The 144179-nt window shown below is 40.1% G+C and overlaps 1 long non-coding RNA gene across 1 annotated transcript; it reads right to left on the bottom strand.

Moving 5' to 3' along the window:
* Nucleotides 1–13284: 13284 nt before the first annotated feature.
* LOC116422013 lies at nt 13285–81817 on the bottom strand. The gene is made up of 5 exons (XR_004232617.1): nt 80521–81817; nt 79496–79608; nt 49661–49779; nt 15005–15136; nt 13285–13716 (listed from the first exon to the last, which is right to left on the bottom strand). It is a non-coding gene; the product is annotated as an uncharacterized LOC116422013 (long non-coding RNA).
* Nucleotides 81818–144179: the final 62362 nt, after the last annotated feature.

The following is a 144179-nucleotide window of genomic DNA, read 5'->3' on the forward strand; positions in this document are numbered from 1 at the left end:
TGTCCTCCAGAATGTTCGGATCAGTTCACAATCCCACCAACAGTGCATTAGTGTACCAGTTTTCCCATATTCCCTCCAATATTTATCATTTTATCTTTTTTTAGCCAATCTGGCAGGTGTGGAGTGGTAACAGAGCATTTTTGCATATGACTTTAGATAAAAGCTAAGATTTCTCAGTGAAATCAGGATGCCTCAGCTCAGTATGGACCAGGTGTTAGGAAGGTATGTTTGTTGACATTTGTTTCTACTTCCCCCAGGAGTGGGGGAACCATTGTTAATGTCATTGACAATTTACCTTGCACAAAGTTGCCCATATGGGACTTTTAAAGCATGGGTATGATGCTGTCCCTTCCCTGTATTATTAGCATTGCCTCTTGGATAAAAGATATACTGCTCTATTTAGCAAAACACTTCACAGGCTAAATCCATCTTCCTCTCTGGGCTTATTTCGCATTTTCTTTTGTGCCAAACTGGTCACTATAATATTCTCATTACCTGATGATCCATTTCCTTCAAGACTCTGTATAGGCTATTCCTTGCACATGAAATGTGCATCTTTACCTCCATATTATCAAATTCTGAGTTTTTTTTTTTAAAGATCATTTTATATGGGATTCCCACAGCATTCCTTCAGCTTCTGATTCTTCCACCCACCCAGTTATCTTGGATTTATGTCTGTTGCTTTCTGTCACTTCTGTAGACATGTGTCCCTGAAATAGAATGCAGACTCGAGAGCAGTGATTATCTTTTGCATTTATATCCTAATCTTTTTGAAAGATTATGAAAAAAGAAGGATGAACAACTTTGAGCATTAGACATCAGAGGATGCTCACAAGTCATTTTTTTTCCCCCATTAGGATCCCCTGCACCAAAAGTCTGTGGTTGAGCCTATTCTGTCCTATTCATCTGTGTCTTGCTTCCTGGTATTGTTAAGAACTCCTTGACCCCTTCAAGCAACTCAGCCCGAGGTTAGTATAGAATCTTTTAGTCCTTCCATTATTCTCAGAACAAAATGGCTAAATGTAGGGACATAAAAGTAACCTGCCCTTATCACAGGAGTGGGCCCAGTCTCTTCTCAATTCATCTTGTTTTCTCGTTCCATAAAAAAGAACAAGAAACCCGCGTTCATTTACTCACAGCAGCTTTAATCAGTGATGTTTCTACAACAAAACCAGTCCCACGTTCCTGTCTAGCTTTGAGCATAATCTTTGTCACTCAAGTCACTAAATTTCATCTTGGAATGCTCAGCAGGTGGGGAGGGGGCCTCAAGTAATGAAGGCTTTATTGCTCTAGCAGGTCCTGCCAAGCTGGAAAGACTAGCTCCTTGAAGGGACTCCGACTGATGTCCAAGTTAAGCCAAGTGAACTCATTACTGGAAGGTTGGCTACCATGGACATGAGAAAACACTGAACCGTCTTCTTAGAGATTCGTGTCAGTGGAGGGAGCAACAGCACTATGCGATCATCTAGCTATAAATTAAGATGTTCCAAAGAAATCCACAGCAGTGAGCTTGTATTAGTCTTCATGGAGTTTGTGTGATACAGGAAAGGAGAGAAGCAGAGAAAGGTGCTCAAGATTGAGAGGTAAAGAAAGGGTAGAAAGAGTAAAGCAAGATGACCATCGAGATGAGCTTCAGTATCCTTCCTTGAAAACCTACCTTACATGAGAAGGTTGGGGACATAGATACAAGACAGTCCCTACCTTAGTGCATGTGCTCATTATCTCTTCCTAGGAATATTTTCACATCCTTCTCATTGCCCTCCCCGACTTCAATCAATCAATAAGCATTTATTATGCACCTACTATGTGCCAGAAACTGTGCTAAGTATGGGAATAAAAAAAAAATGGCTAAAGATAATCCCTATCCTCAAAGATGTTAAAGATTGGTGCAGACAACACGCAAATAAATACACACAAAGCAAGCTGCCATAGGATAAACAGGAAATAATTGAGAGGGAAGCACTGGAACTGAGAGGTTGAGATTTGAAGTCAATAACATATTGGATAAGAAGGTGAGAGATAGTGGGAAATCCAGGATAATTCATAGACTTTATTTACCTGAGAATCTGGGAAGATGTAATCATAGAGAAGAAGGCACAAGGGGCAGCTAGATGGTGTAATGAATAGAGCACCAGTCTTGAAATCAGGAGGACTCAAGTTCAAATTTGACCTCAGACATTTAATACTTCCTAACTTGTGACCCTGGGCAAGTCACTAAATCCAAATTGCCTCAGGGAAAAAAAAAAAGAAAGCAAGCAGGGGAAAAGGATCAAAGAGAGAACGATGAGTTCTATTTTAAACATGAGTTTAAGATGTCTATTGGATATCCAGTTGGGAGATTTCTGAAAGGCAGCTGGGGATGCAAGACCACAGGTGAGCAAAGATTGGGGAAGGGAAGGTAGATTTAAGAATCACTGGCCTAGACATGATAATTCAAGCCTTGGGGGATTATGATATCACCAAGTCATTTAAGTGTTTTTCCTTCTCATCTCTACACCACAGAATTACCCAAGTGTTTCTGCTTAAGTGATATGAGACTTTCTTAGTCAATCAACTCCAGGGATTCCCAATGACTTTCAGAGTAAACTGAATACTTCTGTTTTAACTTTTGAATCCCTTCACAGCCTTAATTTCTTTTAAGCCTCAGTGTTTATAACTCTTTCCCACAAACTGTAATATGATCAAATTAACTTTAAGGTCCTTGCCCCAGGAGCTCCTTCCCCAGCTTCCTTCCCTTTCCAGTTTCTTGGAAGGTTTTCCCTCCTCACCCTGTCAAAAAAGATCACCTTTCATTCAACTTCAGCTCAAACACTACTTTCTACACAAAGTCACTCCTTTTCTCTGCCAAATGACATGTACTCTCTATATATAGGGTTGGGGGGCAGATATATGCATAATACATATACATAAACATGCATAAATATATGCCCATGCATACCTACTGGGTCTCCTGTTTGATGAAAATACAGCCCCCATGATGCTTGGGTTTGCCTAGCTCTTCTTGCAGCCCAGGCACCATGTCTGGCACATCATAGCTGCTGAATACATTCTCATTGATCAAATAAAATGGGCATTTTTGATATCACCACCACAGAGTAAGTGCTTTTTAAAATGGCAGGTGCCATTTTCAGATGACGCCCTCATGAGAAATGTATCTGTGCAGCTATTGGTTCAGTCATACATTTTTTGAAAGACAGAATTATGTGTCTATGGGATACAACCTCCTTACAACTACCCAGTCAGAACCAGGAGGGCAAATTACTCATTCTTGGAATATGGATAAATACATATAAATAGATGCATGCAGGCACATGACTTTTTCCAGATGATTGCTTCCTACAAAAGAATGCAAAATTACAATTTTCTATTTTAAAAAAATGTGAGAAAGTTCAAGCTAGAGAGTATTATGTCAGATATCCAGAATTTGCATTTGGACAATTTTAAAAATAAGTTGAAATCCTCATGCCATTAAAATGCAATTTTACCATGAATATATTGTGTATAAAAACAAAACAAAATCCTGAAAAATAAAGATTTGTGTGTTTATGTAGTATGCAAGCTTTTTTAGAATAATAGTTATGTCTCCAGTGCCAGATTCAGGGTTGGCACACAGCAGGACATTAATAGTCACTGAATTAAGTTGCACAAAAGAGACTTTTAAAGACTGAATATAACAATGAATTCTTGGTATTTGTGCCTTTTAAACTTTCTAGATAAAGTAAATCTTGATAGTTAATAAAACAAAAGGTCAGCTTAGCCTATCAAGGAGGAGGAGATTTAATCAACAGGGAATAAAAAGTTCATACTTTAAAAGCTTAAAAAAAAAAAACTATCACTTATAGACAGTCTCTATTTCACAAAGCAATTTCTTTTCCCTTCAAGGCTCTGACATGCATAGAATTTTTCAACTTCATATAAAAAAAGGTGAGGATTAGATTCTTGAAAAAATACTGTCAAGTTGGAAAGCACATCTTTAGCACTTTTTAGAGAAAAAATTCAGTATTAAAAGAAATGTATTAACGTGTAATCCATGAAATAAACCAGTCTTGTGCCTGCTGATCACATATCTAGCATACCCAACAAACTATTGAATCTGATTTTGTGATTGTTATATCTCAAATTCATTTGATATTCTATAAAAATGACATCTGCCTCCTGAACAGGATACACCCTCAAGTCTATATGCCCTAATTCCCAGCTCTGTCAGTGCCTGGCAAGGTGGGGTGAGGTTATGGGAGCTGTATAATTCTTGACTCTCTTGAAATCACCAGCTCAGATTTTAATTTTTTTCCATATTGCCTATTTTTTTTCAGTATTCCTTCCTGTTGTGGAATCAATTCTATATGATAAATATTTTAAATAAGAGCAAACATGAGGGAAACCATTTGATACATCACAAAAAATTGAAAAAGCTAAGGATAATTTTCCAATTGATAAATGGTCAAAGATTAAAATTATTTCTAGTCACATGAAAAAAAAAAGCTCTAAATCACTAGAGAAATGCAAATCAATACATATGAACTACCTCACACCTCTAATTGGCTAAGATGACAGAAAAAAATATTGGGAGGGGATGGACATGGGAAAACTGGGTTTACTACTATATTGCTGCTGGAGTTGTGAACAAATCGAACCATTCTAAAGAACAATTTTGAACTATGCCCAAAGAGCTATCAAACTGTACCCTTGGATCCACCAGTCTTGCTACTGGGCCTGTATCCCAAAGTGCATAAAAAAGGGGAAAGGGACTCATATGCAAAAATGTTTGTGGCAGCCTTTTTGTAGTGGCAAGGAACTGGAAACTGATTGGATGCCCATCAATTGGAGAATGGCTGAATAAATTATGGTATATGAATGTTATGGAATATTATTGTTCTGTAAGAAATGACCAGCAGGATGATTTCAGAGAGGCCTGGGGAGACCTACATGAACTGATGCTGAATGAAATGAGCAGAACCAGGAGCAGAAGCAGCAACAAGAATTTTATTAATGATCAATTCTGATTTTTTTTGACAGAGCCCATGCCTGGGTAATTTTTTTTACAACATTATCCCTTGCACTCACTTTTGTTCCGACTTTTCCCCTCCCTCCCTTCACCCCCTCCCCTAGATGGCAAGCAGTCCTATACAAGTTAATTGTCACAGTGTATCTTAGATACAATATACATGTGCAGAACCGAACAGTTCTCTTGTTGCACAGGAAGAATTGGTGAATGTGGCTCTTTTCAACGATGAGGTGATTCAGGACAATTTCAACAGACTTGTGATGGAGAGAGCCATCTGCATCCAAAGGAAGCCTATGAGCACTGAATGTGGATAACTGTTTTCACCATTTTTCTTCTCATTTACCTGTTTTTGTAGAGAGCCAGAACTCTGGACAAGTATACTTGAAACAAGGTGTTAACTCAGTGGAATTGAGATGATTCTCTAGTTCACATATGTACTTAGTCCTTAGTATGGTGATGTAATGGTTCTCTAAGTTCACACATAATCAGTATGCTATAATGATGTAATTACAACAAGGTATATTGAGGTTAAGGAGGACTAGAAAATAGACATTCTATCTTTGACCAGACTCGTGGTGGCTGTCCCGAGGACCTCCATAAAGTTAGCCCAAACATTACACTTTTTGATAATTTTTCTTTTGCAGCATGATAAATGTGGAAATATGCATAGAAGAATTGCATGTGTTTAAGATATTTGCTGTCCAGGAAAGGGGAGTAGGGGGAAGGGAGACACACAAAGTTTGGCAGGAGTGAATGTTGAAATCATTCTGTTTTGAAAATAAAATTATAAACTGACTTAGATGCAAAAAAATAAAATGGATACAGATCTATAGACCTTGAACCTTCACAAATGAATAGGATAGTGTCTTGTTCTACCTTTCTGTTGTAATTTCTGACACTTGATTGCTTTCTCTTTCCATTTATTGTATCAGTTCATATTGATTCTTTACCCTGCTTATTTTCTGAATCAATGCATGTACTTTTTTCCAGGCATATGTGTATTCATCAAATTTGTGATACATTATAACATTTCTAAATTATATTCATATGCCAGAATCATTTTTGTTACATTCTAATCAAAAGCTTTTTTTTTTTTTTCATTCTTGGCTATCTATAAATATTTTCATTTGTTTTGCCACTAGCCCCCTTTTAATTATTTCCTTGAGATAGAAGTTTAGCAGCTGAATATTTAGGTTAAAGTGTGTGGACATTTTAATCAATTTGAGCAACTCTACACAGCTTCACCAACAAGGCATCAGTATATATTTCTCTTCTGATAACTCTTCCAACATTGACTTTCATTTTTCATCCTTTGTAATTTCCTGAGAATAAGGTGAAGTCTTAAAATTATGATAATCTTTCTCTTGTGATTAATATCTTGTAACAACAAAAAAAATAGTTTGTAGTTCTTTTCTGAACTTCTTGTATATATCCTTTGTCTTCTTATTGGGGAACATATATATATTATATATATGTTTTTCCATTAGCTATTATATATTAAGCCCTTAAATTTTCTTTTGATGGTTAAGCATTTAGCTGGCACATAGTGATCAATAAATGTTTTATGACTGATAATATTTACATAGCACTTAAGATGTTCTATAATTGTATCATTTAATTTAAGCCTCACACCCTATGAGGTAGAAGTTATCATCCCCATTTTACAGATATGGAAGCTAAGCAAACAAAGTCTAAGGAGCTTGCCCAGAGGCAGGAAATTATGAACTTATGACTTTGGTCATTTAACAGGAACGAATATGATTGAGAGGAGATAGGTCAGCAATTAAATTCCTAATTACCATTGAGAATATGGATGCAAAAAACCAGTGACAGACAGGTGTGTATGGGGGAAGGAAATGGAATAAAGGTGGGAGGTAATTTAGGGGAGATGAAGAGATCCCCTGACTTGGGGGTGGGAGCACTTGAATAGCGGTGACCCTTAGGAGTCAAGGATGGGAGTTTAAGATCTCATTTTATGGGGTTTGGAGGAAAAATACTTGTGACATTTGGGGGTTCATTAACCTATCCAAATTTCAAAATTATCAGCAAAACTATTAGCATGTCCACATCATTTCAAAAGCATCAGCCCCATTTGTATTTGGCATTCTGGTCTGTCTTTGGAAATCTGAAAATTGCCTGAGATGTAAACCTCTCATGGGACCAAAAATCTATGGTTGTTGAGCAGGCCTAAAGACTTGGCTGACTCAGCACACACCACCAGATTGTGCCAGTATTAATAGGTGATTCAATTTGAAAATCACTTTCCTTTCATCTTTTGAAATCATTTGTCTGTGGCTTCTGGCTCCCCCCAACCCCGGAAATCTTATTTCCTGCAATTGTCCCTTTTTACTGACTATAACTTTTATTGGTTTTGCTGTTTTGAAAGTGATGTTTGAAAGTGATGTTAGTGGTAAGGGGACCCAGCATCAGATACAATTTTAACCCACACAGCTAAGAGTATGAGGCTAAATTTCAACTTGGGTGTCCCTGAATATTTCTGTTCTTTATCCATTGATCTCCATATGAGTGGATGGATAAATGGATAAATGGAGCTTTCTTCTGTTCTCAGAATTTTGCTTATCTTCTAGAGACAACTAAGACAGCATTGAGCAATCACTTGCAGTCAACATGAAAAATTTAAAAAAAATATTTCTAAAACCATTTAATTAGTTACGTGTTTACAAAATAATTTCCAGTCAATATAGAAAGTGTTGAAATCTTACAAATAAAAAAATGGATCATGTAAAATTGGTCTAATTTAGTAACACAGTTTTTAAGAGAAGTTAAACAAAAGCAACCTTGGAAACATTTCATAAATCCTCATTTTTCCCCTGAAAAAGGAAAGGAAAGAAGTTGGGTTTTAACTGCCATAACATAAAATATGTCTCAGTAGTATGGGAATAGATCATGGGGTTGTATGATTAATCCATGATAACTCTCTGGTCTCTAGCTGTTGAACATGTCCTATATTCAATTGGCAGGAAGGCCTTATACTCTTGACAATAATGGCTTCTGTTTCCAGTAGCACCTTTTTTTGTGAAACATCCAAAAATTATTTCATTTGAATCTCACAACAACCCTTTGAGGTAGAGGCTCCTGGGTCATTAACCCCATTTTACAGATAAGGACAGCAAAGCTTAGAACAATTCGTCATTTTTCAAGGCCCCACAAATTCCATTTCTGAGTGTCCTTGCCATTGTACCCTGTGTTTTGACTATGGCTATCACTCATTGGCCAATGGATCCAAATGATCCATTTTACTCTTTGCTTTGATGCTCAGAGCAGAGCAGTGCAGCTAAGCCTGCTGGAGCTCTTCCCTAGGAGTGGATGGAAATCACTAAAGGGGGACCTCAACACATCTCTCTGTGTACGGTGGGTCCATTCAGACGGGGATTTCAGCTCAGTCCAGCCTTGTCTGGCACAAGGGAGTACAGTTCCAATCGTATCATCTAGTGATACTTTGGAACCCATTTTTAATTATTAGCCTTTTATACCTCAATGAAGGACAGTTGGAGAATTACAGAACTCTCTAATATACAATATTAATATTAAATATAGACATTGCCCCGATACTCTCCTCTCACACCCACTGCCAACAGATGGGCAACTTCTCAGTTGGAAGGCCCTGGGTGGCCTTTTGCCACAACGCCAAGGCTGTGCACACCCTGATCTCACTGGTTTGCTTTTTCATCCACAAAATATGCCAGAGGTGTCTCTTTCTACCATACTTTCCCCTAACACACCTGAATTTCCCCATTAGGACATTTTAGGGAAGGGGAAAGGCTAAGAAGCAATTCTTGAGAAAAAATATGAAATGTAATCTTGAGATACCAAAAACCCCAGCAGTTTTGATCAGTCCTGAAGTGCTCTTCTGACTAGAATCTCAAAATTTTGACAAAATAAATCAATTGAGAATGGGTCTTGCTGTCTGAAGAGGGGGAGGACCATTGCTCTCTTCCTTTGCAAAGACAGCCAGCATAACCCAAGAGCGATAGGGCACGGTAACATCAAGGCCACCCTTTACAATTCCCTGTAGCTTTCTCACATGCTGGGGTCTCTGACTTGGTTCTTTCCCTTCCTGCTTTGACCCCCTGCAGGTTGGGCCCCTGCCCTAGGGGCAGAGACCATCCCTTCTCCTAAGCCTACTCCCTATTCTCTCTCCTCTCCCTTGCCTTGGCTATCTCCCTCTGTGGCCTGCCCTTTCTCCAAGATACAGCAGAAGTACCTGGCTCCACCTGTACTGGGGGGAAATTGCCACCCTCATTCCACTTCCACTGGGGTATCAGGATTTCACGCAATCTCTCAAGCCTCCCTGCCTGGGCACCCACAGGAGTTATCTCCAGGACTCGCCCCCTGGCCTCCTTCCCATCTCTAGCACGCAGCCTTCTGTGACCCAGACCCACCTTCCCACTTTTCCAGAAGCTGAGTCCTGGCTTCCTCCCACTCCCTGCCTGGTCTTCCTTCCATATGGCTCCACCCTGCACCCATATCCCAGGTAGCAGGGCACACAGACAGCCTGGTGGCACCAGATGCTATCTAATTACGTGCTACCTCATCTACCCAGCAGATTAGGACTCCTGGGTGCAGAGCTCAGGAGTCCCCCCCCACCCCCCAAGGAGCATCAACAAGGCTCTCTTCAAGCTCAGACAGAGGAAGAAATACCATTCTATAGAATGAAAAGGAGTTTCCTTCAGTACCTCTTATGTGTTGCTGGGGGTTGGAGCAGGAGAGAGAAGGTGGTAGATTATTGGATGGACCTGTGAAGAGAAAGGTCCTCATATGAGCAGGAGAGGTGTTGGTTATGTGGCAACTGGCCTGGCAAGGGCATGTCCCAAGAGGTGCCCCAGCCCTCCTCAGTGGCCTGGAATCCCAGCAGGAGGGAAAGCCACACCACAGCAGAGGAAGGCAGTGGGGTGAGAGCTGCCCAGAAGCCGAGGAAGAGAGCAACACTTTCCCATCACAAGGGTCTAGAATGCCAGGCTTGGCCTGGGTCTCTAAGTGGAGCAGAGGGAGAGTAAGGGGAAAAGGAAAAGAGAAGGTCCTGTTGGAAGAGGCTCTTCTTTGTCCATAGATAATGGGGAGGAGAGTCAAGGTTTCAAAATTTCCAAGACGCTTTTGGAAGAGAGATTACACCATCCCCAGGAAGAGGGCTCAGCATGGGGTCTGCCCTTTGTGCTTTAAAATATCAACCTTGGAGCTCTTACCTACAAGTCTGAAAGGATACACGAAGCCCTGACAGTGAGTTTGGGGGTATAGGAGCCCAAGTGGGGAGCAGGTTGCTGCCATTAGACAGTGAGACAAGGGCAGCATGTGTAGGTGGTATCAGAGAGTGAGGTAGTTGGTCTGGGGATTTGCAGAAGGTCCCCTTGGCCCTGACTTCAAAGCAAATCTGATCCTGCTGTCACCTGGCCACGAATGGCACCCCTTGCCCCAGTGTATATTCCATGAGGACAAAATCAGTAGAACTAAAAAAAAGACACTGTTATGTCCAAGCCTGGGGGCCGAAGCCATGGCCTGAAGCCATCCTGGGCTCAAGTAAGAGAGGGAGGAGGTCTGGAAGTAGGGCCTCAGAAGGTCCTCAGAGGCCCCCCACCATCCACAGTAGTAAAAAGGCCAGGGTAGATCTGAATCAATAGAGCAGCTCTCATGTACATTGGGTCTGCGGCTCTCTCGCCTCACCTGCTTTCCACTAACAAATACCTCCTCATTTCTTGTTGTCTAGGACAGGTGGTAAGGAAGAGTTCTCATTTCACTGACACACACACACACACACACACACACACATACACACACAAACACACACACACACACACACACACACACACACACACACACACACTGAACTCTGTACTGGAGCACCATCATCTCCTGCCCCTGAATTCTGGCCTATCCTAACCCCCACAGGCAGGGTTCTTCCCTACTTTGATATTTAGATTGCTTCTCTTGACTTTGCCACTTTCCCGATTTTCCCAGACCTGCCCAAGGTCTCTCCCAGACATTCTCAGATTGCTTATTAACTGAGATGAGTAAGACAACCTTCCCTCCTCTGGATGCAGCTGAGGGAAATCCACAAAGGCAGAGCCCCCCCATGGTGGGTGGCCAGCTTGTTCTAGAGGCCAGCCTCTACCCTTCTCTCCTCCAGGGCTCTGGGACAGTGTCTACAGAGACTCCATTTGTGTCGCCCCAAGTGGATTGTACTGAACTGCTTAACGATTACCCCTTTATGGGAAGTCAGTAAGCAGAAACTGAATCGCTGTCACTGGCCAGGATCGAACCGAACCTGATGTGTGATCATCTTACAGTAAAATGGCATGACACTAATGAAACTTTTCAAAGTGTATTGCCACCTAGTAAGAAGGTGTCAGAGATTCTGGCCTACTGAACACTAGGATCCTGGGGCCCTTTCTCCAATGTAATTCTTTCTTGTCCTCCCCTTTTGCTAAAAAGACCAAACCCTGGGGCAGCTAAAGGGGGACTGTCATATCTTACTCAGGAGCATGCTCTCAGATATGATGGGTTCCTAGATTGGGACACCTTAAGACAGGTAGTTAAGGTAAAAAGTCAAGCTGATAGCTCCTTTGGCTTATTTCTACATTCCTGACTGGTTGTCCCCATGAAGGCTTTTTTTAGTCTTTGTTGCAGTTAACAGAGGAGACTTAGTCTTGGTACCCCCAATTCCCAAGCCCAAAGATTGCTTTCCTCCTCTAAAAACTGCTCCTTTAGAAACACCTTTACTCTGTTCCCTCTACAGCCTTCTTTTCCAATTCATCCTTGGGCCCAGAGTTGGCCTCTCCCCCTCAGCAGGCTAGCCCTTCTTAGCTTTTGTGCCTTCATCCCAAACCCAGCTCCAAAAGCCCCCCTCAAAAGATCACAGCACTTCAACAAACACAAGCATTCAAGTCTGACTTGTCTACATCCCAAGCCCACCTGAGGCTAAGCAGTCCAGCAAGCCAGGGGGAGGTGAGCCAGAAGCCTTCCCCCAAATGGAGAATAACATAAGTACCCAAAGTTCCCCCACTTTTGAATGGGACTGGTGCAGGAAGAGCACAATAAGAGAAAGAACATGCTACAGAGAATGGAATGGCCTTTTTGAGTGAGACACACATAAGTTATATATTGAGGATGTCGAGAGAGGAGGAAGGGCAGAGGGCAAGAAAAGAGGTCAGTCTCATTAGTTCCCATGGGTTCAATTGTCATCTCTATGCAGATGACTCACACATCTATTGAAACTCACTTTTTCTCCCATGAGTTATAGTCCTTCACCTTTGCCCAACCCATTCTTCATTATTTCTAAAATAAGCTTCATCATTTCCAGCCTCCCCGCTCACTCCACCTCCTCCATTTGCTTATTCTGTTTCAGAAACCTCAGAATAATCTCTCCCCGCCCCTTTTGCCATTTCTAGAGCTAATCAATTGATGAATTGTCTATTATCTCTTGATGGGATCTTCCCCTTCTGGCTTATACCTACTACTCAGACTTACTACTCACTGCTTAATTCTATCTGCTCTCATCTCATTTGATCTCCTGCAATAGCCTCTGCTAAAGGGAAATGTTTACTATATCAATGGTGGCCTTATTCCCCTTCTTGGAAGATTTCATGACTCTCCATTCTCCCCCAAATAAAACCTAAATTCCATTGGATTTAACATCTTTCAGAGTCTAAGGGGAGGCAGATTTTCCAGCCATATTTCAGCTTGCTCTGCTTCCCCACACTCTCCACATTGCCCTCTGATGTGCTTGCTCCTTACCCACCCTGAACCAACCTTGGCCCTTTCTTGGAGTCATCTCTTAAGTCCCCACTCTTGGCTACCTAGATCCACTCAGGCTATAGCCTCCTTTCCTGATGCTATGGATGCCACCCCCTAGTTCAAGCTGCTAGAGGGGCAGCCCCTTTTCATCTTTCCTTTGTGTCCCAGGGAGGGTGCAGCCAGGACCACAGGGGTACCCATCGCTTGCTAGGTTATATTATATCGAAATGAATGAAACTGAAGAAATCTCAGCTGACCATCCATAACAAGCTGAGAGAAGCACTTTAACCACTACTTGAAGCTACAACTATTTCCATCAAATTCATTGCCTTATAGGTAGAGCAACACAATAGTGCAAGGATCTCCAAAGTCAATTCATTCTCATCTGTGGCTCCCATTCACCTTGTGAGGTCAGAGCTTCTCCACAGCAAAGCACAGTCCTATGTGCCTGAGGCTAGCTTTCCTAGGCTCCCACTCTGATACTATGGCAATTCCCTTTGCAAGGAAGGAATACAAATTTACAACCTTAGGAAGAAGGAAATACTTTCTAGTGTGGAGTAAGTAGCAATATCTCTGTCCCATCTCAATCCTCTGGGAAGGTTCATTGCCACTGTAACCTTTCCTCAAAAGACATGAACACAGGAGACCCACTAAGGCTGAGCTGGAGCTACAATCACCAGTAGCTTTGTTACTGTTCCAGGATAACCAATTTCCAAGATTCAGCCATTGGTGAAGAAAGGGGTAGCTGTGTGATAAAAGCTCCTCTCCTCTTGTGCAGAAGTTCAACTGTGCTGGGGACTCCTCCAAATTAGTTGCTGATGCTGCATGTTATCCAGGATTTGGACTTTTTTTCCTTTATGTGATCCCTTGGTCTGTACTCCCCTTACTTCAGCTTTTCACACACCAATCTATCTGTGAAAGGTGTGAGGGGTTGCTTCCTTTGGTCAGATTAAATGGAGAAACTGTAGTAAGAAAATGGGGGTAAAAAAAGTAAAATTAAAAAAAAAAAGAAAATGGGGGTGCTTTAGTAAAGAAAAAAACTGAGGAAAAATAAACGAGAAATTAGATATTCCACACATTGCCATAGAACTCCCCGACAGCTCCAGTATGCCCTCTTTCCTTCATAGATATTTGGACAAGAGGGCAAGTGAGCCCAACAGCAGCCTGCAGGCAAAGGAGTAACCATGAGGGAGAATAGCCTCCTATTTAGACTGGCTTTTCAATTCAAATTGTTCCTGGTTGAGTCTTACAAAGCCCTATCCCTACATAATTATTCATTTAGTTCCTTCACCTGGAAATATTGTCTTCTTTCTCCTATCACTGAGTTTCTACTTGATCCACTAAGGGCTAAACTCATTTTCTATATCCTTTCTTCAAGCTCTCTTAAAGGATGTTGGCTCACAATAACCTGACTCTTTGAATTTTATTGCTCTTATTACCTCTATATTCTTATGCTTCTGTGAGAGTAAACATTTAACTATCTTAAAGGATGCACATATTTTTCCTTGAAGGATAAGGACCAATTTATGTATTTCTTTGTCTGATGCACATGCTCCAAGGCACAGGATCCCTGATCCCTTACACTGACCCATAGAAATTGAAAGACGGATTACTTACTCCACTATATCATTAAATCTAATGCCCTCCATAATATTCCCAGTAAGGGAGTCATCTGGTCTCAGCTGGCTACCAGAAATTGACTAGGAGAACCAGAGTCTGAAAATTTCTTTTATTTCTTTCTAACTTTGGACCAAATTGAATGATACTTTTTAATAGAGAAGTTTGAAGTGTAAAATGGGAGTTCAAAAGTTAATTTCATAAGTATGGGACAAGAGAGATAGAAATTTATCTGAAAAAGATCTAGGAGTTTTGATAGAGCACAAGCTCAATATTTAAGTTCATCTTATGATAGAATAGGCAAAAAGTTAAGTACAATTAAGAATATGGTGAGATGGCACAAGGCCATATTTGAAGAGAGAGGCAACACCCACTGCATTCTGTATGCTCTGGTTAAGTCAGTCCTTTCAATTCAGTTCTGAGTTTTGGGTGAGAAGGTACTGGAGTTAACCACCCAAAAGAATTAAGAGGACCTGAGCTCAAGGCCCACGTACAGCTTACCCCAAAAAGAAAGGCTTGGTGGCCCTAACTGGTCTTATAATAGAGGACGGGACATGGCCCAAATTTTACAACATTGACCTCATCTTTGAAGAATTCCAGATAGTTCCTCAATTCTTCAGGATTTCTACTCACCTTCTATCTGGAAGCAGCTTGCGGAGTAAACATCATAAATGGCAAGTCAAGTCATATGCAACTGGTCTTTTGGCTTCCTTCCTAGTAGGCTTTCACATTCCCAATTAAGGAGCAACCGATGTCAATCAAAATCTAAACCAAGTGGGAATAAGATAAGATTTATTAAATACCTGTAGATAGGGGAAATAGTAGGTAGAGTGCTAGCTGAAGAGTTGGGAAGAGTGTGAATGAAACCATGTGGCAAGTGGATTCAGCTCTCTTCCTCAGTTTCCTCATCTTTAAAATGAGGATAATAATAGTAGTACCTAACCATAGGGTTGTTATGAGATAACATATTAAGGCATTTTGCAAGCTTTTAAAAAGGTGTGTTTCTTTTTCCGAATGTTAAACATATCATTATTATTATATATTTTATTATTACTCTTCATTACCAAGAGCACAATGCCAAGTAATTATTGTCATGGCTAGTTTAGAATATTTAACTTAGAGCAAATGAAAAATAAGCGATGGATTTTGATAAAAGTAATTTAAAGAAACAAAATCATAAAATAGTTTCCTATTCTATGCACCCTGGGAGTTCATTGATAAAGACTTTTTTTCTCTCTCCCTATACCTGTTTTAATTTTACCATCTTTGGTGGCCCTCTTTTCCTCTTCTTCTCCAATGGTCACCCCCACCTCTGCCATGCTACCTTTCTTGGTATTCTTTAGGGATACACACAGAGTAAAAGTAAAAGGCTGGAGCAGAATCTATTATGCTTCAGGTGAAGTCAAAGATCAGGGGTAGGGGTAGGCATCCTAATCTCAGATCAAGCAAAAGCTTGATCTAATTAAAAGAGATAAAGAAGGAAACTATATCTAGTTAGGGGGGTGTCTACCCCAAGTATGTAAAGTCTTCCTCGGTGTAATAAGTAGATGAAAACATTTTGTTCCAAAGGCTATTAAGGCAAGTTTAGCAGGTATTGTGGAGGCTTAGAGCTTTGTTAGTCTTTGAAGAAGCTAAGGACATCCACTGCATCTTGAGTCATCACATACTCTTGACACTATCCTGCCATTGAACAGTGCTTGCTTTAGAAGAGAGGGTGAGCCTGACAACTTTGTGCAACTTTGCTTCACTTAAATTCAATTTACATCATGATACCATTTCCCCAATCTCAAATGCCTGTGGTGGTAGGCAATTGATAAAGCAACAGGCACAGATTTTTGTATAAAACCCTGTGGTCATAGCATTGTGTTCTCACTGGAATTAGCGATGGAAATCAGAAGCCCCTCTGCTTTTAAATATCTGCTCAACAATGGTGAGTGGAACCCACTTTTCAGAAGTTTGTACATTTTTAAGTGTCTTGACCACAAGGTGGGATCATGGGATCTGGATAGGATTGGGTAAAAAAAAAAAAAAAAAAAAAAGGCAATTTGACACCTTTTTTTATCCCCTTCCTCACACTTGGAGGTGAGCAGTGTGAAATCTATAAACACCTCTAAGCCACAGAAAATCCAGTAGAACAGCATTTGCTGCAAGAGAATTTAGCAGTTATCACATTCAACCAGCAGCTCTGAGTGAATCAAAGCTAGCAAATGAAGACCAACTTAGTGAAGTAGGAACTGGATACATATTTTCTGTAGTGGCCACAGTGTCATAAAGTTGGTGAGGATTTTGCAATCAAAACTTATCTAGTAAACAAGCTCACATGTTTTCAAAAGAAGTGAATGACAGGCTCATGGCAATGTGATTGTCACTTGCAAAATGCCAAGCCATCATCATCAGTGCCTATGCTCTCACCATGATGAACTCCGATGAGGTCAAAGGAAAATTTTATAAAGTCCCAAAGACCTTATCATAACTGTGCCAAAAGAGGACAAGCTTATATTCTGGGTGACTTTAATGCTAGACTAGGCTCATGAGTCATTGGGAGGAAGAGAATTGGAAACAACAACAGCAATGGCCATTTACTATCTCATGACTTTCTCATCACCAACACTGTATTCCATTTACTTAAACCATAACCTAACCCTAACCTGAACTCTACATCTCATGGAAGCATTCTCACAGCAAACACTGGTATTTAATAGATTATATGATTGTAATAAGAAAGGAAAGATAGGATGCTAAAGAGTGGTAAAGTAATATATGGTTCAGAAATCTGGACCAATCATAGACTTATCTTCTCCTAGTTGAGTATTCACATTTAACAAAAGCAGTAACCCCAGGATAAAAAAACAGTAGGGCTTCTTTGATAGGGAACAGTTTGTTTGTCAATTTGGGGGATAAGTTGAACCAACACACAGTTGGCAATAATGGAGCAGAAAGATTCGATGTGCAGCACTGCATTTGCTCATCTGGATCAAAACACAAACATCAAGACTGGTTGGTTTGATGAAAATGATAGAGAAATTCAAAAGCTGCTAAATGAAAAACGATACAGAGTACACCAGTAGGATAGTTTATCCATCTCTATGAAGGTAGCATTCAATTTCATCAAAAGTAAAATACAATCAAAACTTGGAATGCAGACTTCTTGGCTTAGTTAGAAAGTAGATGAAATTCAGTTTTATGCTGATAGTAACAATTCTTAAAGTATTTTTATGATGCACTGAAGGCTATTTATGGGCCAAAGATCTATGGTGAATCTTGATAAGTATAGTTGATATTTACAAGCTGGGAAGTTCATTGATCATACAAAGGCTGGCTGATTTTCGAGATTATATGTCAAGAGGAATCTATGACCCTGGAACTCAAAAATGCCTTCATTGCTCCCCTTTATAAATACAAAGGAAACAAATTTTCTGCAACAATCACAGAGATTCTCTCAGTCATTGCTGAAAAGATCCTTGCCATTGTCCTGTACCTAGATCATTTACCTAGAGTCAGAGTGGGTTCAAAAGTGGCTGCGGAACAGTTGATACGTGTTGACTGACTGACAACGCCAGGAAAAATGCCAGGAACAGAAAAGAGGTCTGTGTACAACATTTGTACTTCTGATCAAGGCCTTTGACATTGTCATGAGGGCTATAGAAAAATATGGTTGCTTAGGAAAAGTTGATCAGTATAGTACATGAATTTCATGATGACATGCTCGCTTGGGTTCTGGAATGAGCAATGGTCTGGAGCTTTCCCAGTCACCAGTGGAATGAAAATAAGGCTGTGTGCTTGCTCCCATGATTTTTAGCATGATGTTTTCAGCCATGTTGTCAAATGCCTTCAATAAGGACACACATGAATCAAAGTCGACTACCACATTGATGGTAAATTCTTTAACTTGAATGTTGGACTATCAGTTACAACAAAGGGTGAAGTTTTGAATGCTGTGGATACATTGTCTTACCTTGGTATAGTTTCCAGGGATGTATATTGATAATGAGATTGACAGATGCATTTCTAGAGCTAGATCAGTGTTTGGGAGACTCCAAAAGAAAGTGTGGGAGAGGAGAGTAATACTAGACTGACTACCAAAATGAAGTGTTGGGCTGACATCATTCTTGTATAAAACCTGGACAGTGTTCCAAGTACCATGCCAGGAAACTGAATCACTTCCATTTGAATTGTCTTAAGATGATGCTTAAGGTCTCTCTTAAGAACATTAGAATCAATTGTATGACATGGGACACACTGGCATAGGACCTTCCAGCATGGGAATTGGGTGTTCTGATGAGCACCTCATCAGAGAAGGTGCTGCACTGTATGTGCAAAGAAGAATTGAATTAACCCAGAAGAAGCATGAGATGAACAAAGAGAAGCCATAAGAAATAGTCACCTTGACTATTTGTTTCTATCTTGTGGCAGAGCATTCTGAGCTCACATTGGTCTGATCAGCCAAAGTCAGACACACTGTCACTCTATTCTTAACATATCTCATTTTGATCCTCTTTGAGAATGAAGGACATCAACCAACCAACAAACCAGCTTCAGTAAATTCAAAATTATACATCTAGAATTTTCCTTCCCTTTCTCCTCTTTCATCCTCTAATAATAAGAGCCAAAGGTTTTATTTTTGTTCCAACCAGCACCACCTCCATTGGAAACTCATTTCAGTTTCCTTTAGAAGATTTACAAAAGATTTGTTCTAAGAAGCAGTGTTAGAGTGCTTTTACCTTTTCTTGGAGAGAGAGCTCAGTTTCCACTTGAACTTGAGAAATCAGGTACTCAATACCAAAATCTTAGACTTAAAGAAATACAATGAACCATTTTCCTCTACACTGCCATTTGATTAGGATTTCAGTCTCATTTTTACCAACCATTTGTAGGTATTGCATCCTCATACCAAAGGATTTTGTTATTTTGTTTAGAGTACCTCATCACATATTAATGGCTTGACCTCCCCATTTAATTGCCTTTTTATTTGAAAAATTCCAAAGAAAAATCCTCAAACCAAGCTTTTCGCAGACCTACTTGAATCAGTTCTATATCCATTCCAGTTATTTCCTTGTTTCTTACATTCTGCTTAAATATTTTCTTTACCTTGGCTTCTCTTGCCAACTTTTTGCTCTTCCTTCTTTAACTCTTTGGGTTCTGCTCCCCGATCTTCCTTAATCCTCCTCAATCTCATTCTTTTTTATTGTTCTTAATAGGTTCATCTTCCTTTTTTCCATCATAAGTAAAATATAAACCTGATATTGTTCTCTAATTTACTTAAATTTCTCCCATCTACAACTGCTGACCTATTTCACATTCTCAATCCCCCCTGAAAATAATCTACACAATGACCTCATCCTTTTTATTGTGCTGAATCAGTTGCTACTTTTTTCCCCACCACAGTACTCCAAAGAATAATTGGCCATTATCTAATTATTTAGGTATGACATTTCCATTTTAAATGTTATAAAAAAGTGTTAGAAATATCTAGAAGTTATCTATAGAGAGGAAGGACATGAACTTCAACAAGAATAAAAGCTTTTATACCCCTAATCTTAGCTTCCATTCCCACCCCAAAAATCACATTAGGAAGGAAATCCCCCTAACACTCAATCTCTCAGCACAGCTCCCAGCATTTCCAGACTGTGTCCTTTGGTGGAGTTCAAATTTAGAATCAATTTGTTAAGCTCAGAAAACAAGTTTATATTACTCCTTTGGTATTATACTCCATTCTGATTTGGTTATTGGTTTGTTTATTATAGTAAAAATTTTGTTCCTTGGTTTAAATGTCTACCATATTTATCAGACTTATATCCTTTATATGAATTCTAATTTATTTTGCTTATCCTTTTTTAAAAGGGTCCAGTTTTATTGCTCCACTGCTATCATTTTTATATAGCCTGTATTTTTGGTGACTATATTTCCTCTGCCTAGTACATTGTAAGATTTTTGAGGAGAGGTGCTCTCTCACTTTTAAATGTCTCCCTATTACTTAGCATAGTGTAGAGTGCATGGTAGATGTTTAACCATGTTTAGAGATATCTTGAATATTTCGAAATCCCAAAGGAAAAGACTACAGGCTCTGAAGGCAATTGTCAAATAAGAGTTTCCAGATTGTCCTTTGGGAAGAGCGTGTAGATGATGGTTTCAATGGAAAGCTACTCAATCAGAAATGTAAGCTCTTCTCCCCACTATATGTGATAGTTGCCATCTGCCTTTTTCTTTAGACCAAAATTAAATACAGAAATCCAAGCTTCACTTTTGACATTTTCATTGCTTCTCCTTATGTCCTTTGACTCCTCCCTACTTTTCTTGCCAGGTTATTTATCATTTATCCAATAAGAGTCAGGAAATAAAGAATACTCTTCAATATGAGTATTTGCTTGTTGTGTAGCAAGCTGAGATGGACCTATTTTAAAAATCCCAACCCTCCCAACTTGCCCATGTGGACATTAAAAGACAAACAAAGAATAATTTACACGTTTAACTCAGTTTCAATTGACTCTAGAAATGCATTTCTCTAACCTTCTATTCTAACAGCAACCTAGAAGAACATTGTCATCTCCATTCAAATTTTACTCCTTATAAATTTTATAAATAAAGTTTTTCCATTTTCCCCCGATTTTTGTTTTCTTTGCAGAAGAGAATGACTGGAAATCATAGAAGCATAGAATGAAGTTGAAACTGAAGACACCCCTCCCCGCAAAAGAGAAATTAATGAGAAGAAAGGTCCCTTTTAAGTTTATTTTTGTGTGTTCAGGTTATCCAATGCAATATATCATCAGGAGCTGAAACCAGCACTGGTTACTAAGATTGTGGAGTCACTCTAAGTGACAATTCAATGGAAAATCAGAGAGGTGTTATATAAAATTAGAGAAGAGCCAAAATTATTATGATTTTCAAAAAAAGATAATGGGAAGGATAAGAATAAAGTTTTCAAATGACTGACCCATGAGTTTGAATTTGATTCTTAGCAAAGAGATGGTGAGTGAATGTCTTCACAGAAAAATTATGATTATATACTACTTATGTGGTTTCATCAAAAACCTATCATGCCAGACTAGTCTCATTTTCTTTTTTTGACAGGATTAATATATTATAGATAAGGAGAACATTATAGAGGTAGTTTACCAAGATGTTAGCAAGTATTTTGTTGAGAAGATGGAGATATTTAACAATATAATCAATCAGATCAATTTTTTGTTATTGGTTAGAGGAGAGGGCTCAAAGAGAATCAGTTGGTGGCTCAGTATTAAATTGGTACAAGATTTTCATTGGAGGACACTTGGGATCTTGACTTGGCCTTTTGCTGTGTAATGTTTGCTATCACTTATTAGATAAAGGTCTAAAGTAGCATGTTCATCAAATTTGTACATGACACAAAGCTGGGAGTTTACAATTAAGATGGTTGATAACAGAGTCAAGGTCCAAAAGGACTTGGACAGGCTGTAGTATTGGCTGAATTTAATAAGATGAAATTCAGCAGGGATGCATATATAGTCCTATGCTTAAGTATAAAAAACAATACTATTTAAAAAAACAATGTGTGAACAATGTGTAAAAAAACAATGTGTTTTATTGTTTAAGATGGCAGGTATTCAAAAAACAAACTAAACAAAAGCTGGAGGGTTTGACAGTAAACACAAAAATGTGTGATTTTGTAGCCAAAAAAGCTCATGGGATCTTGGGAGAAGGGTATTCTGCCCTTCTGCCCACTGTATTCTGCCTTCCACAGATCCCCCCCAGTAGTGCCGGGGCATGGGAGTTTTTAAGAATGATGCCGATAATTAGAGAGAATTAAAATGGTAAAAAGGCCCTTGAGTTCATGGCAGATGAGGATTTTTAAAAGAATTGGACATATCTAATCATGTCTGGACTGACAATCAAGAGATTTTCAGGGACTAAATGTGTGCTAGCTATCTTTAAACCTTTGAAGGGCTATGTGGCATAGTGAATAGAATTCTGGAATGGAGTCAAGACATTTCAAAGATTTCAAATGTGATTTTAGAAACTTACTAAGCTATGTGACACTGGCCAAGTCACTTAATCCTATTTGCCTCACTATCCTCACCTGTAAAATATGCTGTAAATGGAAATGTAAATTTCTGCAGAATCTTTGCTAAGAAAACGCAAAAAGAAATCACAAAGAGTCGAACATGACTCTTGAAAGATGATGTATAGGCTCTTTTTTTTTTTTTTTGTTCCTGCCTTTACTCAATCATTTTAGCCCCTCCTCGATTGTGTTTCATAATAATCAGTGTATAAACTCAAATGCTTCCAGAAATACAAGAAAAAGATAGTGATAGATTCTGGTAGTAATAGTATAGCATAGAAAATTTAGTAAAGAAATAGGATAGAAAGACTTCCAAAGAACTACTGTTAAATATTTGAAGGACACTTTGTATAGAAAATTAAGGTTTCCTCCTTTTTTTAAAAAATAGAAACTGGATAGAGATATGGTAGAAGCAGATTTTTCTACATTTAACAAAAAAAAGAAAACTAACCCCTAAAGCTGTCCAACAATGAAATCAACTGACTTACAAAGAAGTTTCCCAGTGCTGCAAATACCTAAATTACTCAAAATAAGTTTTATTATGTACCAGAAGCTGCCCTAAGCTCTGAGGATATCATTTAAAAATGGGGAGTTGGGAAATCATTCCCTGTCCTAAGTTTACATTTTAATGGGAGAGACACATGGGTACAAACATTATACCTTAAGAGTAGATCCAAAGAAAGATTATGTACACTTATAATCTATATCAGATTGCTTGTACTTTGGAAGAGGGGAATGAAACTCAAAGTCTTACAAACGTGAAAAGTGAAAATCATCTTTATATATAATGGGAAAAAATAAAAAAATATTGAGTGAAAAAAGTAATCTTAGAAAAAAGTAAGGTGATGCTAGATGATCATCTATTAAATATTTAATACATATTTAGTATGTCTTTGTGAAGTATTGTGTGTGTTACACAAGCTAGGAAGGTAGCCACGGGTTAGTGAATATCCTTTATAATGATTATGAGTACATGAAATCAAAAGCAAGGATGGACATCTAGAATTTTGGTTCTACCCAATTGAGGTGAGATGATGCAGTGGAAATGGAAGGGGATGGGCACCCAAAAGTAAATAGCCAAAGAACTTCTAGCCTTGAAGATTAATCAGAGAAACTGGGACAGTGAGGGCCAGAAGATATAAAAAGAGTCAGAAAAGCTGCCTAATAAATCATGACAACATTCTCCTGTGCTCCCTTTTCTTTCTCTCCTGTTACTAAACCATAAGGATATAATCAGTTAATTCATTCTGTGACTAGGGAACTTCATTTGATGGAGAATGCAGAGCTGACAATTGTGGTAAAATACGGGCTTTAAGTGTATGATTGTCGCTGTGTGTTCTCTCCTTAAGACTGTAACTAAGAGTTTCTGGGCATAAAATAATGTATTACCTAGCACTATATTTTCATTTTACTTGAGCATATTCAATGATTCTCATGCATCTTTATAGTAGGACTCTTAGAAATCAGAATTCATCTTTATAGCTTTGTGCATGAAAATGCTTTGAAGATGAAAAGCATGCTATAAGATCTAAGTATTATTATTTTCCTTTTGAAAAGGAAAAAAAATCTAATATGATTGTTTGATGTCAGAAAACCAGGACATTGCTCTCCCAAATGATGGCAGTATTCAAGTAGAAGTGATGAGGCTGGAACCTCAAGCCGGTTATTAACATGGAATGAAGTTTACTTGTTTATAGAATGGAAATTATTTGAATTTTCCTGTTCAGAAAGCTTGGGCTGCAGTGGCCTTTCTGTGGCTGCCCAGTTTCCAGACCGGTGCTCTCCAAAAGTGAGTGATCAGACTTTGTTTGAAAGTCCATTAGTGATGAAGGGTAAAGGATAAGCTGCTACCCAAATCCCTTGTTTTACAACATATCCTTTATTCTGTTTCTCTTAAACTGTGATGCAGAGTAGCTTCACTCCAAAATCACTACAATGAAGACAACAAAAATAATCTCATAACAGAACTTCATGTGGGTCAAATACCCCAGATATTTCTTCAGGAATGTCCTCCTTGTATTTTCTATCACAATGACTAATACATTCACATTTGAAGAATATCATAAAGAGAAGATAGAAAAAATTCCATAAAGTACCAAACTCTCTTTAATTACAATGAGAATGGGCAAGAGAACTAAAAGTACTATCCTTTTCCTACAAAACACACACATACACAGACACACAATGCTTCACAATGAGTCAGTAGCCTTGTGATTTACAAGCTCTATCTAGTAGGTCTTGATGACTTTATTTCACTCTTATCCTGGACCTTCACAGTAGGAAATCAGTCCAAACTCTCAATATCCCCCAGCACCAATAAGAACAAAAAACTCAAACAGAAAATATTGGCTATACTCTCAGCCAGTAACCATAGAGATATATATTAGGCAGGAAGCTAGCAAGGAGACACCATATGCTATGTAAGTCAAATCACCACCACTACCACCTTGACTACCATCTTCTCACATAACACATAAGTGCCTTTGGATTAGCAATATATTCAGTATAGAATCATTATCCTGTGGAGGAACAAAGCAGATTGGCAAAATGAAAACTCATATTGCTCCCCCTAAAATAAGAAAAGGTAGAAAAATCTTGCTCCAAGTTTATATTTTCCTCTCTACATACAATATTTATGATAACATATAATTGATGATAATATGATTATGATAATATATAAATAATCAAGATAATTCTTGAAATTATTAGAGAGGGACTAGGATGCTGACCTATGCCTCATGTTGATAATGGTTCTGTTTAGTGGATTGACTGCTATAAAACACTGGCTATAAAGCTGCCCCTAAGCAGGTGTCTCCAAGGCATGTATCATGGGTTTACAAGTTACTTTAGTCTACATAAAATTTTAACTGGCATCCTTTAACCACATTTCAGTTTTAATATGCTATGAGGTAGATATCAAGGGAATCAGTTATAAAAACAATGTGAATGACGGTACTCTAACCATCCAGATCTCAAATCTGGTACTGGTAAAGAAATAGAATTGTGAATCAGTGGAATATATGATGTGCAAATTACATTATAATAAATGATTTTAGTAATCTAGAATACAACAAATATTTGGAACCAAAACTCATTATCTAACAAAAGTCTTCTGGGAAAACTGGAAAACAATATGGCAGAAACTAGATATAGACCAGTATCTTATACTACATATCAAGATAAGGTCAAAATGAGTACATGATTTACAAATAAAGGGAGATACCATAAGCAAACTAACAACATAGTTTTATTTATCAGATTTATGGATAAGGGAAGAATTTAGGATTAAGAAGTTATAAAGATCATTGCAAAATGTATGATATATAATTTTGATTATAGAAAATTAAAAAATGTTTTTGTACAAGCAAAATCAATGCAACCAAAATTATATAAGTAAAACAGAAAACTGGGGTGGGGAAATTTTGCAATAAGTAGCTCTAATCATTAAAGACCTCATTATGAGAACTGAATTAAAATTTATTTTTAAAAAGTTATTCTCCAACTGATGAATAATCAAAGGATATGAATAGGTATTTTTTTTGAAATTTATACTCATAGGGGTATAATTTCAGATGATGGGAAGCTGTCTATATGCTTATGTGAAAAACTGCTTGAAGGGCTTATTGAACTTTTTCCACTCATGTGTCTTTTCTATCCAAGAAACATTCATGCAACCCTATCTTAAATTTAAATTGAGGTGTAGCTCATGAGTGCTCAGTGTGGAGTTCACATGTGTGTTCATAAGCAAGGTTTCAATGAAGTCATATGATACAATATGGATCAGCACTGCCAGGAACACCTTGAATTCATTTCACATTTAATTTAAAGTAAACTTTTGGTTTTTGTATATGGGGCATGCAACACATAGTTTAAAAAGTTTTTCTCTAAGCTACTATTTATCAGAGAAACGCAAGTTAAAATTACTATGAGGTAGCACCTCACACATATCAGATTGGCTATTATGAAAAAGGGACAATGTTGGCTGCTGAAGATGATGAGTGAAAACTAGGATGCTAATATATTTTTGTGGAATTGTAAACTGATCCAATCATTCTGGAGAGCACTTTGGAACTATGATCATAGAGCTCTAAAATTATGCATTATTCTTTGATCAACCAACATCACTGGTAAGGTGGCTATATAACCCAAATTCATAACAAATGGGTAAACAATCTATTTGTGCAAAATTATGTATTTTTGTGGTGGCTTAGAATTGGAATTTGAAGGGATGTCCATCAATTGAGGAATGGCTAAAAAAGCTATATAATTGCAATGAAAATGACAAGCGAGATTATTTCAGGAAAAAATAACCTGGAAAGAACTACATGAAGTGATGCCTAGTAAACCAAAAAGAACCAGTTGAACATTTTACACAGTAATAGCAACAATGTGTGATGATGAAGATCAAGACTTTTCTCAGCTAAACGATGATCCAAGACAATCCCAAAGGAATAAAAATGAATAATGATAATAATTATCCACTCTAGAGAAAGAATTGATATTGATTAAATATAGACTGAAGCATGCTATTTTTCACTTTTTAAGTTTTATTTGTCTTCTTGTAGAAAATAATATGAAAATATTTTGCATAATTGTACATGTATGAGGTATATTTGATTGTTTTTCCTCTCAAGAGGTGAGGGAGGGATAGAATTTGGAACTCAAACTTTAAATTAAAAAATCTTTTTAAAATTTAGAAAATTTCCTATGAAGTGTCTCAAGGGGAGTGGGAGGCTGCTCAGCAAATGTGCTCCTCACTGGCATGGAAGATGAGGATGTAATCCTTGTGAGTTTTTTAAAGCCTATTTTTATCAAGGATGGAATTCTAAAACAGTCAGTTAAATTGTCCTAATGATGTAAATGTATAAACAGTAATAATATGTTATCCTGTTCTGTTATCCTGACTCAGTTATAGGTCAGATATAACTGAAGGGCTGTTCATGGGCTCCACAGACATTTAGCCTCTTCATGTCAAGAGGAAGAGATAATGGGGCCAAGCTTTGGGAGGGCCCTGAGAAGATTCAGTCTGGGAAGTCGTCTGGCAGTTGGCCAACTGTATGACTTTACTAGGAATAGGAATCAAACTCACTGGAGTAGATTTGGCAGAAGGTAAATTGCTCCTGGGGCCATTAACCCTTCTCCAATCCTAAAATTTCCTCAGCTCTACAAGATCGCTTCATTCAGTTACCTGGACTGTGATTGTTGGCTGGATTTGGTGACTTGGCTGTGAACCAATTTTTTGTCCTGATACTAACATATGGTGACATCCTAGACCAAAATACCAAACTATGGACACTCCTACTAGGACATAAGCATCTTGAAAACATCAACTGTTTTCCATTTGTACCAGCTGATCATCCACACACCCACTCGCCCACCATGGCATCCATGCTCACATTCTAAAAGTGCTAGTGTTGTGTTACCGAATACAGACTTTGTTGCCACTAGATCCATTTTTGCTGCCATTGTTTTGATTCTCACAGACCATGAGATTTGGTTCAAAAGACAGCAATTCCTACTTGAAGAAGAAAATCCATGCTGTTCGATGCTCTGGTACCCACAGTATGTGCCAATCCCTGGTCAGAAAATGTGTGTACTTGCACACACATGGGCTGTGGTTCTATTAGTATTAATACTAAGCTTAGAGATGCTGATAAGTTTATCCCAGAGCATAGAAGGTTCACCTGAGAGCCAGAAAGTCCCGAGTTCAAGTCCTGCCTCTGATATAATGGTTACGTGTCTCTAAGTTCCCTGATCTTACTTGTGCCAAGAAGTCCTCTTGAACTATCAAAGAAAGTACAAGCTTATACTAGGGGAGAGAGTTCCCCATACCAGTAAAATTCCATGATCATTCCCAAAAACCTTAATAGTAACAAAAATCTGAGATTTTGATCTGGTCTGAGATCTTAAGAGAGCTTAAGTGATGCCATTTACTTTCCAGAGATTGATGGAGTGGTTGTCCACACTGTCAGTGCCAAAAGGGATGCTCACTCTCTCTGCTTGCCCTACTTCAGAGTCTTTGTCCCTTAAACTAAATGTGGATGCTCAGTATCAGAAATAGATAGTGGGATTCAAAATGTGTACATATGTGTGTATGTGTATATGTGTACCTACCTGCATGATTGGTTGCACCCATTCTCCAGCCAAGATTGTTTGGGGAAAAATAGCCAGACCAGATATTGTCTCTTTCATCCCTATTCTTCCCTTTTAAAAAGGGAAACAAACAAGGAAAGGGTCTGTGAGACACCACTGAAACTAAGAATGATTTGATAGAGACAGCTCCATGGCACAGAGGATAGAGCACCAGCACTGGAGTCAGAAGGACCCTAGTTCAAATCTGGCCTTAGACACTTAACATCGATTAATGTGTGATCCTGGGCAAGTCACTTAATCTTGACTGTTCACAAAATAAAAAGTGTAATTTGATGAAGTGATGTTCATTGACAAATATGGGCTCTTAAGGGGACACTGGTAGGCTCCAGAAGGACAAAGAAAAAAAGCAGAGATAAAGTTTTCCCATTTAAGCATGTCACATAAAAATCAACTCTAGGACACCCTCAAGTCTCTTAGCCTCCCATTGGGGTCACCCAGACTGCTCCGAATCTTAAAAAAAAGTAAGTGGATGAAAACAGTTTAAACTGACCTGCCAGCTGGCACTGGAAGTATGTTATGGTGTGGACTTACCCAGACCTGACCATTTTCTTCCCTTCAATTAGCAGGATCTTCTAATTATTTATTTCAGGAGGAGGAGGAGTATAGAAAAGAACACTTCCAACTGATGAAAGGTGCTCTGCTGTGTTTTTTAATTGATTTTGACAAAAGGAGGTACTGGCCCCATCTAGTCACTCCCCCCATTTAGAAATAGTAGGTAAGTGGGCAATCACATGGTACCTCTGGTGAGGGTAAGCATCCGGACACCATCTTTGAGAACTGAAATCAAAGAGCACGATCAGCAAAGTATGGCCAGTGATCTCTGAGGATGTGTAGCTGGGGCAAGGGGGATGGAAGAGCCAGTGCATGATGAAAAATGAGTAAATACTGACTATAAAAAGTGGAAGTAATGGATTCTGGAAACTCTAGATCAATGAACTTGATTCTGGGAAAAAATAATAAAATATTAAAGGGATGGTTCATTTACATCTGAGGGAGGGGAAGCATGTACCTAAGTAACAACATGTCATTATCAAGAGGAGATCCTGACAAGATGAACCTAATTTCCCATTGTGATTGACACAAAATTAACTATTCACCAGACAGTTAAATTAGTGGAATGATAAAGAAATACCTTTAGCAAATTAATTGAGCATAATCTCCCGTACCTTTTGAGGGCGAGATCGGGAGACCTTTAATAGGGATCATCTGCCATGGAGGGATTCAGCAATGGCTCAATACCTGGGTCCAAAGAGTTGCTATTAATCACTTGAAAAAACGTGAGAAGCACAAATTTAGAAACATCTCCAGTGCAAATGTTCACACATTCTCTCCTGTGCTAGAGCCTTCAGAGCTCACACTGGTCTGATCCTCAACAGTCAGTCAGTGATGTGACTCCAATCACTTTGATCCTCCAAGAGCAAAAGGCAACAACCAACCACTGATCACTTGACTACAGTAGCTTGGAGGGAAGTCACAGGGATACAATGTGTTGATACAAAAACTATCTTGCTTTGTATGTGTGTTTGTTTAAAATCATTTATAGGATTGCAAAGGGAATAAACAGTTCAGAGATGCACTGCAGAGATGCACTGGGGGAAAGATGGAGGCGACTCTATTAACTCCTTTCCCAGTTAATTTCCACATGATGGGTCATGATGTTTGTTTTCTTTTATAACATTTACAGACAATGGTTGTATTTAGTTTCTTTAGTTGTTTTTTTTTACAAATAATATCAACAGTATCAAAAATTAATGTTTGTAGCTAGCCTCAGAAACCATATAATTACAGTATTCTCTGACCACCCTTCCATGGCTACAGCACTAACAATTCAAGGGGGGAAAGGGATCACGAGGCATCTTATTCTATATTTCTGTACATTCTATCTATGGATTTCCATACCGATTTTGGTATGGATTAGGATGGAGGGAAAGGGATAAAATCCTCATACTTGGTGGATCATCGTCCCCTGGCACAGTAATCTAAGCTTGAATATCAAATCTGATGGCAATGTTTTTGCCACTCATGTCCTTCCAGATTGGGAGAATCAGTCAGAAAGAGCCTGTGCCCTCTTATCAAGAGTCCTTGAGAATCTAGGTTTATCTCCACAAAACTATCTGAGTGAGGGATGAGACTTCTCTGGTAGTAGGGAAGACACTAGAGCTGATAAATTAGAAATGACAGAGAATTTAACGAAGGACAGGCAGGTGCTACATCAAGTTATATACCCAAGCTGAAGATGACTACTTATGCTTTTAACAGTGAGATGTTCCAACAGCTTTTGACAAATGCTTACAAGCCAAATGTATTACTGTTTGCTATGCAAAACACTGTGCCTCCAGGGAACATGCTCCTCATCTACAGGATCTCATTTGTTATGTGAATGAAATGTGAAAATAATTTCCCTTGTCTCCCCAGCCTTGATCTATTGATATAAACTGCAAGAAGAAATCCCTTTCATGGGCAAATAAGCAGATGAGTATCTTTACAGAATACAAAGAGGTCATTTAGGGTTTGTGTATTTAGTCTGACTCAGACCTTGGATGGACCAAGTGGAATATTTCTCTTTTATTGTTCACTTGCCTGGTACATTTCAAACTCAGCGATTGTCTCAAGTAGCCTGGGTTTAATGGCGCCTGACCAGTTGGGCCCCAGATGGGCATTGAGCTGGGGTCACAAAATCCCCAAGTACCTCAAGGATCTTATCTCTACTTCTTCTAGTCCTCTCACTTCCATCTGACCTTTCCAAACAATGGACTGAAGCCCTTTGTCAGGGCACAAATTGTGGCTATTACAAACAAAAACTCTAATATCATGACATTATTTTTAGTGGGGGGAGATTACTTTGACATTTATATTTCATCAATGGGCTACTTCCTATAGACTGCCCCATTAATATGCCAAGATACGCCAAGATTGAAGCCTCCCATATATGGGATAGAATTCTTGAGCGTTCAGGGAATAACCACTGAACACTGGGCAAAAATCACTCAGGAAGAAACGCCATGGTAAGGGTAAGAGCTGCAAAATTCAATGGTTCAACTATGTTACATTGAATTCAACAACCTAGACAAACAAATGTAGGAACTCAACCCTTCCCCAACCAAGTCTCTTCTGGACCTCAGAGTCCTCTGACCCATGTAGGGATGGCTCTTCCTTGAGAAAATCTTGGCTTTCTACCTAGGCTTTTGATGTTAAGTTGCCTTCTTTTGAGTAGAATCACAAGGTCCTTTACACTGGGGACAATTGGAGACAGTTGTCTCCCCACCCTTCTCATGCGGGTCATGATGTCAGCCCTGAAAAGCTCTCAATCTTAATCCTGATTCATTTTCTCTGTCTCTGTGTCTGCTCAGACAATTTGGTATAATTTGCTTGTACAGGAAACAACTGTCTCTGCAAAAGCAAGTGAACAACTATTCTATCTTCTACTATTCAATCATGTCCCTTTCTCTGTGACTTCCTCACTTTTTCCTTCCTGGCTCTTGTCAGGATGTTTCCTTTCTCAAGAGATCCCATGTTTATCCTGGTTTTGTCTGAGGGCCCATGATGACATACTCTTGATATCCAGATCCAGAGCAGCCCAGATCTCACTGGGAACCTGTCCCAGTTGTATAAGTACATGCTCTAGGCTCTGTAGGTGTAGATGCACCTCTCAATATTATGATTTGCTTTTCAGGATTGTTTCAGGGGGACCCCAATATCCTCAAAACCAGCCTTGAGGTTCCTAGATCCCTTTTCCTCTCTACACCCCTCCCCACAGATCAGTAGAATCCTAAAGCACTCTGATGCTTTCTCCTATGTCCAAATAATCCATTATTCATTGTGCACCAGAGTTGCAAAAAGAAATTCTTTAATCACCCAATTATAGAGAAAATACCCGCACTATTGTCCCCATTTTATGGATGAAAAGGGTCAGGATGAGAGAAGGGAAGAAGTGTGTCCACAATCATGCAGCTAATATGATGAGGAGTTTTTGATACTAAGTTCAGTACTCTACCCACCATCACACTGCCCACTATCCTCCCCTATTATGCAGAAAATGTTCTTTTTCATTCATTCATTCAACATTCAATAGACCTCTATTAGTATCTAGCAGCTTCATGCTCACCACAATGGACACTTTTATTATTCTTGACCTCTCTTTAATGAGAAAGGCAATTCCTCCATAACCCTGTCACAAATTGTATCTACAACAAGAATATAAACTCATGGTCTAAAAAGTTATGAATGTCCTCTCAAATCTTCCTCCTCCCGCTAATCATTTAGTGACTTTTTGCCTCTTTTAAATATCTTGAAAATCAGTCTTTCAGTGTCTAGATGAGGAGGTCATAGAAAAGGCAACATCCAGCAGTGGTTTTCTACAACCGTCTCACTCCATGTGAGAGGAAAGTGGAGAAAGGACGAAGATCCTCCTTCAGTCACGGCATTAAGATTGTAAAGAAGCACTTGACTCCAGATCAGAACCATAGCCCAAATGATGCTCCTCTTGAAAAACTCTCCCCCTGCCTTGGCAACCAGGGATGAAATTCCAGCTTAGATGCTTCCCCAATGTTCAACTGCCCTAAAGCAGGGACTCCCAAAAGTTCCTCAACAGTCAGATGCCATCAGAGGCCAGGCATGTGAAGGATCATGTACTGATTTATTCATGTGACAGCTATTCCAAAGACACTGTACACAGGAAAACCCAAGTGGATAATGAATAGCTGCATTTCGGACTAAGAGAGACTTACAGATCTGGGCTGTCACTACTACTATGCTTTTTTTCTGTCTGTCTCTCTCTCTCTCTCTCTCTCTCTCTCTCTCTCTCTCTCTCTCTCTCACACACACACACATAGAAAATAAAATCTGAATTTAAAAGAAGCAAAGTGAGCTCCCCTCTTGGTGAGGGGAGGGTACCCACAGAAATCTGTTCCCTGACATTCAAAAGCACTACCTGCACAGCACACACTACTGCTCTGCTCTTTAAGATGCTTCTGCCAAGGCAGGAAATACCAGAAAATCATCCTCCCCCCCCAGATCATGTCTCAGACAGGTGCTTTAAGGGTGACAATGAACATGAGTTGCATTGTTTCACTGAAGTGTGTGTTTTTATATTTATATATATGTACATTTTTATATACATATATATGAGACAGAATGAGATGACATTTTTCTTCAGATGGAGAGAATATCAGTCCAACTCCTTTCATCCCTAAGCCCACGTCAGAACAAAGTGTAGCTGAACAAGATGTTTCATTGTTTTTGTCCCTCCCATCTTCAGTGGGGAAAGGAGCCCCATGTGCTGCTTTGGAAGGATGGGCTCATTTTATTTTCTTACATGATATTCTACTTTCCTCCTTCAAAACACAAATATACATCCATATATTACAGAGTGTAATGGTATTATTAGCTAGGTATACCATTTCCAACAAACCTACTATGTGCCAGAAACTGAGCTATTTACTTTCTAAATAGCATTTCATTTGATCTTCCTAGAACAACCCTTGGGGGAGGGGATGGCCAGTGTTATTCTCATTTGACAGTTGAGGAAACTGAGGGGAACATTTTGATGACTTGTCCAGGATCACACAGTCAAGATGGAATTTGAACTTCAGTCTTCCTGACTCTAGCTCTAGATCTCCACACTCTATTATCAAATTGCCCTAAAGTAAAGAAAGGACATAGGACAAAATGTACATTCTTAACCTGGGGTCTTTGCATCCCCTTGGATTCAGGGAAGGGTTTCGGGGGGGCATAAATATGGCCCATCATCAACAAATTAGCTTACTGTAATAACCCTAGATAATTCCTTTAACCCAATCCTGCTGCAGAGGACCATCAGTTTTATCTCAAACAAGTCCATGGAGGTTCAGAATGACCTGGGTCTAATGGAAAGCACAGATGATGCTGAATATCCTGCTGCCCAGCTGGGAGCTGCCTTCTTAGCTTTGGAGGAGCTGGCTCTGAGAGGGCATCCCTGGCCGGGTTTCCATTTATTCATGTGGAGGAGGAACGCAAGGGCCGGGAAGGGAAGCTTTTTATCCTCAGACAGACAGTTGGTAGATGGCAAAGTCCTGACTCCCAGACTCTCTTTCTGACGTCCCTGACCCGTCTCCCTGAGGCAACCTCAGTAGCTACACATAAGACCACACAGTCCCTGGATAGGTCTGGCCAACAATGGCTGCTGACATTATCTCAAAGACATTGCCTCAGCTTTGCCCTCAGAAGGACAGAGACTGAGCAAGGGCAGGCAAGCAGGCAGCAGGTGACTTGCCCCTAGCCATTCATCAGCTATCCGAGCCATGAGCCCCTCCGGTCCCCCAGGGAGATGTACATTCTGGGCCCAGCTCTGCATCCCGCTTATCCCAGACACAGAAAACAGCGTATGGTTACGGCTCCGCCAGCATCAAGCCTCAGACTCCTGCTGAACTAAAACCCTTTCCATGGCGTTCCATGGGCCGGAGGCAGGAGCAGCTGACATACGTTTGCAGTAGGCTGTTTGCAAGCAGAAAAGATAACTTGATAAACTTTTCATAGGTCTCTCATTCCTTTAGCCACGGCTGCAGGAGCAGCTGGAATGACTTACGAGGCTCCCGTGCAGGCAATCCCCAACCACTCACAGCTTCCCAGAGAGAGCACCCAGAGGCGAAGGGTCCGGCCCACTGGAGGAGGCCGCTGTGGTCAGGCCGCACAGGCTGGTCAGAGGCTCGGGCACACCAGGACACAAGGACCAGGGGATGAAAAAATCCAGGAGGCGGCCCTGGGCTTACAGCCCATGGCAGCCATGGCAGACAGACCCAGACCCAAGGCTGCCTTCCTCATGTATTTTTCTGTTAGTCTTCATTTTCTTTGGGCCAATCCCTCATACACGGCAAATCAAAAACACTCTTGCTTTCAGCGTCCTTCCTCTTTGGGTCCCAGCAATGGACTCTGGCAACAACGTTTCCATCCAATAGAATGAAAATTCTCCTAATCGCCCCCAAGGACAGAGTCTGTTTTATATGTCTCGTACCTGGCACAGAGGTTGGAACCTGGAAGCAAATAATGAGTGCTTGGGGGGCCTGAGCTGAGCTCCGACAACTATCTTCACACAGACACACAGACACACAGATGCACATACACTCACACAAGCATAAATAGACCGTATCTCTTACAGATGTCATTTCCGGTGTCAGCTTCTGCAGATGGATTTGTAAGGTCTATCAGTGTCTCTCCATATTTCCCAGCCTCCATCCAGAGACACAGAAAACTCCCTCTCTGGGTCCTGCCTAAGTAGCACAGCTGTGACACACGATTGGGATGGGGGGGGGGGAGGGAGGAACCCTAACAGCTCTGAATGTCTGTACGCCTCATTAGCCAGCCCCATTCTGCAGCCTTGGAAACAGTAGCACACACAAGTTGGCCATAGAGGTTTTTGTTTTCCTTCAGAAAACCAAATAATAATAAAAGCAAAACTTTACCTTTGTTTAAATTTTTTGAAAGCTTTAAAAGCAGCACATATGAAACCCTCAATTCCAGGACAAAATGCCTAGGACAATGAATGGTTTCTTTTAACCTTCCATTTTATACGGCCTATTGTCAAATAGCAGACTCCACATCAGTTGTGGTACACAAAAAGTCGAATTTTAGACCATTCCATATTTACAAATCACAGATCTTTGTAATGACTCATCATAACGACAAAGATTAAGTCAAGTCAATCATCAAATGTTCCTCAGACAAACGTATCTTCCTTAAATTTGTCACAGTCACGATTCTTTTTAAAAGTGATATTTAGGAACCATCAAAACATGACAGAATGACAAACTCGTCTTCATTAATTGTTCAAAGCTGTTCCGTATTGGATTCCAAATAAAAAGACATGAAACATTAATTAAAAACGACTTCTTGTTCCATCATGTCAGTGTCAGAGTCAGAAAGACTCTTCATGAACCCATTTGGGATTTTCTTGGCAAAGATACGACACTAGTCGGCCATATTCTTCTCCAACCTCATTTTTACATTTGGGGAATTGAGGCAGACATGGTTAAGTGTTTGAGGCCAGATGTGATCTCAGACAGATAACGTCCTACCTTCAGGCCCTGCTGTATCAAGAGACAATTCAGTCCTGTCTAAACCTTCATGACACGATCGATCATATATACCAGGCCCTTCTGTCCTCCACCATCTCCTGTAGTCTGTCTGACCAAGCTCATGTTTGTGGATCCCATCTATTCATCTAATTCTCTGTCACCCCCTTCTTTTTTTTATTCATTCTTTCCCAGCATCAGGAACTTTTCCACTGAATCTCATCTTCTCATTATATGGCTAAAGCTTAAGCTTCAGTTTCAGTATTTGACTTTCCAGCAAATCATCTGAATTAAATTCTTTTGAGTATATTATTAACTGAGTTGACCTCTTTACATTCTGAGGGACTCAAAAATCTTGCTCTAGCAGTACAATTCAAAATCATTGAATTCAATATTGAATATTGAATTGAAGAATATAAAATTTGATATTGGTTTTCTTTCTTGCTAGAAAATACTACTACTACTACTACTACTATCACCATCATCACTATTACCACTATTAATACTATTTATGATGATAATTCCCACCTTTGGGTTCATCCAACCTGGAACCTCCATCTCCATCTCTCTCTCTCTCTCATATATATATATATACATATATATATATATATGAGAGAGAGAGAATTATTTATACAGAAACTATAATTATTCAGTTCCAAGTTCAGTTCTAAATGTTGCTCCTTGGCCAATATATCAATATACAGGTTCCTCAAGAGACAATTATGACGAGATGGTACTTTCATATCTTTGAGGACTTGACAAACAAATTTGTCATGGTGCACACAGTCCCAGACTTCAGTGTAGTCAATCAATTAAATGCAGATTTTTGTTTTTTTGTAACTGCCTTGATTTTTGCATCATCCAGGAAATGTTGATAATTTGGTCTCCAGTTCCTCTGTCTTATAATTCTCTATAACTCTGTAACTATTGCTTTAGCCTGCCTTGAAGAATCTTAAGCATAACCTTTCTGACATGTGAAATGACTTAATTGGATACTTAATACTTATAATTTGAATGTTCCCTGGCACTGCCCTCCTTTAGGATTGGGACGTAAACTCATGGTCACTGTTGTATTTACTAAATTTGCTGGTATATTGAGTACAACATTTATCAGCAGCATTTTTATATATTAAATATCTCAGCTAGGCACCATTAAGATCTTTCTTGTCTAGCTCTTTTGTGGAATTATTATCACCTCTTCTTAATTTCTAATTCTTTCTGTGAAATCCTTATCTTTTCTCTTATCATGCGATTTTTGCATGAAACATTACCTTAATAACTACATTTATAAAGCAATATTTTTCCTATTTGTGCTTTCTTCTGTTTTGCTTGCATTGCCCATATAAGAAAACCTTTTTAGTTCTCCTTGCTATTTATTTGGTGTTGGATATGTCTTTCCCTTTTCCCTTTCCCTTCAACTATTTGCAAGGTCTCATCAGGCAGGCATTTTGCTTTTTTGTTCTTATTCTTTGGGATTTTCTTTTGTTGCTGCTTCCTATACAGATTGCAAATCTTTGTTCATGTTCTTAGGGAACTCTATAGACCACATCTAATCCCTTAAATCTATTCATCACACACGCATCAAGAGATGTTATTTAGGTCAAACCTTATGGTCTTAATGGTATCCCCTGCTTTCTTCAACTTAAGTCTGAAATTTGCAAGTAGAAGCTAATAATGTGAGCCACAGTCAACTCCAGGTCTTGTTTTTAACCGATTGTTTAATGCTTCTCCACTTTTGACTGCTAAGTACCTAACTGATCTACTTTTGACATTGCCCATAGGGTGAGTCCATGTGTGGAATCACCTTTTAGATTGTTAAAAAAAAAAGTGTTTGCTATGACCAGGGATTGACAAACAAACTATTAGTTTCTGTCCTGTATTTGTTATCCAAGGTCAAACTTCCTATTAATACAATTATCTTGTGTTTTCCTAATTTTAGCATTTCAATCCCCTATGAAGAACGTGACATTTTTTCTATTATTTCTAGATGGTGTAGGTCTTCATAAAACTGAACAACACTGGCCTCCGGCATCAGTAGTTGGAACATAGATTTGTATTCTTTTTATGCTAAATTGTTTGCTTCAGTTTATAACACAGATTATTCTGTCTTTTTTGAGATCATTTCCCAGTTTTATTTTTATCACCCTTTTATTGAGAGTAACTCCATTTCTTCTAAGAGATTTTTGTTGACAGTAGTAGATGCAAAGATCACCTGGATTAATCCTGTCTATTCCCTGACAAGGTGCTGGTGTTTAATCATTTTATTTCCTTGTTGTTTTTTGAGTCATATCCAGATTTTTAAATCTTACATTGTAGGTTCCTGTGCAATCATTAGATTTTCCTTTTATCGCCAGATGCATCCATAGCTGAGCTTCCTTGGGGTCTGGCCCAGGCACTTCATTAGTACTCAGTAGTACATGGACACTTTCCCTGCTGAGCAGGGGCTCCTCTTCTGATCTCTTTTATTATTTTAGTACTACTGTGCTTTGGCTTTTCTTGGTAATGATACTGGAGTGGTTTGCCATTTCCTTCTCCAAGTGATCACCTTTTATCAGAACTTTCCACTCTAATCTTTCTTGGGAAACTCTCCATAGCATAACCCAGTTTCACTTAGCTACACAATCTTCTTTACCATCACAAGACAATGATCCAGGAGGGGACTGAACCACCTAACTGCCCTAAAAAAGGCTAAAAATGGTTAAGGAAGAAAGATTACATTGGCATCTGAATATCTGCAGTTTTCACTTTTATATTTCCTCAAAAGACACAAACCAGATGGCATCATGAACGTGTGTGTGTGTGTGTGTGTGTGTGTGTGTGTGTGTGTGTGTGTGTTTCTCACGTACTTCTGGCTTGCAGCTGTTTGTCTTTGGTTATAATAATGACAAAGCCACACTTTTCTAAAAGTTCACTTACTGACAATATTTGGAGGCCAGGTCCTGCCTAGCAGAATTTCATTTTCCCATCATCAGAGCTCCAAATGCAATTTTCTGTCACTTAACAGCTCTATCAAACTAGGCCTTGGAAGGCCTGTTGAGAAGCAAACACACACAACCTAATATCATGATACTTTAATATGTGTCCTTTCTTCTCTGAGGATATCAGAGAGTCCTTCACTACCATCACCCTTGTGGGGTAGTTATAGTGACTGGCCACATTCATTCACTACAGAACTATCTGAATAAATCCATACTGGTTTAGGAATAATGGACCCCCCTTTCCCATACTAAGAAAATCTTAGTGTAGTTTTTTTTTAAGCAGCATGTTTTATTGTTATTTATAGAATAACAGCCCCCCTCCACCCTCCAGCATTCCCACTGCAGTCTTCACCACTTGGCAAACTCTGACCTGCTGGAGACCGGTTTATCTCAGAAGTGGGACTGCATCCCTTCTTGGCTTTCTAATCAACACGAGATCAATATTGATAATTAGGTGAAACAAACAGTCAAACAAAAGTTGTGCATAAACTGAGGAAGCAGCAGCAAAAAGTCCCTGCATTGACACTTTCCCCAAATGTCTCTACATTGCATGAGGAACCATTGTCAATGCATTTTCCAAGCAAATCCTCCCCAAGAAATATTAACTTCAGGAGAGAGAGTAACATGGACTTTTCAGTAAGAAATCTTGAGATCCACAGGTATATTTCCAGCCAATCCTAGGGAAATGCAGCAATCAAATGATCATTTACCAAGTGTTAAAGTCAACAAAATCTCTTATTCTTGCACCTTGAGCAGATTGTTTGAATGAAAGGTAATAAGGTTTCTGCATAATTAAACAAGTCCAGGTACAACCTAATAAGTACTGAGGAACTCTTCAGGGCACACAAGTGGAATAATGACTGGCCTGGGTTGACATCCTGCCATTAACTCTTTCAGATAAAATGTGTCTCTATAAAGAGAGGCCCAAGGACCCTCCATGATCTACTCAGGAAAAGGACTTCATCAACTGTCCATTCTGCCCAGAGTTGTGAAGGGACGAGTCCACTCCGATTCTCTACAGTTCCTATGATATACACCAGCTACAATTTTCTATACTCCAGGAGAAGAGCCCCCAAAGCCCCCAAAGCCCTCCTGGTTGGTGTGTTTGTCCTCATTGGAGTTACAAACAATCACCCTACTTAGTTAGGAAAGGCTGACAAGACCCAGAAGTTTGCACATTGGATGACATCAGGAAACGCTTTTCACTGACACTTTTGAGCAAAACCTTCCTGTTCCCTTTGGCCGTCTGGACTCTGTTCTCTTTTAGGATACCACCACATACTCAGACAGCATTGACAGAAGTTGTGACCACAGTTCAAGGAGGTGGGATTCACCAGGATAGTGAGACATTATTAAGAGAAAACTGATCACTAACAGCAGGGATTCACTCTTCTTCTGGAGTGTTCACCATTTGGGGTGCAAAGTCTTCCTTTTCCCTCCATATCATTCCATCACACCTTCTGAGTTTTCAGCCCTTGTGAGGGCTACAAGGAATAACTGAATCAAGCGGTTCTGTAGGGGGGCCCAGTGGCGGTGGTACTGCCCACTGGGCCCCTAGAGTTTTACTCGAGAGAGTGACAAATAAGACTGAGGAGCACTTGAGAAAAGGAAAGGGCCAGTTGTTTTTTCAGTTTACAATAAGCAAGCTAGCTCTCTGCTTATAGAACTTTTTCAGAGGAAACTGAAAAATGGAGTGACATGCTTAATCATTTACAATCCTGGCACTATTGAGCAGCCTCAGAAGCATGTGGCTTGCATGTTAGATTGGGCTCCCAGTAGGCTGCTTTCCTCTGCAGACAGATGTCTACATCTGTCAGTCAGTCAATAAATGGACATTTATTTAAACCCAACTATATGCCAGGCACTGTGCTAAGCACTTGGGATATAAAGAAGGGCAAAAGCAAATCCTTCAGATGTTTTCTGCCCCTTCCCACAGAAAGCTCACTCTGCTCCTGGATATCCCAGATTTCCTGGGATTCCTGTGGCCTCTCCCTCTGATTATCTGGTTTCTTCCCAAACTTTCATTTTAATGAGGGCACCCATGGGCTTTCTGACTCCAGGACCAGAACTCTATCCACTGAGCCAAGCTGTCATTATGCCTTGTCCTTTTCCAAAGAACAATCGCATCACTGATTGATGTCTTGTCTTGCAGGGGAATTGGATTTAAGTGAGTTTCACAAAGTTGTGACCTTTCCTCTCTTCCTGAGTCATCAAGTCTAGTGGAAAGACAAAAATCAGAACAATCTGCGATGGCCTGACATGCAAAGGATGACCATGGTGTGTTCCATATCTCCACATCCCTGCTTCAACCTTCACATCCATGGAAGAGACTGCTTCCATCTGCTCATTCCAGGGAAGGACTTCCCATGCATGGAGCAGACCCCAACTCACCAACTGCTCTGAAACCTGCCCATTACTCTCAGTGTGATTTAGTCCACTGGCCAAGATGGTTGAACCGAGTAGGGAGCTCCTCATGATAGAGCTCTTTCTACAGGTGAGAGCTTGGTGGAAGGTAACGGGACGGGACGGACAGCCCTGAAAGGCACTCCGCAAGCCCTCATGCTGCAGGTTCTAGTTTTCCCTGAGCACCTCATACGCTGAGCCACCTAAGCTGCCTCGCAGGGTCACTTGGCTTCAAGTGTCTGAGGCGGGACTTGAACTCAGGTCTTCATGATCTATCTACTGTACCACATAACAACCCCAAGAAAATCATGATAGTTACTGTAATGTAAGTTAATAACGCATCCTTGCATTTCCAATAGAATTAACTGCTTCCTTAGTCTAGAAATTGCAGTCTACATTCTCTTCCCATTTGGACAGACCCTAGCTCTTGTCCTTTGTAAATTCTGTCACTTTTGTCTTCCTTGATCATGCATCAAAGATCGTGGCCTGTGGCTCCACCATCCGCTAAAGATCTGACTTCATCAGTGTCCAGTGACTTGGTTAATAAAAGGCACCTGGTTTGCACTTGCAGTAGGATCATTTCCCACATAATCCTGCCTATTCCATGCTCTGTACACTTAATTGATGCTGTGGAAAGTAGAAATAGATTAACCATTTAAAAGCTCTCCTCTTTTCACTTCATCTTTCCTTGAGAAAGAAAATTCCAAAAAAAAATGCAAATACTAGTTTTGGGGATTGTGGTTTCAGGGGAAGAATTCCTAAGAATTGGAAATATTCAAATGGTGGTGCATTTTCTTATTGGGATTATTGTTCACATACAAAGATCAGACTGCATGAATCTGATATCGCTTCCAATTGGCCATTATAGTTTTATCATTTTCTCATAAACCAGTTTTTGGGGGGTTGATTTGGTTTACAAAATATCCATGATGCATAATGTTGCTCAGTGGAACGAAAACCAAATTTGCAATCATATAAAGTCCGGGTTCAAATTCTACCTCCTGCTCTTACTATTTCTTTGGCTAAATGACTTCTTTTCTCTTTTCCTGAGACAATTACAGAATACTCCTTCTGCAAGTTTAGAATCATTCCCAGGGTAATGTACTCCACTTGGCCACACAGTTTAAAACAAGGAACAATGGGGTGGGGGGAAAGCTAGAAAGAGGCAAACATTTTCCCAGCCATCAGAGCATTCCTCCAATGGAATGTTTTTGCCTGGAAAGGGAGTAGATTCCCCCTCACTGAAGGTCTGCTTGCAAGCAAGTCCATGGATCTACCTGTCTTCAATGTGGAAGTGAGAATACTTCTGTCCTGGTTGCATAATGCACAGCATCAGGGACTCTTCCACTCCAACATTCGCTAATCTGTTCCTGACAAGTCATTGGTCAATAATAAACAACCTCTATACTGAGCAAATCCCCAATTCTTTATGAAGTCACTGAACATGGATTTGTTGGTGTTGTAGAATATAATAATTGATTTTCAAATTCTAAGGGGATATCATAGCCTATAAGCCTATGCCAACTCCACATCCTCTTTCTAAAAGAATTCTCTGAGCCATTAATTCAGCAATCATTTGGAAAGGTCGACATGTACTGTCTACCTGACACTATGATGGTCACCGTGAAGTTCAAATGCCATACTACAGTTTTTGAACCGGTGGCATTTGTCCTCTAGACAAGGAAGGAAGCCAGACAACCCATAAATGAAATAACAAGAAAATGTGAGGCTATAAGAGGCACTACAAAGCAATTTGAGCTCTCTCTTCAAATGGTGGAGTTTGAAAGAAAGAAGAAAGGGCAATGATCTCTTGTGAGCATGTAGAGTACAGGAAACCAATTTAGAGAACCTTGCTAGGGATGTGAAAAGATTTGGTAGAACATGAATCAATGGAAACACCATTCTAGGCACGGGTGTGGAGGTGAACCCGAATATTCCTGCACATTCAGGATAAAATGAGTAATCTGTAAGGTTCATGTATCAGAGAAAAAGTTGAAATGGTAAACCTACTTTAGGCAAAGAAAATTGTACAAAATCTATGATGAATTATAATGCAAATCACTTTTTAAAATTTCTAGATTTAGGAGAAGATAATGGAAGAAATACCAATAGGATATACTTTTCTCAATATCACCAAGTACATTAACAAAAAATCAAGAAAATATAAATGATAGAAATTCTGAAAACAAATGATTAAAATAACAAAAACAATGACCAAGTCTACTTCTGACACCATGAACAATAAGATAAATTATAAAATATAATAAAAAATCATAGAAGCAGAGATTGTTAACAATGAGAAGGGAAATGTATGGAAGTCAACCTCAAGAGTAACATCAGAAATGGAACAAATGATTCTTCTAGTCATAAGAAAATAGTTCCTGAATATACCAAAGTATTTACATGGATAAACAGAGTTAGTAAAAAATTAAGAAATGTAGAATATTTGGGTAGATCTAAGTCATTTTTCAATAATGTTAAATTAAATAATTTTGGGAATCTATATGGAAAACATCAATGAAATTTAAAAACAACAAAACCAACAACGGAATTTTTATACCTAGAGGGAAAATGGTAGCTAACCTCAAATATAGAAAATATAGAGCAGGAAATAATCCAATATGAAAAACAAAAGATTTGGAAGCAAAGGAAATGAAAATTTTTGACCATGAGGACACATCAAGGAGGGGAAAATCTGACTTGTCAAGCTTTCAAGTAAAGTATGAAGATGATAATAATCAGACCACTCTTTCAGGAAAGCATACAGGAAATTTCTTCAGAAGTATTGAAAATAAAAGACATATCACACAAAAAATTAATAGGGGAAAAAAGTGAAAGATCTGAATCCAATCCATTCAGATGCATTTATCAGTAAACTTTAAAACTACATTAAGAACCAAAGATTCTCTTCAGAAAGTAAGATGGTTGCAAAACAAAAATAAAACATCAATTTAAAATGCATAGCTTTGCTTTTTAATTCCAAAAGATCAACAACTAAATCTATTTTGTAAGTACATAAAACATTTCTCTTGAACGTTTCTTTTACATGTTAATATTTTCAGATCTCTCAGGAAACAAAAATGTCGTAAATATGTCAAATGGTTATGAACATCGTACAATTTTCTCTAGATGGCAATAATTAAGAGCTCAGACTTTGATAGCAAAATTAGTTCCCCAGCTAAGTGGAGCACTCTTTTTGAAAACAAAATATTGACTCTGACCAATTCCTTTAGGCCCAGCCTCATAAGTTATATTATTTTTGATTTTGTTGTTGTTGTTCAGTGGTTGTGGTGATGGGAGTGGTAGTGGAGAAAGCAATTTATTCTTGCACAACTTCTGATCTGGGAATTCAGTTCAGTGCATTCCATTAACTGGTTTCTGGGATACAGATCCTCCACAAAAAGGTTTTATATTTAATTATGGACAATACTATTCATACATATCAATACATCTAACATGTATAAAATTAAACACAAAATAATCTGAGAGAGGAAGGAGTAATTGTGGGGATCAACTCTTCAAGCTAAAAGATGAAGTGGTTCAAGTCCTAACTCACCTCAAGCAAGACACTAGAGAAATAATTTAAAAAGGGAAGCAGTTCTTTCCCATGATGATTTTGCATTCTACGGTACAGAACAAAAAATAAAGCTGTGACAAATGGCGATCCCTACTCAAAAGTATTTCGACTGTCAGAAAATCAGCAGATATACTTATTTAAATGCTAACTTCACACAGTCATAGTATTCATATTCCATACTTCTTCTTATGGAAATGGACAGATGTGATCCTTAAGCATTTTCTTAACCTGTGACATTTTTTGTCCTTTTATTTTATTATTTCCCCATTGGAAACCTAACTCTAGCCAGAAATTTTGTTTTATTAATTCTATTAAAACATTTTTCAGAAACGAGTGCAGCAAGAGGGCTGGCTGTCATGACAATTTTTTTTTGCATTCATACATTTCCTAACTGAAATCATCCATGACCCACCTCACATCACGTGTAAAATACAGCACCATACACTGTAGTTTTGTGCAGTTCATCAGATGCTACTTCCCTTTTATTTTTCATCTATCTAAAAGGTCGGACTTTGTGCCCTTGAACAACTTAGCATCATTGGGAAAACTGCAGTAAGTATTCAACTTCAATTACCTTGTCTCTTTTGCCCGTGTGATTCTGAACTTGCAGCCCAACCGATGTCGGTCAAAATTAAGTATTCTGATAGTCTGACTCAATGATCTGCCCATGCATTTGCCCATCACAGACTAATAACAGCCATTCTTCATTCTGGGCAGACTGTGCTAATCATAAGCTTCCTTGAAAGGTTCCTGTAGCATCCTGGGACCCACTGAAGTAAGCCCAAAGGAGAGCTGGTCCAAAACAAAGATTCCCTAACCCTCCAACCTGGACTGCACAACACATCCAACATAGCATCTTCAGACAACCCTTTCATAATAAGAGCACCATCCTCCCTCTCTTCAGTCTCACTGAATATTGATGATCAGACAATCCTAGGACAAAGTAATCAGTGTTACAGCGTTTGGCAAGGACTGATTTACCGTTCCTTCTCTAAATGTGAGATCTATGTCAATTGGCCATTGGGTAAATATGCTACTGAAGGAATAGAACAACATCAATATTGACATTGTGACTATAAATGACACTAGAAAACATGGGGAAGTTGCCACCCCAAGAAGGATTGCTGAAATAAAAGAGCCTAAAGAACTGATTTCCATCTTTATCCCGATGCAACGAGAGGCACAATTCACTGCAATGTGGCATCTCACCTTATGGAATAATGATGAGTTTTTACTCATCCAAAGGACATCCATGGTGACGACTATAGCTCCGCCCGGGGCCCACGGTGGCCACTCGGAATAAAGAATAAGCCACATATTTTCTAAGACCTAAAGATCTTGTATAGATCACTCAGACCGTACAGGCACATTCTGTGAATTCCAAAGTTATTTAAACTCTTTCCATTTTGATATTCCTTTTTCAGATGCAACAATCTAGCCAAGTCATTCTCAATGATAAATGGTCAAAGAATATGAATGGACAGTTTTCAGATGAAAAAATTAAAGCCATTTATAGTTATATGAGAGAAAGCTCTAAAAATCACTATTGATACAGAAAAGCAAATTAGGAGAACTCAGAGGTACCAGATTGGCTTCTCAGATTGGCTAAAATCACAGGAAAAGATAATACTAAATGTTGGAGGGGAAGTGGGAAGACTAGGACACTAATGCATTGTTGGTGGAGTTAGGAACTGATCCAACCTTTCTGGAGAGCAATTTGATCCTGGGCCTAAAAGGGCTATAAAATTGTGTATCCTCTCTGAGCCAGCACTCTCACTACTGCATCTGTACCTCAGAGATAGTAGAACAGAGAAAAGGACCCCTATGTCCAAAAATGTAGCAGTTCTTTTTTATAGTGGGAAGGAACTAGAAATTGAGTGGATACCAATTAGTTGAGAAATGGTGAATTATGGTATAACGACGTAATGGAATATTATTGTTCTAGAAGAAATGATGAGCAGGTTGATTTCAGAAAAGCCTGGAAAGACTCACATGATGAACTGATGCTTAGTGAAGTGAGCAGAACCAAGAGAACATCATTCGTAGGAGATGATCAACTATGATGGACTTGGCTCTTCTCAACAAGGCAGATGTTTCATGTCAATTCCAATAGACTTGGGGTGGAAAATGCCGTCTGCATCCAGAGAGAGAACTATGGAGACTGAATATGGATTGAAGCACAGTATTTTCACCTTTTGTTTCTTTGTTGGAATTTTCTCTCTCATAGTTTTTTCCCCCTTGGTCAGATTTTCTTGCAAAATATGACAAATATGGAAATACATTTAGAAATATTGTACATATTTAACTTATATTAGATTGCCTGCAGTCTTGGGAAAGAAGGTGATAAGAGGAAGGAGGAGAAAAAAAATTGGTAAATGTAATCTTACAAAAGTTAATGTTGAAAATTATTTATATGTTTTTGGGAAAATAAAATACAATTGAGAGGAAAAATGTAATGCTGATTATTAGCATCGCAGTTTCTGAAGCTCTTCTGCAGAGGCTACTCTGGGAAAGACAAAGAAAATGCTTTCAGGGGCCAATGAACAGGGAGTTGGGCCTCCAGCATTGGGCGATTGGGGGGCAAGACTAGAGGGAGGAGGAGCCAGGGCCTCACAGATATTCTGGTAGCAAACTCCTCAGTAGGAACAGGTGGGACACCTGGAATTGTGTGTGTGTGTGTGTCCACAGTATCTATGATCTTGTTTGTCTCTGTGCATGGGGTTAAGAGAGGGTCTGGGTTGGGAGCCAGAAGCAGCAGAGCAATAGTAAGAATTTGCTGATTTTTCTAAATAAAAAGGATAATAAATATATACGTATGTGTGTGTGTATGAATGTGTGCACTTATACTATTGTATATACATGCACATGATATGCATAATGCATGCACTGGAAATACATATAAAACACACATACATTACACCTCCCATAAACCCTAGATTATCAATGTCTGTAACACAGGATAATATTTCTCTGTCCTGCCTTGTATGGCATCTGGCAATTAAGTTCAAAAATATTCATCTATTAGGGCAGCTAGATGGTGCAGTGAATAGAGCACCAGCCCTGAAGTCAGGAGTTCAAATCTGACCTCAGACACTTAGCACTTCCTATCTGTGTGACCCTGGGCAAGTTACTTAACCCCAATTGCCTCAGCCAGAAAATAATAATAATAATATTAATAATAATAATAAATATTCACCTATCTTTATTTGAAATCCTTTATCCTTCCTAGGCCTAGTAAGGAGAAAGTGTTGATTATCAAATATGTCCCCTATGTCCCTTGTTCAACTACCACCAGTGGGCTGAAGAAATTACCTGCAAGCATCATTAAGTTGAGATCCCATGCCTGGTCTTTCCTAAGGCCTGGTGGCACAGTGGATCGGGCTCTAGGTTCAAATATGGCCTCAGACACGTATCCACTGTGTGACCTTGGGCAAGCCACTTAACCACGCTCTGCCTCAGTTTCCTTACCTCTAAAATAACCTTTGAAAAATTGTTGTGAGGATAAAACGAGAGATTAGGGAAGTGCTTTGGAAAAATGGCTACACAAGCATACTGCTTACTTTTCGAATCTCCAACAGAGAAAGTCGTCCAACTCTTGCTTTTGAGGTTTCAAATAAACACGTACAAATTATCTTCCTTAAAAACTTTAAGTCTGTCAGGTTAAAATGCTAAAACAGATTAAAACAAGGGAAACATCCCTGCCTTGTCCACACAAATGTGCTTCTGAAACTAGGACTTAGAATTCATTGTCAATCTCCTGGTCAATAAGAGGACTGTTGGTCCAGTCCACACCCCGTCCCCGAAGTTTACAGAAACTCCTTTAGGATTGGGATTGGGGCTTTTCTTGGGCTTCCCAAGGATACTCTTAGAATTTCTTCATCCACAGCCCCAGTATATAAAAAGGAAACACAAAGACAGTTGTTGGAGATGAGCCCTCCCCAGCTCCCCCCTTTCATCTCATTATCCGCTCAGTCATTGTGTTTCCTTCCAATCCCTGAGCTTGACTGATTGATGAAGGAGATCACGGCGGGAACATCCCAACACCTGTCGGAAATTAAGCCGCATTCATCTTTCTGGAGAAAATTAAAAAGTACTTACTTATTGTTTGGCTTTGCCAGGGTACACGGAATGTCACTCCCGGATGTGGGTGAGGAAATTACATGAGAATCGGAGAACTCGGGGCCGTAGATCATTCTCAACACTTCTTAATGGAGGAGCTGAGGAGAGAGGGGAGAAGAAAGCCGATGGTGGGGCTTGTTAGTTCCTTGTTAATGATCTGCTTGGTGGCTTAATGGGGGAAGGTGGGGGCTGCGGTTAGAAGTGGGAGAGCTTCTTGAGGTGCATTTACATAAATCTTTTAGGAAAATATTCAGGCCCTTTTCACCCCCCCCCCCAGATTGGAATCAGTACCTCAAATATAAACCAACAGTGGAAAATATTACACACGTTTCAGAACACACCATTTTCCCCTCAGCCCCCCTTTCACTAGTCTAACCATCCTGAGGATTGTAGTTCCCATCATTACATTTATGCAGCACCTTCTGTGTGCCAGGTACTGTGTTAACACTCTAGAGAAACAGCCCTGGGGTTATGATGTCCTTTTTAGTATTCGGGAAACTCATAAGATCAGGTGACATGACCTAGCCAGGGTCACACATCTGGATGTGTCCGGGGCCAGATTGCAACCCCCAGACCCCAGACCCTCTCCACTGCACCGCCTAACCCAGTCAGGGCACCGTGGGGTAAAATAGTGGGGAGGTCAGGACACCGAGTATCCTTGGAGTGGGCATTTCCTCAGCTGACCACGGCCATGGGGCCTGGTATGTGAGTGGAGTTCTTCCTGGTCCTTTGGTTGTTTGGGGAATAACACAGTCAGTCAGTCAGTCAGTGAGTCAGTCAGTCTGCAAATCAAGAAGCAGCGAGGCATTGAGCGAGTGCTGCAGATCGTTCTGCCATGAGGAAATGACATGATAATGAGGACGCCTCATGTGAAGAAGAGCATCCTTCAAGGTGCAGATGTAGCAGTTATGGAGGGGAAGCCATTAGCAGCTGGAAGGAGAGCGAGAGCGAGAGCGGAAGCGGAGCCAGAGGGGACAAAGGCCAGAAAGCCCTTGTGGCAGAGCTGAGGTGGGAGGACGTTCCTAGCATGGCCTAAAGGTGACGGCCTGGAAGCACAAAGACACATAGTCAAAGGGGTTTTCTCCTTTGGTGCCTCTCCTGCAGAGCCCATGGGAGATCCCAGGAAGAGTTGGGGGGCCAGAAGAGTATTGTGAAAGGCCTGTTGGACATTAGGGTGATAGCTCCCCAAAGCAATAGGGACCATCAGTGTTTGGGGTGGAGGGGTCGGCAGATTCACCCCACCCCTTAGAAGTAGCACCAAGGTGGCAACTGACCGCTCTGAGCGCAGGCTGCGCAGTTCACGTAGAAGGCCCACGTAGGGGGCCAGCCAAGCAGTAACGGGCATGGATGGCACCTGCAAACGTTGTATTTCCAAATGTTGTTGAAGGGGGAAACAGCAAGATTTGGGAATAGGTTGGGTGAGAGTGATGAGTCAAGGAGGAACTCACAGTCGTGAGCCCGGCTGGGTGCCTTGTGCCCTCTCAAGGAAGATGCAAATCAAGAAGATGAGACCCTGTTTTAGACATGTTGAGTTTGAGATGCTACAAAGGTAGGTGGGTGTGTGTGCTCCTGGAACATTTATCAGTCCATCCCATGTCCTTTATACTCCATGACCAGCACTCTGTGGATCTTGTACTCCTCTTTGATTTCCTTCCTTCCTTCCCTCCCTTCCTTTCCTCCTTTCCTTTCTTTCATTTCCTTCTTTTCTTCCTTTCCTCCTTTCCTTCATTCACTCCATCCTGTCTCTTCTTTTACATTCAGAGCTTCCTCAGATTGATTCTGTGACTGGATGGTGTCTTAGTGGGGCAGACTCCAGAGATAAGAAATTACTGAGTCCATGGGCTGCTGGGGGAGGGGGGGGGGAGTAGGGCACATAGTAGCAGACTTGAAGTCAGCTACTTTTCTGTCTGTGACCCCTCGCAACTCATTCTATCCCTTTCTGCCTCAGTTTCCTCATATATGAAAATAGGGATAATCATGGCACCCACTTCACAAGTGAATTGAGAAGTGTCTAAAGCACTTGTCTCAGTTTCAAGCTGATAATATGTGCTTAATAAATGCTTATTCCCCTGCCCTCCAATAAACATTTATTAAGTTTCCTCTCAGCCTCCCTGAGTCACACTCCCCTGCCTCCCTGTCTCATCCCCTGGACCCCAGCTCCGAGGCTCCGGCTGCCTCCACAATGTTTAATTGTTGCCAACTTTTGAGTCTGAGGTCCAGATGAGCAATGGTGCTTTTCCAGCCCCATACACAACCATAAAACAATGCATGGCTGAGAGGAAAGCTCAGTTGCTAGGAAAACCAGTGTCATTTTTAGGACTCCAAGGGGTCACTGTAGCTCATTTTGGGATGTAACCCTCAGTTGTCCTGTGGATGGAGAAGGAAGCAGCTACCGGGAATATGCCTGATGTTGGAGGTTTGGGAGGAGTCTTGTCTTTAGGCCTCTTGGCCACAGCCTGGCCTAAGTACACCAGTGGGGCTCCTGCCTGCTCTAGGCCGCTATGGGCAAACAGGGGCATGGCCTGCCAGCCTTCAGTTTGGGCGAGGCTGGAAGTTCCTGCCATCCCTACCAACCATGTGGTGCTGCCTGTAGAGTTAGTCAAGTTACAAGGTGAACGCTCTGTCAGACAGCATTTCATGGACCTCCCTGTCACAGCCTCCATCCTCTGAGAGTTTCACACCTGCCTCCCTCCCTCCCTCTAGTGTTGGGGGCTCCTGCCAGACCATGGTCTGCAGCCAAGCGCCCATTACTCGGGGTCCTTAGCAGTAGGTTGGAAACTCCCAAACCCGGGACAGACAGGAGAGCCCCGTGGGCAACTTCATTGTGCTGAACTAAAAGGACCCATAAGTTTCTCATGAGAACCTGAACCTCACATGCTAGGTCAAAGTGACAAGTGTGACCATAGAGTGATCTTGCCTCTTTCTGTTCTTCCCCTTACTTGGGTACCACACCTGTGATAAAATCAGTTACTGTTCTTGGAAAATACTGACCCTGGAAAGTCCCCTTCAACCCATTCCCACCACTGCCTGCATCCTAAGCTCATTCCCCCCTGTTGGGAGCCACAATCTCAAAGCTGATTGGCAAAGCCCAGCACTGAGAGCAAATGTGCCCAGCACTCGTGCAGGAACAACATTTCTTTCTATGATTCCCATTAGTGGACTACTGTTTCCTATATTTTTTAAACATATCTGGTGACAAGGGGAGTTTGTGCAAGTTCACTAGAAATGATTCCACCTGCATATTCTGTCCTAATAACACTAATCTCTCACTGAGACAAATGATAAAGGAGAGAACACCATGGAAAGCATTGTCACTATGGAAGAGAAAGAATCCAAAGGTCCAGGAAATAATGGGGTTTACCAACTTAGACTCAGAAAAGAGCAGTATATCTAGGAACCAAAAGATGGTTAAAGCATACCTAGGAACTGCCCTAAAGGCCAATGTATATGGTTTCAATCAGGGAAGTAAAGAAATCAAACAATCCTTAGAATTGACAAGATATAAGTAAACTAACAAAATTCACTGACTCATTAACCCTGTACAACCTTTACCTTTCAATATTGGCTTTATGTAATATAATCAATAATTACCATTTAACCATAAAAAAAACTTACTCAAATATGGAATGTCAAATGTAGTAACATATAAAGGTCACTAAGTCAGACACATGACTGAAGACCATGTTGACCTAAAGAAAAGTATATGATCATGATATAGTATAAAATAAAGCCTGAAGGAGCCTGAGAGAAGTGGGAGCATCACTTCCACTAGTTCCTCACTCACTCCCCATGGCTCCTGTCTTCCTTTGACTCTGACCCTATTTCTCCTGCTCAGCTCCCTGGATCCTCCGCAGAGGCTGGACCCCTGCACCTGCCATTGTCTGTGTCCTGTTTTTCTTTTAGGCTGTGAAAAACTTACTTTTCTTGTATAACAGCTGCCTGATGATAAATAAGGAAATGACCCAATGCTTTCTCTTCACTTCCATTACCACCTGCTTGCTTTGCTAGTTACAATCCTATATAAACTCTGTGCCTCAGTTCCTCTGCACCAAATGCTTTGGACCCATGGGTCAGCTAGCTTATTCAATGCTCCATTTTAAAATTGAACCACTCTCTACTCGCCTCAGTATCTCTGGTGTTACAATTGAGCCAATAGCCCTTCATGGCATCCTCCAGAGAGTACAAACTTTAGGGGAGAAAATGTCTAATCTGATGAAATGCACATTCAAGTTTTAATATTCAAGTGGCTGAGGTGAGGTTCAACTCAGGCTGACAGGGAAGGGAATCCCTTAAGCCCAAGCAGTCCCATCAGCAGAGAGTGTGAGAAACAAAGCACCGAGAACAGGGGAGAGTGTGAATCTTCCCTTCTTAGCAGGTCTGGAGAGCAGCTGAGCCCAAATCAGCCAGAGAATCATGTTAGTCGAACCTCAGATATGGACGGGATCTAGAGTCAGGTAGACCTGAGACAAAATCCAGGCTCCCACAATAAATTATTTAAACCCTATGTGAAATGGGAATAATAATTGCATGGCACCCAGAAAAGTTGTTAAGAGTCAAATAAGTTCCTATTAGTAAAATGCATCACAAATTTTAAATCTCTATTTAATACAGGAACAATACCAGTGGCATTTGTTAGTATTGTACTAATCTCTCTTTCTCTCCTTTCTCTCTTAACTATTAAAAAGTGTGGGAAGTGGATTGTGGCTCCTTTTGGGAGTGAGAACAATAATATCAATGGTATTTAAGAGGTTTTTTAAAGCACCTAATTAAGATCAAAAGGTTGTGTGTGAATTTATATATGTTGTATAGGATGCTCTAGATGTCCCATTCTGTAACACAGAAAACAAAAATATAAATAAGAATCTTTCCTTCAAAATACTAATTTCAAGAATGTAGACATTTTTAGCCAACATAAAAACAACTATAATATAAGCAAATTAAGACATTTCCTTATTGGTCACTTGTAACCAGGGACATCTCATTTTTATACCCAGAAAATTCTCCAGAAGAACTGAGATAAAAGGATTCTGTCATATTGGGCACTGTGGTTAAAACAATGAAAATAGACAACATGGATGTGATTCCTGAACTCTACAAGCCTTGTCTTCAATTCTGTCATCATTGTCTGGAAAAAAAATCTTAGAAAAATATGTAAATGATCTCTTGGTGAATTCTCCCCATTTCATAATACATTTCCTCTCTCCATCTATCTGAGAAGCGAGCCAGCGGGGGCACCTTGACCATCCCCAAGGTCTGCCCAGCTCCTTGAAAACACCAATTTAGAGGTCAAGGCTTCATCCTTTTGACTCCTTCCCATTTTTCTCTCTGTGTCTCTTGAGATAAAGCTATTCCAATCCATCAGAGTAGCTACTACTAGTGGACCAGGATATCCACTCGTATCAAAATTATGTTTTATGCTTGTCATTCTCTGTCTAATACAAACACCTCCTGCTTATTCAAACTAGCTCCCACTATGGCAGCACATTTCTATGAGGTTAAGTCTAATTCATATCCATTAGTCGACAGGCGTCCTTGTGAAGATTATTTTTGCCAGCCTGTTATGCCTTCTCATCTCTCACAATGAAGGCCATCTGTTGCCATGGTGCCTGCCCATTTTCTTTTGTTATAGAAAACAAAAAAGATCTTTGGTTAAAAACCAGAAGGTGACTGAGGGTAAATGAGTTAAAGCTTGGCAATTAGATCTTCCAGTGGGAAGATCCTGAACTGTCTTATGTGTTCCTATTCCAGAGAGAGTTAGATCCCTCCCTATAAATCATGTAAGTCAACAACCTCTATCACCATAAATCGCCACTTCAGGAATGGGGAACTTCCCAGACACTAAAAGTCAAGTCTAGTCAACAAATGTTTCCTAAACCCTTATTATGTGCCAGGCAACAGGCTAAGTGTTGGGGACACGACTTCCTCAAGAAGTTGGCAGTTCAATTATACTAACAATCATTTTTAAGAATTTCTACACAAAAAGTCCCTCATTGCCTCCTCTCCTGTGCTGTGCCTGGGGCAGATAGCAACTTTGCCTACCAGTAGTCTGTGAATTGTCAGCTTATTCCACAATAATGCTTTTTCTCTTTCAACTATGATTAGGGAAGGTTGGGATCAAGTGCCCACTACTTGTTATATAGTGTGTTAAGAGCTTTGCAAATATTTTCTCATTCCATTACTCAATAGTTCATTCAATCCTTCATTTAAATATTGAGTTTCCAACTGGGTACCTAAGATAGTGGAATACCTCTGCTTCCACTATCACTTGGAGTGAGTGCATGAATGAGTGAGTGTGTGAATGTGTGTGTGTGTGTGCGTGTGTGTGTGTATGTGTGTAAAGGGGAGGTTAACAAGTTTTAAGAAACTATTTTTTTTCTTTCATTTCTAGAACAGACCCCTTTCTTCCTTCTTCCTTGCACAAAACCCTGTGAATTTTTCTTGCATCAAGTCTGAAAAAGCTTAATTTCTTATTACCATCGTCAAGGAGAAAAACAAAACAAAACAAAATATGACAACAACAACAACAACAACAACAACAACAAAAAGCTGTCCATTCTCTTCCTTTCTCCATCTGCATGGCCATGTGCAAAAAATCCCTTTGGTTGAATTATTTTGCGTGTCCAGCCGTTATCACATCCCTGGTTTTTAATCTACCATCATCACGTGTCTAGTGGACCTTCCTCATTTCTTAATTGTCTACAATACTTTGTAACTTTTCTGGCTTTCCTCCAGGACCCAAAAAAACTCATTGATGACAAAATCTTATCATTTTGAAAGATGCCTGATATCAACCTGAGGTACTCATTTCCTCAACACTTCTGTGTGTCTAGTCAGAAGGTGGAGAGCCATGAATGGAAGTTTGGGGCACTCCTCCTTTGGAGAGGAACATCATGCAGAAAACATTGTATTTCTCACTTGGCCACAGTACTTTGGAATTTTCCACTATTTTCTGTGTTAATTATCTGCCCAATTCCCTTCCCCATCCTTGATTTCCAGTTCCTAGAGAATAAATGTCTTTATTCTATATTTATCCTCAGTGTTTAGCACAATGCCAGACACAATATAGATAATATTTACTGACTGACATTTCAAACTAAATACAATAAAACAATGTTATTTGTTATCACTTCCCTAATAAATACTTTCAATCTGGTACTCCCCAGTATGTCTTTGGTGCTTCCTTCTTTGTAGAAGATATCAAACTTCTTACATTTTTTGTAAACTGACATTATCTTTGTCTCTGCACTCTTCTCTACCTTCTCATGTCCATTTATTTGTCAAATCTTGTATTTTCTATTTCTGTTAGCAACTTTGATATCTGGCTCTCCCTCAATAGAGCAAACGCTTTTGTTCAGATTCTTATGCCTCTTAAAAATCAACTCTCTAAGTGGTCTTCAGGCTTCTAAAACTCTAGTTGGTCTCTCTGATACTTATATTAATCACAGTAGCCTCCCTGATAAATTTTGGGATTATTTGATTTTAATGTATTGTCACAATTTAATAAATAGAATAATATATTTGGCTACAAGAAATCAGATGAAGGGCTGGAGTCAAGATGGCAGAGATAGTGATTCTTTTTGACCTTCTCCTACAACCCTCAAACTAATTTTCAAATCAAGCCTCTGAATAAACTCTGGACAGCAGAATCCACAAAATATTGGGAGTGCAACAAATTACCAGCAGAAGATAATTTCAAAGACCCCAGAAAAGTCTGTTTCAATCAGGCACAGAGGGCAGTGGCCAAGCGAAAACAGGTCGAGCACAGACACCAATGCAGACAGTGCAGAGCCAGGGTGGTGCGGGTTCCATGGGCCAGAAACTCTACAGGGAGGAATCTACAACAGTGTTTACCATTCTGCCCTGGCTGCAAGCCAGTAGAGCAGCAGAGAAGTTATAAAACACCCAACATAAACACAAAAAGGTAAATAGTGAATCCCAAAACAGAATCTCATGGGACCTAGCCATGCCCACCCAACATCAGGAGTTAGTCAGCACAAACCCAGCGTGCACTTAGATAAATCAAACCATAAAATAAATAAGAAAGAAGTTAAGGAGGTATTAGATATGATAGATCTTTGGAGGAAATTGAGTGGAGACAGAAAAGAGTACACATTCTTTTCGTTAGTTCATGAAACCTATACAATAATTGACCATATATTAAGACAAAAAGACCTCAAAATCAAATGCAGAAATGCAGAAACAGTAAATTCATTTTTTCAGATCCTAATGCAATAAAAATTACATTCAATAAAAGACCAAAGGAAAATAGGCCAAAAAGTAATTGGAAACTAAACAATCTCCTCCTAAAGAATAAATGGGTGAAGCAGCAAATCATAGAGCTAGTTCTGGGGAACCACACATTTTCATACATTTCACAGTGGGGTGGGTCCAGGGAAAGCTGTGTCCACCACTCTATATACTCTGGTCTATAGCCAGAAAGGGACCTTTTTCTCCTGCAGCCAGAAGTGATAGCATCTTTCTTTGCCTAAGAACTGTTACCAGATTTCCTTCTGACAAACCCTAAGGGCTCTTATCTTCCCTGTATCTCTGACCCAGATTTGTGTGGACAAGAGAGCCACCAATCTATTCTAGTTGTATCAGTGCCAGAAAAGCACTAGGTCACCTCCTCCTGACCCAACATCCTCCTACCTTCTCTCTAGGCTACCACAGATACTCTGGTCACTGTCATGATCACACTGAAGACTCCCTATTCTGTGGGCACCCTGGATGGCCCTGCCCTTGTATGACAGATCACTCACACTAACCTCTTAAGGCTTAATCTTCTAAGGGGGGAAATTTCTCAGTCTGACCTTTTGATGGCTCTTCTGCTCCAAAATTTGATTTCATCATTTATTTTAAAGAATTTTGGATGGGAATATTGGGAGAATTTAACTCAGTAGCTTCCTGTATTCCATCAATTTGGCTCCATGCTCCTGTTCTTTATATAAGAAAATGCTCTTCAGGACCAGGAGACCATTATATACTTCAACAACAATACTATATGATGACCAGTTCTGATGGACCTGGCCATCCTCAGCAACAAGATCAACCAAATCATTTACAATGGAGCAGTAATGAACTGAACCAGCTATGCCCAGCGAAAGAACCCTGGGAGATGACTAAGAACCATTACATTGAATTCCCAATCCCTATATTTATGCCCACCTGCATTTTTGATTTCCTTCACAAGCCAATTGTACAATATTTCAGAGTCTGATTCTTTTTGTACAGCAAAATAACGGTTTGGTCATGTATACTTATTGTGTATCTAATTTATATTTTAATGTATTTAACATCTACTGGTCATCCTGCCATCTGGGGGAGGGGGGGAGGGGTAAGAGGTGAAAAATTGGAACAAGACGTTTGGCAATTGTTAATGCTGTAAAGTTACCCATACATATAACCTGTAAATAAAAGGCTATTAAATATATATGTATATATATATATATATATATATATATATATATATATATACAAAATAACCAATAAAGATGACATAAAAAGTAAAAAAAAAAAAAAAAAGAAAATGCTCTTTTTAAAAAATTCTCTGTCTTTAAAACATATTTTGGTTAACTGTTTCCCAATTACATGCAAAAACCCCCAGCATTTTATTTTTTTTAAATTGAGTTCCAAATTATCTTTCTCCTTTTTGTCTCTCTACCACCCCTTGAGAAGGCAAGCAATATGATATCAATTATATATATATATAATATGAGAAATTATATAAAACACATGTCCATATTACCTATGTTGCAAAAACAGAAACAAAACAGAACCTCACACAATTGAAGAAAAAACAATTAAGATATGCTTCACTTTGCACCCAGAGTTCATCAGTCTTCTCAGGAAATAGTATTTTCACCATAGGTTCTTTCAAAGTATCTTGGATCCAGGACTAGATAAATTTCCTTGATCCAAGTAAGGAAATCTTTCCCAGCTGATCATCATTAGAATATTGCTGTTTCCATAGATAATGTTCATTTGGATCTGCTCACTTTATTTTGCTTAAGTTCATATAAAATTTCTTAGGTTTTTCTGAAACCTCTTGCTCATTTCTTATAGCACAAAAGAGTATCCCATTACTTTCATATACCCTGACTTGTTCCTCTACTCAATTTCTAATTCTTTGCCACCACAAAAGAAGATTATATATTTTTATACAAATAAGTCCTTTCCTCCTTTTAACCCAGGGCTTGAATTGCTGAGTTAAAGGGTTACACAGTTTTTAATAGATCTTATTCCAAATTGTTCTATAGAATTGTTAGATAAATTCACATCTCTACCAAACAGTACATTACTGTTCTTATTTTCCCACATCTCCTCCAGCATTTATCTTTTCTTTTTGTATTATGTTAGCCAGTCTGCTAGGTGTGAGATCACAGAATTGTTTTAATTTACATTTTTCTAATCAAAAGTGATTTAGATTATTTATTAATGCAACTATAGATAAATTTAGTTTTTTCTTCTGAAAATTGCCAATTATTTTTGTAAAACTTGCTCAATTCACCCTATTATTTGAGAGATGAGGACTTTATTAGAAAAAAATCTATAATTCTTCCATTTCCTGATTTACTTTTAATTTCAGTGGCATTGGTTTTATTTGTGCACAAATTCACCATTTTACTTTCTGTGATCCTCTTTTCTTCTTATATATATAAATCCTTCCTTTGTCCAATTGATATGACAGGTACATTTTTCTGCGAGCTCCTAATTCACTTAAGATATTGCCCTTTATGTCTAAATCATTCATTCATTTTGATCTTATCATGGTATATAATAGGAAAAGTTGGTCCCTGCTTTTAATAAAAAAGGGATATTAAAAGAGAAATCTCTGAATTGTATGTAAGTAAATAAACTACTGTTTTTCAATTACCACACTTAACATGCCAATTCCATTTATGTTTAATTAGGTTTGGAAAGTGCTTGACATAGAACATCTTAATTTTCACAATTATTTCACTCAACTGCTAGCAGTTAACAGATGAGAAACTTAGATTTAGAAATCAAATTATATATCCAGAGTCACATAGTCAAGAATTGAGTTATGATGTGCATTAAGGTCTGAGAGCCAATTTTGATACTCTGACCACTATATCAAATCCCCCTAATGCAGATAAAAAAAGGTATACTAGCAACAAGTTGTCTTTTTCTTAAAATATTTTTAAAGACATCTCCCAGACAACAGTTCATTGATTTCAATTTACTTTCAATTACTCAATGTGCTTAAAGGAAATCGAGGTCTAATGAGTCAGGACAAATGGCTTCGATCCTTGCCTTTGCCATTTCCCTGTTGCATGACCTTGAATAAGTCACTTTAACTTAATTTTGAAAAATTGATCTTATCTTTGAAAAATTGATGCACAGCATTAATATCAAGTCATCCTATTTCTAAAGTTCTTTGATTTAAACCTTTTAAAATATTCTATTAATTTTCTATTCTAATGTTTTTTTCCCAAGAATTTAGTAGACTAGTCCAGTTTTCTTCCTGAATTAATAAGTGCTAATTGCTGTTGTATCCCAAGGCTGTCTTAGGAATTTATGGTCCTTACCACAGACTCTTGCTTCATAAGTAGGGGTTTCAAATCTCTTTCCCCAGGGACACATTCCTTCCTACATTTCTACAGTGCCATGTGGACAATTGTAAACCAAGAACACCACCACCCACTTATTTCTGCTGCCTGGAGCACATCCCCAGTCAAACTCTATCTAACACAAGAACGTTTGTTCTTTATCTGTGGAACTATTTTTAATCCACAGCAGGGTCAACAGTGAACTGCATGGGCACAACAGCCTCTTGCAAAGCCTCTAATTAACTCTCTCTAGTAGAAAGGAGAAAGGGAACTGGTCCTTTTGTTTCTCATTTCTTCCTTTTCTCATTTTTTCTTACTCGCTACAATCCGCATATGTCCAATGGCACCCCAGCCACTGGATGAGATTTCACCATCAGACTTGGTTTCTGTCACTTTGAAGCTTACAAACTCAATCAGAATCACCAAGACAAAAAAGAGAACAAGAATGGGATGCGATTCAGTTTAAGGGAATCCTCTTTGCTGGGATATGGGTACAGTTTCCAAAGTGGGGATAGAATGCCCAGCATTATCGGCTTTTGCCTAGCAGGCATTGATGATGGAGTGGAGTATGGCAGCTGAAGAAGGGGATCACAGTTCTGGGTGCTACAAGAACCCTAGTAAAAAATCAGACAGTCCGATCCATGCACTTTTTAGATAAGAAAACTCAGGCTGAGGAGAGTCAGGGGTGGCTTAAGCTGGCACAGGCATGAGGAGAGAACCTGTTTCCCAAGGAAGTCCCATGGTACCCAAATCATTGTTGTTTATATGTCTTCAAACTCAGGGGCTTTTTATAGAAAACTCAGATGGTCACAGTCAAAAGAAACTTTGAAGACTCTAGTCCAGGATTTCCTTCAATGGACCTGCCAATGACTTCCCTTTAAAACATTGGAAACTAAAGATGATCTGACATCTTTTTAGAGACTATCATTGAAGGGAAGGCTTCTCCTTCATGGCTGCCATTTTTCTTTATTAGACTAGTATCCTTATCAGAGAATATATTTACTTGATTGTCACTTTAAATTAATGGAAGAAACAAGACTTGGGGGGTGTCTTTATTCATGAAAAGCTATTGCATCGAAGAAGGAACAGACTTTTTTCTCTTAGATCAGAGATGGCAAAATCAGAAGCCTTGGGCTGAAGATTCAAAGAGAAGGATTCAAACTTGACTTTGACAATGATTTCCTAATGGGAAGAACTATTAGAAAATGGAAAACCTTGAGTCTGGAAGTGGTTTCTCCTTCCTTGGAGGTCTTCAAGCAAAAGCGGGATGACCTTTATCCTCTCTACCACTTGAATTTTATTGGTTTGGGGAATTATTACTTCACAGCAGTTTCTACTCATCGGTTTTAGTTTTATTCCCTGGGACAAAGCAGAACAGATCTTATCCTTTATTCATACAGTTTCTACCATGTGTTAGAGCACCATGCCAGAGACTTTAAAAAATATGTCATTTAATCCTCACAACACTTCTGGGAGGTAGATGATGTTACCCCATTTTGCATTTAAGGAAACCAATAGACAGAATGAATACCTTGACCAGGTAACACAGATTAAGTGTTTAGCCAATTTTGAATTCTATCCAATGCACTAATCTAGACACTTGCCCACAACATCTCATTACTTAGCCCACAACGGTTATTCATCCCCATTAATAATGTGATCATCCTCATGTTATCTTGGAAAATGTCCCCTTTGGCTTCTGATTCTTGCACGTGTTCCTTCATAATCATGCACAATTCAGGCACAATGTGAGCCTCTTTTGCTATGTCTAAAATATGGAAGAAAGTGCTGACTATGAAACTCAAGGAGTGATCAGACCAGGGCAGAGTCCAGTGAGCCTCCCTCATTTGGGACGGTGGGCACGCCAATACAGTCCTCTTGCCAACTGCCACCGAACCTCCAGCCATGTTCCTTTTGGTCCAGAGGGCAACTAGTTCCTACATGCAACTGACTACCTGGTCATCAAGTTCACACCTCTTCTTGTTCATGAGATAACATGAGAAATCTGTCAGGTTCTCCCATCTGTTCCGGTGGTAGGAGAGAGTGGGGAGGCATGAACAAGTCTCCAAAAGGACCTCAAGCCTCCATTAGGGGAGACTGAAGTAGGGGAGATGCAGGTTTTCTATCAATATGTTAAAGTGTTTAAAGACCTTTTCTTCAACCCTGGGCATTCAGTATATACTTCCATTTTCTTGTTGGAGAAACTGACGGGGGAGAGGGAGAGAGAGGGAGGGAGAGGGAGAGGGAGAGGGAGGGAGGGAGAGGGGAGAGAGGGGGAGAGAGAGAGAGGGAGAGGGAGAGAGAGGGGAGAGGGAGAGGGGGAGAGGGAGAGAGATGGAAAGAAGGAGGGAGGGGAGGGAGGAAAGGAGGGAGGGAGGGATGGAAAAAGGGAAGGAGAGAGAGAGAGCAAGAGAGGGAGAGAGAAGGAGAGAGAGAGAGAGAGAGAGAGAGAGAGAGAGAGAGAGAGAGAGAGAAGGAGGAGGGGGGGGAGGAGGAGGAGGAGGAGGAGGAGAGGGAGATGGAAAGAAGGAGGGAGATAGGGAGGGAGGAAAGGAGGGAGGGAGTGATGGAAAGGAGGGAAGGAAGGAGGGAAGGAGGATTAGAGACAAAAAGAAACAGAGACAGAGAAAGAAAGGGAAAAGACATGGAGAATGAGTGAATGAGAGAGACAGAAAGAAACAAAGGAGAGACCGGGAAGGAGAGAGGGAGGAGAGGGAGAGGGAGGGAGGGAGGAGGGAGGGAAGGAGAGAGACAGAGAGACACAGAGAGACAGAGACCCACACAGGAGAAGCATGACCTACTGATACATTGGGGCTAACGACCTAAGAACTGGAGGCTAGTCCAACCAAGTTGAACAAAGAGTAATAAGAAATTAAAGACAGCATGAAATCAATATCAAAATAGTACAAGGAGGGGAAGGCGTCCAGAAGAGGGTGGTCAAGAACTGCAGAGGCATCAATACGGAAGCAGAACCAGAGCAGCCCATTTGATCTGACATCTGAGCCCAATGTGCTCCCTGGGCACTGATTCTGATGCTCACTTTGGGACATTATGGAATCTGCTTCCAAATGGGGAAAAGGGAGCACACAATGTGATCTTGGGCCCGGGGAGCAACTTTGCAGATCCTCAGGAATTATGTCCTGGAATCAGTGTTAATTACTTGATTATAGAAGATAAACAAAAGCGTAACTTAATCTGTCGCTCCTTCAGTTGTTTCTCGACAGCGGCGTTTGTGGCAGAACCTCGGTGCCATTGAGGGCCACCCTGATGGACAGGGTCCATTCGGACTCCTTCTCCATGTCCTACGTGACCAGGACTCAGATGCCCCTGGGAATACTGTCCACAGGGCACGAAGGCAGCATCAGCCGGCCTTCCCAAAGCCAAAAGAAGAGAAATATTAGAAGAGTCTCTGATTGCTTTTCAGAAGAGGGAGGGAGGGCCCTGCTGAGAGCCTGGGGCAGCACCCCATAGCAGACAAGAACAGGGGAGGAGGCAGCCTGCCAGCCCGGCACCTCCACAAAGGGCTGACATCAGCACACAGCAAGAGAGAAGGCAAGGATCCCGTGCCGTCCCGTCGGGGCCCAGAGATGCAGACACAGGCTCCCAGAATGGGGTCTATTGCTAACCTGAGGGTTTTAATGACCAACAGGGACAAGGAGTTGTGGATGCTTGTGCTGTGTGCTGCCAGAGCCCACGTGGCAAGATTAAGGCTCAGTGGTTTCTCAGAGGCAAAGGAGCTGTTTGGGGAAGAGTCACGCCATGATAGATCCTTCCCCCCAAAGAGAGAAACCCCCATATAGTAACTTTTATTTATTGTTATTCAGTTATTTTCAGCTGTTTCTAGCCTTCTTTGACCCCATTTGGTGTTTACTTGGCAAAGGTACTGGAGCAGTTTGCCATTTCCTTCTCCGGTTTGTTTTATAGATGAGGAAACTGAGGAAGACAAGAGTGAAGTGACCTCCCCAAGGTCACACAGTGAGTAAGCATCTGAAATGGGATTTGGCCATGACTCTATGCAAAGAACCATCTAGCTCCCAAGATATAAAAAAAAAGCAAATGCCATATGGATATATTGTGGTCCATTCAAATGAGCTTTGGCCCATAATGGCTGCAGGAGTGGGCAAGAACTAGTCACTGCCGAGTCTTTCCCAATGGTTTTTGTGTATACAGCAAGTTAATCCATGTTCCAAATGCCTTTAATACATGTGTGTTTCTGGATGACCCAGAGCAGCCCTTCAAGGTCCCTTTGCAGATCACTGGAGTAGCCTCTCATTTTTCTTGAATGGGCTTCTTCCCAGGCTTTATCTTGGGAAAGGGGAGGGAAAGCTTCTCATGCTGGACCTTGGAAACAGATGGACAAAGGCACCACTTGTTACCTAAGGGGGATTTCCCTTTTCTGATTGACCATCTGCACTGTAACAAGAGGAGGAAACAAGCAATAGATATCCATCCATATTGTAAGAGGCTCCTGGGAATCAAAGATGTCTTTGCAAATAGAGTTGTGCTAAAATATTTACACATAAAATGAAACTAGCAGATTTCAGCTCTATATGCATTTTGTGAGAAAATAAAATGAATCAGGAAGATTTGATGGCTTAACCACAAGGGAGAAGTTGTTTTTATCCACAAACTAGACTCCAAGTAGAATATTTTGAGGATGATGCATGTGATTGCATGAAGAATTCTTAGGTAAAGGCGTCTGCACCCCAAGCCCAGGACATTAGCTGAATTTTATCACAAACTAGACTCCACATAGAAGACTTTGAGTATGATGTGATTGTATGAAGAGCTCTTAGGTAAAGACCCCATACTGTCCAATCAATGTGCACCTCTGACTGGTTCAAGTTCTCTAGTGATGGCAAGATACTGAAAGGACCTAAGTCTTTCTCATCCTTAAAACGCTCTATAGTTACCTTAAAGTCTTTCATTAAAGTGTTCAAACCAAGTCTAAGAAAATGGCCCTAGATCCCTTTAAGGAAATCAAGTTTCCTTCCTACTGAGCTTCCCAAGTCTCAGTGTTCCCATCTGGTGGAAGGGCCGTTCCTGTGGTGTTGGCCAAACAAAGCCAAATCTGCTACCTGAAAAACTGGGCCTAGGGGTCTAGAGGGAAATCAGAAAACTCCGGCTCTCCTGCTCAGGCAACAGAACAAAATGAAGGAGAAGGGAAGGCCAAAGTCGGGGCTTCTCAGAACAAGAGCAATTCCTTCATTTCTCTTCTGTGTTTTGGGAAAAGGGGACATGCAGAAAAAGGGAAGGTTCCAGTGCCCGTGGCTGATCTGTACCTGCATTCTCTCTCTCTCACTTCCAGGCACACAAAACCTCAAGCCTAAGGAAAATGGCATGGGAAAGAGTTGGTACAAGTTGGTAAATCCCAAGAAGGGAGCTGATGAGAATGGAGTTAGCTCCTTGGTCACGGGGAGGAATCTGCAGTAGCATCAGGTACCCCAAGAGCATTAAGAGTCTGGGAAGACTTAACAGTATGAAGCTGGGGAACTGCAGCAGCTCAGTAAAGGGGCTGGTGGGTTGGACTGAGATGGGGCTTCACTTCAACTCTTGTAAGAGTGACTCTGGATCATTACAGGAAAAAAGAACAATATGACTGTTTTTCTTTACAAAACTTGCTCTGAAAAGATATATGCTGTGACCACTGGTTAAGCCATGTTTAAATGATCTAAGAAGATACGTTTTCCTATAAAAAGGTTTAAACTTGTAATTTTGAATCTGGTCAAAAAGACGACATCTGGGATATCTCAGAGATGGCACCTGTGACATGAAAATAGCTGACTCACATATCTGTATCTCATTAGGACTTTTAAATATTTCCCCCCATGCCAAACTTCATAGATAGGGAAGGCAACTAGCATCTCCCTCCGCTAAAAGAAGAAACAGAGGGTCCCAGGGAGAAGTCAAAGGACTCACTCATGGTCATTCAACTTCTAAGTCTCTGAGGTAGGATCTGAATTAGTTCTCCTGACTCCAAATCCAGCCTGTTCCTCATTATGACGAGAATTCAGTCATCGTTAATTTAGAACCATAAAGCCCGGAGCCTCAGTGAAATCCAGAAAAAAAATTATAGTGATGAGCCCCATTACCTACACTGGAAACCAGGCAGAATGAAAGATTCCTGTTGTCTTCAGGATGCTATCTGGTTAGAATGGAAACCATTTAAATGAGCAGAGACAGACACACACAAACCACTTGGGACAGAACTCTGTAGATCGGGAGCTGGATTCAGAGGGGGATGTGAGAGAGAAAAAACACTGAAAGGCTTTAGATCAGTCCCACAGTGTTCCAATGTTTCTACAGTGTTTGCTGTCCCAAAAGCCCAGATCTTCCTCTTAACAGAGAACATAGTGTGTCTTTTTGTAATCTCCGAGTTGTTTTCTGCAATGCTATTTTCAAGGGAATCACAGACCACAATCACAGAAGAATTAAAATCACCCAAACAGAAATGAAGAGAAAGTCAGCAAACTCCCGCAGAGAACGGCTCACCCGTCCCCAAGGCGGACGCCAGGCCCTGGAGTGGATGAAGGATGCAGTACAAGTCCCCACCTTTCTGGGTTGTCGTAAGGGCCAAGAAAGACTCTATTTGTAAGTCTCTGAGCAGTGTCTGGCGTATGAGAAATACCTGTTCCTTTTTGAGCATAAGTGTTTTAAAGGAAGATGGTGGTCAGCTTTTAGTGTCATGGACTAAGGCCCTCAAGTGCCACCTTTCTGGGGGAAGAGGGAGAAAGAAGACCGATTCCTCGCAGTGCACACAAGGGCCCTCCCGTGCGCGTAATCTGTCAGGACAATTAGCTTTCTCATTTCTTTTGGCAGCATAAGACCTCGGCCTGTTCATGCTTATGGCCAAGCACATTCTATTAGCCTTTCTCTTAGGCCCTTTAAAAAATTATTCTAATATAACAATTGCAAAACACTTAAAAAGAAAAATAACTTCTTCATGAGCCTAGCAATTTTGGACACACACACACACACTACACACACACACACACACACACACACACATATATATATATAATCTGACAATTTTATCTGGGGATGAAAAGTATGAGACTTATCTACACGATTGGTATCTTTTTTTTAAAGAGACAAATGGTTCAGTAAATCCCTACTTTGCCTTTGATAATTGTTTTTCTGGTAAGACAGAATTGCCTTAAATTCACCTGTTCCTTGTTTAGACGTTAGGCTACCTTGCAGACAAGGCTGCAGACAACGGCTCTACCAGAGGCTCTTTCAAGGCTTCTCGCCAGGGACGATCTGGCTGTCCTTGGTGTTCCGTGGGGAGAAGAGGAAATAATGCGATTTTGTCCCTTCAGTCTGCCTGGAGAAAATGGGATTCACCGACCTCCAGAGCCATGTCGAATTTAGTATTCCAGCTGCTTCTTGACCAGGCTGGGGCTGAATTTTCAGACCCTTGATGTGCAGAAAATATCCATCTGCTCCACAAGAGAACACGATGACAAGCTTCTGTACAATGAGTCACCATCCCTACCACAAAGGATAGCCAGAACCAGAAGGCCCCGGAGTCGGTGACTGAGCTGCCACAAAGGCCCAGGCTCCCTCAGCACTGATTGCTCCAAACTTTTCCACATGGGGAGGAACAGGTGGGCTTTCCCCAAGGACACAGACTGCTGGTGGGCCTGGAGCTCTCCGTCCTACCCACATCTGTCAGAGGGAAGGAGCCAACCTGAGAGTAAAAGCCACGGCCCACAATGCAATACAAAGAGGGATCCTGGAGAGTCTCCGTGCTTCCCCAAGGCCTTCCCCCACCCCACCTGCTCTCCTATTAAAGATTTTAGTTACAAATGCATCTGGAGTAGTACTAATGCATCTCAACAGTAGGCAGGCATATCTTAAACCTCATGAGGTGGTGGCCAAATGCAAGAAAGGAGAGAATAATCTGTTCCTGGAGTGGAAGGAGCTCAAAGTCCCTGGGACAAGGCACTTCAGTTCTATGAGGTTCTCTTGACTCAACTTGAAAATAACCTCCAAGGTCTTTTTCATATTCCTCTATTATTCCATGAAATCCACCCACCCCCTCTCCCAGCTCCTGACCAGGGCAGCAGGGACCTTCCCAAAGATGGGGGCCAGTTTTTAAAGTGATCCAGGAAAAATGCACCAAAGTCTATGGCCAAGTCCAAGCTGGCTTCCCCTCAGGCCCCATCACCCTCCCCGGCAGGGAGGGGAGCCATCAGTCAGCCTCATTAGATCTACCAGTATTTGCAGCTGTGCTAAAATTCCTATTTCCCTACCCATCTATTTCCTCCCTTCCTTGCTGTCCCTGCACCACCCACTCTCTCAGCTAATTTTCAATATTAGGACATTTATAAATGATCATTGGAAAAATTACTTGTATAATTTGGGAGTTATTTGTCGAATGCCTTGAGCTCAAAGGAAAGGTGAGCTAGCAATCTAATAAATAGGGAATAAAAGGCTATCTTTCCTGTCTTTCATTGACAAGAGCTGGAGATGATTGAATTACCTTCCCAGGCAAGGGAGGTAGAGAATTATGCATGTGTCTAAGCAAGTAGAAGCTTAAAAATCTACATGAAAGATAGAGTCTGGGAAGAAGAGGACGAGCAGTTCTGTCTAATGCTTTGTTATTACTCGCTCGTTGCCATTTTTTTCTTTTTTTTCCCCTTGAATTTTTTTCTCTGAAGTAGTGCTGTTACCATGGAAATGCTGAAACAATATGGAAAGAGCTTTGGGTTATCCACAAGGTGATCGATCCAGACCAGGGACTGGAACGGCCAGCACGGCCAGCGAGATACAGAGGCCTCCTTGGTGGGCAGCAGGATTCCTGAGGCTGCGGGCAAGGAGTCGGTGGCAAGATGGGAAGGGGGCCCAGAGCCGGCCTCCAGGGAGCCAAGAGGAGCTGGCCTCTGGGCCGTCCTGGGGAAGCTTCAGTTCAGACATCCTCGGCAGCTCCCAGCCTCTCACTAGTCCACAAGGATCAGGTGAGACTCCTCAGCTCTGGCTCCAAGATCCCTCCCACGGCATCCCTACTACCCACAGAACAATTGACATATTTTAGATTTGGTTGTTATTTTTTAAAGACTCTTCATTCAAACTGTTCAAACTTGTTTCCAGTTTCTAAATTCTGAGCAGAACCATCAGTTTTACAGATTCGTTATTCCCTCAGGTTGACTTTACACAATTAGGAAAGCAAGAAGCATTTCCCAAGTGCTCTTGGTAGGCCCCGGGCTAAGCTCTGAGGATACAAACATAAGAGTCCTGTCTTCAAGGAGCTTATACTTTAGTGGGGGAACTCCGCACATAAAACAACCGAAAAGCAGGGTAGTGATGGTGAGCTAAGAGGAGAATGAATCTGCCCAGGGAGTGAGCAGAAAGTCTGGAACAGAGCCAGGAGGGAAACAAAGGTAAGCTGGCCTGGATCCCTTCACCAGAGGCAGGTTCTGCAGCACAAACTCCATCTTAAGGGGATTTTTAGAAGCATATTCCAGGGCCAACAGGTCAAAGGAGTAATGGGATGACCCAAAGCAAAGATGCTCCGGATGCTGAGGGAGTTTCCAGGATGAGACAGCAGGAAAGATGATTTTGAGGTTTTAAAGGTCAGGATCAAGTTGCAAGAGAGAACCTCAAGGTCATGGCATTGCATCCCCTATATTCCTTCCCATGGGGCTGCTTTCTTTGTGGTGTGGACCATTCATCACTTTTCATACCATGGAAGTCCCCTAATGGCTCCAACACCAGCAGCTATTTTAATTCTTCCCTCTCAACTCTGTCCTTTTGCTAATATGAAATGCCATCTCACTGACGTGTCTATTCTGATAGAGAGCCACAGACATTCTATCTACCAGGTAGTTCCGGATCTGGCCCTTCTTAAGCAGTAATTCTGCCCCCATCTCAACTCCCTCATTTTCTCTCTTCCTAACGCTCTACTTGCTTCCCACATTGTCCACAATGGCTGGACAGAAGTTTCCTGGAAAGTATCTTTGGGGACATCTGTGGTGTCCAGTCGGAGCTGACGCTGTGACTTTCTCAATCCCAACAAACGATAAGTTAAAGAAACAAATGTCTAAATTCCTTCTGAAAAAAAGTTGGTTTTGTTCCTGATTTTAATTTTCATTTGGCTTCAAATTCATTTTCTTGTTTCTAATAGATTCTTTCCTTCCTAAGATGGTTCCAGAGGAGGGGATGAAATTAAGAAAGTTCTAAAAGGAAAAAGGTTGACTAATAAACTTTGAGCAGGAGAAATACAAAAAGTCTAATCCTGTTATATTTCTTTGTTAAGAAAAGTGAAGTGGAAGAGCCCCCACCTCCTATTGGGACATAATCCATTAGTAACATGCTTCCCCTTCGTAGACTACCTTACTTCCAACTCCCACAAGGCCCATTATGGGCCAAGGAAAGCCCACATGTGATGAGAATTCCTTGCTTATTTATGTTGAGTTTAAATTCTTCAAAACTTATCATAAAAATCCTTCCTCTTAGGACTCCAGTTTCCCTTTGGATCTTAAATCTTGAGTTCAAAGAAAGGCAGGATCTTCAATGAAAGAAGAGTCATTTAAAGATCCCTGCTCCAAATGTCCTATGCTCTTTGGGATACCTCTGCTTGGTTTCTGCTTGAATATTTCCAGCAATAAATTAAACTCACATCATGAAGCTGCCCTTCTCTGGGGATGATCCTTCTTTTTATCATGTTCATTCCTATATTGAGTTTAAATATGTCTCCTTATAACGTTTCCCCAACTCCCTCCTCACCAGAACATTGACTTCCAGGACTTTCTTACTGATGTGGGAGAGAATAAGGCTGGTCCTGGAGACTGCTGTGCTGGCTGACTATTAAAGAGTTATTTCAGTGAATGACATCTGGATGTTTCCCTGCAGACTGAGGGAAAGGGAGGTCAGTGCTCCTGGCTGGGGAAACTCTCAATGTCAATTGGCACCTTCTCTACAAATAAGATCTCAGGTCTCCAGCCAGGATCTGACTCCCAACAGGTACAGAATCTTAACCAACTTCCTCTAAAACTCTTATCTGCTATCACCATCTTCCCAGTCACTTCCACACCTCTGCCCTCCGTGGCGGTAACAGCTGGGCCATGAGCTGTGTAGGGCAAAGGATCTGGCTTCAATCCCACTGACTTCCAGTCTCAGACACTCACCTGGGGGCAAGGCGATTAATCCCTTATCCTTAGTTTTCTGACTGTACCTACTCCCCCCCTCCCTCCCCTTTTGTGAGGAACAAATGAGATGACATTTTAAAGTTCTTACTACAGCACCGGCGCATAGTAGGCTTTCAGTAAATGACTGCTTTATTTCTTTCCCTTCCTCTCTGATGCTCTTTGCAGTAAAACCTCATTATTGCCCCCAAAATCCCTTTTCTAATTTATGAGCATTATCAGGTCAGGCTGCAGATCCAGAGTTCAGCACCTCCTCAAGTCTATCCAGGAAGACGTATACCCTGTGGCCTTGTCTTTCTCTCTCTTCACAGCAACTTCTCATCACTTTTTTTAGTCTCCCATATTGGAGACAATTTAGAATGTCTGATTTTGCCTTATATGTCCCACTTCTGTGAATTGATCTGTGCTCTCCATTAAACTGGACTGGATTCTCCACTCTCCTGCCTCTGACATCATGGTCAAGCTACTTAACCTTCTCAGGTCTCATTCATTTGTTAAAAAATGGGCAAGTGGATTTGAGTCTGGAGGAGGTCTATCAGGTCTATCAGCCTACAGAGATTTGCATCCCCATCCTTCTCTTCCTTCAAGAACCAGCCCGGCTGCCACTTCCTATAAAACAATCCACGAAGAATTAACTAGATCCTTCCCTTGGGCCGGACACTGGGCCAGTCCCTTAAGGTTCAATGAAAAGCAGCCTAGCACCTTCACAAAGCCTTTCCTGACCTTCCCGAGGGAAACTACCCGACACCCTTTGGCTGTTCTTTCTTTGACCTTTCAAAAAAGTCCAAATACTCGCTCAGGTTTTAATTGACATTCTGGGTCTCCACCCCCCCCATCATGTCCAGAGAATGAGGTTCTGCTCCTTGTTTTCAAGTGTTTGTCCCCACATAAAGCACCATTCTTGGTATGAGGCGCTTAATTCATGTTGGTGACATTGGGATGGAAGCTCCTCTCTCTGCTTCAGCCCAAGGGAGTCTCTCCCTTTTTCCACACATACACCATCTAATTGACTTCCAGTTTCCTAACTTGTTCCCCCTCACAAAGTGAATGACAAACTCCCTGAAGGAGCCTTCTCTCCTGCACCCCACCTAGGGCAGTGCTATGTAGGGCAGGGGCTCATTATATATCCTTTTTGCTTCATTACTTCAGGGGTTCATTAAAAGGGACCAGGAGGGTTGGGGCAGAGCTACTTCCAGATGCTCTCACCCAGGCAGGACGCACGCCCTAGAACTGCCTCCCTCTCTTTTAGCAGGTTTTTATTGAAGCCAGAATTAGGCTAATGCTGATGAGTCTCTGGAATGACCATTTTCTTCTCTTCTGCATCAAGGAAGACAGACTTGGGCTCCAAGATTCCTTGATCCAAACATCACTCCTTGATCTCAGTTCTCTTGTAGTCGGGCCCTTCTCTTTATGCTGGAATGGACTCTGCCCTTCTGGGCTACCTTCTCCTCCCTCATTACCTCCCTTCTCAAGCTTCCTGGTTCTCTTATGTCTTGAAAAATATCACTTTCTTTACCCAACTCCAGCCAATGTCCTTTCTGAATTAGAGCTATTCCATTGCACCCCAGGTAAAAGAGTCTTCCCAATGCCCGCCTCCTGTGCCCCCCACTCTCCATTGCTGGGTCTCTCACCCAGCTGGCAAATGCCTCTTGCTCCCCAGAGCCGCTCTTTTTCCTCTTCCTGTAGTAAGTTCATTTAATGTTGCCTTTATAATAAACTTGGGCTGAATGGCCTATTCATCTGAGAGCTGAGCCGGGCAGAAGTGCTGACAGTCCAGAGACACCTGTCTCATTTTAGTTCCACGGAACAGCTTCAGGCCATGAGGTAAGCCTTGTTCCCCTGTCCAGACCCATTCTCTGTGATAAAACTGACTGCCAGTGATGACTTCCTCGCCAGCAGGACACATTTCCATTAGCGCTGGGCCCGGGGTGGCTCAGACAGGGACCAGAAAAGGGATCTTCAGATATCAGCCCTCCTGTCTCCTTCCAGTGGCCAGAGAACACTCGCCCAGGCACGGAAGGGGAATGGAAATCGGTGACAAAATGCAGCAAGGCTCCCTTGCCCAGCCCTGCCATCAGCATCATGGTGGGAAGCAAAAGCAGCCGCCTTGCCCAAGAGACTCTCACGTTTTAATCAGAGAAGCAAAGCTGACAAACCCAGGAACTACAGGAACACAATTAGAAACACTTCTCACACAAATACAAAGTAAGCTCTAAACTGGAAAAATATCAAGTGCTCATGGCTAGGCCAAGCTAATTTAATAAACATGACAATTCTGCCTAAATTGGCCCACTTGTTCACTGCCGCACCAATCAAACTGTCAAAACATTATTTTATAGAACTAGAAAAGATAACAAAATCCATCTGGAAGAACAAAAGGGCAAGAATATCAAGGGAATTAATGAAAAAAATACAAAGTATGGTGTCTTAGCTGTACCAACCCTGAAACTCTATTATAAAGCAGCGGCCATCCAAGCCATTTGGTGCTGGCTGAGAAGTAGGCTGGTGGATCAGTGGAATAGGTTAGATACACACAATCAAGGCCCTATAGCGATCCAGTATTTGATACTCAGCCGCCAGCTTCTGGAATAAGAATTCATTATCTGACAAAAATTGCTGGGAAAAATGAGTTTAATGTGTCAGAAACTTGACATAGACCTACATCTCGCACCCCAAACCAAAATAAGGTCAAAATGGATAATCTGGGCAGAAAGAATGATGCCATACACAAATTAGGAAAGCAAGGGGTAATTTATCTATCCAATCTTTGAAGAAGGGAGGAATATATGACTAAAAAAAACCAAGAGAATGTTATGAAAGGCAAAATGGACAACTTTGATTACATTAAATTAAAAAAGGTTTTACACAAGCAAAACCAACAAAAACAAGATTAAAAGGGAAGTAAATACAAAGAATTCAAGTCATTCTAATTGATAGTCAAAGGATAAAAACAGACAATTTTCAGATGATGAAATTAAAGCCATCTTTAATCACCTTATAGTTATTAAAAAACCATCTAAATCAGGAAAAAATGCTCAGAATTACTATTAGAGAAATATAAATTAAGACAACTCAGGTACTACCTCACAGCTCTGACTGGCTAAGGTGACAGGAAAAGAATGATCAGTGGATCATGGGAATACAGGAATATGGATGGGGGAATATGGGAAAACTGGGCCACTTAATACATTGTTAGTGGAGTTGTGAATTGATCCAACCTGGGTCTGTATCCCAAGTAAACCATGGGGGAAAAGGACCCACATGTGCAAAAATGTTTGTAGCGGCTCTTTTTGTGGTAAAAAATTGGAAAATGAGCAGATGCCCATAATTGGGGATTGGCTGAACAAGCTGTGGTGCAGGAAGGTAATGGAATATTATCGTTCTATAGAAAATGATGAACGTGGATAGAGCTACACGAACTGATGCTGAGTGAAACAAGCAGAACCAGGAATACCTTGTCCCATTAACAGCAAGGATGTGGGATGATCAACTATGAGAGACTTGGTGGTTCTCAGTATTTCACTGATCCAAGGCAATCTCACTAGATTTTGGATAGAAAGTGCCATCTGCATCCAGGAAGAATACTATGGAGACAAAGTAAATCATCACATGCTACGTTCACTTTTTTCTGTTTTTTTTTTCTCTACCATAGTTTTATCCTTCTGTTCTGATTTTTTCCCTGCCAACATGATTCATAAAGCGATGTGTACGAAAATAAATAATGTTTTTTAAAAAGAGGCATAATTAACAAGGTCAGAAAAAAGACAAACATAAAGAGATTTTTCTTGAGGGGATAATCGTTAAAAATATCAAGGCAAGCAAAATCAGCCTCTACCTTCCCAGAGTCACATCGGGTACAGGAGACAACAGGAAAACACTCAGGCACATTCAAGCCTGGAGATCATCTCACAGGGGAGGGAGGGTGCCGACAGTGGGATGACCAGAAGAAACCTTCTCAAAGTGGGAGGGCTGGAGCCCAGTCTTCATGAAATATAGAAGACACAAATGGCGGCTCCAGATCAAGGTTCCAGGGTGAGACCCGTGTGTAAGAGATTGTGAGCTCCTTGGAGGAGCAGTTGCTCCCTCTCCCCATTTAGAGCCTAAGATTTCTCTCACTGCTTTGGACTTGGGAAGCAATTTGCATGTGATCAATCTTTGCTCCCCAAGTTAATGGGCAGATTCTCGAGTCGGTTTCATACCCTGACAATGATGAAATAGTTCCACTGTCCATGATAAATAAATGGGAGAAACGGTGCTTTTTCCTGAGTGGGCTGGCTTTGTCCAGAGGCCTTACCAGGGACTCCAGCTCTTCAACCAACTCCTTGGGCGGGATTGGCCCAAGCACGGTCGCTGGACTAAAATTCAGAGCAATATTGGCTCTCTCTGGGCGCCATCCGGGATCCGTGGGCACACACATGCACATGGAGAGAGACACCACAGGTGGCTGACCCCTCTCCCCCCCCACCTTTGTGCTCCATGATCATCCCCTATTGCCTGTAAAGCCTCCCCCTTCTCCTCATCCACCACACCTGTCTCTGTGTTGGGGTGAGCAGGAGGAGGAAGCCCCCCAAGAAAGAGCCTGCCCTTTCTCCTGGCTCCAGTTAAAGCATGTGCACAGCAGATGGGCGCCCCGCCCCGGCCCTCTTGGGCACAGAACATTGACCCCACTGTGTGAGCAGGCTGCACTTCCTTGAAGCTTCCCAGATGGGCTGATGATATGTGCTTTTACGGTAGATTATGGCGGCTCCATCCACTGCATGCACAAATATTTGCCTTCTGTATTCCGAAGACGCCACAGGGAGCTGTTTTTCAGCGCCCGTGTCATGCAGCATCCAGGCTGGATCGGGTGCCAGCCGAGCCCGGAGCCAATTAATTCTGGACACATTGAAACAACAAATATCAGCCAACCACCTGTTTTCTTGTGACAGCTTTGCGCCTTTTCACTGGCGCAGGAACAGGATGGCAACATGGCCCTGAGTTCTCCCAGCCCCAAGCAGAGCCAACTCATTATCTGGCTTGGCCAACGTGATCCAGAGACCAGCTGCTCATTAAGCTCCAGTGAAGTTAAATGAGCGCTGCCTTGCCTGAGAGCACGGGGCCAGAAAGCCGGTTCAGTCCCTCGGAGGGTCCTCGGAGGAACAAAGTGCCCTCAGCCTCTGTCTTTGCCTTTGGCTTGGCTACAAACTCAAGCAGGAGGCCGGCGTGGTTAGAGGAGGCTCTCCCAGGGGCTTGGGCTTCCTCGGGCCTTTTCCTAAGGCAGACAAATCCCTGCCACCGAGGAGACCCGGGCCTGGTCACCGAATCCAGACGAGCACAGGTCCCAGAAGAAACAGACCTTAAAATACGGTGGAGGTGAGATTGATGACTGTGCAAAGGATCTCTCTGGAAAACTGGATTTATGAGTCGCAGAGTGTCCACCAGCCCCCCTCTCCCAAGCGTTCCAATGGGACCTTGCCGAATCTGAAGGTTAACACTCTAGGAGCTGCATCTCGGCGATTGTTTCTCCCCACACGTGCAGGACTGTTTGTGAGGGACACGGCCCATTCTAAGCGGCCGTGGTGCTCGTGGGCAGATAGGCTGCTGACACTTCCACCAGGCAACACGGATGTCCTGGTTTTTTCTCAGAATATTTCAGCATCTCTACCCTCAAAAAGGCCCACATTTGGTATCTTAGGAGCAAAGAAGCTGCAAAAATCATCATTTGACCTTTAATCCTCCATTTAAAAATACATTTTTAATGCTTTTTACTAAACATATCAAACATCTGAGCTTGAGAGATGTCCTTGTGATGAGAAAGATGATCTGAGGTGGAAGGGAAACGCTCCAACACCTCCATTTTTATTCAGCAAAGACCAGGGAAGTAATTGATTAAAAAAAAAAAAAACAATCAAACATGTCATTCCTTATGGGAATTAGAAGTAAGCCATCTATCTCCTCCCTGGAATGGGGGGAGCCCACGTCTTTGACGTTTGCTTGTTTGTTTTTAATTTTTCCAAAATAAACAAGAACTGTATCTTTAAACCATAACCACGACCCCCAAAGAGAGGGGTACCGATGCATGGGAATGGCAGAGCACAAGCTAGAACAGTTATTGGAGAAGCAGCTCTGTCATTTGCCAAGATGCTATTCCTGCATTTAATTTCTTCATAAATATTATTTGTTGGCATTCAGCTGCTCCCCATCCCCGTTCCAAACAACTGGTGTGTGTGTGTGTGTGTGTGTGTGTGTGTGTGTGTGTGTGTGTGTGTTGGGGAGTGTTGTAGCATTTGGGGTCTCTTACTCTGCCTTTATTTTGTCTGAGGGAGTGATGCTGGAAGTTTACAAAAGACAAAATTTCCTTTTTCATCATTTTTTGAGGTCTAGGAAGGTTTCCCTAATTTCAATTTCAATGGCCAGTGCAGAAAATAATTGTTTCCTTCTAAATCGTAACTAAAACTAAAATCTTCACGCTAAGTTTGCTCTGACAAAAGAAATTCAGAGAGAAAGAGCTTTTAATGGGAATATCCATAATAATGCTAATAAAAGTAACCCTTATCATCATCGTCATTATCATCTCCATCATCAATTACCAGCATTTTAATAAATTTAAGCAGTTTTCAAAGGTTTCTTTCTCTTTAGTCTTTTATTGGACAATGGGTCCCCTCCACAATCACTAGAACCCCAGAGTACCACCTTTAGGCCATCCCCACTGGCCCCAGAAATGGAGGACGGCAGTGGCCAGAGGATTCTCACCCCTCAGAAACACTAAAAGCCCCTTGGCAAAGACACCAAGGGAGGCGATGGGAAAAGTCACAGAGCAGTAGAACTCTGGGAGTCCCACTGGAAGTCACTGTCCAGTCCCACTAAGTCCCACTGGAGGTCTGCATCCAGCCTCGCTGAGTCCCACTGGAGGTCAGTGTCCAGCTGTAGTGTTTGGCCTGGGATTTGTCTAACAAGTGTGGGAGGGGAAGCCGAGAGGCACAAGCCCATTTCCGACGGGCCACAGTGTGAGGGCTAGCCCAGCCCGAGCCCTAACCTGGAGCCCAGCTCTCTACCCCAAGTCTAGGTTCTTTCCCTCAGTATGACTCCACACTCAAGTCTGACCGGCCCCTCCTTACCTCCCGCGGCCTCATCCAGGTCCTCCGAAGCTTCTCTGAATTCCTCATATCCAGCCCAAGGCACCAGGACACGACATTCCAGCAATACGGTGAATTTAGGTGTCTCCAACTACCTACAATGAGAATCGGTGACAATCCCAGCTTAGTCTGTGGGAAGCCTTGTTCCCCGGCTTCCCCTAAATGTGCTTAGTGACTGTCCTAAGAAGTGTCCCAGAAGTCTCTCTGCCTGCCCTGCTCCGGCCTCTGGCCCGTACGTCTCTGGGCCAGCTCTCCCACGCGTCCCGTGATCCCCAGTTCCCCAGCGGGTGCTCTGTCGGACCCTCAGGGTGTTAGCACATTGGATGCTTCGGATCTATACAGGGCACCAATGACCCCCTGCAGCAGGGAAGTCATTGCCACCCCTTCGCTTCACTCCCTCCCCCCCCCCCCCCCCCCCCCCCCCCCCCCCCCGCCATCGGGACCCTCGGATTCATGGACAGCAGAATTCAATATGAGGGGCCTTCCATGGGGTGAGGGCAGACAGGAGGCAAGGGACAGCGCCATGTTCCTTGTGCCCAGAGGTCGCTATCCAGGAGAGGGATAAAAGGCAGACACAGAGGCCCAGTGGGGATGGTCCCTGGGAAAGGCCAGAGGGGAGGAAGAGCTTCTCCTCTGTCAGCCTTTGCCTCGCTGAGGGCTCTGCTTGGGAGAAGCGTCTGACCCTACACGTCTCTACCCTCTGCTTGTTCACCCACACCATCATTTCTTCTTTGAGAAACTTTTCCCTCCAAAAAATCAGTCAAGTCTCCAAGGGACCCAAGGGCGAAGGATTCCCTACAAGAGCCATATATGCGCATTGGGTATGTTCAAAGGAAATAGATTTTTTTCCTCATTCCCCAGTGAAAAGCAAGAAAGGTCCTGGAAGATAAAACACTGAACCAACTTTTTTGCTTTTCCAGTGAAGGCCCCTGGTGGAGCCAAGGTCTGGGTTCCAGTTCCAATTCTAATACTTTTCCCTCATGACCTTCACCTCTCATCTTTCTCACCTGTAAACTGGGAGGGGGGAGGAGAGGAGGTCCCTTCTAGACCTTTTGCTTAAATGTTTGCAGTTTTCCTTGCTGTCTCCCATTTCTAGATTAAGACTAGCAAGAGGCTGCGTCCCATTGACCGGAGGCTGTGAGACGGGGCTGGCCTGTGGCAGAGCTTGAGGCTGGAGGAACAAGTGGAAGGTTCCTGCGTACTTCCAACATGGCCCCGGACGGGAGGCTGGGCCGGCTCCGGCTCACCGGGGCCCCTCGGCCCCCCGGCTTCTCCCCTGCCATTCTCCGGGCAGTCAGCGGCCGGACTCGACTCCTCGGGGCCCTTTTCAGGCTAAACTGAGTGACTTGACTGAAGTAACTCAGATTCCAAAAGAAACTGAAAAGAAGCTCTCCAACGAAAAAGTTGCTTGGCGAGTTAGACATGTGAGCCTGGAGCCCCTCCGGCAGCCCAGGGGCGGCTCCTCTGGGGACCCTTTCCCAGCCCTTTTCAGCCCCGTCCCCCCCAAACTCCCATTTTCCCCTGAAAAGAAGCTTCTCCTTCTTCAAGGTCTTCTCTCGGGCCAACTGCCAGCCTCCAACCTGCAAACCAACTGTGGGCGGAACAGGGAAGGTTCTAAACCGGCAACTGCCAGTTCCTTAAAGTGGCGGACGAGGGCCCGCTCCCTGCCCCCGCCCTGGAAGCCAGCCCGGGGTTTGGCTGGAAACGCTCGTTCCTTCTCCCCGGCTGCCCAGGGAGGGAAGAGGCTTCCCCTGCGGGAGGAGGGATGCTGAGGGAGCAGGGCAGATGTCGTATCCCGGGCCACGTGGGGAAGGGAGACCCCAGGGCGGTGTGGAGCCGACGACTCAGGCACGTGGACCAGAGACTCTGGGACACAGGGAGGATGCACAGCGGCCCCTGAGGAAGCACTGGAAGACAGGAGAGAAACGCACATCTGCAAAGCAGGGAAGAAAAAGTCACTGAAAACCATCCTGTGCACGGGAGCTCGGGGGACCCCCTTCACCCCGGCGGACCCCAGGCCCCGGCTGTGGACGGCCAAGGTTGGAACTGGCCAAGCCCGAGACAGACGTGGCAGCTGGAGCGGAGGGTCAGGGGCCGGCGGCCCGGAGTCACTCTCCACCAGCACGTCCACTTCAGAGCCGGGCAGAGGGAGGCCCAGGGGAGGAAGAGTGCAGCAGTCAGAGATGCGAGGCCGGGAGGACCCCGTGGCCTGACCTCCCACTGCCTAGCGGGTACCTCAAGAGATTTAAAAAAGGCGATTCAGGGTCCGGGAGGCATTAGAAAATAAAGCTCTGACTGCGTGCCCCTTGGTCTTTCTGTGGCCGGTCACGGGTCAGGGGGCCAGATGGCTCCTAGAGATAAGTGACCACTGGGTGCGTGTGTGTGAGTGAGTGTGTGTGAGTGACACTGTGAGCGTGAGTGTGTGTGTGACACAAACACATGATGTTTCTCTGGAGGAAGCAGGGCAGCCCATCTGGATCCCTGTTTCATCCTGTGTAAAACGGGGCCTTTATCCCTTTTCTAGCGTCTGTTGTGAGGCAGAGGAGGTGATGGGAAGTGGAAAAGCACCGTTCTAGGACAAGGAGGGAGCTTCCTCTTGTCTTTAGCTGCTCTTTGTGTGTCAGACACTCACCAAGACACGTGGCCAGCTCATGCACGGCCCAGGGCCCAGAGACACTAGCGTGGACATGTGGGGAAACCTCCTCTGACTCCTGGGGGTTTCTGCCTCTTGTCCAGACGCCTGAGGGAAGAACTGCCCCCACACCCAACCCATGAGGGCGTTGGCCGGGGCCCAGAGGCAGCGGGAGCCATTGGGGACTGCGAACTGTGCAGGTGCTGGGGTTGCTTGTCCAAGGGAACCTTCTGTCCAGGTTTGAGGCTCAATTCCCCCCCTTCCGTGCCCACCCCTTTCCCCCACTTCCCCCCTCCTCAACCCAGGGCCCCCTTTCCCCCCTCCCCCCCCCTCCCCGGGAATCCCCCCCCTCCTTCCCTCCCCCCCCTCTCCCACCCCTCCCTTCCCCCCCTCCCTCCCCCCCTCTCCCCCCTTGCCCTCTTCTTTCTTCTCCCTTAAAAACTCTTCCTTCCCCCTTTTTCCCTCCCTCTCCCACCCTTCGGGGTTTTTTTTCCTTCCCTTTTCACCCTTTTTCCTCCCCCCTTTCTCCTTTCTCCTTAAACCCCTTTTTCCCTTTCCCTTTTGGCCCCTTTTTTCCCCCTTCTTTCCCTTCCCTTCCCTTTCCTCTTTTTTCCCTCCCCCAACCCCCTCTTTCCCCCCTCTCCCCTTTCCCTTCCTCCCCCCTCCTCCCCCCTCCCCTTTCCCCCTAAACTCCCCCCCCCCTTCCAACAAAACCCTTTTTCACCTTTTTCTTTTTTCCCCTTCCTTTCCTTTCTCCCTTTTTCCCCAAACCCAAAAATAATTTTATAAAAAATTTTTCCCCTTCCCTCCCTTTTCTCTTTTTCTTTCCCACTCCCTTTCCTTTCCTCTCCCCTTCCTTCCCCCCCCCTTCCCCCTCCTCCTCCCTCCCCCCCTCTTTCTTCCCCCCCACTCTCTCCCTCCCTCCTGTTCTCCCTCCTTCTCTCCCCTCCCCCTTTCTTTTTCTCTCCCTCCCTGCTCTCCTCCCTCCCTCCTTTTCCCTTTCTGCCCTTTCTCCTTTCTCTCCCTCCCTCCCCTCCCCCCCCTCCGTTTTCTCCCTCCTTTCCCTCTTTCTCCCTCCCCCTTCCCCCCCTTCCCCCCTCCCTCTTCTCTCCCCCCCCTCTTTCCTCCCCTCCCTTCCCCCCCTTTTCCTCCCCCCCTCCCCTCCCTCCTGTCTCCTTCCCCTCCCCTCTGCCCCCCTCCTCCCTTTCCCCTTCCCCTCCCTTTCTCCCTTCTTCTCCCCCCTTTTCCTCCCTTTCCCTCCCTTCCCCTCCCCTTCCCCCCTCCCTTTCCTTTCCCTCTGTCCCTCCCCCCCCTCCTCCCCCCTCCCTCCCTTCCCCCCCTCCCTTCCTCCCCCCCTCCCTTTCTCCCCTTTTTCCCCTCCTTCCCCTCCCCCCCTTCCCTCCCTTCCCCTACCCCCCTCTTCCCCTCTTCTCCTTCCCTCCCTCCCTCTCACTTTCTCCTCCCCCTTCTCCCTCCCTCTCCGCTCCTCCCTCCCTTTCCCCCTCCCTTCTCTTCTCCCTTCTCCCTCCCCTTTCCCTTCCTTCCTTTCCCTTCTCTCCCTCCCCCCTTCCCTTTCTTTCCCTTCCCCTGTTTCTTTTCTCCCCCTTCCCTTCTCTCCCCCTCCCTTCCCCCCCTTTTCCTCTTCTCTTCCCCTCCCTTTCTCTTTCTCTCTCTTCTTCTCTCCCTCCCCTCTTGTCTTTTTCTCTCCTCTCCCTTCTTGCTCTCTTTTTTTCTTTTTGTTTTTTTTTCCCTTTTCCTCTTTTTCTTCCCCTTTTCCCTTTTTTTTTTTTTTTTTCTGTTCTTTTCTTTTCTTTTTTTTTTTTTTATTTTTTTTTTTTTTTATTTTTTTTTTTTTTTTTTTTTTTTTCCCTTCCCTTTTTTTTTTTCTCCCTTTTTTTTTTTTTTTTTCCCTCTTGTTTTTCTCTCTCTCTCCCTCCCCCTCTTGTCTCTCTCTCCTCCCTCCTCTCTCTCTCTCTCCCTCCCTCCCTTCTCTCTCTCTCTCCCCTCCCTCTCCTTCTCTCTCTCTCTCCCCTCCTTCCTCCCTCTCTTCCCTCCCCCCTCTCTCTCTTCTCCCTCCCTCCCTTTCTCTTCTCCCTCTCTCTCTCTCTCTCCCTCCCTCCCTCTTTCTTCCCTCTCTCTCTCCCTCCCCTCTCTCTCTTTCTCTCTCCTCCCTCTCTGTCTCTCTCTCCTCCCCCCTCCCTCTTGTCTCTCTTTTTCCCCCTCCCTCTGCCTCTCTCTCTCTCCCTCCCTCCCCCTCTCTCTCTCTCCCTCCCTCTTTCTCTCTCTCTCTCTCCCTCCCTCTCTTCTCTCTTTCTCCTCCCCCTCCCTCTCTGTTTTCTCTCTCTCTTCTCCCTCCTTTTTTTTTTCTCTCCCTCCCTCTTTCTCTCTCTCTCTCTCTCCCCTCCCTCTGTCTCTCTCTCTTCCTCCCTCCCCCTCTCTGTCTCTCTCTCTCTTCTCTCTCTCCCTCCCTCTCCCCCTCTCTCTCTCTCTCCTCCCTCCTTGTCTCTCTCTCTCTCTCTTCCCCCTCCCTTCCTCCTCCCTCTCTCTCTCCTCCCTCTCTCTTCTCTCTCCCTCCCTCTTTTCTCTCCCTTCCCTCTTTCCCTCCCTCTCTTCTCTCTTTCCTCTTTCCCTCCCTCTCTCTCTCTCTCTCCTCCCTCTCCCTCCTCTCTTCTCCTCCTCTCTTCTCTTTCCCCTCTCTCTCCTCTCTCTCCCTCCCTCTTCTCTCCTCCCTCTTTCCCTCCCTCTTCCCTCTCTCTCCTCCCTCTCTCTCTCTTTCCCTCCTCCCTCCCTCCCCTCCTCTCCCTCCTCTCCCTCCCTCTCCCTCCCTCTTCCTCCCTCTCCTCCTCCTTCCTCCCTCCCTCCCCTTCCTCTCTCTCTCCCTCCCTCCCCTCCCCCTCTCTTCTCTCCCTCCCTCTCCCTCCCTCTCTCTCTCCCTCCCTCTCTCTCTCTCCCTCCTCTCTCTCTCTCTCCCTCCCTCTTTCTCTCTCTCCCTCCCTCTCTCTCTCCCTCTCTCTCTCTCCTCCCTCTCTCTCTCTCTCCCTCCCTCTCCCCTCCCTCCCTCTCTCCCTCCTCTCCCTCCCTCTCTCTCTCTCCCTCCCTCTCTCTCTCCCCCTCTCCTCCTCTCTCCCTCTCTCTCTCTCCCTCCCTCCCTCTTCTTTTCTCCCTCCCTCCTCTCCCTCCCTCTCTCTCCCTCCCTCTTCTCCCTCCCTCTCTCTCCTCCTCCCCTCCCTCTTTCTCTCTCTCCCTCCCTCTCTCTCTCCCCTCTCTCCCTCTCTCTCTCTCCCCTCCCTCTCCCTCCCTCTCCCTCTCCCTCTCCTTTCTCCCTCTCTCTCCCTCCCCTCCTTCTCCTCCCTCTCCCCTCCCTCTTCTCCTCTTTTTTTTTTTTCTCTCCCTTTTTTTTTTCTCCTTTTCTTTTCCCTTTTTTTTTTTCCCTTTTTTTTTTTTTTTCTTCTTTTTTTTCCCTTCTCTTCTCCCTCTCTCTCTCTCTCCCTTCCCTCTCTCTCCCTCTCCCTCCCTCCTTCCCTCCCTTTTCCCCTCCCTCTCCCTCCCTCTCCCTTCCCTCCTCCTCCTCTCCCTCCTCTCTCTCTCCTCCCTCCCTTTTTTCTCTCTCCTCCTCCCCTCCTCCCTTTCTTTTTCCCTTTTCCCCTTTTCTCTCCCTTTCCCTTTTTTTTCTCTTTTTCCCTTCTTTCCTTTTTTTTCCCTTTTCCCCCTTTCCCTTCCCTTTTTTTCCCTTCCCTCCCTTCTTTCTCCCTCCCTTTCTCCTCTCCCTCCTCTTCCCTCTCTCCCCCTCCCCTCTCTCTCCCTTCCCTCTCTCCTCTCCTCCCTTCTCTCCTCCCTCCTTTCTCTCCCACCCTCTCTCTCTCTCCCCCTTCTCTCTTTCCCTCCCCCTCTCTCTCCTCCCCCTCTCTCTCCCTCCCTCTCTCTCCTCCTTTCCTCTCCCTCCCTCTCTCTCCCTCCCTTTCTCTCTTTCTCCCTCCCTCCTCCCCTCCCTCCTCTCCCTCCCTCTCTCCCCCCTCCTCCCTCCCCTCCTCCTCTCTCTCCCTCCCTCCTCCCTCCCTCCCTCCCTCTCTCTCCTCCCTTCCCTCCCTCTCTCTCTTCCCCTCCCTCCCTCTCCTCCTCCTCTCTCTCCCCCCTCTCTCTCTTCCCTCCCTCTCTCTCTCTCCTCCCTCCTCTCCCTCCTCTCTCTCCTCCCTTCTCTCTCTCCCTCCCTCTCTCCTCCCCTTTCCTCTCCCTCCCTTTCTCTTCCCCTCCTCTCTCCCTCCCTCTCCCCCTCCCTCTCCCTCCTCTCTCTCCCTCCCCTCTCCCTCTCTCTCCTCCCCCTCTCCCCTTCCTTCCCCCCCACCCACACACACACACACACCTCCTCTGCCTTTCTAAACCAAAGCGGGACTCAACCCCCTCCGGGGGGCCAACACCTGATTCTGGAAAATGCAACCATTTGCTGACTCAGACACGGGCAGAGGCCCTGAGACTCAGAGGTTTGCTGTGCTGGAAGCTTGCCTTAAAAACAAATGAGGACATTGCCATAACAACTCTGCAGAAGAAACCAGGCTCCATGTCCCCACTAGGGCGGGGACATTTTATTCTTGTTTGCCCCCGGTAAAACTCACCCCGAAGGGCACTTGGGGAAACAGCAAGGCTTCCACCTTACCCTCCGCTTTGGTCCAAATGGACACTTTCATCCAGCCTGTCCATGGCCAGGGTCGGGGCTGTCAGGTTAGTGATGGGGCAGGGGGTCCTCCCTCACGTTGGTCTCCACCTGGAGCTCCATCAGGAGGACCTCTGGCTTCCTGGCTCTCCTGGTGGTCTTTACTGCCTTGTCTTCACGGGGTCCTTGTGAAGCATAATGGGAACAGTGTGTTTTGAGCAAACCCTTGTGAATTCTCTGGAGTTTGTCTTCCTGAGCTCAATGTCCCATTTCTAGTGGATGGTCCAGATGGAGATCACCGGGATTCCAGCTCAATTTAATTTAGCCAACAATCAAGAAGTACCTGCTGCGTCAGACCTAGCTTCCTGCTAGATTCTGCAATCAGATGAAACACCTGGGCAAAGCCTCTCCAACTGATATTTCTGGGGAACATGGCCCTAGTTCACAGCTCTCTGCGTATCCGTATCTAATTAAGGAGCCCGGCTTTCGAGCCCCCACCAATGGGCTTCTTTAGTGGTCAAGAGGACAAGAGGATTCCGTTATTTCCAAACAAAGGCTTTTACAGAAACAGAAGGGCTAAAATAAAGTAGCAACAACATCCCCTCAACAAGCCTGACAGACTCACACAAATACTTTATTACATGATTGAAAGATTTCCCTACTCCCAATAAGAAGAAGTCTCTTGACAGTGAGACCCTTCCCCATTAAGATCCTTTTCTCGTCTTCTTTCAAAATTTTGGTTGTTAAATTAATAAACAAAATGTGAGCTGACCCAGGCTGAACATGGCAGGGACTCTCACTCCCTATCCTGAAAGCCTTGTTTTTCTTGATGTAACCTAAAAACAAATCCCCTTTTAATTAGCTGCTACTCCGAATGTCTGACCACATTAAATTTACAATCCATGAAAATGCAGATTGTTTTAACCCTATAAAGCTGCTCTACATGCAGACTTCTTCCATCCTATTATTATAAAGATAACACAAAGAGAAATAATAATAACACAAAGAGAAACAATCCCAGTGAGGAAGAATGGAAGATAATGTCTATAAGGCTCAATATGGATAGACGAGGAACTTACTGATTGACTAGATCTTGCAAATCTAGAGTAAAATATGGAGACAAGAAGAGGTAACAGAAAAGAGACAGAAAAAGTTTGGGACCGAGGCTGGCTTGTGACAGGACTGCTAATTATCTCTCACAGTGAAAAATTCAAGGAGAGTCATGGGAGGAATTCCTGGATAACCTGCACCAGGAGAAACAACCAGCAGGGAAACTGGAGAAGATGAGGATGGAGATGAGGGGTATCTTCTCTGATGCTCTGGAGAGCAAGTCACAAACAAGGGGCAAAGCTGCAGAGGGACAAGTAGATTTATGGCAAGTAAGACACTTTACCAAAATAATCACTTGGTTTTAAGCCAAGAGGTGAGACAACAAGCCCAATGTCCATGGGCCTTCCTAGTCTTTTCCTTTATACAGTTAAATTATAAGGCATGATTGTACAGAGTTCTAAGCCCTTCATTTGTAGAACTTCCTAACATTTAGGCAGAAGTTAGGCTCTCTTTTTAAATTTATATTCATTAGTATCCCTAGTTATCTCTTGGACTCTTTTTGGTAAAAGGAAAAATTAGGTTTTATTAACTTTATAAAGAGAACTAAACTTTTCCTTTTTTCAATGAAGGAAAAGAGCTTCTTGGCCTCCCTCTTTCCTTTGGGGATCTAGGTCCATACCCAATTTTCACTTTACTGGGAAGTGTTTCTTTAAAATAATTCTTTATTTTCCTCTTTCCTACTTGTGATATCAGACAATTTATTCTTTTTCTCTAAGCCTTCATTATTCATAATTCTCACCATTATTATAAATATATATTTTTCTTTTTTTTTTATTTAATATTTTATTTTTAGAATTATAAACTTCACAGCCAACATTCCCAAACCTCTTGTTAATTTTCCCTCCCCCTCCACCCTCCCTAAAGGGGATGAACAGATGTTAAAAATTTTTAAAATTAAATTAGGCACAAGTTAATGAAAACCGTTTTTTTGTAAAAAGAATCAGACTCTAAATATTTTCTTTGGAAGAAATCAAAATCATGTTATAAACAAGGGATTGGGAATATATTTTTCTAGTATGAAAAACATTTAATATTTCTGTCTTCCTAAGTTTATTTCTATGTTCTTCAAGTCATAGAACAAGGTTGCTTTTTGTTTTTCTTACTATAACAACCATGTATGTTTAAGTAATCAATAGATTCTAATATTTTTTAATATAATTCTTGCCAAATATCTAAGGAATGAATCTATGTTGTATTCGTTTCTCTTCCAAGATTCTAATAAGGTATTTACTTTTTATTTATATGGTCTTTTTGCATATTCTTTTAGTAAGGGTCAAAGGCTATCATTATATTTTTCTATCTTTTTAAATTCATGTATTTTTTTAAAATCTATTTTTAATGGGTATAGATACATGCCATTCCAATATTGCTATTCTTCCCTTGTTATTCCTTTCTTCAATCTTTCTTAGTCTTAGTTTTCTCATCTGTAATATGGGATAATAATATGACAGGAAATTTTGTAAGTTTTAAATAAGATAATATACATAAAGTGCTTTGCAAACTTAAAAAATATGACACATCTTAGTTATTAATAATAGCTTAGGTCTCATATGTAGCTCTTCTAATATTTTCTCATTTAGACTTAACTTTGATATCATGTCTCTTCTTAATTATCTGGAGTTATTTCTATCATATCATACATTTCTTCTTTTTTCCCCCCCACTTACTGCTCACAGCTGCTCATCAAAGTGATTAACATTCAAGTGATTCTGAGCCCCTGATCATCATTAATCAAAGCCCATTCTCTGACTTCTACTTCCCACTACTTTGTTCCAATGACTTTCAACCCAACCCATCTACTTCTTTTTGTCCCTTTACTGCTGTGTGGTATATAAATAGAGTTTTGAATTGGATGGAAAGTCTTGAATTCAGATCCAATCATAGACACTTATTACCTGTGTGTGGCTGGATGAATTGCTTAACTTCTTCCTGCCTAGGTGTCCTTATCTGCAAAAGAGAGATACTCATGGCACTTTTCTCACAAAGTTGTTTTAAGGCTAAAGTGAGATATTTGTTTAATACTGGGGTTTAATCTGTACTACCACCACCCTGCCATTTTCTCTATTCCATACTTTACTCTACTACTATCACTCATCAAACTCTCTACTGCTTAACTTTTTACCACTATTTTACTCTTTCACAATCACTTTAACTCTACAACTCCCCCCCCTCTTTTCTTTTTCTGCCACCTTATTATAACTTCTCTCTAACATTGCCTGCTACCTCCTATTTCCCATTTTCATTTTCCCCTCTATAACCTGCTTCCAGCAAAAAGAAAAAAGGCTTTCTCGTTCCTACTTCTTCTTTCTGGATCTCAGAGATGGCTACTTAATGAGGACAGATCCTCCCTAGATACCTTTTCCCGCAGTGATTGCACATTCTCTCAATACTCTTTTCTCACTGATTCAGTGGAAGATGGTGGTGAAATTACCCCTAATTCTCATTGCCACTTTTCACATCACCCCTATCAGTTAGTAACCTTTCCTTCTCTGACATTCAGTCAATCTACACCAACCAGTCAAAATTCTGGTGCCCATTGTCTACTGACATGATTTCTAAATCTAAGGGACTTCCCCATACGGATTGATATTCAGCAGATTGATAGTCATTCAAACACCAAAATCTTTCTTTTCCTTAATTTACTAATTCATCACCTTCAGTCCAACTCAGATACACACAGAGATGAGCATGTCATTTCTTGGTCTAACATTGATGGTCAGGAATACAGGAATTTCCTTAGTGGATCACAATCAATTAGCTTTCCAGCTCTCTCTGACTTATGGGCAATCCCTCATCCTGTTCTTCATCCTCAGTATGATCTCTATTTCCTCATCTAATCAGTTGATTCATTATCTTTGCATTAGTTCCACTTCCCCATCTTCACCCCATTATTAATCAACTCCACTCTACCCTCTCCTCAGTCCCTTGACTTCATCAACTATATCTAATATTGCTTTTACTTCTACCGTCCACTGCTTTTGTTTCTGCTCATTACTGTTTACTAAAGCTGAAGAAGTGGATGAGGTGCGCATTAAGAACTAGTGCCTCCTGTGTGAGGGTCTTCAGAGGTGCTCACCTACTTTTAGTGCCTAATTCTCTCCCCTAATTCTCATCAGTGGTTGCAAGAAGCTATAGCATATGCAACATCCACCATCTTGTAAACCATCTCAACAAATGGGCTAAAACAGGTAATAAGTAATCAAGAGACCTTACAATCATTGGTAAATTGGAGCAATGTCGAGCCCAAAGCTTGTTAAGATTTTCCCTAGTAGAATGAGGGGATAGAACAATGCGTTCCATCTGGCCATGAAGGTGACTGAAGTAGATGCTTAGAGCTTGGTCAGATATTGAAGACATCAGGGTCATCCAATGCATCCAGGTTATTCCACTTATCTTGACTTCTGTCTTGCTACTGCTCTTTGATAACTCTGGAAGAGAAAGCTTGATGACTTTGTGCAACTCTGCCTCACTTAAATCCACACACATTGTCTATCATCCCATGTCAATTGTCTTCTTTGAAAAAAAATAAGCAACTGATGATGAAGACAATCATCAAACATTGCTCAGTTATTCCATTACACATTTATATTACAACATTTCAAATAGGTCTTCACTGCAGCAATCTAATCCTTTTACTGTCCTGACTCATCATTTCACTTTCCACAGCAGCTCTTCTAAAGTTTTTTATCCCTCCTTGAACCTCTCATTGATCCTCCTTCTTGACACTGTCTCAGATGAAAACCTGCCGTCATGTCTCCCTGAAAAAATGGATTCATTTGCCAAGACCTCTCTTTGCCTCTCTTCTTGATTTCATAGCACTCAGATGCCATTTGTAACTATGGACTTTTTCACCCCTGACTCACTTAGAGAGTTTATCCTTCTCCTTGTCAAGGCAAACCCTTCCAACTGAACAAATGATTCCATTCTATCCCATCTTCTCCAGTACATTACCCGCTCCGTCATCTTAACTCTCTCACTTATCTTCAATTTCTCTGTCTACTGGCTGCTCAAGCATGACCACATTTTCCCCATTCTCCAAAAAAAAAAAATCACTAGATCAATCCATCCTTGCTAACTATCACCATAAAATTCCCAGTCTTTCTGTAGTTATAATTCTTGAGAAAGCAGTCCACAGTTCCTGATTCCATTGTCTTTCCTATCACTCCCTTATCACTCCTTACATTTGTTTCTGATCTTATCATTTTAGTGGAAATGCATTTTCCAAAGTCATCAATAATCTATTAATAACCAAGTTGCATAGCCTTTTCTCTATCCTCATCTTCCTTAACTGCTCTGTCATCTTCAATTCTTTTGATCACCCTCTTCTTGATAGAATCCTCTCTAGATTTCCATGATTTTGTTCTCTTCTGGTTCTCATACCAATCTCACCAGTCCTTCTCATTCTCCTTTGTTGAAAGCCTGATTATACCTATGGTAACCATGAACATCTCCCAAAGTTATGTCCTAGACCATCTTTTCTTCTCCCTTCATAGTATTTTGCTTAATAATCTCATTCACTGACATGGAATAAGCTATGAAATCTATGTAGATGATTCTCAGATCTATTTTTCAAGTTCTAACCTATTTCCTGAATCCTAGCTTCACATCTCCAACTCCCTATTAGATATATCGAAGTGCTGTGAATACAGTACTAAATACTGGACTTGGAATAAGATGAGTTTCAAATGCAAGTTCAGACACTTACTAGCTGTGTGACCGTGATCAAGTCAACTAAGTCTGTTTGCCTCAGAGTCCTTTTCTATAAATGAACTGGAGATGGAAATATTATCTTGAGAATGGAGGGAGTGTGGTCCCGTTTGAGCAGCCAGTAGACAGTGAAATTGAAGATAAATGAGAGACTTAATATGACAGAGTGGGTAAGATACTGGAGAAGTTGGAATGGGATGGGATCATTTGTTCACTTAGTAAAATTTGCCTTGACAAAGAGAAGGATAAGCTCTATACTTAAAACTCTTGAATACACTCTATACTTATTATACTTGAGTATCTTTGCCAAGAAAACCTCAAAAGGAATCACAGAGTCAGACATGACTGAATAATATACACACATTCATATTCACACATATATATATCCATACATATATTTACAAATATATGTATGTGAATATATAGATACATAGATATCTCCCATCCAGCCTTATATTTACCTCATATACCCACCATCCAGACACATGTATATCTACCACATTCACATATATTACAATTGGGTACACATATATAATTTTATATATGCTATATATATTGTTAGCTGTATGTGTAGATATAAAGCTGTTTCTCATCCCATTTTTGTTAATTCTGTTAGAAATTCTAATGATTTCTTTTTGTATCACACCATATCTTTATTAAAGCAATGAATCTTCTCCCTTCATTGCTTGAACTGTCATAATTGTTTCTGGTCTTTTCTCTAATCAATAATCATGCCCCCCAGTGTCCCATGCTTATATAGTCACAGCCTTACCATTATCTCAAGTCTTGTGACTTGTATGATTCACGGGCATCTAGCCTGGAAGGGAACAGGGTCTCCCTTGTAATACCATGAAAAGGATCATTTCAAATGCCAATGGCTAAATCTGCTGGCACTACTAGGAACATAAGGACAATGTGAAATGCTTGGAGGAGAAGACAAATGAGGAGCAAAGGTACAATAGGGAAAGTCTCAGACAATGGGGAAAGTGGTTCAAGGAACAAAAGGCTTATGTCTTGCTCTTCAGCTATTTTTGTAAGAATCTCTCTGTTGAGTCATTTGAGTAGTTCTCACTGTCATTTTAAACCTTTCATATTTGCTGAATTTTCTGGAGTTTTTTTTTTTTTTTGTAAAAAATGTGATGTGCTGTGTGGGAAGAGGTGAGAGCTGTGCTCAAGGTTTAGTCTTCTGCTGATCTCTTCCTCTGACTACGAGTGGCTCTTCAAATCCATCAGCAATTCCTGCACCCACATACCCATGGATCAGACTCTTTTATTCCAGGGAACTTGACCTCCTAAAGGGCGCCGTAGCTGCTCTCTTCCTTCTTCTCAATTTATTTGATGTCACTTTGTTCTGTCCTGTCCAATGTTGGAGTCACTCTCCTTAGCAAGAATACAAGAAGCAAAATTGATATGAAGAGGACAAGCTTCTATTCATAGTTTATTCATAATATAACAATATAACAACGAATGAGAAATTCATTGATTCTCTTTTAGTGTCAAGATACAATACTTTAAAATTGTTGTTGCTTTTCTCTTAGCTTTTGTGGAAGAAGGTATAGAGTGTACGTTATTCTAGAAGATATATACTGACTGAGCCTGCCATATATCCCCTCTCCTTGGTACTGAACTTGCACATACTGAAGGCATTCCAAGAAACTTCTTAGGATAAAGGTAAAATCAACAATGACAGTTGCATCTAGACAGTTAGACTTGACTCAAAGAGAGACAATGTAAACTGCACTAAAAGTCACCTGATCATCTTCCCCAGCAAGTCATTAATGGTATCCCTGAGTTTATGAGACTACATCTAATGAAAGCTATTCTATGGGTGTCCAGTCTATGCCCACATCCCAAAACATCAAAGATCTCAGACATTGTCCATCAGCCAGTCACAAGAGGCTACTTTAAGTCTTAGGAGTGTGACTGATTTGATTCACAGATTTTATGTAATAAATCATAGCTCTTGAAAGCAAAAGATTTCGCTTATTTATTTTCTCATCTATCATCTATCTTTCCATTTATCTTTTGTCTATCTATTCATCCATCTATTTAGCTTTATTTTTATATTCCAAAAATATCTTGTCTTGATTTTCTTGTCAGTCCCAGATCTTTTTCCTGAGCTTTACCATAACTGTCTTCCTAGGGGTCTTCTGTTCTTTTGTGTTCCTCCTGGATTACTGTTTTTTTTTCCATTTTCTGTCTATGCCTTTAAAATCAAATTTGGTTGGTGAACTCACTGTGCATCCACATCAGTCTCATCAGATGCATTTCCCTTTGTCTTTTTTCAAGAACTCTTTTTCTCAATATAAACTTTTTTTCCCCTTGAGAGGTTTCTGAATCCTCTAAAAATTGGGGCACATTTCAGATCATGCCAAGATTTTTCTATAACCATGACCAATTTAAAAATAGGGCGGTTATCTTTCCCCAGATTAGCATTATTTAATTTTAGCAATGAATTCATTTTAGCAAGTTAGCTAAATAACATTTAGCAATTGATTTTAGCAAGGAATTCATCTTTCATTCCTAGAATAATGATTTTATTACTCTAAGACCTTAGGCAAGCCAAATCTCTTCATCCCTTCATTGGATCTCAGCTTCCTCCTTCCCAAAACAACAGATGATCTGTATCGGTCATCTTGGAGACCATAACATGAGACTTGTGATAACTGTAAAATGATTGAGATAAAGGGAGCAACTCCAAAGATCTTGAAGAGTCGACCAAATTTGTCCTTGCAAAAGGAGAATCAGTCATTTGGATTCCTGAAATATAACAATCCTTTGCTGTAAGGAGAATAAATCAGAGAGCTCCATGCCTTATAAAATGCAAAATTTCACACCTGTGAATCAAATACATAGATAATGACTTAAATGCACCTGCAATCAATTTTATTTTGTCTAGAATTTTTCCAATGTAAATTGAATGATTGAAAAGGGGAAAAAAAGTATTTAAACTACTAATGTGTCAATTATCTTGATTACTCATGAGCTTTATTTTAAATATAAGCCTTTTAGGCAGAATTCATTTTATGAACGAGTGACATTGCTTGAAAATATTTCTTCTCATTTTATATTAAAATTTATTTTATTATATTTGGAATTCACTATTCATAATTTATCAAAAGGGGATTTAAGTGGAAAGGGAAGTCAACCAAAACTAGGAAGATGTGTTGGATAATGAATATTATATTCCAATATCAGGAGTATACCTTGTGAGTGAGGGGCTTTAATACAGGTGTCCATATAACAAAAAAAAAATCAGTTGTTTGGGACACTATGGAATTTTATATAAAGTCACCAATAACATATTGGTGCAAATGGAAGGTTTAAATAATAAGCTCTGTTTAAAGTTGAATATTTCAAATACATTTTAAAATTTGATTTCACAATAAAATATTTTCAAAGTGCTATAGAGTTCTGAAAAGATGGCGGAGTAAGAGGCACCAAACAGTCTAGCTGCTCAATTTTCCTTATAAAAACTGAGATAGAAAAAAACTCTGAAAAGTAAGTAAATGACAAATTACATACACTATACTCACACACGTTGTATTCATCTCTATCCATATGTATATTTCTATATTCGTATATGTTTGTGTTTGGGTAAGAGTGGGGAGTAGAGGTTAACTCAATCACCTCTTTCCCTCTCCAATAATCACTACATATAAAGCAGCTGAAAAGATTCTCTAAAGCTGATACATTTAAAAGGTGAGAATACTTCTGTTCATATTAAAAAAAAAAAAAACTAAACTGAACTAGCTACACCCAGTGAAAGAATTCTGGGAGATGACTAAGAACCACTACATTGAATTCCCAATCCCTATATTTTTGCCTGTCTGCATTTTTTTTATTTCCTTCACAGGCTAATTGTACAATATTTCAGAGTCCGATTCTTTCTGTACAGCAAAATAATGGTTTGGACATATATACTTATTTTGTATTTAATGTATACTTTAATATATTTAACATGTATTGGTCATCCTGCCATCTAGGGGAGGGAGTGGGGGAAAGGAGGGGAAAAATTGGAACAAAAGGTTTGGCAATTGTCAATGCTGTAAAATTACCCATGCATATAACTCGTAAATAAAAAGCTATTAAAAAACCACTAAACTTGAAATGAGAAGCCTTTTGTCAATTTGGAAATTTACTGGAAAAAATTCAATGTGCTGCATAGTTATAGTGAGTTTGAGTAATAATACCTAGTCAACTCCTTTGAGGTTTTCAAAAGACCAAGCTGGATGGGAACTTAAATTTTGAGTTGGGAAGACAAAAGAAGAGGGATCCCACACACACACCAAAGGCTTTGAGGAAGGATCCCTTTAGGGGGTGGAGGGAATTTTGTATTTATTCCCTCTTTTTGACTTTGATTGGAGGATGACATATATTTTAGAGGGACTGACTTTATATAAGTGGACTCTGGTTTATTGAGTAGGAGGGTGTTTTGGCTAGACCTGCACTTGCATGAACATGACTTTGATGGGTAAATGGAAGGACTGGATGGGGGAAAGACTTAGGCAAGCAAATTTTGAGTAGCTACTGCAAGAGTCCATGAGTGAGATGATGAGGGTCTGCACAGAGTGAAGGCAGAATCAGAATAAGGGAGTACAGTCAAATGATGTTGTAGAGGTGACATTTATAGGCCTTGGTAACAACTTGAGTCTGGAGGGTGGATGAGAGATAAAGTCCAGGTTGAATTCTAGATTTTGAGCCAAAAGAATGGGGAGAATAGTGTTTCCTTCTTCTAAGAAAAGTGGGGACATCCATCAACTACAGAATAGCCGAATACATTATGGTATATGAATGTAATGTAACATTATTATTCTGTAAGAAAAGATAAGCAGGATGATTTTAGAGAGTCCTAGAGAGACTTTCATGAACTGATGATAAGTGAAGCGAGCAGAGCCAGGAGATCAGTGTACATGGCAACAAGAAGATTATACGATGATCAATTCTGATGGACATTGCTCTTCTCAACAATGAGATGATTCAGGCCAGTTCCAATGGTCTTGTGATGGAGAGAGCCATCTGTACTCAGAGAGAGTTTGTGGGAACTGAGTGTGGATCACAACATAGCATGTTCACTTCTTTTGTTGTTTGCTTGAATTTTATTTTATTTCTCTCTTTTTTCCTTTTTTGATCTGATTTTTCTTGTACAGCAAGATAACTGTATAAATATGTATGCCTATAGTGCATTTACATATATTGTATTATGCTTTACACATTTTGGATTACTTGCTATCTGGAGGGGGAGGGAAAAATTGGAACCCAAGGTTTTGCAAGGGTCAATGTTGAAAAATTATCCTTTAATATGTTTTGAAAATAAAAACCTTCAATAATAAAAAAAAAGAAAAATGGGAGGTGTAAGGGTTTGGGGAGAAAGTCATGTATGCAATTTGGGACATGTTGAGTTTAAAAAACTCTACTGGTGGAGGTGACGCAATGGATAGAGCACAGGACCTGAGTTCAATTCTGTCCTCAGACACTTACATCTTAGCTGTGTGACTCTGGGCAAGTCACTTACCCCCAATTGCCTCAGCAAAAAAAAAAAAAAAAAAAAAAAAAAAAAAAAAAAAAAAAATCTACTGGACATCTAGATTGAGAGGTCTGGAGGTCTGAAAGACAGAACTATGTCACTAAAGGTAAGTAGGGAGATTAGAGCAGACTAGGGAGATCTGCGAATTATCAGCATAGAGCTGGTAATTCAATCTTTGGCAGTTGATGAGAACCCTAAAGAAGTTGTATAGAGGGCAAAAAATAGAGGGCCCGGGAACATGTCCCTGAAGGACACCCATGATCTGAAAGAGGATCCAGCAAAGAAGGCAGAGAAGAAGCAGTCAGAAATGTGGGAGGAGAACCAGTAGAGGAAAACTTAGAGAGAGGAGAGAACTGAGGAGGAGAGGGTGATCAGGAGTGTCCAAGGCTTCAGAGAGAGGTCAAAGAGCAGGAGAATTGAGAAAAGGCCATTGGATTTGGCAGATAAGAGGTCCCTGGTAACTTTGGAGAGGACAGTTTCTATGTGAGATGAAGTCAGAAGCCAGACTTTCAAGGAGAGAGAGAGGAAAGTGGAGATCCAAGTATAGACAGGCTCTCCTAAGAGTTTAACTACAAATAAGCAGAGATATTGAATGCTTGTTATCAGAATGGATGATCAGATTCTCTCACTATGGGGATCCTTGGGCAGACTCTATAGAGACACAGATAAAGGATCTTCCCTCTAACCATGAGCTCGTGCTCCCTCTGTGCACCCTCTAAACTCAAGCCCACTTTTCTCTGTTGAGAGATGTTCCAAGGTATGTTTCTTACCAACTGTTCTTATAGAGCTACAATAGGTTGGCCCACTCCCATCATTAAGCTAATTAGGCATGGCTGGCTAATTGTTAATCAGTGGGAGAAGTGAGCCAGTGAGGAATTGGAATAATAGCTTTTAAAATATCCCCAATGCTCAGGCTATCCCCTAGAACCTGCAGCGAGAAGTATCTTGGGACTCTGCTGGCATGGCAATGGGTTTAAGATAATAGCCATGAAATGTGAACTAGATAAAGAAAAGGGGGAGAAAAGTAATAGGAAGCATGCACATTTATACAACATTTCACATTAACTCAAACTCACCTGTCTGGGAGGTAAGTGTTAGGATTTTTACAGTTGAGGAAAATGAGGCAGACAGATGAAGGGGCTTGTCCATCGTCACACTTTTAAGTGTCCGGGACTAGAGGGATTTCCTGAATCCTCTCCTAGTTCTCTATCCATTGCACCAACTAGCTGTATCATGATAAGAGAATAGAGAAATAAGAATGTCTCACAAGAGAATAACTTACCAATTAAATAAACAAACAAGCAAAAATAATAATCCGGTAAACAAATATTATAAAAAAAAGTATCTTCAGGAGTCATTTGAAAGAGAAAAAGTGGGGGGAGGGAAAACAACATATATCACTAGAAGCAAAGTTATCCATAGCCCAATATATCAGGTTGGAAGTAAAGTTTAAATAGCTCTTTAATGGGAGTGAGAGGTGGGGAGGTAACCTATCAGCCCAGTAGATGGAGAGCTGGGCAGTCTAAGCTCCCATTGAACCACTGACACTCACTGACCCTGTAGCCATGGGCAAGTCTCTTGAGTTTCTTTCTCCTTTATTTTGAAGTTGGCCAAGATGGTCTTTTCAGCTCCAAATTGTTGGGTCCTGAGGACTTTTACCAATTTTTTCTCTCTCCTTTCCAAACTATCCTCCATAGAGCCACCACCCTACTATTAAAATATGCATAAAATAATTTGGATCAAATAAAAATCAATATTCTCCCTCTCCAAATGTTTAATGGTTAATTAGTGTCTCTAAAGCAAAATAAAAAATGGTACCCCTTAAATGTAAGTCCTGCTCAACTTGGCTTCCTTCTTCATTGCAGTCATGGCACAAGAGGTACTGACTCCTTTCCCCTTCCAGGAAAACTCTCTGGTCAGCTGAACTGGATGACCCATTCTGCTTCCACCATTCATGCCTGGCCCTTTGAGAAAACCTAGAATTCTTAAAAATACAGCCAATGTGCCACCTTGACACTTGTAAGAGACCATTGTTCTCTCCCATGGAAATGGCTTCATAAAGAGATGAGGGCAGTGTTATACTGGGTATGGAAAAGAAAGCCAGGAAGATCTGCATTCAACTGATACAAGCCTGGCTGGGTGATCCTTCCGAAATCCCTTAATCTTTCAGGATCCAGAAATTCTCTAAGATCAGGTTGTAGAGAATGTGACAATCTGCATTGATGGAGGGAGTTTCCTCAACAAGGAGTTCTTTTTGCCAAAGACATCCTAGACATACCCTATGCCCTTGTGAACATTTATTGGACTGACTGCAACTTATCCAGATCCACTATAATAAGATGTTACAGAGGAAAAATAAGAGAACAAAACAAAATGTTAAAGAAAGAAAATGCTGGAGAAGTTGATTAAACTTGACCATATTTTCTGCTCTCTTCCTCCCATTTAATAAACTTCAGTAGCTCCCTATTACCTCCAAGGTCAAATATAACATTTTCTGTTTGGCTTTTGTAACCCTTCATAACCTGTTTTCACCTTCCAGTTTTCTTATACCTCAGTCCCATCTAAATCAGGATTATTGACTTCTCCATGTTCTTGGAAAAGACACTCCATTTTGCACTGTCAGGTGTTTTAACCTGCTATGCTCCATGCTTGGAATGCTTCTCCCTTCCCATCATCATCTCCTATATTTTCTGGCTTCTTTTTAAGTCACAGCAAAAATCTCATCTTATGCAAGAAGCTTTTCTCCATCTCCCTTAGTGCTAATGCTTTTTCTTTGAAATTATTTCAATAGTTCCTGACTTTTCTGAATAACTTCTGAAAGATTTATCTCAAATAGATCCTATTTGTATGTGTTTGGCTATTATTTATGGTTAGATTTTGAGTTCCATGAGGGCAGGGACTCTTCTCCAGTATTTATCTCAGTATCAGGCATATAGACGCTTGTTAATAAATTCAGACAGACTTAATTAATTATTTTTAACATGAAAGAATAAGGACCCATTTCATCCTGGCAGAAGTAAAAGAGGAAGTGAAGTCATAAGATCCAAGGGCAGCTACATGAGGTAAAAGCTTGCAGATTTCATGAGCAAAGATGATCGAATGAGAGTACAGGGCTCAGAGATAATTTCAGTCCCTGAACATTAAAAAAACAACAAAAAACAAAAACAAAAAACAAACCCCAAACTAAAAATCAAAGTGCCTCCCAATTCTTTAGGAACTATGGAATGAAATTTCAAAGGAAGATTATTGCAAAAGGATAGACTAAATCTAGAAGAAACGCGGTAGAATCACATGAAATAATGACAGAAATATGGGAGCACTTAATATATAGGGCAAGAGTGTGCCTTTAATAGAGAACCATCTGTAGCTGCTGACTTAGGCAAATAGTGTAAAACTCAACCACCACATTAATAGAGGACTATGAGATAAAATAAGAAGGGGAAATAGAACCTATTAAGGAACTCAGGCTTGAATTATAAAGAAATATTTGCCAAACAAATATTTTATAGAAATGTTTGGAACGTAAGTACTTTGCCATGGGCAAACCAAACATTCCCTGCCATATTCAACCAGGGAACTAGGATTAATGTTTTAATATAGGACACACTTTTAAAAGATTTTTTCACATTTTCTGAAGCCTTAAAATTATCAATTAGCAAATATTTATTAAACATTTACTATGTTATAGGAACTGAGCTACGAATGCAAAGAAAAAGCAAAATAAGTAAACAGATAAATAAAGAAATTAAGAAACAAATGATAGGGGATAAAAATAATAAACATTTTAGAGATAATCTCCAAGTAAAACAATTGAAGAAAGTGGGGATAAATGGGGAAGAAGCCCAGAAAGTAAAAGGAATCCATCCAAGGACTGGGATCATGTTTTGTTTTTGTGTTAGGATGTGAGTCTATATGGATTCCTAATGAGAAGGACTGGAATTTGTTTAAGGTTTTATTTTGCTGGGTCACTGTCTACTGAGACACTGCCTACTGAGTATTTAAAGACTGAAAATAAATATGTGCCTAAGATAGTAGATGCCTGGGTAGGAAACTGTGCCCCTGAAGAGTAGGCTTCTCCTTTTGTGTGATGGGAATGAGAGGCTAAGAGCATGACCTACGGCAGCATGGTCATTGTAAACAGTAAAATAGCTCCTATGGGAACTTTACCCACCCTTGTGACCACAGACCATCTCTTTGTACTAAGCCTCCTTGGTTATATCTCAATATAATATCTGACCTGAGCCAAGTGAAGTAGGATATTTACTGCCCAGGCCTGGTCTTGTGAATAAGCTTGTCCAATAAAACCTATTTATTACCATTCTAGACTGGAGAAATTATCATTTCTCCAGAATCTCGGCATTCCACAGGACTTGGGGCCCTGCCTCTGGAAAGTCTGCAACCTTACAACTATCTAAAGGAAAATCAAATCAATCATATTTTTACCGAGAAGCCAACATTACTGAGTATGAGAGATGAAAAGTCCTCATTTATCCGTTAGAACTTGAATGTTCACAGATTTAATTTCCATGCACAAAAAGAATTAAATTATAGACATTATTAAACATAAATATTATGTTGCCTATAAGAAGCACAGCTGAGATAGAAAAGCTCTTATAGCTTTAAAATATTGCAAATATTATGTATTTACTGTAGAAAATAAAGAAGGGCCATCATGTTTTCAGATAAATAAGGAGTTAGAAAGAATTTGGAGAAGAGAGAGATAGTAGATGGACTACCAGACTGAAGGTCTACAGAGTCCTTGGACTGTCCTCATTGTTGTGTGCTTTGGAAACCTGGACAGTCTACCAGCTCCACACCAGGAAACTGAACCACTTCTATTTGAATTGTCTCAGGAAGATTCTGGAGGTCAACCAGCAAGATAACAGATGTTACGTGAGCAACTTGCTAGTGGCTTCTGGGTGTTACAGGAGCCACCTGCTAGTGGCTGCTGGGGATTTAATTCTGACCAGAAGAATAGATCCCTTCATGTGAAAAATGATGTCAGAAGATGATAATGCTACAAGGAGATTGAGAGAAAGTTGCACTCTCTGGCCTCTCTCCTCTTCCCTCTTGCCTCCAATTTATTTCATTCCCAATCCACAAGCAACATCTGTCAGTAAAAGCTGATTTGTAATTCCTTCAGGGGTGTTATGATTCATAGCTATGGAGGCTTTGGGAGAACTGACCTGCCCCTTCACATTTAGGCATGATCCTTAAAAATTCCCCATTTTTTGTCTTATGGGAACAAGATAATTTTCCCCCAACAGCATAGCCAGATAAGTCCAAAATTGTGCAGCGGCTGTTATCTGAGGAATGCAAACAGAACTATCAAAGTGTTTCCCATCCTATTCCTCTGGATGACTGCAGGGTGAGACACTATAGCAGGCTTTGAATCTTGTGAGATGTAATTCGCTAATAATCCATCATAGAGGCAAACTTTCTGACAAATGGAGAAGTAGGACTGTAGTCCACATTTTTCACAAGTCCCTTATCAGTCTCTGGCTCGGCCCTTTGATATGTTGGCCCATTTTAATTAGCCTGACTGAGCCTCCCCACTTTGTGTTTCTGTGGGACTAGCCCAGAGATGTTTCCATTTCACATGGGCTAATCCTGGACGCCAGGTCTTTCTTCAGGTCTTCTTGGGTTGTACCTGGAGGACTGTTCTATCTCAACAAATTTCTTCTATTTGGGGAAATAAATCTGGAGAGCTTGAAATTTACCAACCTACTTTACTGTCTTCCCAGAATCCTTTCCTGGGTCTCTATGTTTTCATAAAAAATTTTTGATCTTATCAGCTTCATCATGGTGGGAGCATAGGAGCTAATGATGGGGCCATGGCCTTTTCCTGCAAATGGACATCATGTTGTTGTGAGCCTGTCATTCACTCCTTTTGGTAGGTATAAAAGCTTGTTGAAAACATTAGTTTTGAACACAAATCTACAACAGCTGCATGGTACTCCCCTTCATTGTGACCACTCCAGGAAAAATAAAAACAAAAACAAGACAAAACAAAAAAAAATATGTATTCCGCTTTGATTTTAAATATTATAATAAAAATTTTGAATTATATATTTAAAAAAACATATACTATTTTTTTTTATTTAAATATTTATATACTACTTACTTATATATTACTACTATTCTAACTACTACATATTAATTATATATAAACAAAAAACATATTATTTCTAAACTCTCCATCACCCCACCCCAACCCCAACAACTCACAACTCTAAATTACTACATCCTTTGGGTTCCAATTTGAAAGTCTAGCAAAGGTCCCCCTTTTACCCTTTATCTTTGGAAATTATTCCTTTTTAAAACAAAACAAAATTTTACCAAATTTTAAAAATTTTTCCTTATTGAAAAGAAATAGGTTTTATCTCTTTTAAATTGACAAATAAAAGAATTTTTTAAAGGGATTTTTCTTATTGAAATAAGGCATTAAAATCCCTAAAGGATTTTAAAAATTAATTTAGCAACTTTAGAAATAATTTCCTAAAGGAAAAATGATTTAACTTTTTATGAAAAGTAAAAAAAATTATTTCCCAAAAAATTAAAAAAATAAATTGTTCTAAATCCCCAAATTAAGCTAAAATTGGGGGATGTTTTGAAATGTTTTGGCTTCTGGGAAAATATTTTTTTTAAGAAAAAATAAAAAATAAATTTGTTCCTTAAATTTAGTAGATTATAGGAACTCAAAATTAATGGTGAAAATAGTTATTAGAAAATGGCACATACATTTGCATTCTACAAAAATTCATTTATTTGGAAATTATAAATAGATGAAAAACCACAAATATATGGAATATCCAAATTAAACAAAATGAAATTAGTAAATAAACATTTCAGAAAAGGAAGCTAAACAGGTCATTAATGAAATACTATGTTATAAAATTAGGTTGGTAGTAGATAGAGGGTAGAGGCCTCATTAAGAAGACCTGAGTTCAAATCCAGCCTTATAACACTTAGTAGCTCTCTGATATTGAGCAAGTCATCTAACCACTGTCTACACTGAGTTTCTTATGTGTGGAATGGGGATGATGAGACAAAGTTTCCAGGATTGTAATGAAAATTAAAAAAAAGAGATAATATCTGTTAAGTGTTTAACACAGTATCTGGCACATGGTATATAAATGGCATAGTAGTTAAGCCTATGAACCTTTCCTAAGATAATTTTTTGTTGTTCAGTACTTTTAGTCATGACTCACTTTTTGTGACCCTATTTGAGATTTTCTTGGTAAAGATACTGGAGTGGTTTGCTACTTCCTTCTCTAGCTCATTCTACAGATGGAGACACTGAGGCAAACAGGATGAGGTGACTTCTTCAGGGTCATAAAACTAGTAAGTATCTACTTCCAGATTTAAATCCATACCTTCCTAAACATAGCACTTTAGCCACTTTGCCACCCAGCTACCCAATGATTTTTTCCCATAGGATTACAAAAGAAAGCTTAGGTGAACAAAGATAAAGAAGTTGTTTTTTTAAACCAATTAAGTCAAAAATTTTGAAATCTATCCACATACCCCATGAGGGCTGGGTAGGAATGGGAAGAAAACTCCTTGGAGAGTTTGAAGTCTGATAAAGAAAAATAGCAGGAATATAGTTTCATGGAAAGGTAGAGATGGGCATGAACACGGGAATGGAGATGGAGACAGGAATCAAAAAGATGGATACACAATGAGGATACACAGTGATAAAACACAGAAGGACATAGATATGCATACAAATGTCTATGTATTGGAATATACTTATATCCCTATACATCTATATGTGTGTATATGTGTATGTACATCAGTCCATATATAAAGAGTGTGCCCATAAAGACTTCCTGTAAGAAATAGGACCTGAGCAGGGCTTCGAAGGCACCAAGGGCTGCAAGAAGTTTAAGGTGGCACTGAAAAAGCATGACTCCAGGCCAGAAATCAGCCAGCATTAGGGCATACCCATGGACAGTGGCTATTTTGAAAATGTAAGGAAGTCACTTTGCATGAAGTGCATGGTTTGACAGAAAATGGGCTAACATGAAATCAAACTGAGAAGACTGAAGAAGTTTTTCAGTGTCAGATGGAAGAATTTCTCTTTGATTCTAGAGATGATGGAGAGCTATATCATTTTGAGGGATGGGGATTGATACCATGAAACAGGAAGACAAATTAGGAGTTAGTAATTCAAGGTAATGAGGGTCATCCCTGAAGTGATGGACTTGTGAGTGGAAAGAAGAGAACACATTCAAGGGATGTAGGGAATTTAGGATGAAGATGATTTAACACCTGATTGGATTGGGAAGAGGGAGTGGAAGATAAAGAAGTCTCCATAGTTATGAAGCAGAGCAATTAGTATGATGACTATGTCATTGACAAAAATAGGAAATCCAGAAAAAAAAATTTCAGAAAATCTAGAAATTGAAGAAAAAAATAGTTTGGAAAAGCCATAATCAAATAAGCTTGTTTTAAAATAAAGATAGTAAACTTATTCTTTTTATGAAATTGTATAAATTATTTAAAAAGGGGGGGGGGTGAGGTGAAGGAAACCATTTCCATTTTGTTCCTAAATAGACATATGATCTTGATATCCAAATCAGAAAGAGATAAAATAAAGAAACTAGAGAATAATATCTCTAAATGAACATTCTCAAACACACACATATAAGCAGACAAAACAAAACAAAATAAATAAATAGATGAATAAATAATGAATCCAGGAAAATAGGCTACAATAACATATTAGAAAGATTATCTAATATAGACAGAATCAACTTATATGTTTTAATAAGGTAGTTTATTATAAGTCAGATACTCAATAAACATAATAAACCACATCAATAACAATAATAAAAATCATAATTTTATTGATAGATGATGAAAAGAATAAAAAATATACCACCTTTTTCTGTTAAGGAAAACATCAAAAATCATAAGAATAAAGAGGCTTTTTTTGGTTATATATAAATAGTACCTAAAATCAAGAGCAAATCCTGTAAGTAATGGCGAATACTTTAAAGATTTACCAGTAAGATTAGCTATAAAGCAAAGCCATTATCACCATGATTATGAAATGCCTATAGTAAGTATTTCTTAGAACAAAGACAAAAAAAAAATAATGTGAACAAGCATAAACAAAGAGAAACCAAAAGTTTCATTTTTTTTTTTTTGCAAAGGATGGGATGATTTCATTAGAAAATTATAGCCAACTAAAATTAATTAAAACAATTAATAACTTCAGCATAGTTATCATATATAAAATAAATCCACCTCAATCATCAATATTCTTATATATACAAACAATTCTAACCAGTGAGAAAAAGAAAGACAAATGTCGTCCAAAGTAAATAGATTGCATAAACTCCTGTGACTGCCTAACTACAAAGAAACAAATAAGAACTAAATGGATTAAATTCAAAACACTATTTATAACAATAAGGATACTTAATTAATTGGAAAACGGTTAATTGTTCATCAGTAGGCTGAGCTAATATAATAAAAATGGTAGCACAAATTAAATTCATTAACATATTCAATACCATACCAATTACACTACCAAAAGAGTGCTAAAAAAAGTACATATGTGGGAGCAAAAGGGCCATCATTTCAAGAGGAGTAATGAGAAAAAGAGAGAAATAATGAATCAGAGGATGGTAATACTAGATTTCAACCTATGCCCTAAAGAAATGGCTCTTAAGACAATTCCATACTGATTAAAAACAAGAATAGCACTTGATTATCCAAGAGATTCAGCATGTAACACTGCAAAACAAAAACAAATGAAGAACAACAACTATTATTGATTATAGGTATTCAAAGGAAAAAACTATTCCATAAAAAAGACTAAAAGTATGATCTCAACTTGACTTTCCTGCAGGGAGATTCGGGGATTTATTAAATATTCACAGCTAATTCACATTGCTTCTTAAAGTTGGTCATGCTCCTTGCGGTTATTTGGGATCAGGGAGAACACAGAACATTGGTATTCTGGACTAATTATACAGGTTTCCAAAAAAAAATTAGACTTAGATAATCTCCAAGTCAAGAGTCAGATTTTATTATAATTTTAATGCTCATTGAAGAGGGTTAAATTCCAAGGGAGGATGATGGCAAAGAGCAAGGAGCCAGCAGGTCATTTCACAGAGATCTGGGGAGTACAGGACAAAGAACAGAGGAGGGTAGAGGACATCATGTGATTGGGGTTCATATGATTGGTGGGAAGTTTGGTAATGGAGGCTAACAACAATCTCCTTCCTAAGAAATGTTCACTGTCTGAGTCCATGTCAGAGATAGCGCTCCAGGCATTTGAATGATAATCCTGACATCCCTGAAGTGGATATAAAGACATTGGGCCCATCCCTTAGTTGATAAATAATCAAAGGATATGAATCAATAATTTTCAGATGAAATTAAAGCCATTTCTAGTCATATAAAAATGTTCTAAATGACTGATTAGAGAAATGCAAATTAAGACAATTCTGAGACACCACTACAACCTCTGAGATTAGCTAAAGATGACAGGAAAAGATCATGATAAATGTTGGAAAGGATGTGGGAAAACTGGGACACCAGTGCATTATTGGTGGAATGTGAAGTGATTCAACCATTCTGGAGAGCAATTTGTAACCAAGCCTAAGGGCATTCAAACTGTGTGTACCCTTTGATCCAGCAGTGTCTCTCCTAAGTCTGTATCTCAAAGAGTTCAAAAAAGAAGGAAGAGGATCCACATGTGCAAAAATGTTTGTGGCAGCCCTTGTAGTAGCATGAAACTGGAAATTGAATGGATGCTCATCCGTTTTGAGTGGCTGAATGAATTGTGATATATGAAAATAATAGAATATTATTGTTTTATCAGAAATGATGAGCAGGATGATTTCTGAAAGGCCTAGAGAGACTTACATGAATTGAAGCTGGATGTAGTGAGCAGGACCAAGAGAACATTGTATATGGCAACAAGAATGAGTCAATCAACTGTGATGGATTTAACTCTTTTCAATAAAGACGATTCAAGGTAATTACAATAGACTTGAGATAGAAAGAGCCATCTGTATCCAGAGAGAGACCTATGAAAACTGAAAGTGCATCAAAGCATGGCATTTTTACCTTTTGCTATTGTTGTTTGTTTGCTTGTTTTTTTTTTCTTCCTTATGTTTTCTCCCTATTGATCTGATTTATCTTGAGCAGCATGACAAGTATGAAAATATGTTTAGAACTTCATATGTTTCACCTGCCATTGGATTACTTATTGTCTTAGGAAGGAGGGAGAGAGTGAGAAAAAATTGGAACACAAGGTTATGCATAGGTGAGTGTTGAAAACTATCTTAGCATGTATTTGGAAAAATAAAATACCATTAAAAATATCAGGACCAATTCCCTTTTTTATACACAGTCCTCACACTTGTTGCCTCACCACTCCCAGTAGCTACATTCCTAAGGTGACTACATCAATCCCAAGGCCAGATGGCTGGGGGTCTCTTGAAAAGTATTGGGATCTCTATTACTATTGAGTTTCTATTACATCATTCCCAAGGCTAGGTGGCCATTACTCTAACACTCCAAAGAGCTACACCACATTAATATCTCTTGGTATTATCCCCATCCATCTGCAATAAGTAAAAAAAAAAATTTTCTTAATTTCAACATTATTAGCATTATATTACATATTATTTTATTATATAAATATATTTATATTGTTAATATATTTTAATTATAGTATATTATTTTATTATACAATAAAATGTATACAATATATGTTAATTATAACATAATTAACATTTCTAGCTAAATGTCTTTCAAGCTACTAAATGAATACTTCAAGGAGAAGAAATTCATCAGTGATAAAACAATCAAGCTATTATGGAACGTCTGATAATTGTTAATTAAAATATTTAGCAATAATGATAACTATTATTTGAAGGATAGTACAGAGTAGGGAACAGAGCTGGCACTTTGAAAGGCATCATTTCAAGCATTACCCCTGGCATGTGCCAACTGTATAGGCCTTGGTAAATACTGGATCTCTCAAAGAACTAGGGATGTAAGGGAGGAGTGGGAAACCCATTGACACTGGCTAACCCTTACTCCTTCATCTCTCTGGCCTTGCAATCTACTCTTGACATTGTTCTTCCTATATTCATGGAGTCGCTGAGGTTTAGAACAAAAAGGAAGCTTTGAGTCTATGCAGGTCCCATCTTTCATTTTTTGCATGATGAAAGAAGGATCATACATCCTTTATTTATTCCTTCCACTTCTTGCAAGATCTCCCTTGGCCTCGGAAATAAAAGAAGAATTTCCCTACAAGGTTTTCCTTCAGCTAATCATGCAGCAAATTAGTGTTCCTTAAGTACTTACTACCTTTAGATTATCTTTGACGCCCCACTTAATTCTCTTGCATGAAGAGTTCTGATTCATGCCAGACTATTGCATTGTTCAATGTTGGTGCAATTACAATTATCTGCATTTGTACAATTTTATGGGCAGTATAATTTTCCCCAAGACAAAAAGCAATTTTTTAAACGTGAGTTTTAATTCCCCAAACTCCTTTTTGCCCAGAATGAATACAAACTATATTTTTTAATTGTCTTTTTAGAAAGTATACAAATCAAGCAATCAGAGAAAGATCGATATGTTTACAACTCTTTCCCTGTGTGGGTCTTTAAGCAATAAGGAACAAGGGACCTCATTGCTTCATCCCTGGAGATCTGCCAGCTCTGCCTCCCTTAGGGTCCCTACAACCCACTGAGCTGAATTTTCAGGCTCATCTGTTTCTTCCTGACATCAGGCTCTTTCTTGCCAACTTTTCCAATCATATTACAGTTTCAAGAGAGGCAGAAAGGTGAAACTCTGACTTTGGCACTAATAGTGGAACTGGTGAGAGAAGGCAGCCATGACAACGCTTGGAACTTCATAGAGAAGTTAGCAGGAAGTTCCAAAGGTGCTGTGTCAGGGGAATTAAGGATGAAAAACCTGAGGGCAGCAAAAAAAAAAGCTGAAGGGAATTCAATTTAGGTCAATAAACTAAAGAGAATAAATCATGTTTTCTTCCCCAAATTGTCAAGAGGAAAAAAAGATCATTCAAATTGAGGAAGTCCACTAATAAAGAAAAGGCATGTGAGGTTACCAGGGAAGTGAACTGTTGAGTATCTTCATTTCAAAAAATAAAAAAACTCTCAATTTCCACTTGAAGAAAGAAATTACAGCAATTATAAGTAATAATTACTGCCTAAAATAGCCACTATTGAACCAATGAAAATGCTGAATATTTCTGAAGGAGCACTCCCAGCCATCTCCCTGATGAACTGAGAGTGTGATAGGGTGCCAGAGCCAGTGATCATGTATTTTCTACTAAGTCCATATCTCTTTTTACAGATCTGGCAAGACAAGGTGACTTCCCTTGATGGCTAACGCTTGACCCCCTAATAAGGGCTCACATTTTATTAATAAAAGTTTCACTTTTTCCCCCTTAAATATCATCTTTGTCAAATAAAAAACCCGAATATTACTAATATTAATTAATATTTGTTTATTAATAATATTAATAATACTAATAATATTAATAACAAAATAATTAATAATTAATGATTTTCACCAATTAATGGATTAAGCTAAGAGCAGTGGACTATCATGGAGTGAAAACTTGATAATGACCTTAAACAAATACTTATTGAATAGAATTGATAGCTAATCTAAGTTTCCCTTTCCCCACCAAGTAAGTAAGATTAAAAATTATTTGGCTGTGGCCAGTCATTGCCAGGAAGCCTTAGTATCATCACCAGTGGCATACCCACAGTACTTTATATGATACCATCCCCTATACAGTTCCCTCTTTTTTATCCTCAGCACAGCCTTGGGGAGTAGTGCACACAAAGAACTTTCAAGTTTATTTGATTTGTGAGAAAACAGAGCCTTAGATATCTCTGTATCAATTCTATTCAATGAACATTTGTGTCTTAAAGACTTCTAGAGTTTCAGGTACTGAGCATATAAAGCAAAAAACAAAATTATGTTCTTTGATGTGTAAGAATTCATATAGTGAGAGGAAAAATAAATAGAAAATTAAATATGAAAGAAGGCACAAGTTTAATATGAAGGGCAGTTTGCTTCTAGAACATGGGCTTATTATAGAAGGGTAGGATAGAAAAAAAAGCATACCAGTGGGATGGGACTATGGGGATGGGAAGCCAGGAGCAGAAAGGAGCATTCTAACCTAGGCTGCCTGGGACTCAGAGTCATTTGGTTTCTAAGGATGGTCACAGGTAGTAAACTCCCTCTGCTTTCAATGAACAATGAGTATATTGGTTGATCTGAGCCAGGAGAGGGAGAAAATGAGTCAGAAGTGTCTTTATTTTTTCTGATGGTAATTGTTGGCATGAGCAACAGATTGGGTCAGAGATCCGTTTTCCATCATGGGACCTGACTGGTTATGACTTCATGTCAACATGCATTGATTAAGCACCCATCATGAGACAAGGCATTATACTAAGCTCTAGGGATACAAAGAAAGGTAACAGCCAGTCCTTGACCTAATGGAGTTCATAGTCTAGGGGTAATCAATGCAGAAAAACAGAAAGTAGGAATTAACAATTCATATATAGTAAATTTGAAACAGCCAATAAAAGAAAGGCCCTGGCACTAAGGGGATCAGGAAAAAAGCTTCTTGTAGTGGGTAGAATTTTAGCCAAAATTTGAAGGAATCTAGGGAAGCCAGAGCTAAGAATGAGGAGAGAAAAAATTCCAGACATGGTGGACACGTTATGCAAATGCCAAGATTTGAGAGATTTGAACATCTTGAGTCAGTAACAGCAAGAAGAGCAGTATCACTGGACAAGTGCCTGAGATGGTGAAAAGCATTAATTAGGAAAGGCGGGAAATGTCCAAACACAAAAGGTTTTTAAAAACCAGACAAAAATTTCCTATTTTATTGTGGAGGGAATGGGGAGCCACTGGAGTTTTTTGAATAAGAAAGAATGAAGGAAGAAAACAAGCAATTCTTAAGCCCTATTATGTACTGGGCATTATGCTGAGTGCTATGCAAATACTAGTTCATTTCATAACATTCACCAGAAGAAAGAAAACTATCCCCATTTTACAGGTGAGGAAACTGAAGAAGAGAGAGGTTAGCAAGATTGACCAAGATCACGCAACTATTAAGTGTTGGAAGCTGGATTTGAACTCAAACTTTTATAGTCTGTTTTCCCCTTTGGAATGTAAAGTCCAAGAATATGAATGATCTTGTTTTCTTGTCTCTAGCAGTTTCTGGAATATAGCAAGGGATTAAATTATCTAAATATCTATCTATTCATCTATCCATCCATTCATATATTTATCTACTTATCATCCATCCATCTATCCATCTGTCTGTCTGTCCATCCATGAATCTATTCATCCATCTATCCATCTATATTTACCTATCCATCCATCCTTTTTTCATCTGTCTATCCATGTATCCATCCAAATATATCTATTTATCTATCCATCCATCCACCTGCATATATCTATTTCTCCACTGATCCATCCATCTATACATTTTTTCCCTCCCTTTCTTAGTGAGACCTGAGAAAGCTAATTGCCAGGGATGAGCTGAGGTGAAACAATAAGCAATTATCGCCATTGAAAAATCCAGGATGGTGGCTGGGAAAGACTTGGGACAGGTATTAAGAACCCTATTGAACAATGGAGATTGGGGAAGAGTTAATATTGGATTAGATTGAAGATGAGCCACTGCTGGGAGGTTTGCCTGTTTTTGCTTGGTCAAGGTGCAAAAGTTTCCCCAGTTTTCTCCCTCTAAGCAGAAGCCTCCAACAAAGCAACGGCTGCTAAGAACAATGATGATTGATCAATTTACACTGATAATCTTGCCTTTCTATTACCTGACTCCCTAACATCCTTCCTTATTTCTCTTGGGCCCTTTCTGTGAAGGGAGAAAAAGCTGTCAAAGCCAGATCAATGCCTGCTAAAGAAACACTGGTGGCATCCTTTGACCTTTCAAATGAAACACAAATTCTATATAAAGCCTGAGGTAATGAGGCTTTAATCAAACTTTCCAGGATCATTGCATATCACTTTTCCCCTTGCCCTGAAGAAGCCAGCTTGTTCTCCATACCCAGTATCGCATTTCTTGACTCCATATCTTAGTACAGGTTCCTCATTTTCCTTGAAATGTGTCCTATCTCCCACTCTGCATTATGTGTTGGCAAATGTTTAACAAATATCTTTATTTAAAAAAACAAAAAAGGATGGCAGATACATTTTGGAAGCAAATTTTATTATTGATATTTCACCATTTTATTTAGTCTAGAAATCAACAAAACAATAAATCAAGAAAGCGCTAATTTAGAGATTTCTAGTTTTTCAGGTGTAAATGTCCAGGCTGAAAACTGAACAGTCAGTTCTCATAGGCAGTATCCTGTGGCATCAGCACAGCCTTGCTGCCAACTGCACTCTCCTGAGATGCCCGCTTCCTTTGAGGTCCAGATGCCTGCCTCTTTCCCAAACCTGGTCCTTACATCATCAGGTGTTTACCAGGCTCACCACAAATGACATTTATTTTTAGGGGGCATGTTTTGTGTTGAGTAAGCATTTTCTTTGGCCCTGAGAGGTGTGAGGGACAGCTGGATGGCACAATGCCAAACCTAGAGTCAAAAGACTCATCTTCTCGCGTTCAAGTCTGGCCTTAGATATTTACAGAATTCTTGGAGGTCTCAAACTATATTTGGGCTGTTTATACCCCCCAACCTCTCATAGTAGCTAGGTTTTAATTATTTAATAAACTAATGAAAATAATTGTCTATTTCTCTCCCTCTTCAACTAGTTCTATATAGCCCTAACTTGGTGATGGCTTCTCCTCCCCTTCCCCAGTTGACATTCTCTATGGATGGGAATATCTTGGTTTCTCTCTGTTTCTCTAGAGTTTGGACAATACCTTGTACATCGTGAGCATGATCAGCTCCATCATTGTCATTTCTATAGGACTTCATGGTTTTGCACAAGCTTATGAAGCAAAAAGTCTCTCATTATCATCTCAACAGGAAGAAGACAATCCTTTGTACTGGCAGCAGCTACAACTTCATCCCCATCCCCGTCCGTCCAGTCATCTGCAGTATAGGCACTGATGACAAAGATCACCTGTACACTAGAATTAGGCCACATGGATGTGGCTGACATAGGGAGGTGAGAACACCTCCTCACTCTGTCCTTTGGGAGAGACAGCTGAGCTAACGCCATGGTGACTAAGAAATTCTGTCAAATGCTCTAGGTGGTATTAGAGACATTGTTCTCTGAATAGACTGACCCCATTTCCTGTGGACAGGGGTACTTAAGGGAGTTGGAGACCAACTATATACTTGTCCTTTATTTGGAAGAGAGAACTCCACCCAATTCTTGCTACACTCAGTGAAATAGCCCTGAAATAGTGAAAGTGTCATTTTACAAAAGCCCAGCAGCTTTGTCTTCATCTTCCAAGCCTTAATATAGCCTCACTCACAAACCATCATTGAAAAACAAAACAAAGTAACACCAAAAACAAATCCTAACCCAAAACCTGGAGTTAGGATTTTGGAGAAAATGGTTCATTTTCATTTGAAGTCTTACTTGGGGAAGTGTATCCTCCTATTTAGAATCTTCTATATTCACCTTTACAGAGAAATAAGAGCAGGCAGGTACCACGGCCAGCTCCTCTGAAAGCCTAGGGGTGAAAGCTCAGGACCAGGTGATGGAGAGCTATGGGGATGAGTGAACACTGGACAAAGCAGGATTTGGGAGAGGAAATGGCACTCCTGATGCTTTGCCACTGGACCCTGAGAATTCTGGGCCTTTGTCTATGACTTTGGGCTGAAACTTTCATGACTACTCTTCTTCCCTCCTCTACCCCAATGGAATGAGAGCTCCTTGAGGGCAGGGCCTATTTTGTCTTTGTTTTTGACCCCATGTTTTGCACATAAGCATCACATAATAAAAGATTTTTTGTATTAATGAAGGCATTCACCAATGATATCAATGCTCTCTGCAAACTCCAATCCCCTTAACACACATATATATATGAAGGCAGAAACCAGGGACTCAGTCCCAGCTTATTTCTCATTTTTGGCCTCTGCCATCTTGGCAGTCTTATTGATTCAGATTCTCAGAGTATTGGGGTCCTCATCTCTGAGGACAAGGGGCTAGTAGTAGATGAGTCCAAAGGTCCCTTCTGCCTCCAAAGTCTGGGCAGCTCCAAACTTCAGGGTGCATGAACTACCTGGAGAGAGGTAGAGACTTCAAGAAAGGGGAAGTGAAACATCTCTTGTCCTCAAACTTTGCCAGACACCGGGTAGAGGAGGGCGGTCATTCCTTGGGATGTTTTTGTGAAAGAAACTGATATTCTGTTAGGCTCAAAGGCCTATTGAACTGTGTATAACTTTTGATTCAACAGTGTCTCTATCAAGCCTGTACTACCAAGAGATCACAAAAAAGGGAAAGAGACCCACATGTGCAAAACTGTTTGTGGCAGCCTTTTTTATAGTGGCAAGGAACTGGAAACTGAGTGGAATGAGGGAATGGCTGAATAAATTGTGGTATATGAATGTTATGGAATATTATTGTTCTGTAAGAAATGACCAGCAGGAGGATTTCAGAGAGGCCTGGAGAGACTTATAGGAACTGACGCGGATGAAGTGAGCAGAACCAGGAGATCATTGTACATGGCAACAACAAAACTATATGATGATCATTTCTATTGGATGTGGCTCTCTTCAACAATAAGGTGATTCAGGTCAATTCTAGTAGACTTGTGATGGAGAGAGGCATCTGCAAAATATGAGGACTATGGGGACTGAATGTGAATAACAACATAGTATTTTCACTTTTTGTGCCGTTGTGGTTTCCTTGATTGTTTTTTCTTTTTCATTTTTTTTCCCCTTTTGATCTAACTTTTCTTGTGCAGCATGATAAATGTGGAAATATGTTTAGAAGAATTGCACGTTTAACCTATACCGAATTGCTTGGTGTCTAAGGGAGGGGGATGGTAAGGAAGGAAGAAAAAATGGGGAACACAAGGTTATGCAAGGCTGAACGTTGAAAATCATCATTGGATGTATTTCAAAAATAAAAAGCTATTATTATTTTTAAAAAAACTTTCAATGTTTGATATGTTGTGTGAAAGGATTTGCTTTGCTTTTTTGCCCTCAATAGGTTTAGTGTTGTAGAAAAACCGATAATATGAATAACAAAAAATGAACAATAATTCAGTGGCATCTGTTTAGCACATACTTTGGACTTTATTCTGCTAAATGTTGCAGACACAAATAGAAGCGAGCCAGAAAAACTCTGCCCTAAAAGAACAGGAAAAACAACAGCAACAACAGTAGCAATAGTAGCTAACCTTTATGGAGTACCTGTTATGAGTCAGTTTACATAGTACCTGTCATGAGTTAAGTGCTTGATAATTGTTATCTTAGATTCTTACCACAACCCTGAGTGCAAGGTGCTGCTGATTACAATGAGGTAAATAAATTAAAGTGACTTGCCCAGAGACCCAAGACTAAGTGAGCTTTCGAGGGCAGATTTGCACTTGTCCCTTCTTGACTCCAGGCTCTCTTCACCGGGTGCCCTTCAGAAGTGTTTGAACAAATTATAGCATATGGATGCAAGTAAGAAATGCCAAAAGAGATGGATCCAGAGAAACCTAGAGAAGTCAGCAGAATTGAGAGAACAATTCATATGATGATGATGAGATTGCAATATCTCTGCATCTGAGAGACTGCAACAATTTCTTTCGATATCATCTTATTTTAAACCCCAGGGGCAATATTAATGGTCTCCAAGCTGCCATGGTTCTCTCCTCTTTGGCTTTACGGAATTTAACTTACATGAAAAGTGCTGAGTTCCATCTAAATTATCCTGGGCTCTCGGAAAATTCCTATCACTTACAAAGAGGCTGGGATCTCTGCCTAAATTTACATTTATATTTATCTCCAGTCAACCTCTGGCTTTTTTGTTATTGAGGCAAAATTCAGTATACTGGAAACATTTACTTAACAAAATAAATCACGTTATTGTATCTCTGTGTTATTATATCTGTAGGTAGTTGGGCACCAGGACCAAAAAGGAAAGATGGGGAAAGAGCCAATCCTTTGTTGGGACTTCTTTCATTCTGTGCTTTCTATTTTTCTGTGACCACAAAGCCATCAAGTCTCTTCAGTATCACTCTCCATCACCACAGTTCAGTCCTCCCTTTGCTCCTCAGAGGCATTCTGGGAATACCAAACTTTCACCAACCTCTCAAATTGAGATCCTCAGAATAGCTCCATCTAATTCTCCCATTCAATAGCTTTGCCTTCCCTCTGTTAACAAGTTCCAATTGATCCTGGGTGGATCTTGCTCACACATGGTCGCTTGCTTCTTGTCTCCTCTGGAAGCAGGAATTGTCTTTTACCTTTCTTTTATCTATAGAATTGGGCACAAGGCTTGGCACATGGTAGGCACCTAATAAATATTGATTAACTGAGATAATGTTTTATATTTTACAGGAACTCCTTTGGGGGTGACTATCATATTATGGCTTTGATTCCAGAAGGTCTACAGAAACTATTTTAAATAGAAAAACAAATACTCTTACCTAACAACACAATTGTTTTTAAGTAGATTCGATCATGAATGGAGCCCCACCTTTATAATTTGCTATCTCTGAAGCTCCCAGCATGCAAGGTACCAGACGTCTATCTGGAGCCTTTTTTGATCTTATAGCTTTTATTCTCACTTCATCTTCACTAAAATGACCTTTTTGTGTGTATATTTTGAACTTCATATCTTCTCAGATATACTGTATGACTTTCCCAATTGCTTCCTTTGGGGTTTATAGCTTTTAGAAAAGACAGGGGGAGACAATTCACTTTACCTGTGACACAGGACTGCTCACATACCTGCTTTACCCAAGGGGCTGTTGGGACAATAATATGATCTTTGTAGATATGAAAGTATTGCGCAAATATGAATTCTCCGTAATTTATTTTAATTGGTTGCCACTTGGTAATGCCTCTATATTTAAAGCCATGGGTTGCAAGATTGAGAAATTGGCACCTAAGTTGTTTCCCCGTCCATCACCTGGTTGCTATTTCACCAAAAAAGCATTTATACAGAATTTGCAATTCATTTCCTGACACTTCTTTCACAACATTCTCCCCAGAGCAGATGCTTAGGGATGCTCTGAACGGAGCACAGGAAAGATGCCAGTGTGAGGGTAAGGAAATACAACGCTGACTGGAATAGAGGCATAATCAAAGCTGTTTAAGTCTTTCAGGTGTGAAGTGCCACAATATTAATAGAAAAAGAAAGTTGTAGGTGATGAATTCAATTTGTTTCTAATTGCATGACTACAAAATTCCCCTGCATTATGCAAGTACATGGCTCTCTTCTGCCCTTTGGAAAGTGCAGGGGGAAGAATGTTAGGATATTTGTCATTTGCATTATGTGGGAAAGGTGGAGGGGGATCTAAATAGCTGCTACATTTAATGGAATCCCTCTGTCTGCACATAGAGAATGGACTGAAGTCATTCTATATAATGAATACTTAGAAATGAAATACTTAGATACCTTTTCTTGGCAGGCAAGAAATGCTGGGTTGCCAAATTTCATCATTTTGGAGCATCACTGCTAAGATAAGGAAAGACTTCAAATAATCTTTGCTTCCAAGGGCTAGTCCTGGTTATGGGGAGGTGGATCGCCTTGGTGACTCCCACACAACAGGGTTTGAGATAAAGAAAGTTACAAGCTCAGTGTGAGGTCTCCCTGTTCTGCTTCTCCAGTGTTTGTGAAAGACTCACAAAAAAGACCAAAATCTGGCCTCCTAAGAATCAGGTTTTAGATGGTTTATAAACATTAACTTAGCTGCCAGGATCCTAAATGTGGGATCCTTGTCCAGGAGCCAGGGAATGAACTTGTATAATCTTTGCTTTCAAAGGATATGATGATGAATGGAAGGGAAACTTGCAAATCATGCTTTAAGAGGTCAGTAAAGTAAGTGACAGGATGTTTGTAAATAATGAGTCAAAAAGATGAATGGAAACCACTGTGTGGGGGTGTGATAGGAAGGGCATATTACCAATCTGGTGATAAAAATTTGTAAATTTTACTCTGTGAAATAAATCAGTTTTCAAGATCTCTAAAAGAAGGATGGAAGGATTCCAAAAGTTTTTTGGGGAAAAAAAAACAAATCATTATTATCTGGAAAAATGATAATTGGAAAAATATCCCGCAGCTATCTATTTATTTTCTCCTATGAGTCAGTAAGTAAGCATTTATTAAGCACCTACCTTGTGCAAAACACTATGTTCACTGCTGGGAATACAAAGATAGTTAATGTTCTTATGGAGCTTATAGCCTAATGGAGATGAGGGGAATACAAATGAGCAATAATTAAGTATACAATATAAGGTATCTTCTGAATTAATTAGAGATAATCAGCATGAAGGTAAATCAGGAAAAGTCTTCTAGCAGAAAGTATGATTTTTAGCTAGGACTTGAAAGAAGCCAAAGAAGACAGAAGGTAGAGGTAAAAAGACAAAACATCCTAGGCATGAAGGACAAGACATTGAAAACAGAGGCATGAGCTAGAGCATCTGGTCCGTGCAATAAAGATGGAGCATCATAATTATGAAATAACCTAAAGCCTTGCCAAAAAAGAAGAGAGCAGGAAAAAATTACACAAAGTAGAAGATACATGTATGACCACAACGAAATGTGGAATCAGCCACGTAGAGACGAAAATACCTAAGTGATGGATAGATGGACCACGTGATGGATGAATGAGCCACAGACTCCACTGTTCACTGTGAAATGTGCAAAGATGAGGGGAAACAGCCTCAGCCTATTTCTTGAATCTCTGTGGAGGATCAACGAGACACCTTGGATGAGAAGGCAAGGATGAGTTGTTATCCCCACTGCTAGAGGCGTCACCTACACTGATGAGAGCGCAGATTTGGGTGTTGAAATATTGAATCACTGAAGTATGGAGTTCTGTAGAAACTAGATAGGAGCTATTTTCTCAAGAAATATTGTTTAGATCTGAATAAAGTTGAATCCAGAAATAAGATGCCCAAGGAAAATTACTAGATGCGAAAAGAGAATTTTTATTTATCAGAAGATATCATCCCATTTGAATTACCTCAGTATGCAACTGAGCTTCATCAGTGAATTCCCTGCAGATAGATCAATATTGAGGAACAAAGATTTCCATCCAGAAACACTCACTGCTTTTGGTCTTGTCTAGTCGTTTCTGTCATGCTTTCCTTCCATAAAAATTTACCACTGGGGAATCCCATTATCCTGCAAGATTCAATTTGTGTCCTCACATCTACCCTCTGCCTAGATGGCAAAGCCCCAGAGATCAGGGTAGGGGAGGTAGAACTGAGAATCATTAGCAGAGAGTTGATGATTCAATCGGTGGTAGATCTCTAAGGCAAATATCAGAGAGATACAAAAAGCTAAAAGATGAAGATAATAATTGTACTTACTCCACAGGGTTATCGTGAGGATAAAATGAGATGTTGTCAAGCACTTTGCAAATATTAATATACTATGTAAATATTGGCTATTGCTATTGTTAGCATTGGTATTCACTGCCCTGAAAAATAAAGGTCTAAACATTAATATAGCAGGATCTCTGTAAAAATCATGGCCTCAAACTGTGCCCAGAAATATGTAATTTCATTTCATATTTCTAAGAAAATGCCAATTTAATGAGAATGAAAAAAAAAAACAATTATGTAATGGAAACTGTTTCTAATTTGTTTCCAGGTTTCTCAGCAGTTTAGGTTGCTCAGTGGCTAGAGCTTCAATTCACTCATCCGTAAAATGGGTTTAATAAAAGCACCTATTTCACAGAGTTGTTGTAAGGATCAAATGGGATATTTATAAAGCACTTAGTAAGTGCCTGGCATATGGTAGTGCTATAAAAATGTTAGGCATTAGTTCTTAGCTTATCATGGCAGTAAGTTTAACCCACCTTTAGCAACTGACTCCACGAATTCTTAATTAATTAATTAAACAGGAGATTGAGGGAAACATAGAAGATTATATGGACATCTTTAAGTACCAAAATTTGAAAAGAATGAACAAAACTAATTTGTGTACAGATTTTTTGAAAATTTATTGGGAGAGGGGTGAGTTTTATAGCAAATATCTTTATTTCATTCACTAAGAACTTGTTATATGAAGTGAACTGCATTGATAAAGTTGTGATAAGGGCTTGATAGAGAAGCTGTGACAAAGCCAATCTAATTGGTAACTGAGTCAAAAATATAAGCAGGAACTTTTCAAAATAAGAAATGTATGTGATCAATTAAATGAAGAAAGGTTCCAAAACATTCATAAAACAAAAGTGAATTAAACTAGCTCTTAGAAGATGACTACTTTTAATTTATCAAATTAGCGAAGATGACAAAAGACAAAAAAAAATTAGACCAAAAGCATCAATAATATGGCCTTGATAAAGATGCCGATTGTCATAAAGGAAACAATTTGGAGTCATGTCCCACAAATCCATGTGTCTCACCTGGTCTTTGACTCACTGGTGATTCCATTACTAAGAGTCTGCATTGATTTTATATCTATATATATATAATGTATGCTATATATACATATATATTACTATGTACACTCAGACACTTGTGCATGCATTTGGTATTCATATATGGATAAACATAATTGATAACACATTTATTCATTTATTTGTACTTACGGCATTCACTCTCCTATGTATGTGTCTATGGATACATGTACATACACATACACATAAGATATCCTAAAAGTCTAAGTCTAGTTTTAAACTCTTCTAATCCTACTTTTCAGTATCTATCTGTTGATGCATCCATTCATCCAGATATTTACTTATCTATTTAACTACAAGATGTACCAGTCATATACACTTATATGGAGATATAGAAATGGATATATATATATATATATATATATATATATATATATATATATAAAGGTATGGATATGCATATTTCTATATGCACATAAGTGTAAGCTCGAACACAATGTTTTAATAAGAAAGAACTAGAAAAGTGAGTGCTCATCTCTTGGGAGAAGGCTGATCAAATAGTGTTCAATATACTATTGAAATATAAGCATAATTTCACCATTTTAAAAAAAGTGATATGAAGCTCAGAAGAGATTTCTTAGCTTTTTATTTTCAAAATATATATATATACACACATAGTTTTCAGGATTCATCCTTTCAAAACCTTGTGTTCCAATTTTTTTCCTCTCTCTCCCTTCCCCCCAACCCCTTCTCTAGATGGCAAGTACTTCAATATATGTTCAAAATATGTCAATATATAAAACTTTCTATGGACAAAACTGAAACCAAAATTTTCCCAACTGGCATTGAACATTTAAAAAAGATGTAAAATAAGACATGGTTTACAATAAATTTGACTACATTTTAACAAAATCCACTTTGGGGAAACTATTCAAGGCTAGAGTAATAGAGAAATTCTTTTACCTTTAACAACAACAAAAAAAGAAGGTAAATTAATATAAGGGAAATTTGAATTGAGTATGGTTAATTGGTAATTATAGGATATACTTTTCATGTTGAATAGTTGATTCTGTCAGCCCAAGTTTTTATTTTGATTATGTTATTTTAGTGGACAGGTCAGAAAATTCATTCAGGAACTCTTGGGAATTATGATAGAGATGCCCTCCTATTCAGTGTTCTCTGGGCTAACTAATGAATTTCTAAAAAGTTATTATTCAATGAATTTAAAATTCAATTCACCAAATATTTGCTTTAAAATTTACTGCATATGATGTAGTCTCCTAGACATATAGATGAAATATTAAGTAATTCATGGCCTCAGTTACCAACCATAAGATTTCTCAGTATCTGTGGCCTCATTAAAATCTTTAAAATCTCATTCTCACATCCATTATCTTGATAATTATTTCAAAAGGAAAGCCAGTTAAAGTAAGACTTCTTTTTTATTGGGGGGGTTCCTCCTTTTATTTTTTGTTCTTAAATGGACTTCAGATGCCTAATGATATTGGGAAGAAGGTGAAGAAATTAGTCACTATAATACTTCTTGAATGAAAATATCTTTTGACTCCTTAAGTAAGAGGATTTGTGTAGAATATCTGTTTCAAATTACAAAACTGCAGGGGATTTTTAAAGGCTTAGCAAAATACCCAATCACCTAAAGATTTCAAGTTAATCTCTGTAAGAGGTCTTGGAAATAGATGCCTAATTTATGTTCGTTGAATTGAGTCAAATATGAAATTTATATTTCAAAGGACAAAAAAAATGGTGGAGAACTCAAAAAAGGGGCTTTAATACTGATGGACAAATTATTATGACAAGAGGGCTTTAGTACTGATAGAGAAATTATTGTGATAAGAAGAAATTTTATGGAGGCTTTTTCTAGTGCATCTGTATACCTGAAATCAAGTATTGGTTTATTTTTTCTTCTATTAGAGATACTGCTAGTTTATTTTGTTTCTCAATGGTATCCATTTGAGTTATTTACTTTCTATTGTGTACATACATAAATAATGCAAAAGTAATAAAATTATAATTTGAAGTTTACAAACAAGAATTATTTCCCCAGAAAATCTGGGTATAATTTTATTGTAGAGGAAGGTATATAAGGCATGGTTGGGAGAAGATGTTTGATGCCACATGACTTGGAATTATTTTCTGATTAAAATACCAGAAACCTGAGTAGAAAATCTGAAAAGCAAACACTGGAATCAAAAGAAAACTAAAAAGGTAATACATATTTGAGCACTTGGAAAAGTATATTGCATGATACAAGAAAGTTTTATATTTTAATGGAGAGAAAGAAATATGTTCCTTTAGAAATCTAATAACTTCAAATGTCACAAAGGGAGATAAATAAAATGAATACATGGCTGGAGTAGGGTTGGTTCATTTATGATGGCCTTGAGAAAAACAAATGGAAGGAAATAGCACTTGACTAGGAAATAAGGGTTGGAAGGAGTATAACAACTTCCAATGTTTCCTATGATATGCATATTTTTAAAGAATATACCCTTGGATAAAATTTTTGGATGAATAGTATAAAACATCACTTTCATGTAAACTATCAAAAAGGAGATACATTCATCTACACACAGAGAGAAATGCTTTCATATACAAATAAATTTCATTAAGCAGGAAAATAGTCAAACTATTTTTATGGGAGAGGAGAAAAATGTGGTTGAGAAGTAGTATCAGTAAGAGAAAAGTCAGAAGCAAAATCAAACTTTAATGGTGGAGGATGAATCATTAAAAAAAAGGAAAAGTAAATATAAGCCATCGCTGGGGGCAGTTTAGGGGAAGAGAAGACTATAAACATAATTTTCTAGTTCAGAATTATATTTAACTTCAAATTAAGACAACTCTGAGGGACTTCTACACATCTCTCAGATTGGCTAAAATGAAAGAAAAGATAACAATAAATGTTGGAGGGGATGTGAGAAAGCTGAGACAGAAGTACATTGTTGACAGAATTGTGAACTGATCCAATCATTCTGGAGAGCAATGCTCTGGAGAGCATTCTGGAGAGCGCCAATGCGCACACCCTTTGGTCTATATCTTTTGATTTCTGTTCCAAAGAGATGATAAAAAAAAGGAAAAAGACCCACATGTGCAGAAATGTTTGTGACAGCCTTTTTTATAGAGGTAAGAAACTGGAAAGTGAGTAGATGCCCATCAGTTGGAGAATGGCTGAATAAGTGATGGTAGATGAAGGTAAGGGAATGTCATTGTTTTATAAGAAATGATCAGCAGGATAATTTCAGAAAGACCTGGAGAGACTTACATGATCTGATGCTAAGTGAAAAGAGTAGAACCAAGAGAACATTGTACAAGGCAACAACAAGCTTACATGATGATCAACTCTGATGGACTTGGCTCTTTTCAAACAATGAGGATTCAGGCCAATTCCAATAAATGTGATGGAGAGAGCCATCTGCATCTAGAAAGAGAACTATGGGGACTGAATAAGAATCACAGCCTTTTTTGTTGTTTGCTTGCTTATTTTTTTCCTCATACTTTTTTTCCTTTTTTGATCTGATTTTTCTTGTGCAGCATGAAAAATGTGGAATTATGTTCAGGAGAATTACACGTTTAATATATATTGGATTACTTGATGTCTAAGGGAGAGAGGTGGGGAGAAGGGAAGGAGAAAAAATTGGAACACAAGGTTTTGTAAGGATGAATGTTGAAAACTATCTTTGCATGTATTTTGAAAATAAAAAGCTACTAGTATTAAAAATATATTTAACAAGAGTTATGACCACTCATCTTTCAACACCATTTTCATTTTAAAGAGTTCTCTGAACTCTCTTCAGGGGAAGAGAGGTGAACATAAGAGAAAAGATAAAGAAAAATACATGAGTATTTCAATGATGAACATAAAAAAAAAAAAACAAATTCACTCATAAAATGAAAGAGAGTGGGACACTATAATAGGAAACAGACTTAACAATAATATGTTTTTTTAATTAAAAAATTTTAGAAACAAAGATTCCTCAGAGATGGATATAATAAGAATTCATGACAAAGATGAACTTATAAAGCAGGAGCTCAATCATGGACAAAACAAGAACAAAAATAGAGATGGTTACAAGAGATTGAGTGCTACATCTGAAGTCAGCAATTCAAAAACTTACTAACAGGATTTCCCTAAAGTACAAATTTCATATGGAATTCAATGCAAAGAACATATATGAAGCACCTATTTCCAAGATTCCTTAGTAAAGACTGACTTGAAATCTTATGTTATTGGGTGCTTTTTCTTTATTTTTGTTGCCTCAGCTTTCTCAACTGTTAAATATGAATAATAATATCACCTGTCTCCCAGTGTTGTAATGAGGATCAAATGAGATAATCTTAAAAGACTTATCATAGTGTTTGACACATAATAAATTCTACATTATCAGAGATTAAAAGAAATAAACTGGGAATTACATTATGAATCAAGACACCATGTATATTGATTCAACATAAATAATTAATATGTATTCATTGAATAGTCTGGCATCTAAATATTTAGTGGGTAAAGAGCTAATCAAATTATAGGCAGAAATAAACAGCAAAATCATACTATTGGAACTTGAAGGAATAGAGATAGATAGATATAAAAGACACATATATGTTTATATTTATACCTATCTAATATATATATATATATATATATATACATATAGAGAGAGAAACAGAGACAGAATGAAAGACAAAGACAGAAAGAACAAAAAATGTTACTTTTTATATGATAGGAGAAACCTTAGTCAACTAAAATACATTGAAAAACCATCCAAAAAAGTTGTATGTTATAAAATATTTGCATGCAAATCATCAGTATTTCTGTATATTACCAAAATACAAAAAGAGTAACAGATTTTTAAAAAAGATATTCTATTTTGAAAAAAAAAACATAATGTATAAGAAATCTGGGCTCTTATCTATGAAGTCTCACATATAGAAACAACATAAATGAAAGTAAAAAAATTTTAGAAATTTTTAAAAAGATACAAATAGATAAATAGATGCCCATTGAAGTGAAAACCAAGAGAATAGTTGTATCCTCAAAAACCATTGTAAAGAAAAATAAAATAAAACCTCTTCAGAAAATTAAATATCTCTGATGAATATAATGTCCAACCATTATTCCATTCAATGATTAAGCCTGCCCACCATTTCTTGGCAGAGACATAATGTGCTTCAGGTGCCAAGTAGAATGAGACTCATTTTTAGACATATGGGAATTGGTTTTGTTTGAGTATTCATAATTTCATTTGAAATTTCATATATTTTCTTTTACACTTACTTAATTTAATGAATTTTAATACATTTCTAATGTTAATAAGACGGGGTGCTCATTTTACATGTTATATTATATATACATAATATACATATATGCATATATGTATACACACATTGCATATGAGGCAGTTCCTGAAAAACTTTCTCAAACTGAAATCTATGAAGAGGGTTTTCTTGCTTGGCTACTTCAATCATCTGAATCTGTCTCTGTTAGGCTTTTATTTTTTTTTTGGTAGTTCATATCAAAATTGCTCTATAGTCATCTACACCTTATTCTTTGTATGACATTAAAGCTAGAATTATAAATTTATTCCTTTTTATATTGATCAGCAGCTGATATTTTTCTACAAAGTACAAAAATTAACTATTGAGATGCATATATAAGCTGTGGTCATGTTGAAATTTGATAGGAAATATAATATTTTAAAAATATAAATAAACGATTAAATGTTGTTTTGTGTAAATATGTAGTATGCATTCTTCTTTTCTTATGATATAAAAGGAAAATGACAAATCTTAGAGGGGATGTGGAAAAATCAGGATGATAATGTATTTGTGGTGGAGTTGTAAACCGATCCAACCATTTTGGAAAGCCATTGGAACTATGCCCAAAGGGCTATAAAACTTCATACCCTTAGATGTATATATCACCACTAGATCTATATCCCCAAAAAAAGATTAAAGGAAAAGGACTTATATATACAAAAATAAAACATTTTTGTGGTGGCCAAGAATTAGAAATGGAGGAGATGCTCATCAACTGAGAAATAGCTGAACAAATTTGGTATATTAATGTAATGGAATAATGTTGTGCAATAAGAAATGAGGAGCAGAATGGTTCAGAACAACCTGGGGAAGGCTTAAATGAGCTGAACAGAATCTGATGCACAGTGCCCACAGTAACAACAATATTGTAAAATCATCAGCTGTGAATGATTTAACTCTTCTCAGCAATACAATGATCCAAGACAATCCCAAAGAACTCATGATGTTTTCCATCTCCAGAAAAAGAAGCGATGCAGTCTGAATGCAGATCAAAGGAGACTATTTCTATGTATTTGTGGTTTTTGCTGAGGGGGCTGGTATCTCTCTTCTCTTCTGTAACATGGCTAACGTAAAAATGTTTTATATGACTGCACATGTATACTCTATATCAAAGTGTCTGCCTTCTGAATGAAGAAGGAAAAGAAACTTTGAAACTTAAAAATTATAAAAAAATAATGTTAAAATTCTTGTTTACATATAATTGAGAAAAATAAAATCAACATATTCTTTTCAAAAGACTAATTGTGAAGGAAATCTGTAAGAGTTGCTGGACCCAGACATCTTCATCGTGAGCATCACCCACAGAGAATTCTCCTAAGATCACTCAGATTAGCACTAACACTGAACTTGTATGACTCACTGTTTTGCTGACCACCAAAGAGAAAGCCTGTTTGATTTCACATCAACAAGGAGGTTTACATGTTTTTGACTATATTCAAAGCCTTAAGGAAAGGTTCCAAAACAGTGAATCTCAGACCTCAGACACATATTGTATGAGTTTGGACAAATCCATTAACCTTTGTCTTCCTCAGTTTTTCTACCTGTAAAATGGAAATGATAATAGAATCTACCTCTGAGATTTGTTGTGAGGATTAAATGATGTGTTTGTAAAGTTCTTGGTACATATGGGGAGCTTAATGTAATATCTGTTCCTTCTCCCCTATATTAATAATCTCGTTCATCTCTCTACTTTATCCAACCTCAATTTATTCTTTCTTCAATTTTATTGTAAGAAAACAAATTGATCAGCAAACTCCCCCATTTGTTCCAAAACCAGGCACCTTCCCAGTCTGGCACATAGTAGACATGTAACTGCTTATTGATAGAATTAAGGCATGGCACCAATTACCAAAATGACTTATTTGGCTCAGTAGAGGAAGGTGTTGCTTTAGAACAATTCTCACAATATCGATCAAACAAAACAAAACGTGAAACAATTGTGAGAAATCACGTAGAAATCGGTGACCCCCAGCACTCTCAATTCTAATCTAATTATCCCGGTTCCAGAACAGAATGGGGCTTCTTGGGGCACCTTGCAGACACAGCCATGGAGCCATGGTCAGGCTCTTTCTGGATATAGACAATAGAGACAAAAGGATGGAAACAATTCATTTCACAACACATGGATGGATTAATGACAAATGAACTAGCAAAAAGAATGAATTCTAATTTGCTCTAACCTTCACTGGACAGAGACTGATGGTGTGCTCATGAAGCCATTTTAGATAGACTGAGCTTGAAACCATGGGTTCTTCAGAGATGGATAACCAACCATGGAACTCTCCACTGGACCAAGGGCTCTGTTGTTGGTTATCTGTGCATTGTCACAAGCACCAAGCACGCTGACTTTAAATATCATCGCTTTTTAATGAATTATTGTTTAATTGAATTGATTAGTTCAATTTAGTCAAAGTAAAACTTAATCCATTGGAAGAATCAGTTCTGTTTCTTCCTTGAATGCTAGAAGAGTCCCTAAGGAAGGAGTAGATGAACATCTGGAAATAGGATGATCGTTCTTCTCTCCACATAGTAGTGGGCAAAGAGGAAGAGTCAAACACTGCAGAAGGGTTGGTCAGCTTGTGCATGTCCAGTGTCCTTTCATATTTCCAGCAATGAAAGCAAAGGATCTCAATGAAGAATGTATGTGAATATATATATATATATATATATGCATGTATGTGTGTAAATGAATATGTATGTCCCCATACATAGTCTGTGTATGTAAATATATGCAGAAAATATAGGTATATAACATGTATATAACTGTATATGGATGCATGTATATGCATGTATGTATACACAAATATAATATTTATAAATATATGTGCATGAATACATACATAAATATATTGTGTCCTTGCATTGTCTTCTTGGACCACCTTGTGAGTGCTTGCTCTGTGTGAGTTCTCCATAAAATAATCTTTTTTTTAGTATATATGTATGTATTTGGAATTCAAACAATGTGGCCAGCCCAATAGAATTGAGCTCTCTGCAGTAGAACGGGAATGTCCGACAGGTTAGTTCAAGAAAGGACCTCAGTATATGGTGTCTTACCTGCCAGATGATCTTTAGAATCTTCCTCAGACAATTCAAATGAGAGCAATTCATTTTCTTGTCATGGTGCTAGTATACTCCAGGTTTCCAAGGCACACAGCAATGAGATCAGTACAAAGTCATTGAAATATAATTATCTTCTATTAAATAATTATCACTAGGAGTAGTTTTTTTTTTCTTGGTTGTTTTCTAGTCATAAAAAGCCAAATATTCCTCTTAATATAAATATATTTTATATGACCATTGATTCATTTTTAAAATTTTTATTTAATTTTAGGTTATATGTGTATATTCATTTTTAACACATTTAATATATTTAACATATTTGATTTTAGGTTATATGTATATTAATTTTTAACATATTTAAAATATTTAATTTTAGGTTATATGTGTATGTTCATTTTTAACATATTTCTATATGAGTTGTGTTGGGGAAGAAAAATCAGAATAAAAGGGGAAAAAATGAGGGAAAAAAAGGTAAAAATAGTATGCTTCAATCTGCATTCTGGCTCCATAGTTATCTCTCCAAAGGTTTTTGGCATTGCGTTGAATCACTTAATTGCAGAGAACAGCTAAGTTTGTCATAGTTGATCATCACACAATTTGGCTGTCACTGTTTACAATGTTCTCTTGGTTCTGTTCACTTCATTTAGCATCAGTTCATGTAAGGCTTCCCAACTCTCTCTGAAATCAGCCCGCTCATTATTTCTAATACAATAATAATATTCCATTACATTTCTATACAATAACTCATTCAGCCACACCCCAGTTGATGGGCATTCACTCATTTTCCTTTTTTTTGCCACCATTAAAAAACAATTATAAATATTTATATACCTGGGTCCTTTCCCCTCTTCTATGATCTCTGGGATACAGACCAAAGTAAGACTTTTGGATCAAAGGGTATGCACAGATAATTACCGATGCTTTGGTATGTTTCCAAGATATGTAATTGCATTAATGAGGAGCCCTTCCATCTTTAATGTATAATACTGCTCACCTATAATTTCTAATCATAAGGGTTTTTATCTTTGATGTCTCCAAAACTCCATCTACTGAGTCCATCACATCTGTTCTATCACATGACTTTCTTTTGGTTTCCTGTCATTGTTCCTGTCATTTGGATTGGAGCACAAAGACTACCTCTCTCTTTCTCTCCATGGCTCTTGTAAATATGTCTTTAGTCTTGGTGTGAATTTTTACTGAATAAGAAGTCATTGACTAATGCAGAAAGAAAATAGGGAAGAGAGAGGCAGGGAAGGAAGAAAGGACAAGAAGAAGGGAGAGAGGAAGGAAGGGAGAGGGAGAGAAGAAAATAGAAGAGAAGGGAGCAATGAAGAGAAGGGAGAGAGGAAGAAAATGGAAGAGAGAAGAAAGAGAAAGAAAGAGATGAGGAAGAAAGAAGAGAAAGAGGAGAGAGAGAAAGAAAGGAAGAAAGGAGAGAGGAATAGAAAAAAAGAAAAAGAATATAATTAGGAGGACAAAGAGCAGAAAAGGGCCTTGCAGATTGTAAGGAGTAAGTCAGGTAGAATCCCTTTTCCTGTTCACACCCCTGTTTATGTTAGCAAACCGTGGTTATTTCCCTTTAGCATCCTTATCTTCATTCAATGTGACCCCAATCCAAATACAATCAAAAATCTGACCTCGGTCCATTTTTTGTGTTTTAAGAAGAAACTCATCTCCAATTCTTGTCTGATGGAATCTGTAAAAGGTCAGAAGCGATTCTCTCCCTCTGTTGCCATAAGAGGTCAATTCCCTTGCTGCAGGCCAAATTGGACAGTTTCTGAACTAGTTGAGCTTGCTTATGATAAAGAAAAATGGAACCATAATTGATTCATTGGCTCCCATAATCCTGAGGAGCCTATTTCTATAATGTATCCTTTGGTAAGGGTCCATTTTTCTTTGGAGAGGGGGTGACATAATATAAAGAAAGGAGTCTGGGTATATTGAGGGATGAAATGATTCTTATGGTGAGTAAGGAATAGTAGGTGGACAGCAAAAGAGAAAGGGAGGGAAGGAGGGAAAGAGGGAAGGAAGGAGGGAAAAAGGGAATGAGGGAGGGAGGGAGGGAGGGAGGGAAGGAAGGAGAAAAAGAGGGAATGAGGGAGGGAGGGAAGAAGGGAAGGAGGAAGAGAGGGAATAAGAAAGGAAAGAGAGAGAAAGGGAGGGAGGGAGGGAGGGACGGAAGGAGAAAGGGAGGGAAGGAGGGAAGGAATAAGGGAGAGAGGGAAGGAATAAATTCTTCCCTCTTTTGGCCTGCTATTCATTTCTGATCACTATCATCCCTTCAGACAAACATAGATCCTAATGGCTTTTTCTGTTTCATACAACGGTTGTTCTCTTGCACTGGATGCCCAAAGGTATTCTGCACATAAGAATACATTTCAGCTTTATTACTCCTAATTTGATACAGGGAATAAACAACCTCTCACACAAAATACTGGATACAAACCCAGCCTCCTTCACTCTTTCACTGGAGCCAAATTCTCCACGTTGGCCAATAGAGCGGAATTGTCACCGCTCTTGTCTTTTAAAGTTGAGGGGTGTGTTCCACACTCAGAAGGCTTCGTGATCAGGCCTCCTGAGGGCCTTGCAATGGTGATTGTGGAAGTGAAGTGTCCAACTTGTCTCAGAGCTGATCTAGTTGGGACTCAGCAGAGAGAGGGAGGGCAGGGCCTGTAAAAGCAGACCTGCAGGCCTGGGGAGGTAAGGGGGGAGTCTGGGGGCTTGAGTGGGAGTGGGATCTCCCAGATGGAGGCAGCTTGATCTCTTGGGCACGGCTCTGTCATATTCCTCCTAGAAACATGAAGTTATTTTCTTGTTTCTGTTTTTTAATAGACACTTTCAATTCCAGCTCATGTCAGAAGGAGAACAAAGAAAATAGCCTTTCCAGAGGCACCCCCATTGGCCATTGGTGCCTTTCATCAAACCATTTGGTGGGGGGAGGATTTTCAGGCCTTCCAAGTGCTGCTGAATCCTGTTCACTAGCAGAGAATCCACAGCCTGGGGAGGGTCCAGGACAGAAGTCACATAAACGGGAATGAGTAGTTACTCCTCAGCTCAGAGAGGGACCATGACTCTGGTCACTGCTGGGTTGTCTTCGTCTGGGACAGAGTCTCCAAGTTTGTTGCCGTTTTCTCTAAATTCTCTTTCAACATCTGTAAAATGGGAATATTTCCAACACATCTTATCTGGTGGGGAACAATGCATGGCAAGTGCATTGCAAACCTACAATGGCGGAGAAATTCCACTTAATGTTCCTCTGAAAAGCTCAGTCTTTGATTAAACTGATTTTGCTGTTGAAGTAAAAAGAAAATGCATCGTCCACCTTGGGCATTTCATTAAAGAAGGTGCCAGCTGGAATTCGCTGTGTGGTTAATGGAGGCTAATCAGAACGAGGTGGCCCCACGCCAAGGTTCCTGCGAATCTGCAGGCAAGGAGGGAAGAGGCCCTGGGGATTCATCTCCAAGTGCGCCTTCCAAAGATGATGGGCCCAGCAATTTCACAGGGCAATTTAGATTACTTTGCAGATTGAAGAGAAATACGTTTGGAATATGAATGCCAAAGGTGTCAAAGTTCCTTTTTGGATCCCGTGTAGCTAATTGTAAGTTGGCTGTATTTAACAAGGAATTAGGTGTTGATTGAGGACTGCCATGGGTGGAGCCTACGAGGTGAATTGTTAGGCAAAGTGGGGATTTCTCTTTGGATCTAGAAATATAATGTTTTGTCCCAAGAGGAGACTAAGACAAATGTAGAGCATGATTGGGCTTGTCAAATGGCCAGGTATGCAGATCCAACTTGCCCTGCCACATCCCCCAGGGTTGGTCTTCTCCCTCCCTCATGGCCGATTGCTTCAGGTGAATGAGCCATGATTGTCTGGTGCATCCTCCCTCCTCCCCACTCTTCAGAAAGTTTCCTGCTCCTCCCGCAGCAGGTCCCCCCTCTGCTGCCTCAAGCTCATGAACTGACTCCCCTCTCCTTGATCTAACCATTGGCACAAAACACGGCACATGTTACCTGTCGGGATCTACATAGCACTAAATAAGGGGGTTCATCTACCATGTAAAATCCTTCCTTTCCAACTTCCCTTCCTCCCAGTTTGGGTTCCTGTTAAGAACTCAGTAACCAAAGGCTAAGCTGATGCCTTAGTACGTTGAAAAATAAACTGTGTTGGCAGAGCATGGAACAATCCTGGCCAAGTTTCATTCCTTCAGCAACTAAGCCCCTACTATATACCCCGAATATTGAGTATACAGCTGGAACTGTGAGATAAGACCAAGTTCCTCCCCAAAGGGTGCTAAGAGGAGGGAAGATTCCACTTTGGGGGGGGGGACTTAGATTATGAGATTCCAGCAATAACATAACAAATGATTGTGGGCATGTCATTTTCTATCTCAAAATCTAACTCCCCATTAGTAATTTTAGGGGACTGGATGTTCTTGGGAAAATTGAATTACTCTGGAACAACAGATTCTCTAGTTGACTCTGTTTTCAGCTTTGAATTGCTAATGCCAAGCATAGTGTATCTGGCAAATTAAATGCTTGGTCCTTTCAATTTAGATGTATATTAGAGAACCTCACCTGTCTCCCCAAGCAAAGAAGTTAAAAAACAAAAAACAAAATGCTCTTCTTGAGGTTTGAAAAAGTCATTACTGTCCTGAGAACTCAAGGAAGCAATTAGGAAGAATATCGCACTGAAGTTGAATTCAGTGGATAAGTAGGAAATCAAAATGCAAAGAGAAACTAGAAGTCCCACCCTCTCATTCATTTTGCCTTCCTTAGTAGCCAGGTGAGTCATCTTTCTATTCTTTTGAATAAATTCAGTTGAGAGTTGTTTTGACCATATCAATAAGGCTCCTTTAAAATACTTTTCCCCCTCAAAGTTCAAATTATGGTCTTTCCCTTAAGAGTAGTCCACCATTCTTATAGTAGTCCTTATGCAAGGATTCAGGAACACCAATAACTTCTAAAGTAAGCTTTTCTAGTCTCAGTCCTCCCCCAAAGTATTGCCTTCAATTTGAAGAAGGGATACAATCAGTTGCTGTATCCCAAAGTCCTTCACATTCCCATCTGAGATGTCAGAGGCTCCCCAAGATACCAAAGAGATTATCTTGGAGTTGTTATAATGAGGAAAGTACCTGGCACAGAATAGGTGTTTATGAAATATCTGTGAACTGACTGACTGACTGACCATGCAATTTCCAGGGACAGGAAGGCAGAAGCAGTTAGCAAGGGCCCTATTGAAGGCTCCCTCCTTCCTGCTTGCCTTTGTAAGGCTTTCTATGGATAATATATTGTAGGAGCTGACTCAGGAAGCCCAGAGTGGATGCCAAATGGCATGAGTGTCATTCCAGAAAGCTGATGATTTTCTTTGGGTGGTTTTCTATGGATCTGAATGTCCTGGTGTTGGATGATTTGTTCTGAAAGTCCCTGGATTCCTTTCAGATTCCCTCAAATCCGGAAGGTCTTTCCCAATGCCCAGATCCACAGTCAGATATTTGTTCACATCTGCTTTGGATCCATCTTTTATGTACCCCCCTTTTGCATGATATCTCTCCCATTACAGAGTGAGCTACCTGAAAGAAGGAGACATTTTCCCCCCTTTTTTTTTATTCCTTGCTTTGATCCCAGTATCTTGAATATGGCAAGTACATAAACTATATTACTGAATAATCAGATTAGATGGGCCACAAACAGAAAAACAACAACAATAATCACAACCAAACACCAAGCGCACATACACGTGCACGTATCTGTCTTTTGGAGGCTCCCTGGGTCTCGGGCGATGGCGATCCGAGCTGCAGTGTGAGGTCAGATTAGAGAATGACCACCCAACTTTGGTGGGGGCGAAGAAATGCCAGCCTACGTTCTGTCCAACCTTTAGATCAACTGTCTCCCCCAAATCCCAAATTGCTCAGCCCAAGAACATTCCCACCTCCTGCGCAGTAGGAAACTCTTCAAAAAGGCAGAGCTTGAATTATCACAGCAAGTGACAAGGAGGCCGCTTCCTTCCTGTGATAAGAAAACTCAGAGTTAGAGCTGCGAAAGTTCATTGACTGTTGTGGCCCTGGTGTGCTTTCCTCCCGGAAAGTGTGTTTGAAGAAAACCCAGGTACCGTTCCATTAGCAATGTTACAGTAGGGATCCCTTCTGTGTATGGGACTGGAAGAGTGGAAGAGACCCAGAGACACACACAGGTAGACAGAGAAACACAGAGAGAGCATTTTTATTTACAGTGTGACAGGAACTATGCCAAGGGCTGAGGATACAAACATAAGCAACTCAATCCCTATCCTCTGGGGCTTACGTTCTAATAAATAAACAATACATGAACAAACAGAAGCTAAAAAGGTGGGAGTACAAGTAGTGGACCTATAGACTAATCATAGACAGGCAGGTGGTTCGGTCATTGGAACCCTGGATTTGGAATCAGGAAGAAAAGTGTTCAAATTTGTCTCAGATTGGATCCGTTCTGATGCATGTGGCTCTCTTCAGCAGGGAGAGGATCCAAATCAGTTCCAATTGATCAGTGATAAACAGAACCAGCTCAGCGAAAAAACACTGGGAAATGAGTGTGGACCACAACACAGCATTTGCTCTTGTTCTGTTGTTTGTTTGCATTTTTATTTTTCTTCCCAGGTTATTTTTACCTTCTTTCTAAATCTGAATTTTCTTGTACAACAAGATTACTGTATAAATATAAATAAATAAATAAATACTGTAAAAATAAATGAATAAATGCTGTATAAATGTAAATAAAAAATAAATAAATACTGTATAAATAAATAACTATAAATAAATAAAACATATATTGTATTTAACATATACTTTAACATGTATAACATGTATGGGACTACCAGTTTAAAGGGGTAATTTAGAGATGAATAGGGGGAGCCCCTGCCTGTTATGGCTCCTCTTGTGTCCCAGTCAGAACTGTCCTACTGGGGAGAGGGTTTGGGTAAACTGGGGCAGAGCTGCCATTGTGCCATGATGCTCAGAATCCCGAGTCCACACTTAGCATCAGAGACATCAAGGGGATCAATATCCTGACCCAACTCAGAAACAGAACCTGTCACTCTCTTCTTGGAGTGAGCTGACACCAGAGGAGACTTAGATGCTCTCCTTGGACCATGGAGTTTTCTTTTTATCAAAGGTCTATGACTTTAGCCAAGGTCTATTATCCCATTTCTCTTTCTTGAAAAATGGGAACAATGCATCATCCTCTATCTTGAGAATATCTTTGTTCTAAGGCTCCATTTCTGCCAGCATTCTTGGAACGACCCCCTTGCGCTCAGATCATTTGTTTGTGGCAATTTGAGCCATTTATCACATAACACTGATGATAGTAGCTAGCCTCGGTGGGTAGAATTCCAAGTGACATCTCCCTACATGGACAGTTTGAAGATGTCCAAGATAGTGGGGAACCAGTAAATGTCACATCCTGAGTCATTCCCTGGGTAACCCAGGTGGAGGAGAACCAGGGTACAGAAAGATGGCAAAGTTTCCACTTGAACAGATCCAAGAGCATGATGTTCAATTTCCATTAGCATCCTTCTTCAGCTCTATTGCCGTTAAAAGACTTTACCCAACATCATCTTATTAGCACCTGAAGTTTCTTCTTCAGGGAGCTTTTAATGAATACCTGAGCCTGTTTCCCTTCCATGTCCAGCCTTTCACAGAGAAATGTTAATATTTATACACAGTAATATTTATGTGCAAAATTCTTTTCCTTTGGCAGACCGAGGAGACCTTGCCTCTATCCCTGCACACTCTGGAAGAGGAGATGTTTAACTGCATCCCTTCTGCCAAGCTGCATGTAGGAGGCAGTCTGAGAGTGTGGATGATGCACACCTGTGCCCCCCCCAAGAGCCCTGGAGTTTCACAAATATGATGCAAAGTCACAACCAGAGTTGGCTGAAACATGGCAGCTGCTAAAAGCACGAGAAAACCATCACCATCCAGGACATATTCTAACCAACATGAAATGGACACTTTAATTAATCAAACATTTTAAAATTATGCTGGCAATAGGAGGATTTTTCTGTCCGTCTCCCTCTGTAATCCATTTGTTGGATAGTGATGGGATTTTTCTCTTCCTCAATAGCCCCTGTCATGTAACGGCCCGAAGACAAGCACTTGGGTCTTAAGACTTCAGGAATTATGAATTTCTGCAATTACACACAGTTACCTGAGACTAATTTGGGTGGGAATGCTGAAAAAGCAGGGTTCCAGTGAAGAAATACTTTCCATTTTGTGAAATCCTCCAGTTCTAAGAATGTTAAGCCTAAATTAGTCTCATTTCCCCTCCTACTTCTAAAGGCAAATGGTACAAATTTCATGTTGTATAGTTCACTGGGGCTATCACAGCCTCCCACATCTTTTCTTCTCCAAGTGAAACCCCCTTGTTATCCTTATATGGCACAGACCCAAGATGCTTTGCCATTCTGGCTCCCCTTCTTCCAGGTGTTCTCAGCTTATCACCTGCTCTCTTAGCATCTTGGACCATACCAGGACCCACTGTGTGAGATGGAGCCTGACCAAGGCAGAGTACAGAGGATCTAGTCCCTTCTGCCTGAAAACTACACCCACCTCCACACAGGGCCCAAGTGCATTAACCTTCTGGGCTGTCTCATGTTGGGCTTACCGCCCACTAAGTTGCCTCAGTCTCTCGAGGAACAGTCACCATCTATGCCTTCCCTACCTTATAGTTGTAAAATCGATCGTCTAACCTAAGCACAATAGCTTCAAATTTATTCCTGATTGAATTTCATCTTATTGGATGAAGTCTCATGGCTTAGGATCAAGATCTTTTGGAATGTCTTCCAAAATTAGCTCTTTCCCCCCCAACTTTGCATCTCATAGAATCCACAACCCTAACAGCCCACCTGTGTCTGACCCACCGACAAAAATGTAAAACAGTTTAACAATAAATGGCGTTGATAAAATTGTTTAATAGAATCACACAGAAAACTCCGAGGATTCTTCACTGGAGAACTCTGGCCTTGGTGCTGTGGAACCCTTAAAGACTTGGATGGAAACTGGCCATTTAATCAGCCCTGAGCCCTTCTGCCTGTATTATCATCCAAGCTACACCCTCCTTCTTTTTCAAAGGAGCAGGATGTTCAAAACAAAAACAACAGTCTTTGAACAGTCAAGGTTTCCAGCTTCCCACAAATCAGACGGCCTTGTGGCCTCATTTTCCTGTCTGATTCCAACCTGTTGCCAATTTTACCACCGCCACATATTTTATAACCCTCTTCTCTATTCCGACCCTGCTATGGCCCCTGACAGGCTCTTACCACCACACACCTGGACTATGGCAATAGTTGCTGAGGGTCTTCCTGCCCTCTCTCTTCCCACTTGTCCATTCAGCTGTCAAACTGATCCTCCCCAAAGCAGGTGTGCCAATCAATCCCACCCACACCTATACAATCAAGGCCTTTTCCCAGCCCCTCATTTCCTGTCTCTTCTCTGTTAGAGTTTCCCCAATTTCTCCTGTGTACCCCTCATTTGTACATAGCTTGTCAATTCCACTCAGCCGTGATCAACTTGAGATCAGGCTTTGCATCCATAGCTTTGACCATAGTGCCTAATGCAAAGCAGATGCTCAGTGAATGTGATTCACTTAATCAATGAACATTCACCGAGCAAAACAGTCTGAGCTCAAGATTATTAGTCATTTCTCTCAGTGTTCTAATGACTCTCTATGTCTCTCAGTTGCAAAGAAAGTACCAACTTACATTGGTACAGGGAATTTATTTATTCAAATTCCTTCTATCAATCAACTCACAGGTCCAAAGTCTATCCCAATCTCCTCCTTAAGTAATTATATATTTGCTTATCTGTCTGTTTGTCTGAGTATCTAGGCTACCACTGGTTTCTTTGCAGAAAGGCTGAGAAAAAGAGATTTGTCAAAAAATCTTCTTAAAATACCTGGAGAGAATGTCAACATAACCTCGTTCTTTTTTCACAGATGACAGAGTCTAACTTGCCAGCAGGTCCATGGTCAACCCCTGAACAATTTCTTTATGTCTGGCCAGGATATGCGCCCCTGCTCCCACATCTGGCTATAAGGTCCTGACTTTGTTTTGCTTGTCTTCCTATCAATATAAAGCATTTGTTTAAAAAGAAAGGGGGATGGAAAGGATGGGAAAGAAAAAAGAAACAAAAACAACCTCGATATTGTATGTTTTTAAAATTATGTCTGTAATATTGCTCAACACTAATGTACATATTCACGTTTGTGTTTATATAAGAACTTTTTGACATTAGAGGTTTATATGCTCATTAAAGGAAATTTTATTCTAAATAATCTTAATGTTTCACTGAGAAATTATGCATTTAATAACATCCATGGCCTCTTTCACCTAAACAGTTACATTTCTCAGAAAGTAGTAGAGGGAAAGAGTTCACTCTGTCATTGGATGAACCAACCAACAGTTCCAGCTCATTCTTCCCAGTGGAAGATTGTATCTATGATTCTTTGTGATCCCAGGGTAAATGTGGAGTGACCTCTCACGAGAGGAGCTCCTGGAAGCGGGAAGGGCATAGCATTTTTTTTTAGTATTTCCTATCTGACTCCTTTTAGTATAGAGGCTTTTCCCCCAAATCTAGACTCTTAGAAGTTTTTTTTTTAATTCCTCCAAGCATTTTGGAGCCATTTTTAAACCCTCTCTCCTTTTCTGTACTTACTAGGATGTGATAGAAAAAGCGAACATTTGGAGTTAGAATTTCTGGGTTAAGGTTGGAAGCCCACTTTTTAGTTATATTGGTTGACAAAACCTATAAAGTTCTTTCAAGTCTCAGTGTCCTCAGCTGTAAAAGGGGGATGTGGTAAGTGTGAGTTAGGTGAGGGTCCATCCTAAATGCCAGGGATGCAAACTTCCCTTCTGTAGCATCACCTTTTTCCAAAGGGAGGGTCAACAAACCCAATCCACATGGGCAGGTAGTGGACGGATCCTGTCGTCCATGGCTCTAGGATCAGATTCTCAAGGGCTAATCTCCATGATAGTAAAAAGAAAGATAACAAGGGGAAGAACTCATTATAACTGAATCAAAATTTATAAATAGGAGCTATTCCTCAGTTGAGGAATAGAATAAGAACACCCAGTTTTCAGTTGAAGTAAATCAAAAGTATCTGTAATTATAAGGGAAAAAAAATCTCTAAATCACTATTAATTAGAAAATGTAAATTAAAACAGTTCTAAGCTACCATCCCATAACTATCAGATTGATTATTTTCCTTTCCTGTCAAATTAGCTAATGTTGGATGGGATATGGGAAAAGATCATGAATGCATTGTTGGTGAAGTTGTATATTAATTCAACAGTTCTGTAGAGCAATTAGGGCTATTAAACCATGCTGACCTTTTATATTACTACCAAATCTGTATTCCCAAAAGGTTAAAAAGAAGTTTTCGGTATCTATATGTACAAAAATATTTATAGCAGCTCTTTTTTGTGATAGCAAAGAAATGGAAATTGAAGGAATGTTCATCAGTTGGGAAATGGATGAGCAAGTTGTTATATATGATTGTGTTGGAATACTATTGTGATATGAGAAATGGTGAGCAGGATGCTCTCAAAAAAACCTGGAAAGACTTACATGAATTGATGCAAAGTAAAATACGAATAACCAGGAGAATGTAATACGATGATCAAGCAACGTGGTTCAAGACAGTTCTGAATGACTTATGATGAAAAATGCCATCCATCTCCAGAGAAAGAAACGCAAGACTCTGAATGCAGATTGAAGCACATATTTTCTCTATATTTTCTTTTATGATATGGACTGACATGGAAATATATTTGCACAAACACATTTTGATGTTAATCCGTGTTGTATGTTATGTAGCATTTTTATATAATATATCTTTGAAACATTTATATTATATAAGATAAAATTGCTTATTTTCTCAATGGGGGGAAAGGAGGAACAGAGATAATTTGGCACTTAACTATTAAAAAAACTACTCATGTTAAAATTAGTTTTTACATAATTAGGGAAAATAAAATATTATCTTAAAAAAGAAAAATTACTCTCCTTTTAGCATTGTGAGAGGTCCCCTTTGAGGACCTAATGTGTCAATAAAAACTTGAAAGCATGTGCTTTGCATTACAGCACGTGTATGTCCCATCCCCAACATCTTTTTCAATAGGCAAGATAGACTATTCATCTAAAATCTAATAACTTCATCCATCTTTGGAGCTCAAACTGCCTTTATATAGCCTTGAGTATCTCTATTCCAAACAAGCCAAAACACATCTATCTCCAATTTATTTTCTCTTCTTATTCCTCTCCTCCAACAACAAAAAAACAAAAAACAAAGAGAAAAATCATTTCCTTGTTGGAATGCCATGACAGCCTCCTACTGGGCCTTCCTGCCTCTAAACTCATCCTCCTCTAAGCCAGGTGGCTTCTCTTGCCAGATTCTTCTTTTAAAAATTCCCCATTCTTCCAATTTTTGTTTTTTAACTTAAGTGACTGAAAAGGAGCCTATTAATTTTGAGAACAGAGGTCATTTGCCTGAAATCAAACATTTTCGCTGGCCATGTTTTATTCAATTATATTTATAGTTTCCTCACAGCAACTACACCCAATAAAACATCCACTGTCCCAAAGAGGTAGATGTGTACAAAACAAACTAATGCAGAGGCTACACCTGACGTTGCATGACTGATTTCATACCTGTGGTCCACCACCTGCTACCTGGGAGGAAGGAGAAATAATTATTTTTGCCCTTGGATTCCAATGACGGCAATTGCATTGATCTGACTCCAGGGATCTTATTGTGCATCTTTCCTTTATATTCACGTGACCCCTGAAGGGGTCTCGCTTTGTCTGCATCATCTCTCATGTGTGTTCCCAAGGGCCTCTGCATTCTTAATTCAGATCATTTTCCAATGATGCCCTGTGTGATTTTCATGTGCATAGTTGGTCCAGCCAGCTTTCAGTTGAAGAACATCTCCTTTGCTCCTTTTGGTCAACCATGAAAGGGACAGCCACGAATATCTCAGCATCTGGGGGACCTTTAAATAAATAAATAGGATGAGTATATGTGTGTTCATGTATATACACACGGACACATAAATATATAAATACATTATATGCACACGCATATATACATATGTATATATATATAATCCATATTTTT

The sequence above is a fragment of the Sarcophilus harrisii genome, chromosome 2 (assembly GCF_902635505.1).
Source record: "Sarcophilus harrisii chromosome 2, mSarHar1.11, whole genome shotgun sequence".
NCBI lineage: Eukaryota > Metazoa > Chordata > Mammalia > Dasyuromorphia > Dasyuridae > Sarcophilus > Sarcophilus harrisii.